The sequence below is a fragment of the Lepisosteus oculatus genome, chromosome 6, assembly GCF_040954835.1.
Source record: "Lepisosteus oculatus isolate fLepOcu1 chromosome 6, fLepOcu1.hap2, whole genome shotgun sequence".
NCBI lineage: Eukaryota > Metazoa > Chordata > Actinopteri > Semionotiformes > Lepisosteidae > Lepisosteus > Lepisosteus oculatus.
In genome coordinates this window covers 27015233-27159411 of record NC_090701.1, presented here as the reverse complement: position 1 = coordinate 27159411, position 144179 = coordinate 27015233, and the positions used below count along the sequence as shown (strand labels likewise).

Here is a 144179-nt window from a genome sequence, read left to right as displayed (position 1 = left end):
CAACTAGACAAGATCCCCTGCTATTTCTGAACACAGAGGCTGGTTCTACCATTTCAACACAGAACTAGAGAACACTCGCACAACCTCTCCTCGCTCCCCACTGACTAATGTTTGTTATTTGCATAGTAAAAACAAGTAAATAACATAAATATGTACTCATAAGATGTTTACAATAGACAACAGACCCTAAAAGAGATATAAGCTTCTGTTCCATTAAAAATTACACTCCAGTTTAATTATTTAATAATATATTTGAAATGTTTTAAATAACTCATTAGGAGAGAGTATACTGTACATAGAAGTTTAAGATGTAATGAAGAAAACATATAGAAATTCTTTGTTGAAGTCTTCCACAGGTGATTACTTAAATATTCACTTATTTGCAATCGCAAGACTTTCAAGCTATTTACATTTATTTTATTTTGAGAATCTCTACTTTCCTGTGCTGTCTTTTAAAACATCATTGATATTTATTTTTCTTTCAGTACACTGTAAGATGTTTAACATTCCTGGTGCTAGCCAGAGGGCAGTGGGAGAATATGCTTGAAAACTGTGTTAAGATCTCCTTATCAAACACTGAGTTTCACTGATGCTTGTGTAATTTGGTAAAGGGTGGCAGTCCCATATACTTCACAATTTATTTTATCCATATGCTCTTTTTAACAAACACTCCTAAACCTTGGGAATTCTTCACAGGCATGCAAAACAATGGACTTGTTGCAAATGAATATCCTTGTGTAAAAAAAAGAATAAAAATAGACTTTGGGACTGTGGTGAAATGATCATTTTAAACAAAAGTCTCATCAACTGCACTTGCGTCTATTCAGTTTTATATTTCATAAAGAAAAATACAGATTTTATTTAACAAAGGTAGGAGGACATTTGCTGAAGCTGAATGCATTTCTAAGAAGGAGCACTGAGAGTTTATTAAATTTTCACACACTCCTTCGTCCTTCTTTCTGTCAGGTACAGTCTCTGCCTCTGGAGCACATGAGCTTGATTTAACCTTCAGGATGACATTGATCTCCTGTGACAGGGAGATTCTCACTCACCTCTTGACAAGTAGGCCAAAAAGTGAAGCCCAGAATGACTTTGACAGAGGATGGGAAAGATACAGTATCACTTAAACTTAAAAATGTCTCCTGATGTGCACCCTTTATGTCTCAGAATTTCCACAAAGACTCTATAGACTCTACAGAGAACTCTAGTTCACTGGGGTTCTCTTCTCCTCAATTCAATATTGTTACTTGTGTAATATCTCCAATCACACGGAAGATAATTTGAAAAGAACAACTAAAGAATACACTTAAAGTAGAATTACTCTGTTTCAGGCTTCTACACTAATTGAAATACCATGTAGCTATCTGACAGTCCAGGAACACCTTAGTCCACAACAATAGCAGGTTAACAAATATAAAACATATTAACTATAATAATACCACAAGAAAAATAATAATCACAATGATGGTCATGAGTAAATCTGAAAGATCATTTTTTAATTCACAAACAGAATAAACATTTGAACAGCCACACATCTCAGCCCTTTAGGCATTTGTATAAAGCCATGAAGAAATAACCAGAAATGTGCTTAATTGATTGGGATGGGTTATTTAAAAGAATATCAAAAACAGGTTAAATTAAAAGACCAGACACTATTAAAACAAAGTATACACAAATACTTTATGTAGGGCACAAACAGAACTTTAAAAAACAACAGCAACTACTGTTGGAAATGCATTTGAGATTTTGGCTAAGTCAAGCCATCTCCATTAGTGAATACACAGACAAATTCAGTGTACTCTGTAATTGTCCTAACCAAAAGATGTGTGTGTGTGTGAAATTATGTATTATAAAGTTGGCATCTTGTCAACATTATTAACCGTAACTTGAGGCTCGGAGCGTAATATAATTAGACCTATTATAATTTTTGTTCCAAATTTAAAACTGCTGTCCTAGAATACGTTACAGCTGGCTCACACTAAATTATTTACATTAAGATTATTAAGTTTCAGCGAGGACATTAGAAGATGATAATTAAACAATTGACGGCACGCCCTGCCGTGGGCAGACGCTCAGGTATTTAAACGCGGAGTGCGGTTTGATTCTTGTGACGTTCGGGAGTCTGAAGTAAGTGGTTTTTATTATTGTTTTTACTATCGTTGTACGGAATATAACATTTTATTTAGTAAGAGTCTATCCAGTGATAAACACTAAGACCGTTAAAACGTAAAATGGCGGGGAAAATACAATCTGATGCTGGGATATCACAACAAATATACCAGTCTAATGCAGACCAAACGTGGCGCTTGAGGAAACACTAGAAGCTGTTATTTGTGGCTATTGGTCACATTCGTAGATGTTAACTTTTAAAAAATGGTTTTCCAATTCTTAACTAGCTTGAGAATGTCTACATCTTCTACTCGCTTGTAGCAGTGCCCATAATGTTCACAATGTAATTTTCTTGACGTATCCGTTTTGAAAGCCGCATTTTCTGACTATTGGTATTTTTCCTCAGGATGCGCAACTTGTTGATTTCTTTCATTTTCGGGATCGCCCTCTCCGAAGAATGCAAGCGGTTTCGTAGAGGTACTTGTTAATCTCAGGGGTGAGATTATGGTTAAAAATGGGGCTGGCGTCACATACCTGGGCTAAATTTCTTCCTCACTGTGATTCAGATTCTGCAGTGCTGATTACCTTATTCAGCTCTTCCTCAGTGATGAACAGTCTAATACCCGACAATGCCAGCTGGTTCTAGCTGCAAGTGGTTAGTAGTGTGGACTGATTAGGATCTTTGAAAATCTACTACATAACAGCTCAACTGTATTCTTCTTAAACATCCAATTTCAGGGACAATATTCTTCAGTTATAGGTCTAAATGTTGACTTCCTTTTGAAATTAGAGATTTTCAAATCCTTTTTTGGCTGATCAATTGAATATCTTCAACAAGAGCAGAGACTAGTTTGTACATCAATTGGCTCCCAGCTTGTGCTTGTACTGTTCCTTGATAACCAAGTTGAACCTTGGCTGTAATTGTTGGCTGACCTCTGTCTGAGATCTGAGTTAACTTGACTTTTCCTCCACACAGAGAAGAATGTAGCTCCATCAGGCCAGGCAGTCCAGTCATCTACTTACAACTCATTTGGCAGTGCTGAGAATGCCATTGATGGCTCGAGAAAGAACCTATTCAACCTCAAGACCTGCATCCTCTCACAGTATGAAATTGGGCCATGGTGGAGAGTTGATCTGCAGAACTACTATCGCGTGTCTGCAGTCACTATTGTCCCATTGGCCATGTGGTACAGCATGATTGTGGGTGCTGAAGTCCGTGTTGGAAACTCGCTCATTGGAAATGGAAACAAAAACTACATGTAAGATCCTTGGTCCATCAAATTGGCAGCATTACAATGTTTTCATTTGCTGAGATGACTTGAGACTTGTAGTGAACGGCATAAATAGCTGTTTTGTCCTTCTCGGGTCTCCATTCTGCAACTTCCAAATTGCAAAATATGCACACCTGTTTGTGTGGGGAATGGAGTATTTATAGGTTTAATTAGTACTTATGTTTTTTTTCCTCAAATGCACAGATTTAAAAAATAGCATATCCTTATCAGTTTATACAGTTAGCCTCACCTCATTCATAAATTAGTCCAGGTCTTTCCATTTATATAATGAACTAGTGTTTATTTTGGTACAATTTTAATGTTAAGTTGTTTTTAGGGTCTGAGTGCCATCTCTTCCCTTGCAGGTGTGGCACTGTTAATGCCACTTCCAGCGGCTCATTCCCTACAGTGTGCTGCCATGGAGTAGTTGGTCGCTATGTGAATGTGGTGATCCCCGATAAGCCTCAGTACCTGGTGTTCTGTGAGGTGGAGGTGTATGCAGTCCCAGTTACCTGTGTTCGTTTCTCTGGAGGTATGACACTTCTGTTAAGGGCACCATAGTAGTAAATATAGTAAAGACATTTTACAGTATATGCTCAAGGTACAATGAGTTTCATCTGAGCAGGAGTTTGTAGAGCATAGTAAGTGAATACCCTCTACAAACAATGCATGGGCTTAGCCCAGTTTTAAACATACTGATGATTCTCTTGATAAGAATGATGCATTGGTTCCTTTGAATGTCCAATGGGGGAGGGACAACATGGCTAAATTGCTTGTCCAACTTGCTAATGAACTGCACTTTTCTATATCAACCTCTTAACTGGGAATGCATTAAGTAAAAGGATGTTGAACAATCAATAACCAATTTCACTTTCCTAATGCATTGCTGTTTTTTTTCTGATTATCATTAACCTAGTATACTGAGCAGTAACTTCTAAACAGTTTCTTTTACAATGGGTGATATTGGGTCCCTGCTGGCCATCCAATTAGTGAGATGGTCCTGATGCTCTCCAGGATCAGGGTTAGAGACCCTAGTTTTGAAAGGGTGCAATTGTGTGTATGTGGTGGGGGTGGATTCCCAACTTCAGCTGAAATTGAGTTTGTTGTAACTAGAGAAAAATGTGGCTCTGAAGAGCAAGGTTTCCCAGTCCTCCGTCTATGAGCCCCTTAGTCTGGCTATGAAAGCCGTTGATCGAAACAAGGACAACATCTACTCTAATGGAAGCTGTGCCCACACCCGGTATGATTACAATGCTTGGTGGAGGGCAGACCTGCAGGCAAGTCACATAGTCTCCGAAGTCACAGTTTTCAATAGGAGAGACTGCTGCCACCAGAGGCTGCAGGGGGCTGAAATCCACCTTGGAGACTCCGTGTTGAACAATGGAAGAGACGGCTACAGGTAGGTTTTCACATTTGAGAAGATTACCTTGCAGGAAAATTTAACAAAGCCAAAACATTATCCTGTGTTGTGCATCAAAGCTATGACCTGAGTTGGGTTTTTTTAATCCAGTTCTTTAAGGTTGCACACTCCTAGGTTTTTTTCAGTCTTGATTGGTGAACCTACCTAAACCACTTTTCCTGGGACTCTTCAGAACTGCCAGGGCAGGGATTCTGATTTGCATTTTGCTTGCTCTGTTCAACCTAGTCTTTTCTTCCCCAAATGACTTAGGGCTTGGCAACGTCTTCCTACATTAAATCTGAAGATATTGCTGTTAAGTAAGGAGCTTGCATTGGTCTAGTAAGCAAGGGGTAGGCGGGTCTGGGTCTGGTTAACTTAGAGTTAAACTAGTGTCAGACTGACATTGCCAACTCTTCAGTGATGTAGTGGTTACATGGTAAAGGTCTGTAATGTGATGGAATTTGTGAATAAATTTTTCACTCAGGTGTGGCATAATCACCTACACTGCTCCTGGTTCTGTGCACACCATCTGCTGTAATGGGCGAAAGGGGCGCTACCTGACCATAACCATTCCGGGGCGCCAAGAGTATCTCACTCTGTGTGAAGTGGAGATTAATGGACTGCCTATTCCTCCTTGTCTCCCAAACTACTATACTGGTAAACCACCCCCACAAAGCTGAGATTTTCCTACTTCTGTAATCCTGGCTCTGACTTCGCGTTTATTTTTTTACTACCAATACACTGATTCTAGCATGGTAGATCGCTTAAGTCAACATGTTGGTTTTTTTTTTTTTAACCTGTTGATCACTCCCAATAAGTCTAGGTTTCATGGATTTACCTCTTAAAATGGATACAAAAATTAAGTTCTTTTCACAGAGTCCAACGTGGCCTTAATAGGAAAAGCCACCCAGTCCTCCACACTGGACAGCCTGGGTGTAGCTGATCATGGTATCAATGACAACTACAGCCCTCACTACTTCAAAAGTGCCTGTACTAGCACTCGCAAGGAGGCCCGGCCCTGGTGGCGAGTGGAGTTACCAGGGAGGTATGCCATTACAACAGTGATTGTTGTGAACCGTGGTGACTGCTGCCCAGAACGTCTGAATGGTGCTCAGGTCCGTGCAGGTGAATCCCAGGAGGACAATGGCAACGTCAACCCCAGGTGAGGATTAATTTTTCAGTGGGATCATGGGGGGGGCAGGAATAATGGAGGAGTAAGAACTTTTGCAAAAGTGGAGGTGATTGGAAAGAAATGTTTAACAAAAATTTAAAGCATATCCGAGAACATCTGTGTTCTGAAAGGTCCAATATGCCCATTGTTGGCTGTATCAGTAATGAGCATTTTGGTATTGGCCTCTCCTACTTCTAGAATGCCCTTCCCTATGTACGCCACTGAAATGTTAGAATCGAGTTTCCATATTCCCATATGTGCTTTGGCTTTTCATTTATTTGCAAATGTCAGCTTCTGTTTCAGTTTAGAATAGATCTCAAATCCTAATTCCAAGTTTAATTGCACTTAATTCTAGTCAAGTCAGTTTCCTATGACTGCATCCTAAACCTCATGCCAGCCTTTGAAATCCATGAGTAAATATCCCATTTGAAGTTGAGTTACAAATAGTTTACTTGAAGATTACTTATCTAAAGGGACCTTACATAAGTTTAAGTGCTTTTTTTTTGTCATTTGGCAACTTGAGTCTCTCCTACTGTGGATTCCTGCCCAAATGCCATACACTTAACCCCAGTGATCTGCAAGTTGGTCTGGACCTTTTATAGTTTGATCATTGATAATGGAGAAGTATCCATCTCTGAGCTGGCCTCACATGGTGGTCTGTGCAGGTGTGGAACGATTGCTAATGCCTCCCGAGGCACCTACCACTACTTCTGCTGTTGTGGGAAGAAGGCTCGTTATATCAACATTGTTCTCCCTGGAAGGTCACGAGTCTTGTCTATGTGCAAAGTTGATGTCTCTGGAGTTCCTGTTGCTGAAGATTGTCCTCGCATTCCTGGAGGTACAGAAAGAGTGCTCTGTCCAACAGTTATCTTCTAATTAGAATGAGTTGGAACTTAACTTCATAAGCAAGATAGGCTGGCCACTTCTACTACTGTAGTCATTCTTGCAGGCTATTAAATGTGAGAAGGACCAGATTTGATCGTCTGAATATAAAATTTGAGAAGTCTTAAATTTGTATGAATCTAAAAACTGATTTGCTTTGAACTAGGATTCAAAATCCTTTTCTTCTAAAGCTATTTTGCACTGTTACTCATTTCCCACTTAAATACTACATAGACATTTCAGTGTACAAGAGTAAAAGGGAAGTCAACCATTCTACATCAAATGACAAATCTTCCTAACTTAATAGGTCAATATGGCTGATGCTGACTTTTTGCTTGCTAGTATAGCATATTGAACCCAGGTCTCTCCAAATGTGATAAAGGTTTTTGTCCTTCTCCACCTGCAGACAAAAATGTTGCTTTGAGGGGTGAAGCCACTCAGTCCTCAACATACAGTGGTCTTGGGGAAGCAGGCAATGCCATAGATGGAAGCTGGAATGCTTACTTGTTTCAGTCCTCTTGCACCCTGACACGGTACCAACAGGCCCCCTGGTGGAGGGTGGACCTGCATGGCAAGTACCAGGTGTCAGCAGTGCTAATTAGGAACAGGCAGGACTGCTGTAAGAATAGGCTGGAGAGAGCAGAAGTTCATCTAGGAAGCTCGCTGGTTAACAATGGCAACAGCAACTACAGGTAAACGCATTGTCTTGTGGGCATCTGCATTGCTAATCTGTGCAAACTGATCCCATAATCTAATCTAAAGGCTGCTTTTCCTGATGTTTACAGGTGTGGCATCATTCAATCAACCTCTCTAGGCTCTATCCACCTCATCTGCTGTGGAGGGCAAGTGGGCCAGTATGTGAATGTGGTTTCACCAAAGACTGTGTTCCTCACCCTCTGTGAAGTGGAAGTCTATGGAGTACCAGTGCCCAAGTGCAGACGCTTCAGAAAGGGTAGCTTTTTTTTCTTTTTTTAAAGCTTAAGGGTTGTTCCAGAGTGATAAAGATGCATGCTTGTGGAGACTTACGACGCAGTCAGGGTTGGCCACTTTTAGATCTTGGTCAAAAGTGCCTCTACTTGTTTTTGATTCTCAAGTCCTTGAGGTTTTCTTTGAGAATTCCTCAAAAATTAGGTCAGGTCCCCCCCCCCCCCGTAGCCTTCAGTTTTAAGGTGAAAGAAATTGAGTCTTTCCTTTTGGGAACATTTGGCTGCTCTCCAGATTTAGAGCATGGGGCAGTCTGTCAATTCACACCAGTGAATGTAAAGTCCCCACATTACACTGAATTTAAATTGCCTGCATTTTGAGAACTAATTTTTCTGTGAGGATGAAAATGTAAATGCACCATGCCATAGTTCTGTCCATTACTGCCATTTCATAGTCTAATAGGTTAGTTGAGGACAATTGGCCTTGCTTTGGGAGGTATTCCTTGAACCCTTTGGCATGTTAAAAGGCTCTTGAGTTCTAGTTTATGACCAGGCCTTACCTGGTTTAGCTTGGTCACCCTTGTCACATTAGCAAAGCATGTTTTGCTAATGGCATCTGAATAACCTCCATTTAAGTACAATTGATGGTATTTTAGCAATTTGTTCCACCTGAAGAGAATGCTTGAGCTGGAACTTGATTTTTGGTCAATATTTCAATTAGAGTAGCATGCGAGTCTTACGGTCTTGAAGACTCATTATCCTTTAGCCACTATGACAGTATTTTTGGTCCTGTTAACTTTTTACCCTGGTTTTAAAGACTTAAGGGACTTATAAAGTAATCAATCTTCTACATCGTGGGTCACTTTACACATGAAATAAATGAAAAGCAGAGTTTAAGCTTGGGGTGTTTAGAATGTTGCCAACCAATGCCTATCTTTCTAAACATGTGATTATTGTAGACTCTAAATATAAAATGTGGCTGACCCTATTCCTACTGGAATAACTTGGCTATACTAGCTGGTTTGGAAACTTCACAGAAGGTGTTCCTGTTAAGACTCGTTAAGTCACTTTCCCTTGAGTAGAACTTTTTTTCCCCTAACAGAGAAGAACCTGGCTCTCCTGGCTCTGACATCTCAGTCGTCCACCTACGAAGCAGCTGGCCAAGCCAGTCATGCCATAGATGGGAACCGCAGCCCCTACTACATTATGAAGAGCTGCACTCACACGCTTTATGAAGTGTCTCCCTGGTGGCAGGCTGACCTGCGGATGTCTGTGCATGTCTCGGCCATTAAAGTGGTTAACAGACGGGACTGTTGTCACAAGCGCCTGGTTGGTGCTGAGGTGCGGTTGGGGAATTCTCTGGCTGCTAATGGCAATGCCAATTACAGGTAAGGCTCTATTGTCCCAATCAACTGAACTGCTTATGTATTAACCTTAAAGTTCAGTAGGTTCTCCTCAAATTCAGTCATGCATCTTGGGTTTTACTTGACTTAATGAATATGCTAGATGTAGCCAAATGTTAACAAAGGAACATGAATGCCAATGGTCCTGTTTCATGTTTTTTGGAATGCCAGCATAAAAGTTGGTTTCATCTGATCCAAACACTTTACACATTTGACTAAAGCAACAAGCGTTCTTATGCAGGTTTGTTCCAAACAAAAATTGGTCTAATTCTGAAGTTGTCAACAGGTGTGGTGTTATTTCTGTCGCATGGCCTGGCTCAGTCCACACCCTCTGCTGTAATGGCAGAAAAGGAAGGTATGTCAATGTAGTCATTCCTGGAAAAGAGAAGAACATCCTGACCTTGTGTGAGGTGGAGGTATATGCTGTGTGCCCACCCAAGACTTGCCCACGATTCTGGAATGGTAAAATGCTGCTTCTCTGTGGTTGTCTTATGACAAGATAATACTTTTAAGCACATAACTACTGTAGTATTTTCAGGGTAAACTACTTGTACTTCAACATCAAAGGGGATGGGGCTGTCACTTGAGCAAACATTTCCCCACAAAGGTCAATTTAATGACTCCTAAATTCCCCCGAGTACCAGGGAGACCAGTTCTTAACCTTTATTTTCTCCATCAGAGACTAACGTGGCTCTAAAGGGTGCAGCGAATCAGTCTTCGACTTTCAGCCCAACGGGTCTGGCAAGCAATGCCATTGACGGGAACCAGAATCCCAACTACTTCAGCTGGTCTTGCTCTCATACCCAGAAGAACTTTGGCCCCTGGTGGCGCCTTGATCTGAAGACTAGGTTTCGTATCAGCTGGGTTCTGATTGTGAACAGACAGGACTGCTGCTCTGAGAGGTTGGAGGGGGCAGAGGTGCTAATTGGAGATGGGCTCCTGGAGCAGACTGATGAAAATATCTGGTAACTTGATATTTTGGAAATGCCTCATGATTTTAAAAGTTAACTGCAGAGTTTATTTCATCAAACCCTTGTCTATAAAACTGGGGTGTTTGCCACTGATCACAAGGTGTTTTATAGTGACTGGATATTCCTTGCCAGTCCTTCATGCTTTTGCACCAGTTCATCGGTTTTGGTAAAATGCTTGTAGTACAGTATGTCTTGGGTTGTGGCAATTTGTTGGGTCAAATATCTTGCCAAGAGCAAAACTCATGGCTATGAACCACTTGGACGGTGGGTGACGGTCATGGATTTAGTTTAACATTCAACACAATGGTACAAAGATGTTAGAAATGTACATCCTCCAGGCAGGCTAAATTTCCAGGGATCCATTAGTTGGTTAACTTGCAGATTTTGTCTTCACTTAACAAAGCAGTTAAAATGGTTAAGCCCAGTGACTTTTGGTCTGGCATGACAAACCAAACATTAGATCAAATGTACTTTTATACCTGCATACCTTTTTTTTTTTTTTTTTTATAAAGCAGGTCTTTAGTGCTTGGTACAGTATTCAGTTCTATTTCACATCCCTTTTATAGAAGTGGAATCCATTAAAGTACTAATGGTCACTTTTTCCTGTAACTGAAAACCTAAAATATAGCATTGCTATAGCACTTTTCTGGTAAAGATGTGTAAGTGTAGCTAAAACAAGTTGCAGGGTGGCTCTCTCCAGTAAGATGTGTAGTTTGGAAGACATGGCTCTTTTTCCCTACAGGTGTGGGACAGTTGAAAAGGTGTCCCCAGGATCCATTCATAAACTCTGCTGCTATGGCATCAAGGCTCGTTTTGTGAATATCATCATTCCAAACCGAGAAGAGTATCTCTCTCTCTGTGAGGTGGAAGTCTATGGTGTTCTCCCTCTTCACAATCTGAGAGAAAGTGAACAGTTCCTGAGGGAACAAGTGATTGGATCAATACAGCCTTCCAGTGCAGACAGGCCTGCACTTCCGGACTCCCAGAATGCCGTTTCATCAAAGTCCAGTATACAGAGGCTTGTCTCTGCCTTGAAGCCTGGTTCCTTGGAAGACCATACACCACCTAGAAATGAGCAAGATGGTCAACCCAGATGAGAGGTTTTCACATTCCTTAAAGTTATAAAGGTAACTTAAAATTGGATCCTGCTATAATTTAGGTTCTGTGACTTCAACTTTTGTTGAATGACTTGAGCAGCATCTTTATATCCAAGTGATATGAAGGCTTTTTGTTTAATGTCCTCCTAAAGAGAGGAGGAAAACATTCTCTAGTCCACTTAGTGGAGCTGTATGAGGGTGGAGCTTGATTCTATAGCAGGGTTTGGTGGTCTTGGTCTTGAAAGTCTGGTATTGGGGGGGGTTTCCCCTTTCAAAGAACTTAAATTTATCCCATTACTCCAAGAGTTGTTGGAGTGGAAGCCTGCATACACTGGTCCTCCTGAACTAGTCCTGTTCTAAAATGTGGGGCTGTGGAAGGTGCCCTTTTATTTATAGCCTCTTATTAGGAATGTGCTTTAAAGACTCAAGTTTAATGAGTTTCGCACTTGGTGTCTAGTGGAGATACAAATGGTGAACTTGTATAAAATGTTCATTAACTTTTTATTGTGCAGGTAAACCAGCTGGTGCCAAATGTGAAACTCAACTGGAAACTTGAATAAAACTTTTACTGGACTTCAATACTGTTTCTCCCGTGTATTTCTCATGTGCAATTCCTCGCACAGCAATGTCTATGTAATAGTAACAATTAGGTTTGCAGCAGCAACCCCTGGCTTGGTACTCGGGTCTTGGCAGAGCCTGTAGTTGCCCATATTATAGTGCTCTACAGACTGATTTGTAGGACTACTGTGTGTATGTAGATCTCATGGAGCAGAGATGAAGTAAAATATTGTAATGCATATAGCCTCCATTGGTTGTGAGAGCTGGCTTACCAGCATGGTGATGTCACCGCCCTTCCCTGTGAGTAGTGGGGACTGCAGCTGGTGGGAGGTTTCCCTTTGGCTCAAGTGGCTGGGTCCCTGTTGAATGACGCGGGAGGCCTGGGTTAAAGTCCCTGACGGTGGGGGGCTGACCTGAGGCAGCAGCAGTGAGGGCACATACCTATGTGAACCCCGAAGTGCTACATTGCTGTCAGAAGCGGGCAGGACGGACAACTGGTCACTGACATTAGCTGATTCTGACAAACACCAGTTGACCCTAAAAGACCAATCTCGCAAGCAGCGCACACAGAGCTTGAGCGACTTGGGGGTGTAACAGGTGGCCACAGCCCTTAGGAGGGCTACCCAGTAGTGGTCCTGCCAGTAGAACTGGGATGGCTGCCCCCTATTCCTGCCCAGCAGATGCTCCAGAGAGGAGATACTCTCCCCACCGGAACCAGCCAGCTATTCCCATACCTGCCAGCGTGGGTATGACCTGTTCGCTACAATGGGGAAGCACCTTGGGAAAACATTCAAGGTGCAGTTCCAGCTCGTGGGCCGAACCAATGGCTGGAGCTGGGCAGAGATAGCCAGCCACCTGGCAGTGGCGCTGGAAGGAGCAGCCTGCCAGGTGTTCCTGGATCTCCCAGAGGAGGACCGAGGCGGACATGGGGCACTGGCAACAGCTCTCTGGCTGCAATTTGGTGTGGAGGAGGCACCGGACCTGATGCAGGAAAGGCTGGCCCTGCGGCGGTGCCAACCAGGAGAGCGACTGGGCCTGGTTGCTGCTGATGTCATGTTCCTTGCCTGCCAAGGATATCCACCTTTCCCATGGGTGGTGCAGCAGGAGATGGTTCTCCAGGACTTTCTTAAGGTCCTCTCACCTGAGGAGCTGTGGGCCACATACAGCTGGCCAAGCAGGCCTTGCTACACGGGCTGAGGCTGTGTTCGGGGTGGCTGGAAGCGCTAGCAGACGCAGTGCGCCCTGACCAAGGTGGCCACAGAGGAGTCTAGCGAGGGGGAAGAGGAGCCAGCCTGCGCAGCGACCCCCGCGGAACAGCTCTGGAGAGTGATGTAAAGACCGGCGCCCCGCACGCCACAGTGGGGTACGTTGGCTGTAGCTGGGGCCTGTACCTCCACTATCAAACTGAGGACCAACCCTGCCTGGCCCTGCTCGACACCAGTTCATCGGTTACCCTACTCCGGCCTGGCATCCTCCCTGACGCCGAGGGCACCAACCCCCCAGGTTGAGAGGCCTCTGGCCTGCAGCTGAGGACCGTGACGGGACAGCTTGCTGCAGTCCGGAGGAAACGGATGCTTACCTTCCGTCTGGTTACGGTGACGGTGCGCCTCCCCTGCTACCTCACACCCATCCAGGAGGACTGCATCCTGGGGCTGGACCTGCTGCAGCAAGCAGGGGCCAGTTTAGACTTGGGCTGGCAGAAGTTGGTGTGGCAGGGAGAGCGACTTCACCTGGTGGAGTGCAGGCCCGGTGAAGGCCAAGGGACGCAGGCTAGCCGGAGCAGGGGGAAAAAGAGGCAGTGACGACGGCAGTCACCGGGGCGGACCGGGCCTGTGAGCCGGGGAGTGAGCGTGCTGGATCCTGCCCCTGAGTCACCCAGGGGGCCAGACAAGGTGGTGGTGGCTGGGGCCAAGTGTTGCTTGGAAGCGAGGCGTGCCGTTGAGGACACCTTGGACTACGTCACCGGATCGACCTGGTTCAGCTCCCTTGACCTCCGCTGTGACAACTGGCGGGTACCGTTCGCTCCCGATACTTGCCTGCGGATGGCCTTTTCAATCAGCCAGGGTCTCTGGCAGTTTACCGTCATGCCTTTTGGCCTGTGCAATGCCCTGGCGACTTTCGAGAGGCTAATGGAGAGGGTGCTGGCATCGGTCCCCCAGAACCAGTGTGTGCTGTACCTGGACAACCTGCTGGTTCATGCCCGGGGTTTCAACCAGGCCTTGATGAACCTCCAGGCGGTGCTGGCCTGAGGCTCAACCCCTGCAAGTGCGAGATCCTGCAGTGGGAGGTGACCTTCCTGGAACATGTTGTTGGACTGCAAGGGGCGGCTTGGGTGGTAAGGTCACCGCAGTGAGGGGTTGGCCGACCGTCGCGGAGCTGCGCAGCTTTCTGGGGTTGGACTCGTACTACCGGAGGTTCGTCTGGGGCTTTGCCAGCATCACTATCCCGCTGCACCGCCTCACCGACAAGGGCCACTGTTTCGATTGGGACTCGGTCTGCGAGACGGCTTTCGGACGGTTATGTGAAGCTCTAGTGGGGGTCCCCATGCTGGCCTGCCCCCAATCCGCGGTTACCGTATATCCTGGATACGGACGCGAGTGACTCGGTGGGCACGGTGTTGGCGCAGGAGGGGCCAGATGGGGAGTGGGTGGTTGGCTACTACAGTCGGGCTTTGAATAAGGCTAAACGGAACTACTGCGTGACCCGTTGCGAGCTGCTGGCGGTCCCGTACCTGTTTGGGACCCGGTTCCAGTTGAGGACCGACCATGCGTCCCTCACCTGGCTGCTCCACTTTAAGGAGCCAGAGGGGCAGATGGCATGATGGATAGAGGTCTTGCAGGAGTACAACTTCACTGTCGTGCACCGTGGTGGGGCGAGCGCCGCGGCCCCAGCCCTGGAGGGGCCGCTGGGTGTGGGCCTGTCAGACCTGGCACAGCAACAGGCAGCTGATCCTGACATGGGGCCGGTGCTCCGCTGGAAGGCAGCAGGAGTGCGGCCTGTGCAGGAGGAGCTCGCCCCGCACCCAAAGTCCGTCAAGGCCCTCTGCTCCCTGTGGTAGGCCTTGGAGGTAAGGGACGGGGTGCTGCGCCGAGGTTGGCGGGTACCCTCCAGTGGCAAGATACGGTGGCAGCTGGTGGTGCCCCAGTCACTCCGCGGGGCTGTGCTCCAAGCGGTGAACGGCCGCTAAAAGGTAAAAAGGTAAAAAAAACCAGCAGCGTCTCTGAAGCCACTTTTATTGGGGGCTTTGCCACCGGGATGTGGAGCGTGTTTGCCGATTGTGTGCAGTGTGTGTGGCGCCGAAGGGTCCCCCTTCGCCAGAGTGTGCCAGCACCTGGGGATCTCTAAGACGCGGACCACCCCACTGCATCCCTAGAGCGACGGGTTGGTGGAGCAGTTTAATAGGATGCTCGCCACCCTGGTGTCCCGGCACCAACGGGACTGGGACCGCCATCTCCCCCTTGCGCTCTGGGCGTATCAGACCACGGTCCAGGAATCTACCGGGTGCACCTCGGCCTCGGTTATGCTGGGCCGGGAAATGTGAACCCCGATGGACCTGGTCTTCGGCCCGTTGCCTGGAGATGAGTCGGCACCGCCAGCTGGACCGGACTACGAGTGGGACCTGCGGCAGCAGATGTGGCAGGTGCACAGCTTTGCCCAGATCCACCTGACTCAGGTGGGAGTCCAACAGAAGCCGCACTACGACCTGCGCTGCAGGGGGCCTGCCTTCCAGCCCAGGGACTTGGTTTGGGTGTATAGCCCGCGCCACCGCAAAGGCCTCAGCCCTAAACTATCGCTGTCATGGGAGGGGCCCACTGAGGTCCTCGGGGTAGTGGGCGAGGTCTGCTACCGGGTCCGGTTGCGAACACGGGGGAGAGTGGTGGTCCTGCACCGAGACCGCCTGGCACCCTACCGGGTCTGGGAGGAGGAGCCCCGCGGGGAGGCTCCGGCCGTCAATGGGGCATCTGTGGGCCACCAGCCGCCACTGTGGCGCAGCGGCCGCTCACGCAGAGTTCCGCAACCTTTAGCCGATTTATGAGTACAGCCTGAGGGGGGTGTCTGACGTCAGCGGGACACCACACGCTCCAGGTGGGGGCAGTGTAGCGCTCTCGCCTGATGGTGAGGAGGAAGCGCACCTAGGCACTCATGGTACCGCGAAGCAGGCTGGGAGTTGTAGCCGGCGGGGGAGTCTGAGGGTCAGCACGACAACCAGCAGCTGACCCTCCGTATGTAAATAGTGTTATATTAGTTTTAGTGTCCTGTGTAACTTTGTAAGTGTATAGTCTGTTGTTAACGAGTTACCACCTGAACCGTGTGTACGTGTTCTGTCGGTCTCCTTATGTGTGTGTATATCCTGTGTTTGGTTTTTGTGTGGTTTCGATAGGAGAATAAAAGCAGTCGCTTGGTTCGCCATCTCGTCTCCACTTGTCCTTTGACTTGTGAGAACTCAAAAAAGCTACAATATAATACTGTATAAGGCATGGCACCAATGTGGGAGTTCTTATCCTATTCCCTCTGCGGTACACAAACATTGCTTAAGTTATTCCTCTTCAGAGCCTACATTTTGATCCTCTTTATCAGAGAGGAGTTAAAATGGAACCTGTAGCTAGTGACTCGGCCTTGTTTCCCAAAGGAAAGGCTACAAACACTATTGCCTCTATGTATATGGGCCTAGTTTTATTTAATTGCATATTAAATCCTATTAATAGCCTCACCACCACATTAGTTATCAGTTGGGAGAATTTAGTTTCCACTGCTGGGTCCTCAATGTATGCTATGGAGAAGCAACTCCTGCAATCCAATACTTTCTTTCACTGTGAACTAAAGCTAGTGTGGGTCACAGGAAAAAAAATAAATATAAATGTGGAAATATTATCTTTTTGCACCAAAATGAGCAAGATAGGCTAAATGCCCCCCCTCCATATTTCCATGTTTATTTACTTAAACTTTGATAATTCAAATTTACAATCTATAAATCTGGGAAAGTAAGTCCAGAATTACTATCATGAGACTTTATTTCAATGTTGAAGATGGTGGATGTGGTTTACCAAACCCTGTTAATAAATTACAGATTTAATGAAATAAAAAACATTAAAATACTCAAGGCATGATCCAATGTCAAGTGTCTTACTGAAAGCAACTGGTTTTCTGTACTTTCAGTATGCATACCACATATGACACATCATTGAGACAAACCCACTCATATACAGTGCCTTGCAAAAGTATTCGGCCCCCTTGAACTTTTCAACCTTTTGCCACATTTCAGGCTTCAAACATAAAGATATAATTTTTTTATTTTATGTGAAGAATCACCAACAAGTGGGACACAATTGTGAAGTGGAACGAAATCTATTGGATTTTTGAAACTTAACTAATAAAAAAATGAAAAGTGGGGCGTGCAAAATTATTCGGCCCCTTTACTTTCAGTGCAGCAAACTCACTCCAGAAGTTCAGCGAGGATCTCTGAATGGTGATAAATAGAATCCACCTGTGTGTAATCAAGTCTCTGTATAAATGCACCTGCTCTGTGATAGTCTCAAGGTTCTGTTGAAAGCGCAGAGAGCATCATGAAGACCAAGGAACACACCAGGCAGGTCCGTAATACTGTTGTGGAGAAGTTTAAAGCCGGATTTGGATAGAAAAAGATTTCCCAAGCTTCAAACATCCCAAGGAGCACTGTGCAAGCGATCATCTTGAAATGGAAGGAGTATCAGACCACTGCAAATCTACCAAGACCTGGCCGTCCCTCTAAACTTTCAGCTCAGACAAGGAGAAGACTGATCAGCCAAGAGGCCCATGATCACTCTGGATGAACTGCAGAGAACTACAGCTGAGGTGGGAGAGTCTGTCCATAGGACAACAATCAGTCTTACACTGCACAAATCTGGCCTTTATGGAAGAGTGGCAAGAAGAAAGCCATTTCTCAAAGATATCCATAAAAAGTCTCGTCTAAAGTTTGCCACAAGCCACCTGGGAGACACCCCAAACATGTGGAAGAAGGTGCTCTGGTCAGATGAAACCAAAATCGAACTTTTTGGCCACAATGCAAAACGATATGTTTGGCGTAAAAGCAACACAGCTCATCACCCTCAACACACCATCCCCACTGTCAAACATGGTGGTGGCAGTATCATGGTTTGGGCCTGCTTTTCTTCAGCAGGGACAGGGAAGATGGTTAAAATTGAGGGGAAGATGGATGCAGCCAAATACAGGACCATTCTGGATGAAAACCTGTTGGAGTCTGCAAAAGACCTGAAACTGGGACGGAGATTTATCTTCCAACAAGACAATGATCCCAAACATACAGCAAAATCTACAAAGGAATGGTTCACAAATAAACGTATCCAGGTGTTTGAATGGCCAAGTCAAAGTCCAGACCTGAATCCAATCGAGAATCTGTGGAAAGAGCTGAAAACTGCTGTTCACAAACGCTCTCCATCCAACCTCACTGAGCTCGAGCTGTTTTGCAAGGAAGAATGGGCAAGAATTTCAGTCTCTCGATGTGCAAAACTGATAGAGACATACCCCAAGCGACTTGCAGCTGTAATCGCAGCAAAAGGTGGCTCTGCAAAGTATTAACGCAAGGGGGCCGAATAATTTTGCACGCCCCACTTTTCATTTTTTTATTAGTTAAAAAAGTTTCAAAAATCCAATAGATTTCGTTCCACTTCACAATTGTGTCCCACTTGTTGGTGATTCTTCACATAAAATAAAAAATTTATATCTTTATGTTTGAAGCCTGAAATGTGGCAAAAGGTTGAAAAGTTCAAGGGGGCCGAATACTTTCGCAAGGCACTGTACTTGCATAATCAATTTTAATAAAACAGCAACCATTTCAAGACAATTTTGAGAGATTGTTTAAGCCAGATCACATCTGTTGGAAACACAGCAGGTGGTATGATGGTACGTTGGCTAATGTTACATCACAGTGTTTGCATCACAGCGTTGTTGGGTTCAATTCTGGACCGTGTGTGCCATCTGTGTAGAGTTTGTATGTTCTCCCCATGTTCATATGGGTTTTTACTGGGTGATCTGGTTTTCTCCCACAGTCCAATTACATTCTGGTGTGAGAGTGTGCGTCCGTGTTCATGTGGGCCCTGCAATGGACTGGCATCCCATCTGGGGTGTTACCCTGCCTTGTGGTACTGGCTCTCCAGTCACTCTTAAATGGACGAAGTTAGAAGTTAATTGGGATTATCACAGTTTTCTCTATTAGACTCTCTCTTTACTCCAAACTTCAGTTACCTCCTACTTGCTCTGATTCAAACCAGCCAGGTTGGATCAGTGTCAGTCCAGAGTACCTTAATTCTCTTCCAGTTTACTCTTCATTAACACTTCAAAATGAAAGTAGATTTATTAAACAACATTCAAAACAATGAAATTAAATAACACTGACGCTGATTTTATCCCTATGTTGTTTGTAGCTTGACTTGTTTACTTGCACTTGCACTCTGCTCCACAGATTTACACCAGAATACATCTGTCCTCAGAAATGGACACCTTTATATGCAAACATTTCAGCATACAACAGAACACCCTATTTTACAATACTATATTGTTCTAATTATTTTAACTGAATTTCCATTTAGTCTATAACCTGCAAAATCTTCGGATTGCAGTTGGCTCTTGGCTGTGTGTGATGAGCTCTGTGCTGCTGGACTCTGTAGAAGGTGGATCTGCTGCTGCTGCTGATCTGGGAGTGCTTACAATGGACACAGTGGCAGGAACTAGTGGCTTTGTTGTTGCAGGTGGTTTAGGTGTTGTTTTTGCTTGAAAATAAAATGGAAATCACAAAATAGTGCAATCCTTCAAAATGTATAAGGGATTTGTTTTGCAAGTTAAAATAATTGCAGTTTCAGTCCATTTCTCACTACTACTGATGTAAAAATGCAGTACTTTACTGAGTCTCATTATATTTTTCTATAATTTAATTTTTCATTTATTTCTCTTAATTTCATTAATAAACAAAGTAGAGAAAATAAGTGTACGTTTTTTATTTGTCCTCCTCAAACCCCTTTTGTGATATCTGTGACCCTAGGAATATTATTGTACATTATATAGCCTTAAATATAATACTAAAAGTCACCCTTACTATGACATAAAAGCTGCCCAAAGAGAACCCTCATCCAGCCAAATCTCAAGAAAAAGTTAGAGTATAGTAATTGAAGTAACTGCTAAAATTGTACCTTTGCAAATTTGGACAAAAATCTTCTTGTTTGATCTCACAATAAACAGATTTTCTTATTGCAGACAGCTAAATTTCTAATTAAAAGCTTTAAAAATAAATTATTACTCTGCTGGTGTTTAAAACTAGGAAATTTGAAATGCACAGTTATGAAACTGGAAAGGATCCCCAGTAGTGGCATAATTAATATGCTTTTGATTCCCTCAGAGCTGTAAGAATGTTCATACAATTCAAACAATTAAAAAAAACCATGGAGAATCCTTCCAATCCACACATTTTAAATGTATGCAACAATCATTTAATAAAAAAATTAAATGCCATTTGCTCATATTAAAATAGATGTGATTGTGAAGTGCTACTTACCTTCATCCACATAGAGGTATAGATAGAACATTTTATCATTGGCTTTGTTGTGTCCTCTTTTTATTCCACACCAATACCAGGCTTCATCCTTTTTCTCCAGGTGGCTCATTGTAACGGTGAATATTCCACGTGTTTTGTCATCACTAATAGACACTTTATCACTAGCTGCACGAGATCCTGTCTCCAACATAGTGCTGCAGCTACTCCAGAACTTCCCTTTACACCAGTATTTTGCATAGTATTTTTGTGTGAGCCCATAATGACACTGAACACTTACTGATCCTCCTTTTCTGCCCCTTACCTCTCTCACCGCTGACAGGCCATCAATAACTGTAAAGCAGGAACAGGGGCAATAAATAACAATTATTTTATATTTGTATTTATCTCAGGCCTGAAACAGATTCTGCTATAACAGAGAAGTCATGTCTGACTACTACCCTTGAAGCTACTGTACAATGCTCCAATCCCTAATGAAAACACTCAGAACTAGATTTATTTCACAATGCACTCATTCTTTCTATGTAAAACAGTAAAATACAGTTAATGCACTTGGTTACTGCTAGCAGTTTACAGAATCGGTGTATAAGTAATATGCTAGTGATTGCTTAATATGCTGTTTCTCCTTCAGAGAACATCGATTGAAGACCTGCTATTGCTATTCTATCACTATATGAAATGGTTTTCTGCACTGTACTCTCAGAATAAAACTACTGAGACAGATCTGAAACAGTATATTCTTACCAAGGAGGGAAACACAAAAAAGAACAAGATGAAGAAAGAGACACGCCATTTTAATCTTCAGGGCTCCTTATCTCTGACCATCGATAACTTCCTGTTTGATTGGTGTCCTTCTGGCTGCAAAACAGGTACATTCCACTTCTGAGAAACCTTGACCACAGGAAGATCAAACTGCATTGCAGTACAGACGGCCTACACATCTGAGTTTTTTTAACGCTTTATTTAGTGATGAAAAGATTTACAAACAGAACACGTCCTAACAGCAATATGAAGATTTGCCTTCATCTTTCATTTTTGTTACATTATGTTCATAATGGGGGGGTATACAAGAAAATACAATTGTCTAATGAGAAACACAACAAACAACAAAATAGTCCACACAGAAATACTGTATATTCTCTCAAAAACTGAAATCAGGTCTCAGTGGAGAGATAAAATGACTTCTTGTTCTCAGCTCCCTTGACCGCACTCGGCAATCGTCCCCACAAGGCACCTTCCTCTGCAACAGAACTCGCTGCATTATCTGCAAATACATATCTAACAACACGCTCATTCAGGGCCCCTCAGGTCAATTCCGGATCACACAGACGACATCCTGTACCTCCAGCAACCTCATTTACTGTATCTCCTGCAAAAAATGCCTAGCTATCTATGTTGGGGAAACCAGAAGGAGACTAGGAGACTGCTTCAGAGAACATGTTCGGGCTGTGAAGATGAAAGATTTCTCCAAGCCCATAGTTTCTCATTTCACCTCAGACGGCCATGATGACACTGATCTCCCTGTCTCTGTTCTCAAAGAAGGGTTTCCTCAACTCCCATAGCAGAAAAACAACAGAAACGAAACTCGGTTCACACCATCCCCCTTCTCTCAATGACCAACTTATTTTCATGTAATCTTCTCTAGTCTCATGCAGGGTTTGACTTCACACCTTTCTTCACCCTTCTGCACTTCGCACTTCCTGAGTGGCCCCTCTGCCCCTCCTGCCTCCTCCCCTCTACCAGGTTTTGTTCTTCTGTGTTATTTATTCTTTGCTGTCTGCCCTGTCTTTCTCACACTTGTAGAAGGCTTCACAGCCAAAACGTTGTGTGTTCTCTCTTCTCTTTTCAGCATGGAATAAACCTACTGTATTACTTGTTCCTTTGTAGACTACGCATGCTGACACAGCTACCCACCTGAACTACAGTTTCTAATTGCTACTTTCGGTCTCTAACCTATTCTACCTTATTTAACGAGGCAGTTTTTATCATAAAAAAATGAAATTATATTAAATGTTAATTTACAAAATCAAGTCAATTATCCACATCAACCAAACTTATATTACAAAACACGAATAGTCCCATAAATGTCTATTTTATATAGCACCTTTAAAGGTGGCTTCTCCAAGCGCTTTACAGGATGACAACAACAATAAATAAGAAGAATACACAAGATAAAACACAATTACAATATATAGAGGAGGCCGTTGATGGTGGTACTAGGAAAAACAGAGGAGTGAAGAATGGAACCAGTTAAGTAAAGGCTTTTCTGAAGAAGAGGGTTTTGAGTCTGGATTTGAAGGCGTTTAGAGAAGGTGACTCTCTGATATCCTTGGGGAGAAAGTTCCAGAGCTTGGGGGGATAAGATGGAGAAGGCCCTGTCACCCATACAATGTAGACAGGCTTGGGGGACAGTAAGGAGAGCAGAATTAGAAGAGTGAAGGTTGCGAGGTGGGAAGAAGGCTGATAATAGTTCAGACAGGTACTGAGGTGCCAAGCCATGCAGAGCCTTATAGGTGAGCATGAGGATTTTAGAAGGGAATTCCCTTTTTGAAGGGAATAAAGGGGGTGAATTATGAAATTAATCCAATAGAACAACAGATACTTTAGTCCAGAGGCAAGAAATACATTCCAGGTCATCTGGTGAAGTTCGGCAGTGGAAAGCCTGGAATGTCTTGAACTGCTCCTCTGTCAGCGTCTCCTCCTGCGGTTGTGCGCTTGCTGCCGTGATCTTTGTCTAATCCGCTCCTCCGCGGACCTCGCTGCAGTCACAGCTCCGGCCGCACCCGCAATCAGTCCTCGGCGTATAAAGTCCTTCATACTGTAGAGTTTGGACTCCCGAGTCGAAAAAAACCTTTAGTTTAGCTGGAAAAGGGGTTTTAAACTTGATATTTTCTTTCAGCGTCTTTTTTATTTCTTTGTGCTCCAGCCGTTTCTGAAGAACATCGGGTGCATAATCGTGATCGAAATAGACCCTTTTGGTTTCAGATGCATGATTAAATCATTACTTTTGTTTGTAAGTTGAGTAACTGCAAGTTGTGTGCACTGTGGAGCACCTATAGTCAAGCACTAAAAGGCATTCAAATGGTTTGGCTGCAGTTTTCGTGCTGTTCTTTATTAAGGCATGACAACATGCTGAGGTTCTACAATCACTCTTCTTTTAAATTCACTGCACAATTCACAAAACAGGGAACAAATCTCATACAGAAAACCTTTTCTTCTATTATTTAAGGTCCACATTTTTATGACAGACAAAAGAAATCCAAAAGACAAAGACAAAAAGCAAAATAAAGGAGAAGAGAATTTCAGTGCAAAACTGTAAAAATGTAGCTAAAAATATTAAGCACAAAATAAGATATATGGCCTGTGCATCTCAACTGTGACTGTTGACAGAATAACAAACCTTACACAGATTATTTTATTATTGTGAACAGCGAGTTACAGGGGAGCTGCAATAACTGAATGAAAACGTCTTGTGCCGACAAGTCACTGGATCCTCTATCTCCTATCTCAGTTAAGTTTAAAGTGCATACTTTACAGAGTAAATAATCTCTGAAATAAAGCTTACTCTTAGAGTTCTATTTGAGCACAAAGTATGCAGTCCACAACCCTTTCCCAGTTGATCCATTCGTCTGTACATTTTCAGAACTCATAGTCTTCTTCAGTCATGTCGATTGCCCATGCAAACTTGTCTCTCTGGGTTTTGTTATAAACTTTTTCTATTGGTACTCCATACTTCTTACACCTGTTAAAACAAAAATAAGAAAATAGCAACATGAATTCATAGTACATCAATACTATAATGTATGTTTCTGGAAAGTAACAAAAATAATTAAATAACAGAAGTATTAACTTAAATGTACTGCTATTTATTTACCAGAAATTATTATTTTTTTATCTACAAGCACAAATACCACATGAATATGCAAAATCTATGTGATTAGCGCAACTGTATTAATTGATTATTATGATACTTTTAGTCCTTGTGGCACTTCTAACTTTTACAATCGAATTCTGCATTAATGTGAATGAATGGCATGACAGATTCTAAAGTTTTAGATTTAAAATAACTTTAATGTCCATAAAAGGGTGACATTTATTCAAATCTGTAGTCCTTCAGCATAGAAAGACCTGTGCCAGAGCCACCACACATATGAAAAAGTAAGACAGAATGCAAATGAGAGGAGGCTGTTAGGCCCATTACGTTCAGTAGCTAAATCAAACTAAAATTGCCTCCAGACATTTTTTAGAAATGCCCAGAATTTAGATTTCAACCACCTGGCTAAGAAGCCTTGCTCACAACTATTGAGCAAGTTTTATTTTCCACGCTAAGTGAATTTTCTTTTAGTTTATATGTGGTCTTTGTCTTTGTTTTGCTACACTTGAATCAAATCTCTTTTCTCAATCTTCTTTGTTCCCGACTGATGCAATCTAGCTCCCTTAACATGTTGGACAGTCGTCCAAGACCAGGAATCACTGCTGTCATTCTTCTCTGAACTCTTTCATTATTGCAGTATGGTGACCAAAACTGAACACAATATTGTGTGTGAAGTCTTACTAGTGCAATGTAAATCTTAACTATCTCTTTCTAGGATTTAAATGGAATGTTTTGCTTAGCATCCAATATGTTAGTTTATTATTGCTTCCCTATACAGCACTGTCTTGATATGGACAGGAATCCACACGAAAAAACCTAGATCTATCTGTGTATAGCTTCCTACAGCTCTGAATCATTTGTATTAAATGTACAGTGTATGTTCTTCTTTATATTATATAGTATGTTCTGCATTATATAAATTACAGATTACATAGATTTAATTTGCCAAGTGTTTGCCCAATCTGCACCTGTCTAAATCTTTTTTATAATTCCCTTTCTGCTATTCTAATATGGCTAGTATATTAAATAGTTGATATAGATCAGGAAAAGCAATGGGTCCTTGTTGCACATCACTGTTTACATCTGCCTAATTTCAGGTTATGCTCCTTAATATCATGCTCAGTTTTCCCGCATGTCCCATCAGTCCTCCCATTTTCCTGCTGGCCGTCACTGCCCAGACCAACTTCCAGTAAGGCTCAGAAGCAAGCTCTTGTGTGATGTGCATCTTCTTTCCTGTATATGTGAACCTCTGGTCACCAATTTCTCTTTCCCTCACCGTTCTAAAGCCTCCTGGCTGCTTGTGGTGTGTACATAATCTCTTTATAGGGAATCAACAAGTTACTGCACCTCTTCTAAATTTGTGCTGCAGTGGAGATCGACAATCTGGGTCTTAAGCCTATGGATCATTCACTCAAGGTGCTTAACCAGTTGATAGCATTTACAGATGAACTCCCTGGACGTTTCTGTTTTGAAAGTTCATTATACTGCAAACCATACACTGCAATAGCCCCACATTAACATTGATTACATAGTAAACAGATAAATAACAAATTAATTAAATGTCATTTTCAATAAATCGTGAATCAAAAAACGAAATTAATCTTATATTTAGAATTCAAATTATTTAAATTCTACACTAGATTATAAATATGAAGATGGTGGAAAACATGAGAGGAGGAGAATTAAACCACAAGTATTTTATAATTTTATATTGATTAGATAATTATAAAGCATGTCAAACGATTGACTATTATACACACCTGTACAGAGACTGTAGTAAGAAATAGCTAAGTGGATTGTACAGAATGTAATGTGAAAGATGTCTAAAAGAATATCACATAAAATGCTTAATTCCAGCGAAAATCTTTAATTCCTAGGTTACTTTTAAAAGTAATCTAAAATGTAAATACGTAAGGCTGCCTATCTGCTTCAAGTGAAAACAAATGTTCCTGAAGATACAATCATTAAAATTGTATATTGAATATAGGTAATTCAAAATTAAATCCAATAATGAATAATCAAATGTTTTATAATTACGGTAATATCAAGAAATATCGGTTACACTGAACTATCATGTCTTTTTGATAAAGATAGGCCAAATAGCATCAGTGTTTGTAATCATTCTAATTTAAAAAAAAATAAGGCTGATACAGACAGAAAAGCAATCAACACAAGACAAACTCGCAAGTTACCAGGCCACAGTGATCCTTGGGTCGAGGTAGTTGAGTTTGGACGTCCCCAGGGCGATCTGCTTGTTCTCCTCTCGGTCTGTCGCCTGGAGAATCAGCTTCTTGAGCTGCTCCTCCAACCTCTTCACTAATTTCTCCTTCTTCTCAACCAGCCTAATAGAGGCAGAAGAGTAACACCACTATATAATGTGTAAACATCTCTTCTTTCATGGGATTTTCTTCCTTATCCATTGGTGAAAATTTTTTTGCCTTCTACCACCCTGTAACACAAATAAAGCTTCTTAAAAAAGGGTGTAAGAGTGTGTGAGAGTTTGCCCATTCTCACTTCTTTAGTTTATCACTTGGTTCCCTGTTGTATTCCTCTTGGGCTTTTTTCAGGTCCTTCTTTGCATCCTCCAGTTGCTGCTCTTTCTGTGCAATCTGCAGAAAACGGGGAACATGTTCAGATGTAGCACATGCTGTGTCTGGCATAAGGGAATCGTGACCATCTCCAAACAACCAAGTGACTATAGACTTTTTCTATAATTCTTTCTGTACGGAAACATTCCCAAAGGGAAATCCATATTGTGGAAAGGCTTGCAATTAGTTTTAATTTAACAATGCACAATAATGCTAACTGCTGTAAAGGCCATCAGTTATGTCCACTTCTATATTATTTTCAACTTTCGTGAGCAGGGGTGCCCAACAATGGCACACAAAGTGCATGTGGCTCTCCAGCTGTGCTTCCCATTTAGCTTTCAAAGAAACAAGCAGCATGCAAGCTCTTCCTTCATGACTATTTTCAACCATTGAGCAGAACTGAAAGCCAGTCAAAGTAAAACTATAATGAATGGTGCAGGTGTAGAATTTCTATCCTAATGCCCAGTATCGTGACCTTTCTGTAAGGGGTGCCAATCCTATGAATGAGATGTTAAACTGATAATTTGACCACTAGGTCATTAAAGATCCAATGGCAACTTTTGAAAGAGTAGGCTTCTTTTATTCCAGTTACCTGGCTACATTTCACTCAGACCTACTGTATGCAAAGTTCTCATTTATTGGAGAAGCAAATTCTCACTTCTCCAAAGGATCTGTTATGCAGTGGGGCTGTCGGCACAAAATTGGTACTACACATCAGTGGTGAAGCGAGTTCCAATATTATAAAGCTTTGGGATAAATGGTGATATATAAATGCAATTATTTTTAAACTGACAAATGAGGGGGTACTCTCAGAGCCTTCATATCTCTGACAAAACTGTGAGGTTACAAGCTAGCCTAAAAAAGCCTTTTCTGCAGATTTCTAAGCTATTATCTTTAGGCAGCCCTTTTCTACACTACAAAGCCCCTTAAGAGAGAACAGAATATTTTACATTCAATAATTTAAATTGTGTAATATTCTTTATGAATTACAAAACTAAAATGTTAAACCAAGTATTTGATATACAACAACCTCTAAGACTGCTGTTGAAAAACCACATTTATGCTCCATCATTGTGACATGTGTTTTTGAAAAAAATGTTTATTTTTTTATAAGGATTTTTTTGGGGGAATAATTTTATCTCACTGAAAGGTTAGATTTCTCTCATATTTTCAGTGTAAGATCAAGCTGATAAAACAACAAAGACATTTTTTCATAGCCTTTTTTGCTCATCAAGGGTGCCAATAAATCTGGAGGGCACTGTAATTTTTAAACAGCTATTGTGGGATTGAAGAATTTAGTCTGTATTTTATTTACCTACAAGTATTTTAGCCAGAGCACTGGGACTTTCAACTACAATGCAAGCATAGAGGGCCATGTTTCCCATTCAACTGGTAAAGAGCATCACATATATCATAATACTAGTTAAATTAGTGTTGCTTTTATTCCATAAGATGTCACGGGACTATGGAAGAGCAGATATATGTAACATCCTAGTCTTGACTATACTTCAATGACAATACCATAGACAGAAAAAGAACTTGAGGTTGATTTACCTTCTCCTGAATATTCTGCATGGATTTTTCAAAGGTCTTTGGTGCTGCTCTCTGATGGTTGCAGAGAATGGCCACAGCCCTGTTTGCCCGATTGTAGGCCAGGATCTTCTCTGCCACAGTCTGGTCAGCTTAAGATAGCAAGACAGAACACCCCTATAGATTTTAATCATGCTTTGCTGGCATCTTCCAGACAGCTCTCAAAAATAACCTAGTAAAAATTCATTAGTGTACAGATGCAGCCATTCAAAATGGGTGGGGTATTTCGTGGTATACCCCGGTGGGCGTGTCGCGGTATCACGCAGTATCACGGGGTTAATCGCGTCATTTGACGTCATGCTGGAAAGTATCCTTGTAAAACCGCCAGGAGGAGCCAATAAAGCTTAACCTCTCATGTACAGCATTTGAGCTTTTAAATTTAAACTGTGTATTACAGCATGTTGGTGGCATGTTACCAAATGTTGGTATATTTTATGAAAGCAAGATTGCTCAGTTGGACAAAAGTACACAACCTACCTTTATCAGAAATATTTATGCATCAAAGCCTTTACCAAAGATATTACTAATAGTATTAATAATGAATGACTTTGGACAAGCTGTATACTCAAAGTATAATTTCTTTAGCACATTTGTACAAGCACTTGGAATCTGTCCAAGGCCTACTTTGTCAGGCATTTTCTTTTACTTCAACGGGCATAAAAACTCCCTTGCTTTTAACAGGCCGTTTCATAATTTCTAACTACGAAAATTATTTAAACTGCGACATTTATAATTCAACTAGAGCTCATCAACTAGAGCAGGTTTAAAAATGTGTTTTTTGATTCACAATCAGACAAATGCAACATAAACTGATATCTTTGTCTTCTAAGCATCTTAATAAACTTTCAGCATAGCTTATTCCCCGTTTAGATTTATTTTTCTTGGGATCTTGGGATCAAACTTGGAAAGATTAGATTGTAATCATTTTTATTTTTTAAATACGTTTTAGAAAAATGTAATCTATACTAAAAAGCTGTACACCACCTGCTATAAAAAGATACATATTGTAATACTTTCGGGTTCAGATAGGACAGACATGAGAACTCAGACTTGCGGAGTTAAAGCAAGTTAAAGCCTTGATTTTATACATCACCTTTAAAAGGGGCATCTCAAAGCAAAGTAAATACCCAACACTGATTGTACCCATCTGTCATGCTAATAAAGCACCTTGAATTGAATTGAATTGAGGGAGAGAGGGGGGGGAGGGCAAGCGAGAGAGCCAGGACAGACAGGCAAATAAGATACACTCCACAGACATTCACAACAGCGACATATCATAAAACGTTTGTACATATAGTTAAGTTATTACTTGGTTTTCAAAGTGCAATGAAATACAATATTGTTGTTGTTGCTGTTATTGCAGTTTTTATCCTGTAAGGTGTTTTGAGAAGCCACCTTTAAAGCCGATATATAAAAGCGCTGATTCTTATGGAATGTGTTCCGCCAGGGATTCAATTTTTTTTTAATTGCGTATCTAAGGAAATAGCAGTATAACCTTGTTCATACACAGTGGCATGTTACATTGTTAATTTGGGTGTCTCCTCTTGCCAGAAAGCTCTAAATTGCATTTTGAGTGCGGTTTTTGACTTTTTTTAAATTGCAACCCATAAATAAAGCTGATACTGTTTAGACTTTGAATTATTTTAAACTGTATTACAGCAGCACAATGCACAATGCAACGTAAATTGCAAAAATGCACTTGGAATCTGTCCAAGCCCTACTTTGTCAGGCATTTTCTTTTACTGCAACAGACATAAAAACTCCCTTGCTTTTAACAGAGCGTTTCATAATTTCTAACTACGAAAATTATTTAAACTGCGACACTTATCTATTAAACCAGAGCTCGAAATATCACAAGGATCCCAAAGAGCACAGCAAAGACTATATTAAAAGAATCGCGTCTCTAAAGACATTAATAAGATATAATTATATTTGTGTACTGCGACAGGGCTGTGTAGGGCTGTTTCACCTCTCTCTTCATGTGACTCTATTCAAAAGCCATTTAGCAAAAAGGGGATGAGAAGAGTGACAAACTAGTATACTTTAGATCTTTTTTTCTGAACCGGGGAAAATCTAATCTTGTCTAACAGGAATGTTTTGTTTGTGGACAGACTGTTAGACTAGAGGAAAAGAGCGCCTCCTTCTACGAAGCATTCCGTTGATCCGATCACAAATTATTTTCCAGTCGCACGAAGTAAGGGTTGAGAATCTCCGATTCACCATGCTACTAATAGTTTCCCAGAGATGGCAAGGCAAGGCACTTTTGCCTCTGGACCCATCTAAATTTACAGACGTGGTCCACCCCCAGTAAATTTCAAAAGTCACAAGATTTCGAAGCACGAGGGCGGTGTAGTGGTTGGCTCTTGCTTTCCTGTCCAATGAAAGGCAGGTTCCTTTTGCCGAAGTCGGGAGACATTAGAGGCTTGCCACACCCGGACTGTTAAACCAACGCATTAGCACGTCAAAGCCCATTGAGGAGCCGGGCATTACAATTGTTTTGTCCCTTGATTTACTGATCTGCATTAATTACAGAAATCGAGTTCCTGCTCTTTGCAGACGACCTGGTCCTGCTGTCGCCCACAGAACAGAGGCTGCGGCAGAACCTGTCACTGCTGGAGCAGCACTGTCAGACCTGGGCGCTGACAGTCAATCTGGACAAGACCAGAGTTATGGTTTTCCAGAAAAAAAGCCAGACCTCAGGGAAACAGGTACAAATTCACAATTAACAACAACACATTAACACCTAACAACGGGAGCAGGGCCGAATTAGGCCAGTACCCACTATTGTTAAACATACAGAAAAGAATATTAAAGTATTGCTTTAGTATTAGCCATACAGAACACTAAAGTGCCCCTTTCCATTCAGCGGGAGTCTGAGCCACTGTGTCCTATCTTCTGACAGTCGCTGCTGTGAATGTCTGTAGAGTTTATCTTATTTTTAGTACTATATTTTTATATTATATTCCCTATTAATCAAACTCTAAGAGTATGTATCTGCTTGTTCCCCCCTCCCACCCCTCTGTGTACAGTAGAACCTGCTGTCCAGCCAGCACATGTCCACAGACATTCACAACAGCGACATATCATAAAATGTTTGCACATATAGTTAAATTATTAGTTGTTTTTCAGGAAGTTAAAAAAAACACTTGAATTACTTATCCAGTCTCTCGAAATAGTTATTTTTCAAGCAATGCAACAAATGTCGGGCAATGTGTTTTTTTTTAATCCAACATTGACAGCCACATCTTAAATCTTGTCAGTCAGCTCTTTTTTCTCTATCACCTTAAGGACAGCACATACAAGGGTTAATTGCAAAATGGACCGTGCAAAGAAATTTAAAATAGTCTTCTTTAGGTGTGAGGGCAGGAGTGGATCGCAGAAGGCATAATCAGCAAATTAGGAAAACAAAGAACAGGACAGGTGAGACGTTTATCCAGAGAGCGAGTGATCAGAAAAAGGAACAGCTGTTACGCCCAGGTTTTACTCTCTCTCTCTGCTGAATGAATAAAAGCATTTTATTAAAAACGCGTTTGCGTTTGTCTGGGTACTTACTTTGTAATCTGTGGTTTACATCTACTGTATTGCTTTGAGATTCCACTTTTAAAGGTGATATGTAAAATAAAGTTTTTTATTATTGTTATAGAGAAACATGATCAGATTTTCCCTGGTTCAGAAAAAAGACGATTAAAATCTGTAATCTTTCCACTTGTGGAAAAATACAAGTAGTTTCTGCTTTGTGTAAGGATGGTATCAAAAAGTAATCTAAGTGGTGAGAAAGGTGTGCTCCTCAAAGCGCTTTCCAGGATAAAAACAATAACAACAATAGTGTTAGGCTGGGCAAACGATTTTTTTATAGAAATACAAAATTAGATATAATTATGTGTTCCGGCTAATACATTAACGAGTACAACCCCCCTCTCTGCGGGAGTGCTGGCTGTGACGAATTAAACTGGTTTCACAGGTATTTTCAAAGTAGAAGGGGGCGAGATTTCCAGCGAAAGACACCTCCCCCCTCCAAAACCAAGGAAGTACAGTACTTACTCGTTAAGAAAGCTAGGCTACTCAATGAAATCGCTTTAACATGCTAATGCATTGGTGTAACAGTCCGGGCGTGGCAAGCTTCTAATATCAACTCGACTCGATTGGAAGACAATGAACATATTCTAGCCCTAAATGAATTAATAGCAAACATGGTTTACATAAAAGACATTTTTCCAAAAAAGTTTATAATAATACGATCTATAGTTGAAATCTGAGCCTAAATAAAAAGAAAAAGCATTTTCAGAGAGCAATTACACTGTGTTTATGTAGAAAAAGTGATTAGGTTTATGAGCAACCTAATTACTTATTCGTTTAAAACGCTATATAAAATAAAGTTTATTATTAATTTGCTGGACAGAGCAGTGAACATTATTTTGGATAAGACAAAGATAACGATCCTGATCAGTTTAGAAATCTGTGTACGCTGTAAGGTTTTTACCTCTTAAACTTTTAAAATACACGTTTCGAATAGAAATAAATCATCTTCCTGGTACAGTATGTATAGCAAACCAGCACGTCTTTTTTCTCCAATCAGAGGGGTTAGACGCTCGGTTAAAAGCAAAGGAGATTGTCTGTTATAGTGGACATATAAGACAGACTGGCGCCAGACCGGGAGAATGCCCGCAGCGTAAAAGAAAATGCCTGATGAACTAGGGATTGGACAGTTTCCAAGTGCTTGTACAATCGATGGAAATGTTCAAATAAATGTGCAAAAGAAATAAACAAAATAATCATTTATTTCTTTATCATACTGGCTAGCTAATGTCCTCTCTTTGCTAGTTAGTGCCTGTGTTTCTGTGTTGGGTAGCAACGGGTGACTGTTCTCAGGTGGAAGATGTAAACAGCTTAATTTTCATGTTAAATAATTTTTTTAATTCATTCTATACAGCAATCGCATATTTGGGTACCGTTTCATAAAACTTTCATGCTTAAAATGTTTAAGGAGAAATGGAAGACTGGTGTGTATTTTTTCTTTAAACTACCAAGACCAGCCATACACAATACAGTTTACGTACATACAGTAATGTTTATGTTCCTAAATTAATATCGTTTATGACCTTCAGATGCGTTATGCTCCTCTTCTTTTTATGCTCAGCTACTAAAATTTCCCTTTAGTGGTAAAATTCCATATAAATATTCAAAACTAAGCGGATTAAAATGTGCACAGTAAAGAAATTAAATGATTAAATCTTTTCACTACCAACCAATCCACCACGAGTGCCCCTGTCGGTCATTTTGGCCAGCCAATCACCTTGGCTTGTGGGTAGTTTACCGTACCGCAGGTTTGTACCGCGCATTTTGAATGGCTGCATCTGTACATTTACGCCCCACAAAGAAGCTGTGTGCTCCAAGATTTCCCATCCAGCCAAGGTACTCTCAAAATACATTAGTGATTATGAATTGAGTCAACTGAAGTATTATTTCTGGAGTGGAAGAAAAGGAAGGATCTGAAGATTAAGAAAACCTGATCAAGAAAATTTTAGAATATTAGTGGCTTAATGCAGAACTGCAGGAAAAGTGGAAACATTGTACCACCCGAATACCATTTTAAAATTTAAATTGGCTATACTTTCAGAATATTTACATACAGTACTTATATAAAAGTTTTAGATAATTAGAAATGCTGTGGAGATAAAGTTAGACATCAAACTAACTTAGCTTTTTCAGTTTAAGACCAGAGGTCAAAACAGTTATATATGTTGAAATACACATACGATCAGTCAACTTGTTCAGCTGCTGTTGTAGGGTGAAGGAAGCGTTATATGTTCGGAACACCTTGGCTGTCAGACCATCCATTGATTCCTGTAGGGACTTGTTTAAGTAGCTAGTCTGGGGAAAGAAAAAAATAAATGGTCTGTGGTGTCACATGTAAAGAAAAGACAAAGCAAAGGAACAGAAGTCCAGATTGCTTGGCAAACTGAAAAAGATAACAGCATGATGGCACAAATAAAACACGCACTCACAGTGATTCTGTCAAACAAGTCATCATCTGGGTTCTTGTTGTCCATAAATAGCTTTAAATTCTTGAACACCTGTTTGGGGGATGATCAAAATCCACAATTACAGTTAACAAAAATGCAAAGACCTTCTTTTTGTCATCAGAATAGAAGGGAGATAAATTTTACAGAGCACAGGGAACAATACAGCTGGTACCTCACTGAATCTTGGGGTTTGTTTCTTAAATGGGACCTGCAAGTCAGCTGAAATGCCATTGAGTCATGCAAATTATTTAGAATGCTATATAAAATAAGGTAAAACTGGAGGGAAAGTTAAATGATCTTGCATTAAAGGATAGTACACTTACGTACTTAGTATCAAAGAAACCAATTTGGTGAAAAAAAAATCATTTATAATAAAGTTAATAGAAATGAAGTTTAAGGTCTTTGGCAAGTAAAATAATTAAAAAATGCTGGTAGCACAACATCCTCATGAATGAGGCAGAAACTGAACTAAATTTGTTCAAACAGCAGCACTGCAACCCATGCCACTGCTTAAGCCCCATGACTGGAGATTTGTCAGAAGACAGCTTACGGCTTTCTCTACAGGCACTTGGTTGCAGTAGCGGATGGAGTCCTTGCCCAGGAAGTCAAACACCACCACGTGATCCTGGCCATCCAGCCTGCGGTGCAGTGTAATGTGCTCCACTCTGAGAGAGCAGCATCCCACTGTGTCCGCTGTCTCCCCCTCCTCCTTCTCATTGCCTGCTCGCAGAGCCAGCTGGGAAGACGCACACAGTCAAACAGAGGCATCACACACCATACCTCATACCACAGGACCTCAGACATGCCAGTTCGATAGCTGGAAACTTACTTGTCAGCTGCATACTTGCTCAGAACTGGACATTGTATCATACAGTGGTGACACAAAACACAGTTTACTGGTTTACCTTGTCCTCCCTTTGTAATAGACATTGCAAACACTGGAGTTTTTAAACACCAAAACTTTCAAACTTTTAAAGAGAAAGCACTTAGCCATTTTATAAAAAAAGGCTATCAGCTTAAAAAACCATGGCTGAGTAACTTTTTCCCTACTCCTTCAAACCCTTTGCATAAGAAAGAGTCTCCTCTTGAGGAGTTAAGGCTTGTTTGACATTAATGCTCAAAGCTATGCAGGGCAAACTAAAGAGTGAATCTTGAAAGAAAACAGCCTTAGAAAATGTTCACGTCAGCATGCTCAACCAGTACTACTTAGCAATAAACACACATCTGACTATAAGGTATGATTGTGGGAGTGCCTTAATAAACATAAATAAGGCACCTTGTCTATGAAGTATATAGCCACTCCTCTTTGCCTTCTCTTCATTTCCCGAGCCTTCCAGTCTTGACGGTATTGATGCCGAATCATGTCCACCTTGTCCTTCAGTTTCCGAGCTACTTCATACTTCTTCCAATCCTTCTCTCCCTACACAGAGACAGACCAGCACACAACCTTTCATACAGTGCAGGTTCACAGATGTGTGATCTGAACAAGATGTCTCCATATACACCTTCTGTTGTAGAAGCAAATCAATAGCAAAAGCAGCAGTCTGGCACAGTCAAAGATGACAACATTGTCTTCGGATCACTACAGATCACAGAGACCAAGGAAGTCTCTCCCTTGTTTGCAATTAAAAAAAGTTATTTTTGAAACTGCAGATTTGTTCTTGTATACCCTATCTAAAAATCCTAGAAAATAAAGAACCTTAGTCTTGACCAGATGGGTGGAATCTTAAATTTGCACTTTACCAATCATTCCCACCACAACGTATTTCAACTGAAATGTAAGCCTACATGATTTTGCAGCATAGAGAAAGATTCCTGCTGCCAACATGTATTATAATGCAGAGTCTTTTTTACAGTTGTGGAGTGTGGCATTTCCACAAAAAGAAAAGTAGAACACAACTACATTTCAACTTTGATTCCAAACTCAAGACGCAAAGAGCCACAACCTGTGGCTGTGCTTCCTGACCTTGAGCTTGGAGCTGGGGTTGAGCATGATGTACTTGATGCCCCCTTGCACGTTCTCCACCCAGGAGGCCAGCCAGGTCACGGTGTTGTCATGCTGGACCTTCTTCCACTTGTGACCCTGAGGTGGCACAGGGATCTTGGATTCTCTAGAAAGTAGTAAAACAGAAGTGGGAATCACAATTCTAGGCCAAAGGCTGTCACAAATATCCATTCTTTGACCTTCAATAAGAGGAAAGGAAGTGGTTAACAGGGAAATAAAAATAAAAAGTAAACATGAAAACAAAGGCTGGATTAGCACTTTGTGTACATTCAGTCTTTACAAGTAAACAAGTATATTTAACTAATAATGGACTAAAACTGAAAAAATGTGTTCCAAACATTATCTCCATTTAATTCCTGATTAAATTTTTACACATTGGTGAAAGCAGAATCTAAAACAGAAGTTTAGAATGATTACACAAGAATTTCACTGCACTGATTCTCCTGCTCTAGAATATTTTAATGGGCAGGTACCTTAATAAATTCCAAGAAAAAAAAACAAAGACCTGGAACAACAATACCACAGATGTCATTTTCCAGATTAAATATCCTTAGTACTGTCCAGCCACTCGCCCTCACTTGCTGCAGTTGATGATGACATCCTCTGGCTGAATCCTCCTTTTTAGTTTGCCCATCTTGGGGTGATCCCCTCGACCCCTAAACAGTCCAGGGGGCTCAATTTTGAAGTTACCGATCTTCTCTCGATGACCATCCAGGAGACAGTACCCATACTCCTCTGTCACCATTTCTGCTGCCTTCTTCAGTGCCTAACAAATTCAGACCATATGCACATCACAGCCTGCCAATAGGTGGTGGTACGTTTTAACACGAAGAGAGTGTGGAAATGTGTCCTTTAATTAAGATTAAGATCTAATATCACGTTATTGGCCATATACAATTTCTTGTATTAGGAATTTGTCTTTTCGCATACTATCCATGAGACACACAGACAGGGAGAGAAGCTTGGGGTCAGAGCGCAGGGTCAGCCATTTATACGGCACTCCTGGAGCATTTGGGGTTAAGGGCCTTGCTCAGGAGCCCAATGGAGTAGGATTCCTCTGCCAGCTGCGGGATACAAACCGGCAACCTTCCAGCCACAGGTGCAGATCCTTAGCCACAATTTGTCAAATATGCACTTGTTTGTCTTTAGTGTGGAAACTCTAAATCTTATTTAGTTCATCCCTTTGCACCACTCCAGACCTAACCCAAGGAAATTAAAGACAAACATCTTTGTCCATAAGGTCTAGCCTCCTCTCAGGTTGCCAAACATCCATGTCAATATGTCCACTGGAGGTTAAGCAGAACTTACTTTCTAGTACATTATACCATCCCTCAAATCCCCAGCAGTACAAACATTATTACTTGTTTCCCTTCTTTGGTCATTGCCTTCTTCTCCTCTGTCTTCTTTTCAAAGTACTGGTGTATCTCTTTAAAGTCACACTTGGACAAGTCCTTGATCAAGCTCTGCTCCTCAGCTGTCATTTCCTGGTAAAAAGGAGACAATTAGCATTGTTTTTAGTGTTCACATAAAAGTAACAAAAAAGCAAGGAAAGCAGTGGGTGATAGTACAGTAAGTAGGTACTGGTCTGCAACATTATGAAAACATTTTGTTTAGTGACCTAAAAATATATATTAACACTAAGACAAAAGATCACTGGTGATCTACTACTAGATTTATCCAGGCAGACAGTCAATAACTGATTACAAAAGTTTAAAATCAACATATGCACCTGCTTCCAGTCATGGAAGAAATTCTTCTGGAACACTTCTTTAGTGGTATACTCATGGTCTAACATCTTGGCATAAAACACAGCCACTTCCTCAGCAGTCAAACTGAGTTTGACAGGCTTGCCTGCAAATCAAAAAGCATTGAACCTGTATTAGTACAGCTATACCCACCAAACACCCCCTTATAATACACCATGGAGTTAAAATTTCTAATTCTCAGCACTTTCAGTTACTATTCCTGTACTAACAGGATTTAGTAAAAGCAGGAAAAAAATGTTTTTTTCCCAGACAAAATAAAATTAGCAGCTTTCATTTTGCAGGGCACTTCTAAGTACTGCCTGATGAAATAAATGTCAGAAAAAAGTAAAATAAATCACAGCCCATTACTCACCACTGTAATAGAACTTAACATTTTCAGGCAAAGGCTCATATTCTGATGCAAAAAGAGGTCCTTTGTGCTCAAGAAACTGCCATTTGGTGCCATCTGAAGATTGACCCTCCTCCCACCTGAAACACAGAAGTGCACAGCTCACTGCAGCCCTGAACCTTCACAATATATACACAGCTCAGAGTGGCACTTGGATCACCTGTAAGATAAACGACAGTAATAAACAACTATGAAATTTATGAGTGGCACTATATATTTTTTAATGAAAAGGAAATTTAATTACTATTTCCTGAAGCTGACACAAATTTAAAAAAGGGAATAAAGTAGGCATGTTTGAGAGTAAAGAGACTGATGTTTTCAAGATAGACATTTGCATTTGTACACATTCTGCTGTAAATCTGTGATACTGTGTAAAAATACTGAACTCCAGCAATCTGAAATGGACACAAAATACACCTAAGTACAAAATTCCCACTTCATATTGTTGCTTACCATCAAGAATGGTAATTTGTTAACCACTATGTACAGTTCCATTCACAAATTTGGGAATTCCTTGTACATGTAAGCTTTGGACTTAAAAGACCTGTTAATTCTATAGTGTATTCCTAGGTTAATATCTACTATGTCCGGAGCCAACTACATTGATGTCCAAGTTTGATGGCAGTCCAATATATTCTCTTTTTACAAGGAAAGCTGTGTACTTCCTAATAAGAGTGTTGGCATATTAAATATTGTTGTTTCTTTCAAGAGCTTTCCTAGTAGTGCACAGGTTTCAGAGCACAGATTTACCAAACTTTAAGCAGTGGTTCGCATATGTACTGCAACTTGATTTACAAGACAATGCACAACCACCACATCACATGTACAAGTTTTTCTAGTACCGTATAAGGGAAACTAAAGAGGCCGACATCATACATGATTTTATAAGATATAACAGCTATTCAGTCTTCATTATTAATAGAACAGAGGATACAGTGAAGTAGAAACAAATATCACTGTTATCCTCTACATAAGTATTGTTTCCAAACCTTTACAATAATTCGGAGAATGCAACTGTGCTCATAGCAACCTTACTATCTGATATGCAGATTCACTAAAGCTGTGCAAGATATGCAAGAGGCTCACAGCTTAACCATTGTGAGGCTTTCCTGGTGTAGTGAAAGGTAGACACAAGCTGCCATCACATTTAGACAAATGTCTATTACTTAAAAAAAACAGTTATTAAGAAGCCTATTACCTGAATGGTCGTGTTTTCATACAAACATTTAGATAACTCTTGAGATCACAAAAACATATTCAGATTAATGTTCATCAGACAGATCCAACTTGAACTGATATAAACAGTACCAGTACCTGTAGTTGCAATTAAAACTTGGTGTACACTGCATTCCACTTGCGAATATTTCAGACACTCATGGCCACTGCTGCCCACTACTGTGTCTGGTGTTGAGGCTAAATAATTACCTAAAGGCAGAAAGTATCTTAACTTTAACACTTAATTTACACGGAGCTCTATCCCTGCATTCAATGATGAAATCGGTAATGATCATATTATTTGTCGGGGGAAAATAATTAAAGACCTAGGTTAGTTCAGGTAACTTAAATAAAGACCAATCCGTATTCTGGAAACATAATTTCAGATATTTAGTTATATACACAGTTCTAGATTGGATTTTTATTCCAGAATTAAATGCAAAAACAGTAACATTCCAGAACCAGTCTAAATATTTGACTTTATCTTCATCGCTGCAGTCTTCACTGATCTCCAGTAGCTGGAACCAAGGCATGGAAAACTGTGTACCAAGCACACTAAGAGGCCTGTTAGTCTGCTAGACCTCAGGTAGCAACGGATCAACAAAGATGTCCCAAAGACACAGTTGATCATTCCAGATGTATAATTCGGTACACGGAATCAAAACACACATGGAGTCGATACAGCGGAGTCGCTTCAAACTGTAGGACTCCCGGTGCAGCATGTAATTTCGCCCCAGTGAAAACAAAGTTTTCGGAACCCGCAATTATACACATAACGGCAGATGAAAAAAATGACCTCCTTCATCTACAATTATTCCACCGCAAGGTCATCATCTTTACGAGAAAATAAAATCTTCCCAAGCTTCACGACGTATTTAAATTATCTTTAAATAACGATAATATAATGAACCTGTTTACAGTCAAATTTGACATATAATGTACATCCTATTCATTTTATCTTTTACATTTGGAACCTAGGTAACTCCAATATCTTTAAACGACGATCGTAATGTTTAATCCTATACATTTTTGTCCAAAGGTATATACATTTTTTGCCAAGATAAAGGTTTTCTACACACGCAAAATTTTTACATTTACGTTCAAAGGACATCGTAATTTTCTGGAAAACAACTGCTGTACTATATTGTCCTCTCTGTGTACATGTGGAGGTTTACTCAAAAACGCCAAACAATAAATCCACAGAAAGTCTGTGATTTATATATAAGGGAAAGTTAACTATTTCACCACTGTAAACACTAACTCCAGAAAAACTGAACCGATATTTTAACTCTTGAAGACATTTCCAGTATTTTAAGAGTAACAAAGTGTTACAAAAGTACAGTACGTAACGCAGACACCATGGCAAGAACACATGAAAAAAAAAGATTAAATACAATGAAATGGATCCTTGTGATCAAGTGTACACTGTGTGCACATCACTGTTGCACTATAGTCCGATTCAAGTTTGCTACCACACACTTACCATTTCCATTTATTTGCTTCTTCTTCCTGTTTCTTTTTCTCTTGTTCTTCCTTCTTGAGTTTCTTTTCCTTGTTCTCCTCCTCTCTGTTCTCTCTCTTCCTCTTTTTGGCAGTACCCCCTTCCTCAGGCTCATCTTTGGCAATTTTAGATTTTTTCACATCTTTTTTCTTCTCATCCCCTCTCCTAGGATTTCCATCCTCTTCCTTCTTTCCTTTGTGCAGTTTTCTCCTTTTTCTCTCCTCTGCTTCATCTATTTTCTTCTCCCTTGCCCTCTGCTCTTTGCTGTTGTCTGTGAACTTGGACTGCTGTTCCTTTTCTTTTTTTACTTTATTTTTCCCACTTTTTGAAGGCTTGTCCATTTTACTGTCCCTTGATTTTCCTCCCTCCTCCCTCTGTATCTCTTCCCTATTCATTGCGTTGTTACCATCCTCTTCCTCAGCTCCAGGGTCTGACTGACTGTCGCTGTGCTCTGTGGTTCCATCCCTTGTTTTGTTCGCTTTGCAATTTTTCTGCAGTAAATAAATGACTTACACTTAGAATAAAATAGTTTCTTTGCCAACTGGTGCACATCGGTGGGAGCTGCCATTTCAGTGGGGGTAACAAATTTTACGACAATCAACAGTAAATATTTTAAAAGTTAGGATTAATAATCTGAACAGTTATTCTGTGCTTTACATAAACTATAATACATCTTTGTTGGCTTCATTGTAAATTCAAGAAATGCTTTTAATTTACAGGAAGACAAAATGGAAAACATTAATTATTTTGCTATAATAACAACATAAGAATCATAACAAGAACTTAAATTCCAAATCCCTGACACTATGCTTTTTTATTCTTAGAAATGTGCTATGTGTTGGTTGTTATGAAATGTACATTTAAAAATTAAAAGCATGATATGTACAAGATAGAGAATGCCAGATTTGCCAGATGTATTTAATCTTGCTTTAGACAAACAAGATGGGTTAAAACTACCTCTTTCCTTTCGACTTTGTGAACCATTTTGTTCTTTTCCACATCTGATTTTTCCTCTGACCTGCATAGAAATACTTGTTACTGTATTATATTATGATATTGTACTTAATGATGTCACATTACTATAATTAAATATATTAAGTGAGGTAATTGCAGAGAGCAATTTGTATGCACACATTACAGAAATGTATAAAGATATATGAAATCAGACAAAAAAATAGTTTTTATAATTTTAATATTGCCCAAGTGACTGCCAGAGTAAAACTTCTCTACATTCCTATTATGACAAACATTTTCACCTATTTATGTTTACATTTGTAGGTTTTTGAAATGTTTTAAAAACTAATAGCTATCCAAAACGTACTTAAATAACCTACCAAAATGTTTTAATACTTGAAAGTGTTATAACTCAGAACTGCTGTATGTACATACTGTATTCCAAAGATCCACAAAACAAAAACATATTTCACTGAAACCCCATATTATTACTATCTTTCTTATCATTACTGAGGCACAGCGGGCCGAAGCAAATAATGGTTAAATGTCATAGTACCTTTCGTTTTGGTTCTCAGAGCAAAGTGCACGGTCACTGTGCCGCTCCTCTCTACTCACTGCGGAGATGTTATTATTCATATCCAGAAATCCTGGGGTCTCCTCCATACTGAAAGGCAATCACAGGTACTAGTTGGTTTTGTCATATCGCTCATGAAATTTAAATAAACTAATTAATGCTTAGTTTGAATAATCTTAAAATCATTTTCATGAACCCGATTAACTGTGATCAACACAACAGAAATAGTATTGAAGTGCTTTATTCCTAATTGGTAAACTTAATATGAAATGTTTTTTATTAGCAAATGTTTTCTAATCTAAATTTCTCAGCCCAAGTGACCACTTACTCATCATCAGAAACAGAGGAATGATCCTGCAAAAACAAAAGATACACTGGTTATAGTCTACTGACCCAACAACAGCTGCAAAACATAGGAGTGCCAGTATTACAACACACCCCTGCACCCTTGAATAGTTAATTCAAAAGGCATCCACAGGTTGTCACTCACATTTCTATTTTTACGGCTTTATTGCTTTGTGGTTGAAAATAATAACATGGCGTTTTAAAAAAAATCTGAATTAAACTGTTATCTCCTGTAAACCTACTTAATTTTGGACCGACAGATATGCATGGAAATAAAGAACATGTATTCAGAAGATTTATGGGTATATTAGAACATTAATTTGCAAGTTGTGAAAAGTGAGCCAACTTAAGCAGTGTGTTCTCCAACAAAATCAGAAATATTTACATGCTTATTCCCTTTCTAATCACCCCCAGACAAGGGTCACTCTTTCCTTACTCTTTCCTTAAGATGGATGGAATTGCCTACTATTAATTGTAACTTTTCTTATCTTCCCAAAAGACTAAAATCAATAGTTACAACCTAGCCATTGAAGACGAGTCATTATAAGTCAACAAATTTTAGAAGTAAAATCACTTCCAAAATTTGGTCTTGCGTCTTCAAGAAAGAATGAAGAATTACTGGGTTTGTAACATGGTAGAACGCAAATTGCAGAAAATGTATAGATTTTAGATTTATAGATGAAAATATGTAGCAAACTCTCATAACGCTTTTTATGGAAAACAAGATATAGTTTCATTAAGCTACTGGATCATGAAGTTGCATATATCTTCAACCTAATTATATAGTCAAAGACATATAGCTTGGTTTAGGTTTTTAATGATTGATTTGAATGCATAATAGAACTGCCAATTTAATATTAATAATAATAAACTTTATTTTATATAGTGCCTTTAAAGGTGGCTTCTCAAAGCACTTTACAGAATGACAACAACAATAAATAAAAAGACTACACAAGATAAAACACAATTACAATATACAGAGGAGACCGTGGATGGTGGTACTAAGAAAAGCAGAGGGGTGAAGAATGGAACCAGTTAAGTAAAGGCTCTTCTAAAGAAGAAGGTTTTGAGTCTGGATTTGAAGGAGTTTAGAGAAGGTGACTCTCTGATATGCTTGGGCAGAGAGTTCCAGAGCTTGGTGGCAGGAGAAGGCCCTGTCACCCATACAATGTAGACAGGCTTGGGGGACAGTAAGGAGATCAGAATAAGAAGAGCGAAGGCTGCGAGGTGGGGAGTAGGGCGATAAAAGTTCAGACAGGTACTGAGGTGCCAAGCCATGCAGAGCCTTATAGGTGAGCATGAGGACTTTAAAGTCCACACAGAATTTTCAGGAAGCCAGTGCAAGGACTCCAGGATAGGAGTAATGTGATCACTTGCACTAGACCTGGACAGGATTCTGGCTGCTGATTTTTTTACATACTGCAGTTTGTTCAAAGTAGATTTAGATACCCCAGCAAGTATAGAATTACAGTAGTCAATTCAACAGTAGAAAACACAAATGTGTTGATCAGCTTTTCAGCCATAGTTAGTGATAGCATAGGGCGTAGTCTAGCGATATTTCTGAGGTGAAAAAAAGATGTTTTGACAATATGCTGCACATGTGGGTTGAATGTTAAGCCAGAATCGAATATCACCCCAAGGTTTTTCAATTTTGACTGAAGCTCAAGTACAAAACCATCTACAGATAGGGTTACAGGACTGGCTTTACGAAGTTGATGGTGGGGGGGGGGGGCAATAAGCATGACTTCAGTCTTGTCACAGTTAAGATGAGGGAAATTTTGAGCCATTCAAGTTTTTTTAAGAGATAAGAGATAAGATCACTTTATTAGCCATATACACTTTCTTGCATGAGGAATTTGTGTTTTTGCATACCCCAGCTTGCTCTCTATGAGAGACAGACACGGAGAGAAGCTTGGGGTCAGAGCGCAGGATCAGCCATTGTACAGTGCCCCTGGAGCAGTTGGGGTTAAGGGCCTTGCTCAGGGGCCCAACAGAGTAGGATTCCTCTGCCGGCCATGGGATTTGAACCGGCAACCTTCCAGCCACAGGCACAGATGCCACCGCTCCGCCCCACAATGTCAGAGATGCAATTAGAATAGAGACAACCACATCAGTGTCAGGTTTGGTATGGATGTATATTTGAGTATCATCAGCGTAGAAATGATAGCTGAGGCCAAGTGGAAACATATAAATGCTGAAGAGCAAAGGGCCCAGTATTGAGCCCTGAGGAACACCAGACTTAATAAGACCAATTTCAGACCTATACCCATTAAGAGAGACAAAGTGACAGCGATCAGTGAGGTAAGACTTGAACCATTTGAGAGCAGTGTCAGAAACTCCAAACAGTCTCAGGACGAGAAAGTAAGATGCAATGGTCATCAGTGTCAAAAGCAGCACTCAGATCACGAAGGATGAGTATAGAAAGAGAACCATAATCAGAAGCTATTAGAAGATCGTTAGTAACTTTGATCAGGGCAGTTTCCATGCTGTGAAGTTGATGGAAACCAGATTGGAGGGGTTCAAAAAGGTTATTTGTTATGAGGTGGTTATGTAACTGAAATGTGACAGCACGTTCTAGAATTTTTGCAAGAAAGGGTAAGTTGGAGATGGGGCAAAAACTGTTAAGATTGTCGAGAACCATGTTAGGCTTTATTTGGCACGGGAGTAATGGCAGCAGTTTTGAGGACCGTTGGTAAGGATTCATTTATAATATTGAAGACAAAGGGACAGAGAGAAGAGAAACAGGACTGAAATAAAGTGGTGGGAATGGGATCTAAAATAGATGTGGTGGGTTTCATGTGTATAACTAGTTTATTGAGGGATGACGAGTCAAGAAGAGAGAGATTGTAGAAAAGGGAAACAGAAAAGTTGGATAAGGAGGGAGGAGGTATGGAAATTATATGCGTAGTGGAGAGAATGTGATGCCGGATGTTGTCAATCTTGGAACTAAAGAAATCTAAGAATGTGTTGCAAAGTTGCAATGAGGCAGTTGATGTGGTGGGGCAGTTTGGCTTTAGCAAGCTGTTGATGGTGGAGAAAAGATGTCTGGGGTTGCATTGGTGATTTTCAATGATGTGAAGTAGTTGGATCTAGCAGACACTATTGATTTAATGTGCAAAGAACAATCTTACCATTATTATGTTGGTTTTATCTTCACTATTTCCTAGTGCTGTTCTTTCAGGCCATTTGGACTTCTCATAACTACCAAATACAAAAATAGGATATTAAACTGAAGCACACACACAAGTAATTCTGTGAAAAAAAGTATTGCAAAAGGAAATTCTCATAAATCCATCAACTGAAATGAAACTATTGTACCTATTAAGAAGCTTAATATTTTCCATGCTCCACAAAGATCCACAAATGCCCAGAAAAAATGGCTTTCTCCCTTTCATTTTTTCTGTACTTATAAACCCATTACAGGCAATAACCCTTTCTCACTGCAGTTAAAATAATTTTGGAGTTGTGTTCCCTCCCCTGCCTTCATTGGATACTGGCCTTTTATGGTCTTTCATTTTCGAAGACCCCATCTGTACTCACAGGTATAATGCTGTGGAGAAGGAACAGGAGAGACTACTGTCGATGTGCTCATTGCATGGAGCTTCTATCGCAGTTGTCAGATTATAGTTTGGGTATTCTCCTGTTGAGGCCATACCACTGATAGAGAGTGGTGGGGGACATGCATTAATCCAACCTCCTCTCACATAAGGTCCATTTAACATGTTCTGTGGCCACTGTGGTACTTTGGACTTGTGAGGGAACAGTATGAGAACCTGCACCATCAGATAATCTAGATTTTGTTCCCAACCTTGCATAACTTGTTCAGAATAGCAGTAACATGAACCTGTGTATAACTGGGTTCCAGCACACCACTCCCTTGTTCAGCATTTCACTGCTAACACACAATTGTCTTGATTACTGTCTTCAGCCAACGATTTGCCATGGACCCCAGGCAGGTAGAGTCTTGGCAGCTGATGTGCTGATAGGTCCAATGCCTATTGCACAGTGCTTCTGCTGTAGTGCTCAGATTCCGGCAAACAGGCCCTTTGACTGGAGGTGTGTGCGTGTGTGGGGTTGGGGGGGCAAGGAAAAAATTCCAAACAAAAACAGAAAGATAACCTATAGTTCTGAAAGACCAATTCAGGTATGTTACCAGCATTGTCCAGGTAAGAAAACACCACAGATAATGTGAAATTCCTTCATACATTATAAGCAACTTTCAGTTTGGAACTCTCCTTAAGGACAAAATGAGAAGTGTGATGAATACTGTACACACATTTGGAATTTGGAGAACTACATCTGTGCAAATCAATAATGAAAAGGATATTAAATGCCATGCAGAGGTGGTATTTCAGAAATATTAATATGGTTATGTACATAATTAACTGATAAAAACATCTACAAATGACTGCAAATGTAACACTGGAAATGGCATCTGAATATTGAGAACACCATTCAATCCAAAGACTGAAACTTAAATTCACATATTCTGTTTACTACAGACAGATATTTCTAACCTAATTTACACAAATATAGACTGAAATTACATTATTAAAGGGGAACTGCAACTGCAATGCTATTTTCATATTTCTGGGTTAGAAAGAATCAGCATTGATGAGTGCATTTCAAACTACAATAAAAGTAAAATAACTTGTAAAACCTCCAATTTACATCACAAAATAGACAAAACTGCCAGGTATGTACAGCATCATGTTCTGTGATTCAGAACAAGGTAACAAAACTTCCGGTGATGTGTGCAGCCCTATGACATTGTAAATAAGTAGGCTTGTGATTACATCTCTTTCAATCCAATAAGAAATATTACTTGTTAACTCTGCATGCAGACCACATTAGGATATTTCTGCGGTGAAATGCCTGCTGCACAACCTGTGTTTATTTGTTCGTGCATCACATTACTTTAGTCATTAAGGAGACGAGTGAGCAGGAAGGGTCGCATCACATTGCAATTTATGCAAACTCAAATGCGAGTTTGAGAAAACATGGTGACTTACGGTACTTTCATTAAGTTCCCGATTTTGTGCTTAATTCAAAATTGGTAGTTTTTTTTCTATAACGTCAATGAATTTATTTGTTACAGAGATTTAATAACCTGTCTGAGAAACTGGGATTGGGGACTGCAATTCCTCTTTAATTTCCTTAAAATTCATCCACTGCAAAGGAAAGCTCACCTAACAAACCTGTGTTCCTGAACAGACTTCCCATGTGGTTCTGAGCACCGGGATTTCTCCTGAAAAAGCAAAAGTGTTATGTTCATAGAAGCATTACAAAATAGGTATATCTGGAATTAATACATCTGTTCTACTGTAATACCTGCTCCATCCTTGAACTTGTGCGTTTGATAGATGATCGGTCCTTGTTTTCATTTTTACTTTTTTGAGAGGCATCCTTCTTTCGTTTCCTGATGGTGAAAAATTCATAATAAAAAATGAGGCATTACCTGTTAAGAGCTGATTGCCGTTTATGCTTTTATTAGAAAGCTGTAATGCATTTTTTGTTTTGCTGACCTAGATGCATGTTTATTTGTGTTATTATTGATTTACTTAAGTTTTTATTTTAGAATACTTCACATTGCAGCAACTCAGTATCAATAAACGAATCACACCATTTTAAGTATAACTAGTGGGCAATTCAAAAGTAATTCAGTGAAAAAAAATATTTATTCGGAATGCTTTTCAAGAGGTGTCCAGTCCAGCAAAGTTTCATTTCAACACTGGGGCTGCACAATGAATGACCTCCAAGTATTTGTCATTTTAATATCAACTGCATTGATATTTCAGTCTTCACAGAAATAAAATGCGTGTAGATCCTCACATGGCTTTTAAGGAAAAAAGCCAAGATGAGAATATTTTTTTTGCACAGACTTCTCCAGTTTCCCTCTTCACTAAAACACTGCTGCTTCAAAAACAGCAGTTTATGATACAAAGTCCGCCAACAAGTATAGTGCAAGCAGCTCTATTCAATATTACAACTCATGATATTGTATTTAAAACCTCTATCAGGTTTTTAACTTCCTTGTGAGACATTCACTTGATTTTACTGCAATGTGGTTGCACTGGATTATGATTAGATTTCTCTCCTATATTTACCCATTGTAGTTTTGCGAGGGCCTAATTGCTAAAAAATATTTCCAAATAAGAGAAATTCTGAAATCCAGCACACGGTAAGAGATTATTTTTTCACCACTTCTTAAAACAGCTAAGAAAAGATCTAATCAAGAGAAAAGCTTAATGCGAGTTTTCAAGAACACTATTAATTAAGGATGCACTTAGAATGAAGACAAGAAAAAAATAAGGGATCCTCTGCAGTAAATTACCCATAGCTGAGTAAGAGAGGCCATACCTGTCAGAGGAGTTCTGCTCCCTTCTTGAGTGTGAGGAGGTTCCCTTTCTTTTCAATTCTCCATTCAGCAATCCTATGTCTTTCCGTACATCCCATCTGTCCTCTTTGATCACACTCCTGGGGTCTCCCATTGCACAGACCTTACAAAGGTCTTACACCATGAAATCCCTTCCTTCAGTAAACTCAGAAATTTACACCTCTTCCCTTTGGATCTGGTAAAATCCATTACACACTGAATCTGAGAACAGGTCTTATTTTTATAGAAATAACATTTAATATAACACAAGTATATTGTGTACTATAATAGAAAACAGTTCTTTTATTGAATCTGTAGGAGGCAAGAATCCTAAAATTTAACTAAATGTCTTTACCTCTTATTAACTCCAAGCACCTGTATATCAGTTATTTTATTTTGTAGCGATGTAGAGGAGAAGTAGAGAGGTTCTCAATGGAGGTTATGATACATTGCATAATCAATCGCAGAAGGGTAAGGTAAACCTCCAATATGCTTCTGTGTTAACTGGATTTTCTTGTGGTGAACGTCCAAGGTAAAACTGACTGAAGGTTCAAAAGTAACATTTTTTACTTTCCAGATTTCCACCTGGGTTTGTAACAGTAAAATCAATTACCATGAATTAACCATGCACTGCAGTGCTTAAAACAATACTTTCAACCGTAAATGTATTGACTGGTCCTTTTTGAAGCAGAAAAGGGCAAAACAAATATACTGTACAGTAAATGTATCCAACTAACATTAATAGAATATTAAATCAGGGAACATATTTAATACATCTAAAACAATGTACAATGTCGAGATTTACATGTACAAATTTGTAACACACAATTCCGTACAGTAATTTCGAAAAAGCCGTAAGTAATTGCATAAAATAGATAAAAATCGCATGAAAGCTGAATCCCTCAGGACTACAAAAACCGTTTTAATATCCAAATAACGGTGGAATGTAATTGTAATATTCAGAGTTCAAGTGGGCATTAATAAACAGTAGGAAAGTTAATGGTCAGACAAACAAAACATGTCGATATTTAAACAGTTTACCGCATGAAACGCACAAAATTTGGTTTTAGCAAGCACATTTCCTAATTCATGATACCAATAAGAAATCTATGTAGCTTAATTTCGGGGAAAAAATAGGCTAATGCCAAAATCATAAGAAATTGAAATTAAACACTTAACATTAAAACGTTTTAAGAAGAAGTTCATGAAATATCAGAATACACTAACAAAAAAAAATGAAAACTGTACGTGTCTAACACTTACATTAGCGCTACTTAAAATGTGTCTGCCTTTAATTATGTAGTAAGTGCCTTCGCTTGAAGTAGAAATACAGCTTACAACGCAAATTTTACGAGAAATGCGAGTTTTTAAAGATGTGGAAAAAATATCTCTAGGATAACAACGAGATCCCCTTTGGAGAAACATAACTTGTCCATGATTTGTTACGTGAATCATTCTTACCTGCGGCAGGAAACTTTTGCCGTTTCACAAGCGTTGGTCTTTAACTTTAGAGCTTCAGTCTCAGCTCTGCTCAACGCCAAATCGACGTATTGCGCAGACTCCAGAAACAGCCTTTTCACGGAACTACCAAAGGTGGTTAGGTCGTATTGTTTTCGGGTGTTTACTGAATTGTTCTTTTAATCTGAGGTTCTCTGGTACAGGCAACAGTAATTCCAGTATAGTTTAGAAAACTCACCCTATTTACCCTTCAACGTTACACTGCAGAAATATGGCTCAGTATTCACTATTGAAGATTCTTAAATATCCAATACGGCCATCAAATCATGCAATCTTTCAGCCTCATTATTACTCATTCACCTTTCGGCCTATACAATCCTTTGAATATTTGTAACTTTTCATCTCCTTATGTTGCCGGATTAATAGTAAAAAATTGATCTTTCGTACGTTTTTTTCAGCCATATTAGATCTGTATTTTTTTTTCCTGGAGGTGCTTGGTTAAAAATAAAATGTTATTGTATATGTAAACTGTAATAGTGTTTTTTTCCTCAAAGTTGCTTAATGGAAGTTGCTACATTAAAAACCATGGCTAATATAGACCCCTCAAATTTCACGTCTGGTTAATATGTATAAATTTTTATATGCTGAGACATATGTTCACATTAATGTGGAACTAATGAGGAATAGCCTGTGAATTTTAGTTCACAGCTGAATAAAACTGATTGGTCTTGTGATATGACAGCCATATTCTTCTGGTCGATGAGTGTAGTCATGCTCATTATGGAACACAAATAGGATCACTCATGTGTTTTGCAAAAAAATCTCCTAGCCCCCTCTCCCCAACTCCAAAAAATAGCCCATATCTTTTCTTAAAGGTCATATGCTAAACTGTTATAATACCCTATAAACTACATTCACAGATTGGAATCAGTGCTACAGACATTGGATTAACAGGGATATAAATAATAAGATATCGAGAGGATAATGTTAATTTAAACACTTTTATTGCCCCTCAATTATTTAAACTAAGAAACTTACAATGTGAACTAGTTTGCTCATCCATTTTCAGCTTTTCTCTGTGCCACATAGTATGTACAGTATGTACTCTTACCATATGAAGATTAACCTAAATCTGTGTTATTTTTGTGACCTTTTCAAATAGGGTCATAGTTACTCTGAAAATGTATATTTACATAAAAGAACAGGTAACGGGTTTATTCCATTCTGAAAAAAAAAGAAAGGAAACACAATTTTTCGTCTGTGGAGCCTTCTTCCGGTGTGAAGAAGAAGAAGCCACCTGAAGAAGGCTCCACAGCCAAAATGTTGTGTTTCCTTTCTGCATGGAATAAACCTGTTACCTGTCCTTTGCAGCCTATGCATGCTGACACAGCTACCTACTTGAACTATTTACATGCAGTAAATACAAGTAATAGGTTTATTCCATGCTGAAAAGAGAAGAAAGAAAACACAACACGGCCGAAACGTTATGTTTTTTTTCTCTTTTCAGCATGGAGTAAACCTATTATGTGTTCCTTTTCAGCCTCCCCACCTGATCTATTTACATAAATGGGAACAAGTAATAGGTTTATTCCATGCTGAAAAAAAGAAGAAAGAAAACACAATGTTTTGGCCGTGGAGCCTTCTTCAGCCTCTCTCCACGGCCGAAACGTTGTTTTCTTTCTTCTTTTTTTTAGCATGGAATAAACCTATTACTTGTTCCTTTGCAGCCTACGTATGCTGACACAGCTACCCACCTGAAATATTTACATAAATATACATATTTTGTCAAACAATAACCTTTTCTGTGAATACTGGACTCTCTGAAAATCAAAAGTGAAGCCCGTACTAACTCTTTAGTGCAGGTGTAACAGTGACATCACCCACTTGAAAACTGGACCCTGCGGACATCTCTGGCATCTCTTGGCAGGGTAGCAGGTTCTCCTTGGTTGAAGGAAAAACACTTTGTTCGTTCTGATCACAAGTGTCATGATCCAATCCTGGAAGAGCTGTGCCTGTTACATGGACATATTCATAATTATTATTGAGCATCAACCTACAGTATGTTTGTGCTCTCTAAAAATATACATTTTTACCTAAACAATGCTGATAATATTTGGATTAATATTGGGTAAAAATAAATATTGGATTAATATTGTTGTCCACAGAATTTCTATTTAACACATTGGGGAACAGGTTGCACAATAATCATTTGGAAATAGAACAAATGATGTATTATTATTAGCAGCATCTTGCAGGACGGAAACTCTCCTCTGTTGCAGTGATTAAATTGCCATTGCAGATTTCAGAGCTGTCTGACAAGTCACCCTGTCCTCTGGTGTAGCAATAGAGTCACAAGGGTTTGTGGTCTAGTAATGACATGCAGTATGCCACTTGCAGTCCAGTTCCTCCAAGTCCAGTTTGCTGGCCTGATCTGTCAGCTCAGGCACACAGTGGCTGTTGTTTTTTCAGTGATGGATGTTGTTGTGCAGCTCGTGGCTGTGTGGAGGCCTCTGTCCTGAGCAGTGAGTTAGTGCGTGCAGTCTTTTGTGCATGTCTTATAGCAGAGAAATGTCATCACTCAAAAGAAAAGTGAGCTTTTATAGTGTTCATCACAGGCAAAACAGTTTTCTCTCCTTTAGTGAGCTGTGATGGACTGGCATCCTGCCCAGGGTGTACCCCACCTTGCCCTTGTTGGTTTCTGAGATGGCTATAGCATGAACTGCAAGTGGCAGTTAACCAATCAATGACATCTGAAATAACGTATTGCCAGGATTTGGAACTTAGAACTATGAACAGATATTGCGTACTGATTAACTTCCTATTGCAAAATCATCACTCTATCACAGTATTTCAGCATCTTCAGTACGGCTAACTTCTCCTTTTAAATGCTTGTGCTCTGATTCATACTTTCACAAAGGTGTGAAAATTATTGAAAAGTGAAAATAATTATGGATCGGGAACTTGAATATACTGTATATGAAAAAACAATTCTTCCATCTTCTTCAATGAAGAAAGCTTTTAAGCAGGACATTGCTTTCCATTGCCTGAGGAGTCCTTAAGCTTAGAACATGAGAAAATAGTAATACTTAAAAATGCAAGGAGGCTTTTTGGCTCATGTTGTCATATACAGTAGTCTTCAAAGGAACAAGTAAAGATTTATTGCATGCTGAAAAGAGAAGAAAACAAACACAACATTTCAGCTGTGGAGCCTTCTTGGGGTGTGAGAAAGGAAAGTCAGCAGCTGATATAGTCATATAGCCTTATTTGTGCTCCAGATTTGATTTCACAAGACATTTTATCCACAGTATATAATTCTGCTTCAAGATATCATGATATCTTTCCAACTATAATTGTATAATATCTTTATTTATTCTCTTATTTTCCTAGATTATTTTTATTTTCATGTATTCCTAATATTTACATTATTATATAGTCAATGTAGGACTTTTCCATAAGCATTAATATGTATCTTGTTACACCTCTGGACTGATTTGAGATCAACAATGTTTTTTTATAACAAGATTACTAAAATTGTACACAATATTCTAAATGAGGTCTCTATCACACAATTTTAATACAATAATACAAGAAAGTTTGTGCTTTTAACCATGTATCCTAATTTTCTGTTTACTTTTTTATTGCTTTACCACATTGTCTAGAAGATGTAATTGTAAGGTGTATGTGTTAACATAAACACTCAAGTATTTTTCATAACTTTATAACTTTCATTTTCAGTTTCCACAAAGTTTGCTAATCCTCCTGTTTTGGTATTTGGTACATTTGTATTTTTTGGTTTATAGTATAATGCATACAGTATAGCACTGCTACATATATCTGTTTTTCAGTTAAATCATTGAGCATGTCTTATGCATTTAGCCTTGTTCACTGGACTGCTAATTTGTTTGGTCTGGTTTTCTTTTATTGTGGGTTTTATGCATTGCAATCATTTGTTTAAAAGGACAATGTAAAGGAGACTCTGTGGCACCTTCTCTGCTACTAGGGAAAATAGCAGTATTCCCTTCTTATGCGACTACTTGTTATATTTATTAAATTAATTTCCATGTAATTTAATGTATGGTGATGCAGTGGTTAGTATTGCTGCCTTATGGTCACCCCCAGACATACAGGGGGTCTCCTGGTCACCCACTATGAACAGCTGGCCCTATGGTCCACAGCCAGTCTCTGAGGGCCGCCTGGTTTGCGCCCCGTCTGGCAGGGCCGCCTGGCAATGGGTTTTCTTTTGGGTGCTCCAGATGTCTCCTACAGACAAAGTGGTAGGTTAATTGGCTTCTGGGAAAATTGGTCCTGGTGTGAGTGTGTACGTGTCTGGGCTTGTGTCTGTGTACCCTGCAATAGAGTGGTATTCCCTCAGGGTGAAGTCTGCCTTGAGTACATTGCTTGCCAGAAAAGGCACTGAATCCCCCGTGACCCTGCATTGGATGAAATGGTTAGAAAATGGATTGGATGAATGTACAGTATTGATTATTTTGTCTGGTCAATAGTAATTGAAATAAAGTTTTTATTAATTCTGACTCTATCATACTTATAGTACATGAGAAAAACTCAGATTATGAAGGATAACTTATTCTAACAGGTTTAATTTTAAATTTAGGGTTAAATTAAGAATTAATATGCACAATATGCAAAACTCATCCAGGTACAATTAAAGATAAAGAGGATTAAAGTGCTAAATAATAGTGATAATAATGCAAGATATATACTGATGGAAGAATGAAACGTTTTTTGGAATGAGAATACTATAGTTACTATAGAATACTATAGTTATACTGTAGTTTATGTGGTTGTAGTTTGTAGTTTGTGGTCACAAAAAGTTGTCAGTTTGTTCTAAGCCATCTGCAGTATCTGAATTCCACCTTAAGAAAGGCGGATGGTTGACTATGCCCGTATAGACTCCACAATAAACTTCGCCAGGATTAAAAAGTAAACGTGTTTTAGATTCACTTTGGTTTCGTCAACAAACAAAAATAGGAGAAGTTTTTCACCAAAAACTATTCCTCAAAACTTAAGTAAACTAAACTAAACCCGTACCTTCGCAAGCACGTCACAACCATTGCGCTCCAATTTCCTCAAAGTTTTTTTTTAAAAACTAAAACTTCTAGAATTTACTGTACCTTAAAGAACATTGGCGATTGGCCGTCTTAAAGGCATACGCACAATTTACGCAACCAAACCAAGTGGTTTTCAAATATTAGAACATCAACATGTTTACAGGATTGTTTTTAAAGGAATATAACCAAATTAAAACATCACATGGCTCCTATATTACCGGCCCCTAAATGTTCTCAACCTATAATGGAACAATTACCTACAATTTAAATAAAAGGAGCCATGATAACTAAATTTCAAATGTCCTTAGGAACTTTAGGAAGTTCTGATAGTTTGATTTAGTCAGTCTCTAAGAGTCGATTCCTTTCACATGGCTGTCTCCTTATTCTGCTTCCTGAAGGACACAGATTTTGGTAATTGTTCTGTCTAAAAGATTGGTCTTTGTGTTAATCCGTACTTGTCTCACAAGTCCGATTTGCTAATCACATCAAAGCTCGTTAGGTGCACTTTTCCCCAATGAGATCCATGTGGAACAATGCCTGATGAATTCATCAGCTCCACTGTGTCCCGACTGCAGAGAACGTATTAGTAGACTGGCAGTACAGATGACCGTCCAAGATCCCGTCGCCCTCGAGTGACCACACCAGAGCTGGATCGACACATCAGACTGGTCCATCTGAGAGATCGTTTCAGATCCGCCACCTGTACTACTGCTGAAACTGCTGGCAGACACAATGCCCATCAGTGACAGAACAGTGAGGCTCCATGCTGCTGGCCTTAGAGCAAGGCGACCTGTCAGAGGCCCTCTGCTCACACCTCCTAGACGTCACACCTGACTGACTTGGGCAAGACAGAGGCTGCGATGGACTCGTCAACAGTGTCATCAGATCCTCTTCACGGATTAGTCACTCTTCAGCCTGTTCCATGCAGATGAGAGGGCCAGGGTGTGGAGGGGGAGGTGTTGCGTTTCTTTTTTCTATCAGTATACTATTTTACCAAAAACTAGAGATTACCCTTAATTGTTAGTCTGTTTCCAGCAGTGATTAAAGATATTATGGCACTGACAGCACTGCATACTAACTAATATCCCGGGGATACAGGAAATACAATAGATGGCACAACTCTGCAGAGCATTGGGGTAGTGGTTCAGTAGTGTCTTACAGCCTGAACTGCGCTTTCAGTTTTTAACAGTCACCCACTCCCTATGAACCCTTATGTTTTTGTACATACAAATTGTATATTTTGTACAGAAAATACATGTATAATTGTACAGTAATAAATGAATTCATAAATTTCTTTAATGGTGTCTTGGGTAACAATATTAGGCAGGTCATCTGTCGTCTGTAGCAGTTAACCAGAGGCTCTGGCTTCCCTCTGAAGAAAACAAACCTTGATTATTTTTTAATTAATGTACTAGGCCATTCACAGTTCTATGGATGGATTACTGTGGAACAAACTCTTTTTTAATATTTTGGTAATCTGTTTATAGCAATGTACTGTATATTGTACTGTATTTATATACAAAAACATTACTAAATTAATATAACTAAAAACACACAAAAACATTCAAATAGAACTGCAGCCATTTCTATAACTATGAAGGACTATGAAGAATTAATAGTGCCAAAAGACCTCTTGTTTAGTACTATGACGGTTTGTAAAATAAATTCAGCCTATTTATTTAACTGTTCGAAATTGCTTTCTGCATTGAAACTCCCTAGATCACTGATTCACCATTTAAGTTTATGGATTTACTAAGGACACACAATGGATTTGATTAGATTTTTAATCTCATAGTTTACTTTAAAACTGTCACATTGACAACAATGAGATTATGTTCTGGGAACATAAATCAACAGAGGGATTATTATTGTCTACTGGGTCCCACCTGCTGCCAAAAAAATAAAAAAAAGAAAATTTGAAAGAAAAAGGTTTCTGCCATTGTCATTTACATTTTTTTGCCAAGCTAAAATTTAAAGAAAACATTAACAACATCAAGTAAATTCCACTGAGTCATTTAAAATTTCGAAACAGAAAAGGAAACTGCAGCAGTAGCTGTGGTTTTCTGTAGTACAATGTCAAATAAACAAAGTGAGAAATCCTTGAGGAGATCTTATTCTTGTTTGTGGTGTTTCATTCAGAATTATTCACTGCGGATAGACTCTCTTCACCTTGAAAATGATTGGTCTTCTCCTGTTGGCTTTCTTCCAAAGTAAGATGTTTCTCATAGCTTGGTGTGTTATTTTATAGACATATGAAGCTTTATCTACTTTTCAGAAATATAAATTGTTCCTTTTACCAGATGGTGTCAGACTCTCATCCTGTTACATAGTTTTTCTACCCAGGGGACATTATTTACTCCTTCTAAGAGTAAAGGGAAATTAAGTGATACCCATAAACTAAATACATATCTTTTCTTCAATGTATGCTGTACTAATGTTTTTAAAAATCCTTAGTAATGAATCAGCTAAAATGTTATAGCACATTACTAATATTTGGCAGCAGCTAACATAAATCAGCATCAGATTATCTCATGCTGTACAGCACATTTGTTTTCACATATTGCATTTTCCTATAATTCACTTTTACCCCCTCTTCTCAATTATACTGCATACATTTAATTAAATATTTGACTTATGTTTTTACAAGTATAAATATTTAATTTCAATTTCAATAATACTTTTCTTTAAGAGATTTACTTTTCACGTTTTCAGCAGATGAACTTGTAGACGTTTTCTTTGACTCGATTCCTAGTTAACAAATAAATAATTACCATTCTTATAAATCTACCTGCATTGTTATCTGGACACTTTTTAATTATTTTTACACGGGTGCTTTCAAGCCAAATCCCAACATCCCAAAAAAGCAAGGTTAAAACCCATGAAGAATATGAATCTTGATGTACAATTTAAATACATTATTGTTCAGGTAAAACTGTATGCTTTTTTAAAGAAGTGAACGAATAAATGTATTCCTAAATACATGTTTAAATACCGTTTGTGCCGTCAAGGATCATGGGTGATAAATAAACCATTTTAGCACATCAATGCTTTTAAACAGTAGTGTTCGGTCCTTCTTTTTGTAAAAAAGAATGAATTAAGAGAAGACGTGACTGAACAAAATGCCTTCCTAGTATTACGAGAGATTTCAGAGGAATCTGAATATGATAACAAATTGGAAGAGACTAACAAAAATATGACAGGATGGCTCAGATGAGAATGAAGAACTCACTGAAAAAACATGTCAGGAACAGTAGTTACATTTGGACGACATAAGGTGAATAAATTGGGACAAACACATTCAAAGCTGCCACCTTTACTTTGATGTTCTTACTTTAAACATAATACATTTTATTTTTAGATTTTGTTCTGACTTTAATGGATATCTTGGAAAATAAACATAAAGTTCCACAGTATATAGTGTGGATCTACTGGGAAGACAGTTTCCAATTTACAGTACAGCCACAGGAATCTTCTGCTTTGTTGTGAAATGAGTAGGCACCCTTTTTGCTTAACAGAAGCTGAAAGCAGTGACATTTCACTTACAAAATTTAAGGTCATACTGTACAGGTGTTGTTGAATTGTAGGAGCTTAAAATCACTAGGCTCATGAGGGGGCTGTATTTTATAATAATGTGTTTCTGTAACTGCAGGTTTCTCCAGCCATATGCTGAGCCAGTACAAACCAGTACAGAAAGGAGGCTCTGTCACTGTACCCTGCTACTACACATCTTACGTGTTGGAGACCATTGAATACTGTTGTGTAGGAAAAACTCCAAATGCTTGTGAGATTCTGATGCAAAAGAACAAAAATGCCACGAGCATTTTAACCTCAAGCATGGATCCAGAATTGTACCTGTGTAAGATGTTCCTGTATTCCTGTTTTAACAATGGTAACAATTCTACAGCAGGTAACAGAGTTATACATACTTGTTCCTTTCTTATAATTAGGATTGTAAAAAGTATTTTGGTTTACTTGAATATTGTGCTATGAATTATGAGACTTTAAAACCCTTGATTTAATATATTCAGAGCAACACGCTGTTTTAAGTATTCTCGGTCGCAGTTAATGGCAACGTCAGCTCAAAGATTTGGTTCAAACCACCAAATGGACAAGCAGACCCTGCTGATGTGGGATTAATGGTAGGATGAGAGAGAGAGTCCATTTTCAGAAGAAAATGTAAAAGTAACTTACAGTAAACACATCTAGGAGAGCTACAAAGTGTTACTCTCACACCTTTAAAGATGCATTAGTTGTATAGAACAAGATAACCAGTAATGTTGTTCAAGCTGATACCCTGACTTTTTTCAAGAAATGCCTGAATGAGATCCTTCAACACCAAACAGGCTGCATGTTCTTTTGATTTTTTATTTTTGTAGCCTTTTTTATGAAGTTGTCAGTGCTATTTGCCTTTCATAGTGTTTAAGAGTGTTGAAATATCCGAATAGCTCATATTATTTTTTCTGCAGTTATGGGCTTGCCTGACATTCCCAGTGTTGAACTGAATCCCAGTACCAGGTAACAGATTCTTCATTTTGATTCTTGAAAATTATAAAATTGATTGTTATGAAGAAAAGAAGTAAAGTATATCTAAATTTCTAAATTTCAAACACCAAAGTGGTAATTCACTGCTACAGTTGGCAGCAGTATAACTAGTGCACTCAGGCAAATAAAAACAATTTAATAGTGCATAATTTTGAGGTGTTCTACTATAAAATAAAATTAAAATCAAAAGAGATATTGTAGCGAATTCTTAATAATAATAATAATAATAATAATAATAATAATAATAATAATAATAATAATAATAATAATAATAATAATAATTGCACTTATATACCGCTTTTCTGGACACTCTGGGACTCTGGACACAACTTGGCCAGCAACCAGTGCTTTTAACGCCCTCTGCTGGTGAGGAGGTGGAAGCATAACACCACGTTTTCCACCACCCTCAACAAAACACCAAACAATGGAATTTCTCATGAAAGAATGGTGTTGCATCCTAGCAATAGATTCAGACACCGTAGAATCTTTACCAAGGGACATTAAAGCTGTTCTGGTGGCTTGTGGTGGCCCAACACCCTATTAACCCTATAAGGGTTTACCCTATTAACATCCATGCCAACATCACCTATATATAGTTATAAAACTACAGTGGCTTTTAAGTAAAATTGACAAATTAAACTAAGAAGAAGAGCTGCGACAAGCTAAACTGACAAAATTCAAACCTTAATCAACCTTCTCCCATTATAAGGCAGAAGCTAAAAGATTCGCATTAATGGCACCTTCCTTGATTTGAATGACCACACTGTATGTCTTTTACTCCCAGGGTAGATTTTATGATTCTCTTAGTGACTGTTGGAGTGACCCTTGCTGTTCTTGTTCCTGCCCTTATTTTAATTTTGAAAACACGGACGAATGCAGAAGGTAAGTTCAATGTTTTCCAATATGAAGGTCTTTTTCTCTCACTTCTGTCTTATTGAGTAGCTGATCACATACAGTGGGTTATTATTATATAGCAGGCTTTCTTAAATGCATTCATTCTTTCTAAGGTGAGATGTGGCTTTCAATAAATTGTATGAATTTCTAATTATACAATTATATACATTATAAATTGGCATATTTCCCACACTTCCCGCCTGACAGTGACACCAATGTTGTTTGTGTCACCCTATAATTTAAATTTAATATACCTTCCTGTAATAAAGTTACTACAGTTAAGAAAATTTGCTGTACATCAGAGATTTGCTTCCACATGCATATGTGTGAAGTTAACTCACGTGCACACATCCACACTAATCTCTGTCACAACCTCATCAACCAAATAACCCCTTATATGAGTCTAGACACCAGAACCATGGAGATTCCCCTCACAAAAGCAGCTGCCCTCTTACACTTCCAATTGATGTTTGGCAAAACATGTTGACAGAAATAATATGTGATCACATTGTAATATTATAAAATAATAATCATAAACTTTCTGGTTAAGCTGCAATACATGTTTTTCTCTTACTTTTGAGTGGACAGAGTCCACCATCTTGTACTAACAAATCACTCAACATCTGACACACTGTGACCTCTACATTGAGTTTTAGGAAAGCGAGCACTGAGTAGAGAAGCAATGCATCTCTCGCTGAAAACATTAGCTCATAAAGACCCACGAATCCCCAGTTGTTACTCTTCCATGGCAGGTCAAGAACACCTTGGTGAGCAGTGTTTTGTCAGGTCTGCACCATGATTTAGGGAATTCCAGTCACAGTGAGACTGTGACATAATTTGAGTTTGAACTGTTGAACTTTAAGGCCTTCTAGACAAATAGTACAAAGAATAGAAATACTGCATGTTATTTAGAGAAGTTGTCACTTGGAGAGGCAAGAACATCTGAATTTTTGTTTTGGAAGATGACAAGCTTAATTAAACATACAATCACATTAAACAAATGTCCTCTGATTTTGCCTCCTTTGTCATTTTCAGAAGATGTGTAATCTGTTAGGTGGCCCAGTGGTTTATCTCTGTGGTTGCCCCTTGTATATTCAAAATTACAGTTTTTTTAGGGTCACACACTGGTCTAAAGTCACATAAGGAACACAAGGAACAGTTTATAAAAACCCAATTAATGTAATCAGTGTTTTAGGAGGTAGTAGAAACTGGGCTTGTAACTTTAATCCTGAAGCTGTGAAACAGTGCTCCATGTTAAAATTTACAAAGATATTATAAAGTTGGGATGGCTAGTCATAGACCTGAATGGGCAATCTTTAAAAAAAAACATTATGGACACAAATAACTCAAAAGTGTACGATAGAATACCAATGTTAATTTTAGTCATTTCAATTTAACCAAATTCATTTAGCTAATATCTGCACTTAAATATTAATTAATAGATATGCTGTGGCCATGAGATAGTAGGTCATATAGTAGGTAATTGTGATAATTATATATGGTACGAAGATAATATGTTATGCGCATGTGAAAATTATGTACTGGCCATGAGACCATGAACATGAAGTCATACATAAAAGAGATAAAAGTTGAGAGCATGAAATAAATATGTCAAATGAATCAGTGCCTTTATTTGTCATTTTGGTCCTTTTTACATCTATACTGTAAGTGTTATTTACTGTTATCGTTAAGTGTGATAAATACTGTAAGTATGTATTATGTATTTTGCCTCTTTTACTGTAATTAACATATTTGATTTCTCAGGTCATGTAGCTGTAACTATTATCTTTAATAAACATGTTATTCATTTTAACCATTCACTGGCACAGCGCATAGTATTTTTACCTTGCAGCGCTGGGGCCCTGTGTTTAATTCCTGGGGTGCTATCCCTGGGGGGCTTTTGTATGTGTCTGCATAAGTATTGTCTGGGTGCTCTGGTTTCCTCCTACAGTTTGAAGACATGCTGTTAGGTTTTTTTGGCTTCTGGGAAAATTAGCCATGGTGTTAATTGTGTGGGTGTGTGTGGAGTGTATGTGTTTGTGTTAGTGAGTGCAGTGTAATAGGCTGGTGCCCCATCAAGGGTATACTCCACCTTGCACCTGTTGCTTGCTGGGACAGGTTCTGGCTCCCCGGCAATCCTAAATTGGATGAAGCAGATAAAAAATGAATGCATAGATGGATCTCTTAACAAACTTCTTCAAACAAACACAAATAATTTTTCTGCAATGAGTTATAGTTTCATCTTTCGATATTTCAGGAGGAAGGAAAGCCAAGTCTGCAGGAGTAGGAAATGGCAGCAGCATGGCAAATAAGGTAAGATCTTTTGAGCTCAATAGCGAGATGTCCTGTCAATTACACAATGATAATACCTTTTGACTTTATATATATACATGATTGTACATAATACTTGATTTTACACTCAGACATTTTAAATAATATCAAATAAAAATATGAAAAACGATACTTATTTTTTTGTATAGTAAGCTGTATTTGATAATACATTTCAATTTGGTTTTGAAACCTAGTCCTACAGTACACTGAAAGGAGAATAGAGCATTTAATGTGCACAACATTTGGAGAGATGTGGTTCAGTGTCATGTTTTGGGTTGACTTTGTTTATACTTTGAATAATGTGGAGACCCATTGACAGTCCCAATATTTTAACTGATTAATGAAGACCTCAATAAATTAGAAAACGGACACTCTGGCATTGCTTTTTTTTTGTGTTATTACCGGTGCAAGCTCTTTTTGATCTACCTTGAAATGATTAACTTCAGCACAACAGAAAGGTCACTGATAAGAGTCATTTTTCTACTTGGTTATAAAACACCATACATCTTCATTCCCTCTCTTAAACATTATTGGATTGATTTAAGGCAGGTTGTCCACATATACTTCTTTTGAAAAGGAATATATACTTCTTTTGTTGAATGCAGGTGTATGATGTTTTTATAATTAACTTATTAGGTTGAATATTATTACAACTATATTGAGAGTATACATGTTTCTCTTGATTAAAAGTAAGGTTGCACTAGTTGTTTGCAATGTTTAGAAATGTAGTAAGGATGAAAAATTTTACAATGAACAGAAATAGGTGATACTTTCATATCTTTAATCTCTTAGGGACCAGCAAGAGACAGTCCAGAAAATGTCTATGTTATCATGAGCCCCATGAGGAGCCCACCCAAAGTACTGAATGATCTGTCTGTCTGTCTACCTGCTTGCCTGTTGCCTATCTTTCTGTCTGGCTGCCTGCCTGCCTGCCTGTTGTCTATCTGTCTGTCTGTCTGCATGCCTGCCTGTTGTCTGTCTGTCTTTCTGTCTGTATGCCTGTCTGCTGGCCTGTCTTTTCACACTGTTTACAAATTAATGGCTTAAAACAAAATCAAATTAACAAATTGTGTCTTGAAAATGAACTGGCAACACCACACATTAAGATTTAAAAAATTAATGGACATCACTAAAATGACGTGGAACTGGTCACACATGACAAGTTTAACAGATTATGTAAAATTGATTGTTTGATTTTTTCTTCTCCTGCAGCATCCTGTGGAGCTTCAGCAGAGCTTGAGCAGGGAGAACCAAGAGAACAATGTTTACATGTCCATGAAGTTTCAAGAGAATTAGCTACAGATGGCTAAGGTTTTGATCCAGATTCACAAACATCAACACCGTATATACAGTCCTAGATTGCATGGTAAAGAACATAGGGGGAAGAGCAATTCTGTATTGGAGATTGAATTGAATAGTTTTTTTTATTATCCACATACAGTAAGTTGTACTTGCTGAGTGTTACACCAAAAAGATAATAGTTTTTTCACTAGGAGGATGGCTAGATGGGTGGGGAATTCAATACATGATCTGCTTCAGGATGCCCAGTGTGGAGCCATTTGCCATTTCTACATACTTTACTGTGTGCTATTCAGTTAATTGTTAACAGAGCTCTGCTGAGCAATGCAGATCTCACAGACTAGTCCCAGGGGCTGTTACTGTGGAATCTCAGTCCTAGCTGCCTAACAACATGTTGAACTTGAATTAGTGATTCCTGGGGTCTGTGTGCTGAATGAATTTCTTAGGTGGTTAAAGGAGCATAGCATTCCTCATACCAAATATAGCTGAATATAATATAAAAGACACAGACAGAAAAAAATACAGATCTTAGAAACAAAAACATACTGAAACCTGTTACTTCCAATTATTGGCAAAACATGCATACTCCTTCCAGCAATATAATTTAAATATTACATGGACCGTTTGGTGTTTAAAATTCTTTTCATTGCTTTACTTATAAATAAACTCATTATTCTTTGACAATTTGGGTTTAGACTCAGTTATCTTGCCATTCTCTGTCCTACACAAACTGCTGCACAGAAACATCAGATGTTCAGTTAATAAAGCAGACTCATATACTTTCTTTCCTCTGTGAGACCAGTGATCAAACACCTCATAGCAGGTGATAGTGATAGTCATTCAGTCTTCTAGTCATTTACGTTGTTGTAATCAAATATACTGTAATAGTGACAGACCCCCACCTCAATAACTGGGTCAAGGAGTCTGCGCACATTAAAAACTCACAATGGAAAACTACAGCACTGCACATCTACTATACTAAATCCAACTATCAACCAACACTGTGAAACTCTTAATCTTCCAGACATTCCTTTGATCACAACCAATGTGAGAATGTGTCTACCTTGCCTTTTTATGAGCATAACCTCCTTTAAGCTGAAAGAAAAAGCAGAAAATAAAACAGAAAATACTTTTGATCGTTTTTGCAATATAAAATAAATTAGACGTTTCAAAGGCTTTTAATGTTTTCTTTTGAAAATGTCTTTTGTTAGAAATGTAAAAAATAAGGAAAAGCAAATATTATTTTTGGAGCACTTTATGATTAAAGCTATGCTGAAAAGCCCATATACAGTATATGGGCAAAACATACATGTACAGCATAAAGTAAAAAAGACACAAAATCAATGAAGGTTGCAAATTATTGTTGTCTGACATTTTCTGGCCGTACATGTTTTTGTGGCTTTATTCTAAATTTCACAAAGCCCTCAACAATGAAATCAGACATGCAGATGTATTTCTCTTCACTTGCTTATTCACAGCTCATTTGCTGAGAACTGCCTTTTCTTGTTAGGAATTATGATGATAGGTCTGTGATGTCATACAGGAAAGACCCTGGTGCCATGGTGACACCAAAGTGTGCAAGACTAATCTTAAAGAAAACAAGCTGATAACAATCTGAACACTGAAAGAGGACAGGCAGTCACTTCTAAAAAAGGCTAATCTTATCTAAAATATGATTGTTAGATAAAAAAACACAAGTTTTAAAAGCAAACAAATATTAGACTCAGACAGTCTCACCTTGATCTGTATGATCTTACAACACCCTCTTTTGTAATGTAGAAACATTAAGTGGTTAATTTATTTTTTATTTAAAAAGAACACCATGAATATAAATGTCATACTGTATATACTTAACATTTTTATAGAAAAGAGTGTGCAATATCACATATTTGTTACATCACCCTTATTAACAGAGAAGCCTTTCAAGACCCCCTTATTGTAAACAAATATATTTATATTATTTTATCTTAACACAAGAAACTGAAGCTTATGTCATTGCACAACGCCCTTTCATAGTTCTTCTATTTTGTTTCTTTAAAGCTTTCATTTTTTTGAAGAAGTAAATAATATTTGTTATAAACACAACCTGCTCCACATACTCAAAAGAAGTAAGTCAATAATATGAAAGAAAAATGTAAAAGTCATGACTGCATTTTGCTGCAGCAAACCTAAACTATTTTAGGTGCACAATTAGTTGAGTGGCCTCTGTGTGTAATAATAGTGCTTTACGTGATTTCCGAATAAATACAGTGCATCTTTTGCTGTCAAGGACCCTCAATTAAATAGTGAATTTCAAGAATACACTCAGTCATGAGGGTGACACAGTGGCACAGTGGTTAGCATTGCTGCTTCATGGTGCTGGGCTTAATGCTGGATTTAATTCCAGATGGAGGGTGCTATCTTTGTAGAGTTTATGTGTTTTCTACGTGTTTGCACAGATTTTTGCCAAGTGCTCCTCCCGCAGTCTACTGGGTTAAATGGCTTCTGGGAAAAATTGGCCCTGGTGCGAGAGTGTATTTGTTTCCTGTTTTGTCTTGTGTGTGCCCTGTGATGAACTGATGACCCATCTGGGCTGTATCCCGCCTTGAACCCTTTGCTTGCCTTGTAGCCCTATACTGGATAACCCAGTTAGAAAATGAATGGATGGATTCATCCAAGAAGACAAAGGAACAAGGAGCATTCAAAGCATGTCACATATAAAGTCATAGAAAAGCATAGATCAGGAGAAGGGTACAAAATATCAAAGTCTTTAAATATGACTGTGAGCCCAGTCTGCCTAATCTTGAAAAAAATGAAAAACATATTGTACCAAATAGACATACTGCAGTGTAGTTCAGTCTGTTTCTGAAACTGAGCAGCTGGGAAAGGAGGAAGTTGTTGAGAGATTTAACTGTGAGTCCCCGCAATGATTTTGAAAGAGCTTCAAAGTTCAGTGGCTGAGATGGGAGAAAATGTGCATGTGTTACATGGTTGTTTGAGACCCAAGACTGTTATAGGTTTTAGAAACATTTTATTAAACAGTTTTTGAACAAGTTTTTAAAATGGGATGTCATGCAACCTTCAACTTTTCTTTCTAATAATATATATATATCAAAGCTCATTTAGTGTAAACATTAACAAGTGTTCAACATCCCCAATCTTTTGCTTGCTATTTTACCAGATGTATACATAGTAAACATACAAATACCAATTCTTTTAAAAGATTGGTTTATATGCTTTTTTATATACATCATTTATATACCTATATACAAGGAATATCTTGTGTAACAGACTTAGTTAATAACAGTTATAACAGTACAGATTTAGCACAGTTTCTTATATTCCTCATACACTCAGTCTAAATATTTGGGATTGGGCCTAAAAATGTGCCAAGACCTACTTCTGTAAGGGCTTGTTAATTTATTCCAGCAGGTTGGGAAGTTTTCATGTAGTTTGTTGGCAGTTTAACCTCATATTATTCTTCCTCTGAAGTTTATGATGCAGGGGAATCTAGAACATTATGTTAATTAGAAAGAAGCAAAGTGTTCTGTAGTGCAGGTCCTGAAAATTTCAGAATTCATCATCGTGGGTTTTCATCGTTCATCGTTCCTGATGAAGTGCTAGTTCTGAATACTGATTCAGCTTTCCACAGTTTCCTTTCACGAGGCTTGCTGCTGGTGCTAACCTCAGGTGGATCCTTTGGTTACTCGTGGCAACCTCCGCTTTCGACTCTTAGAACAAAGGAAAGTTCTGGCACTCGGACACACTGGCCATTACATGGTTGTCCGGGCTGAGTCTCAGGATGGTCAGGAGGCACGCTGCGAGAATGTCCTGCCCTTGGGAGCCTTTCTGCTCCTGGGCCGTCCTGCCCTGGAATTGTCTCGCACCCCTGGAATTCTCCTTCGAGATTCTCCTTCCGGAATAGACCTCTACAGGCCATCTGTGTTGCCTGTTTTTACCTGGAGGAACTTCGTTCATTGGCTGAAAGTTTAATGGCATCAGAGACCCATGTGGGTTACTCGGCCTCCATTTGGGAGCTGTCCCTTATCAAAAGAAAACATCTTTAAATCAGCCTGCATGAATAGTTTCTCTGTGGTTGACCACAGAGATGAAGAGGGAGACGGGGCCTCATTTAGGAAAGCACAGCAACACTTAATTCTGTCTTATTAACAAGCATTGCCACTACAGTGATGAGCAAAATGTCAGATAAAATCCCTGTTTCTACTTCATGTAGCTAAATCAAACACAGGACACATAAACTTCTGGGCACTACTCCTGGCTGTCAGGAGCACATAAACAAATCTTGCAGAATTACATTTTCTTTGTATCATATAATAATAACAAGCATGAATGCCTTTGCAGATAATGAACTGTGTGTTCACCTGGACATGAGACATTATGCTGAAGATCCTAAAAAAGAATCATGAGGTATATTCTGAAGATTCAGCACACTAAGGCAGAAATCTGATCCATCATGCTTAGTTTTCTCCATCAGCTGTTTTGCATAGTAAACTGTTCTCTCCACAGTGGTCGGTTTTTCCAGGCAAGGTCAAATCTGGGCAGTGAGAATGTAGTAAAGTAAACAAATCCTTACTATCCTTAGTGAGAAATCCAAAGCCAAAGAGTGATAGTTGAGGGCAACCAGACGAGGTAGAGAGGGTTTCAGGAAAGGAGGCTTGTGAGGTGGATGAAATCCTAATACTGAGAGCAGGTAGCAGTGAGAAGAGGGTTTAAATAGTTGCGGGGAAGGGTGAGGAATAAAGATTTAATAATTTGGAGTTAATTGGTGCTGCCCCCCCCCCCCCACTCCCATACGGGTGGCTCCTGAAGCCCGTGAAGGATGGTCTGGGAAATTCTGGTGGAACTCCCTGAGAAGGGAATGGTCCAGGATGTTTCTTTCTGGAATTGTGGATTTGTTTTCAGGGCCATATCCCAGTCCACAAGATATTGTAGAGCACCGCGAAACCACAGAGAACCCAGGTTCTTGTTAATTGTGTACGCGGGGTACCCGTTGATAATGTGTGGGGGGGTCTTTCTTGGTGGAGATAAGGGTGATCATGAGAAGGGTTTGAGGGAGGAAATGTAAAACATGGGGTGGATCTTAAGAGTCAGGGAAAGAGCCAGACAGTAAGAGACAGGAGTGACCTGGGAGATAATCCTGAATGGTCTGATGAAATGTTGTTGAACAGCCGCCGTTTTTTTTACCCGTGGGTTTTATATTGTTTTGGCTCAGTATTCTGTTAGCGACTAGTTATTTACAAACCCTGTGCAGTCTCAAGATGGGATCTGAAAGATAAAGTATCCAAGACGGGTGACGAAGAAGAGTGATCAGTTTTTCCAGGCATGGTCAAATTCGGGTAGTGAGAACGTAGTCAGGCAAACAAATCTGAGAAGGGCGAGACGAGAGAGAGGCAGCGAGAAATCCAAAGCCAAAGAGTTGTAGTTAAGGGGATCCACACAAGGTAGAGAGGGTTTCAGGAAAGGAGGGCGAGGCGAGCTCAGGAGGTGGATGAAATCCTAATACGGAGCGCAGGTAGGAGTGAGAAGAGGATTTAAATAGTTGCGGGGAAAAGGTGTGGAATGAAGATTGAATAATTTGGAGTTAATTGGTGCTGGGGGTGCTTGTAACAGTGAGGTATTTCATGTAGTGAAAAATGACATTTTAGTTTTTACACTCAAGCTGCTGTGAAAAAAGAAAAAAAATATTTTCCATAATTATTGCTTAATTGAATTTAAATGGCATGTAGATCACCAATGAATGAATCAAAAACATGCTTCTATGTAGGCTGAAAGGAAAAATAGATCAAGTACAAAATAATTCATCTGAACTACATACACTGGGTTTTTTTAAATCAGTTTTTGTCATTTGTCATTCTTTTCCGTTTGACCTAGATCAATGATCTCTTGCTGTGTGGGGAGAAGGAGGAAGTGCAGTCATACTCCTCTGACCTTCCTGCTCATCAAGACATCCATCTTGTGACATGCAGTCCTGTTCCTCCTTGGGGGAGCTGCATGTTCCACATGTGCTTGTTTGTGTCAGTGTGTGCCCTGTGTTGGCCTGGGGTCCCATCTGTGATATATTTTGCGTTCCTTGCCTGGACATGTCCAAGCTGCCCTGCAGCCCTGCTTTGGAAAAAGCTGTTAGGAAATGGATGAATAGTACACAGTACATTCACCCAGAGAGAACGCTGAGGTCAGAAGTCTGTCACTCCACTGTTTCCTAATGTAGGCACAAATCAAGCTCTGTTTTCCATGGTGAAATAGAGAAAGCTTTCCTTTGGGTATTTAATCTTGAAGCTTGTGCAGGGCATGTACTGCTATTTTTGCTGGGTTTTGTTTCATCTTCACTACCACACAGGTGAACAGACACCATCTGGCTTCCCATTTCCCTTACAAACTAAGTTGACTACTTCAGTAGTTACTGTTGTCTCAAAATCCAAGTTTTTAAAGGATCTTTAAGCTCTTTTGTATTATAAAAGGATTTGCAAGAAAATGTAGTGCACAAAATCTGTTATGGATTTGCTCTGTAATGTATGTGCTATTACACACTATTTTGTTCTTAATGAAAATAAAAACGACAAAAAATAAATTAATGGAAAACCATAAAATGATATCACAGTGCATCTTTCTGAGATACATTAAATATCTGTAAATATATAAATTGTTATATATTTATACTTTTATATATACAAGTTTTACAATTGTGTTTTAAACCACAGTGAAAAGTCGTACACGGTGGTTCCTAAAAAGATAAAGAAACATTTTTAAAAGTGTCCAGCAGTTACATAAGTAGAATTGTTGCTCTGCCCAGAATTGTGCTGCAGTTGTGTTTTTTAAATTTTTTTCTTGAAAAGGCCTTAAGCAAATGTCACAATGTGTCATTATTTAAAAAAAAAACATATAGCCGACTCTACCACACCAACAGCCTCCTCTTCAGACCATAAATCGTATGTGTATTTTAATAGTGTTATGTGCCTTACCTCTTGACAGGAAACGAAAGCAGAGCCTATATATTGTACAGATCCTAATCAGCTTGTGGGAAAGACACAGAAAGCAGACAGCTGTAGAAAATCATTAAGCTGTGATATGATTCTGATTCACCCTTCATTCGGTAGGAAGTATGAATATTTAACTAATGAAGCTCCTTGCGTTCTTGACTGCACTCCCAGGTACTGTAAGTACTGCATGAAACACAGTCACAGTGTGTGTACCTTAACTGGTCTGAAACTGCTTGTTAATCTTCTTCTGATCTACATCATAGCAAAGAGATGAAAATGTAAAATACAATAATAGTACTTTATGGCAAAATAAAGCAGATTATTGGACAAAGGTGTGAAAACTTTCTTATGTAAACATTTATTTATGAAATTGCTAATTATTGTATGCATAACCAGTTTATATTGGCATTATTTTATATTATTTATGTTTGTGGAGTGTTTTGTTCTGTTTTTTTAACAATATAACAGGAGGCAATGCTAGTCAAACAGAATTCTTTATTTAAACTTTGAAAATTAAAATAATTTCATGGGTGGTCATTCAAATAAAGAACAAAGACAGTTCAAACAAATTAGAATGATAAATTCTTTGTTTGCTTGTGGTAGTGGAGTGCTTGTGGAAGAATACCAAAAATAGATTAACATTAAGATGCACATGAAAACAGAAAAGAGAACTAAGTTCATATACAGTACACACATAGTTTTTGTCTTTAAAAAGAAATTGTAAAATGTCACCCAGGAGGGGCTCATGTGTTTATGTACAGGGGCTGGGGTGAGTCCTTACATTTTACCTTTATAATCTCAGACTTTTAATTTCTTTACCATTCCTATCCAATATTCAATAAAACTGCGGCTAATGCGGTCGCCTGTGGTGTTTCATTTGTTTTTCAAAACAAAATCAAACAATAACTAACAAAAACACCTGCAATTAAGTTACAGGAAGGACACCAAAACCCCTAAAAGGCCATATTAGTGCAAATGAATCTTTTTTATTATTGATGACAAGTGGTAGGTAATTTCATGATTTAAACAAGCTACAGTATTTGGGTTTTGAGGGTACACTTGGAAAAAGTAACTCCTTTCCACATGACCAAATTAAGGTTGCCTGGGATTGATGATCAGATCGATACACAGGTGAGACGAATTACAGTATAGTATTGTTATCCCTGTAGGAAATAGGAGGCACTATTTCATACAAGAGAAACTAAGAGGTAAAAATCCAGATGTAAAACATTCTAGTATTTTTGTAGATTTCATTATTGTGCATGTGAGGAAAGAACTAATCACGAACTAATAAGTGTATTTTGATTTAGTTTAGTTTTACATAAAATGGGTTTTCAAAACGTAATTGATTTCTTTCTGAACATTTTCTCTTATTATATCTCTGATTTTTATATGTGCAGGAGTGTTCAGCTGGTTACAACTCACTGGCCTGAAGGGAGGATCTCTCAGTATCCCCTGCATCTATGATATGAAGTACAGAAACCATATGAAATACTGGTGCAGGGGGCCGAGCTGGATTTTCTGCTCAATTTTAAAGAAAAGCATAACTCAACAAAGAGACACTGACTCATTATTAATTTCAGACAACAAAAGCCAACGTGTTCACTGTGACTATGAGGGGGCTGAAGATGGATGATGAAGACTGGTACTGGTGTGCTATAGAAATACAGAATTCAGGAGATGATGGGTATGCCCTTAAACTCACCATAACAGATGATAAGAGTAGACCAGCAATGCCTGCTCTGAATACACTATTGCTTAATATCAAGTCACAAAGAGTTGGTGTTAAGCAAAAAGTGGGGAGTGCTTTGTTGATGTCTACTGTAGTATTTGTACAGACAGGTGAATTAAACCGCTTTAAAGGGATAGAAGAAACTCAAAATTTCTTTAATTGCTGTGCTCAGCTGCTAAATGCATTCCAGAATCCAAATATATTCATTATGTGTCATTTCTGAATAGGTCCTTTCTTTCTGACATATTCTTTAAATAGTAAAACAAAAGGTGGTTTTCTGCTTACAGTTAAAGTATAAATGGAACCCATCAAAACAGCATCAGAGTAAAGCATGGGGCCACCTCTCTCCTCCAAGTGCCTTTGCAATAAGCTTTGCAAAAAAGAAAATAAGCTGTTTTTTATGAATCTCCTGAACAGTTTTTGAGGAATTCAGTAAAAGTTGGAATCCCCTTTGACAGAAAATCCTGTTTCTGCTGCAATGTGTTCAGTTGCTTCAAGAAAGTGCAAGGTGGTGTTTTTAAAAATAACAAAAGCTGTATTCTGTTTGTCTGGAGATCATTGAATATCATCATTTTCCCTTTGTAACTGCAGACTGATTGTTCTTGTGGTCATGTGTAGTCCTGGATACCCGTATCTAAATATGCTTTTATAAAAAAAATGCTGTTTTCAAAATATTTTTATTTAATGAAGACTTAATTTTGAATAACAACACTAACTAATAGTACCAATAATTAAAGTGCTGAATAAAATAACTTTTCTTTACATGTGTTCAGGGTTGATGGATGATGATAAACTCTGATGACATTGATAAAGAGAGGATTGTATGAAAAAGACATGGCACAGGTGTCTGTTACAGTCGTTAACAATTTCTACTACATGTTCTCAGGTTCCTTTGGATTCTTTATGCAAAATAATCGCCTGACAGGCTTAGCGGAGAGACAGCTAGATGTTCCATGTGAATATGGCCCTGCTCTCCAAAGCTATGTGAAAATGTGGTGTAAAGGTATGGAAGTGAGAAGCTGCAAGGTGCTGAGAGGTGAAAGCACTGATACATCCAGCAGAGTATCAACTACGGACAACAGAACACAGAGAGTATTCACTGTGACTCTGAGAAGACTGAGCCCAGAAGACGTGGGCTGGTACTGGTGCACCACAGAGAAGAAAGAGTATAAGATCCCTCTCGACCTGACAGTCCAAGAAGATAAGACGAGCCTTTGCCTCACTTGAATCACTGTTTCTTAATCACTTCATTGCTCTTCACATTGGGCCATCGGGACTGCGTGACACTTTGGGGCAAAGGTCAGCATCCTGTCTTTGTGAGGTCATATAAGTGATTTAATGTGATTCCAGTACAATAAACGTAAATGCAATACTGTGCTTAATCAAGCCTTGCTTGAGAATTTTAAATATAGAACTGCATTCCTACAACAGGGACAGGATTGCCCTGGATACTGACAAAAGGTACTGTATGTTTTGCGTATAAATCATCTATATATACGAAATATATTTACAGTATGTAGATGTGTAAATCAGTGAAACATAAAGCTTGTGATTAGGATATATTAAAATAATATTTAATGTATTACTTATTATTTGTTTTTGAGAAAATAAGTAGTTATTGTATGCAATATATTAATATAATCAGTTTGTATGTGCATTTTTAAAAATAAACAAAAAAAGTAAAGAAATCAAATTGTTCTGCAAAGCAGATAAACTACACGGAGGATATTCAAGTTAATACATCTTCATATTTTTGTAGGTTTAAGAACAACAGTAATTCCACCACCTACCAGGTATTCACCTTCATTATGTTTTAATGCTGTGTTTTATACTTAAAAGGGATAAATTGTGTGATTGGCCAGTTTGGAGTTTTGATCCTAATGTTGTTTGATCAATTATTTAAAACTCTATGCAGAATTACCTTGCGTATACAAATTTAAAATACTACAGAATGTTACAAATAAAACAGTACTATAAATGATGGAGAGCAGATAAATGAATCTGCTAGTTGGGAAGGCTCCTACATTCTCCTAAATGGATCCCTCCTGGTGCGCATTAGTTCTACATTACTAAGAGTTAGGGAAAACAAGTACCAAAAATGACCAAATACCTCAGTTCATGCTGGAGAACAGCTAGTGGATTATATATGAGTCAGAGAGAAAATGCCTAGCACAGTGGAAATAGGAAGAAAAAGAAACTATGTTATAATTTATAAGATTGTGTGGTTTTAAGAAGCACAACTGATGTAAATCAATTTTGAAGAGTTGCTACAGTATGTGATTAAAAATAAAACCAGAAGTTTCAAGTCAGGAGAGCACTAATAATTTTTAGAGGTAGTAAACAGTAACATTTAAAGCCAATATATATATATAAAGCTAAAATTAACAAGAATTAGAAGAGGTGATGCAGCCAGGAGAAAGACTGGCTGGTGACATGTATAGTATGTGTGATAGTACAAATTTGGAAATCACTGTCTTTCCCCCTCACAGCACATGAAGTTAATGATTTTTGTTCAAAGAAGTACCTTAAAATAATTAATAAAATAAAATAGTCAAAACTAAGATATACAATAGATCACTCAACTGTTACGATCCCTGCCTCCCGGCTACGGAAGAGGCAGAAGAAGGCGTAGCCTTACTCCATCAGTTTACCTATCAGTTTTCTTATTCACCACCACACCCCCGTCTCATCCTATACTTAAACACCTGTCTTTTCCTACCTCCTCGCTCAGTATTGGTTTTCCTTTCGAGCTTCCTAGTTGCGCTACTCCTTCTTCTGCCTTGTGTCCTTCTTGGTTTTCGGTTTACGTTTTTTTCCCCTTTTGACAACGGTTTTTCGGATCACGGCTTGGCTTCGGTACTCACACTCTGTTTTGGATCTCTGGCTTCCCCTGGACTATCGGATTGCTCTATTGTCTACGGTTTCGGATCACGCTTTGGCTTTGGTAACTCGTTCCCTTTTGGATCTCTGGCTTCCCCTGGACTCTTGGCTCGTTTCTTCGACTACGACTTTCTTTGGATCACGGTTAGGCTTTATCAGCTCCTGTAAGTGGGTTCATTCACTGGTTTCGGTTTCTCTTACCGAATCCGTAACAGAATACTGAGCCCCTTAACATGGACCCAGCGGAGCAAGAGGAGATTCGCTCGGTTTTGGATCAGCACTGCAAAGCCTTACTCCAGTTGCAGGCTTCTGTCCAACAGATTTCTGCGCATCTGTCGGCAATGCCGCCCACTGGCAATCGAGAAAGCAACACTGGAGCTGCCGCTTCGACTCCGCCCCCGCCAGCTCCTACACCTGCCCCTCGACCTCTTCCACTTACTCCACCTGACAGGTTTGACGGCAACCCTACGAAATGTCGGGGCTTCTTAACACAGTGTGCGCTGGTTTTCTGGCTCCATCCGGAAAGTTTTTCTCCTCAGGACAAGATCGCCTTCATAGTTTCACTGTTAACCGGCTGTGGAACGGGCTACTGCCCTGCTAGATCGCGGGGCTCCTGAAGTTCAGGATTATGATCTCTTTTTAGGAAAATGTAAGGGTTTTTTTTGTCGTCCCCTACTTGGTCAAGACTCCGCCTTCCGTCTCTCCTCCATCCACCAGGGCCGCAGGTCTGCACAAGATTATGCCATAGATTTTCGAGTAGCAGCAGTGGAGACTCACTGGGATGATGAGGTCCTTATTTTTCTTTTTCATCAAGGACTTAGTGAAGAAATAAAGGACCACCTGGTAAATATGCCGCAATTGGGCAGAACCTTGGAGGAAGTAATTTCCCAGGTGTTGGAATTAGAACTCAGAATTCGTCAAAGGAGTACTGAAAGATCTCGGACATCAATACTAGAGGCTCCTCGGCCATCACCTACCGGAACTTTAGACTCAGAACAACCTATGGAAATAGCCCGCACCCGGTTAACCCCTGAAGAAAGAGAGAAACGCCAACGAGAGGGTCGCTGCATGTACTGTGGAAAATTAGGACACTTTAAAACTGACTGCCCTGCTTCATACTCATCCTTGAGGCGCCGCCCACCTTCTCAAGATCCTAAGGTGAGTGAGATAACTCAATCCCCTCAGTTTTCCTCAGGATTTTCTATTCTATCTACATTATTCTGGGGTAATAAACGGATGCCTCTTCTTGCTTTTATTGACTCAGGGGCGGCAGGAAACTTTATAGACACCTCCATCGCTCGAACCTGGAACTTACCCTTGACCCTGGTGACTCCACTTCTTCGTGTTCAATCTATTGATGGTTCCCCAGTATCTCCAGGACTTATTAGGTGGCAAACTGAAAGTATAAGCTTGCAGATTGGCGCCACCCATATGGAAGACATCTGGTTTTATCTCCTTGAGACCCCAACACATCCCCTTGTACTAGGCTTTCCTTGGCTACAACAGCATGACTCTAACATTTCTTGGTCCCGTAAAGAAATTTTAACTTGGGGACCCAGATGTATTAGAAATTCCTGTCATCTACCCGTAAGAATTGCACTCACGGCGACGTCCCCTTCCGGTGTTCTTACCATACCCCCTCAATATTCTGATCTACAGGAAGCATTTAATGAGCAGGAGGCCTTGGCCCTCCCACCTCATCGACCATATGATTGTGCCATTGACCTTTTGCCAGGTACTATCCCTCCTAAAGGTTGTATATTTCCGCTCTCCAATTCTGAATCTGAGGCCCTGAAAGTTTACATACAAGATTCTCTGAAGGCTGGACTTATACGTCCATCCACTTCACCTGCATGTGCCAGTTTTTTTTTTGTGGAAAAGAAGGATGGTGGGCTCTGTCCCTGCATTGACTATCAGGGCCTCAACGAGATCACAATCAAGAATCGGTACCCTTTGCCTCTAATTCCAGCAGCACTTGAGTCTGTGCATGGGGCCAAGATCTTCACAAAACTGGATTTACGAGGGGCCAATAATCTAATCCGCTTTTGGGAAGGGGATGAGTGGAAGATGGCATTCATGACAACCCATGGACATTACGAATATTTGGTCATGCATTTTGGTTTGGTTAATGCCCCAGCAGTGTTTTAGTCTTTTATTAATGACATTTTTCGTGATCCGCTACAAAGATTTGTCTTGATTTATTTGGATGACATTATAATTTTTTCTAATTCCTTCCAGGATCATGTTCTCCATGTCAGAGAAGTACTCTCCCGGCTCATTAGGAACAAACTTTATGTCAAACTGGAGAAGTGCATCTTCCATACTTCTAAGATTCATTTTTTAGGTTACATCATTTCTCCAGAGGTTTATTTCGAAACTTCAGCTCGGTGGTCGCTCCAATAACCTCTTTAACTCAGAAAGGACCAAGACAAGGTAAATGGATCCCTCAAGCAGAAGAGGCATTTCAGTGCCTGAAACACCTATTCACAACAGCCCCCATCCTAAAACACCCTGATCCTTCCCTGCCTTTTGTTGTCGAAGTGGACGCTTCTGGCCATGGTGTGGGTGCTGTTCTCTCTCAACGTCATGGAGAAAAACAGATTCCTCACCCCTGTGCCTTCTTCTCTAAGAAGTTATCCCCTGCACAGATGAAGTATGACGTTGGTTACCGTGAGCTCTTGGCCTTTAAGTTGGCATTGGAGGAATGGAGGCACTGGCTAGAGGGTGCTCATCATCCATTTTTGATTTACACTGATCACAAGAACCTGGAGTATTTGCAATCGGCCAAACGCCTTTGTCCTCGCCAGGCCAGATGGTCCCTTTTTTTTACCAGGTTTAATTTCCTTATCACCTACACTCCAGGCTCTAAAAACATCAAAGCAGACGCTCTCTCACGGATCCACGACCCTCCTGAGGCCGAATTGATTCCTGAACCCATCATCCCTTCTGGTAAGTTCCTGGCAGCTGTAAAATGGGACATTGAGGTAATTGTTCGACGAGCCTTGGTTGGATAGACGGTACCTCCTCAGTGCCCTCAGGACAAATTGTTCGTCTCGAATCCAGTCAGATCCGCAGTTTTACAATGGGGACATGATTCCCGTTTCGCTGGACACCCTGGATTCCAACGTACCTTGGATTTAATCTCCAGAGACTTCTGGTGGCCAACTATGGCCAAAGATGTCAAGGAGTATGTCCAGGCCTGCTCTATCTGTTCTCAAATGAAGTCTTCCCGGATGAGGGCGGCAGGCCTTCTTCAACCCTTGCCCATCCCTGACCGTCCCTGGACCGACCTCTCAGTTGATTTTATTACTGACCTTCCACCTAGCCAAGGACACACGACTATTATGGTAGTGGTAGATCGCTTCTCCAAATCTGCTAATTTTATTCCCCTGACTTCTTTACCTACGGCTCGAGAACTAGCAGAATTGTTCGTACTGCATATCTTCCGTCTGCATGGCATCCCTAAAGATATTGTTTCAGATAGGGGCCCTCAGTTTGTCTCCCGATTTTGGAAGGCCTTCTGTAAGTCGCTGGGCGCTTCAGTTTCACTTACTTCTGCTTATCACCCTCAGGCCAACGGTCAGATGAAGCGCATGAATCAAGAACTGCTGACCTACTTGTGGACCTATATCTCCTCTACCCATGATAATTGGGTATCCTTGCTTCCATGGGCAGAGTATGCACACAATTCTTTGTATACTGCATCTACTGGCATGTCTCCCTTTAAGTGTGCCTTAGGTTATCAACCTCCTCTTCTCCCAGACTCCCATCCCGACATGGAAGTCCCATCGGTTCAGGACTATATCACAAACCTGCAGACCTTCTGGAGAAAGGCCAAAGCCACCCTTCTTCGCACTGCAGCTCAGCAGAAGAAGGTGACTGATCGGCGCCGTCGAATCCCACCCAGATTTCGACGTGGTCAATTTGTTTGGTTGTCTACCCATAACCTTCCTCTAAAGCAACCTTCTGGCAAGCTTGCTCCCAGGTACATTGGTCCTTTTCGTGTCCTCACCCAGATTACCCCAGTAACTTATCGGCTGGCCTTGCCTCCTACCCTTCGGATCCACCCTACTTTCCATGTTTCCCTCCTTAAGCCCTTTCACAGATCCACCCTGTCTAAACCACAACAAAAACCCCCACCGCCCCGAGTAATTGATGGACTCCCTGCTTACACTGTCAAGAAGATCCTGGATTCCCGATGGTCTCGTGGATCCCTGCAATATCTAGTTGATTGGGAAGGCTACAGTCCAGAGGAGCGTTCGTGGGTTCTGGAGAAGGATATTCTGGATCCCAACCTCATCCGGGACTTCCACCTCAACTTCCCTGATCGTCCCTCTAGGGCGCCAGGAGCCGCCCGTAGAGGGGGGGGTAATGTTACAATCCCTGCCTCCTGGCTATGGAAGAGGCAGAAGAAGGCGTAGCCTTACTCCATCAGTTTACCTATCAGTTTTCTTATTCACCACCACACCCCCGTCTCATCCTATACTTAAACACCTGTCTTTTCCTACCTCCTCGCTCAGTACTGGTTTTCCTTTCGAGCTTCCTAGTTGCGCTACTCCTTCTTCTGCCTTGTGTCCTTCTTGGTTTTCGGTTTACGGTTTTTTCCCCATTTGACGACGGTTTTTCGGATCACGGCTTGGCTTCGGTACTCACACTCTGTTTTGGATCTCTGGCTTCCCCTGGACTATCGGATTCCTCTATTGTCTACGGTTTCGGATCACGCTTTGGCTTCGGTAACTCATTCCCTTTTGGATCTCTGGCTTCCCCTGGACTCTCGGCTCGTTTCTTCGACTACGGCTTTCTTTGGATCATGGTTAGGCTTTATCAGCTCCTGCAAGTGGGTTCATTCACTGGTTTCGGTTTCTCTTACCGAATCCGTAACATCTGATTGTGCTTCACCTGTCAAAACATTACAAGCTGTTTTGGAGAGATTTGTGCAGGAAATGTATGGAGGTAATCTTAATTTAAGTCTGACATACAGTACTAGAATTAATCAGGAACTTTTAATTATTTAATTATTATTTATTTTATATGTCATCCCATCTTGAAAATCATACCAAAATCACACTAATTATGTGAAAAGTTCATATTCTCTGTTCCAGCTAATGTCTCTAATGTCAGGCTATGTGAACAGTCTTGGTCTCTGACATGAACTGATTATCTCATGAATCCTTTGAAACAGTGCTCCTGTTCCACCTTTTTCAATATATACAGTACATACTAAACCTAGCAATTCATAGCAGGAATGGGCAATGTTGGTGAGAGCAAAAGGCACTAATAATCTGTTTACAACAGTGGCATAGGACTCAAATACACAGTATAGATACTAACATAGAAAATGAATAAACTATCAATACTCACTTAGGGCACAAATACACATTATAGATACTCACATACACATGATCAATACTGACATATTGGTTCAACCAGCTCTTTAATTACTCAATTGACCTTGCTACATCACATACTACCTACTTCCTGCAACTCACTTTTATTACTAAGGATTTCAGAGAACAAAATTTGTAGAATCAAAAACTGTTGTTTACCCTTCTGTAAACTTTGCAATTAATTCACTGCCAAAGTAGCTGTGTCCTAAAGTAATTGTTTTTATTCTTGCTTTTCAAACTGAAAAGCAGTTTAAAATGTTTTAACACTTTAACAATTCAAAAATGTCCTACCATTTTCCTGAAAAAATAAAAATGAAATGCAAACATAATTTGAAACAAATGTATTTTTGCAGCTAGTGGGTTAAATGTTTAAAGAACCAAATACAGTACTTTGAAGTTATCACAAATAAAATAATGCTGTACATTTTATAAATGATTTTGTTTTCAGGTGGAGGTGATACTTTGTCTATTGAAGCAAACGGGATCCAATTACAAGATAATGCATCTGTATGTGACCTACATGACCAGTATTAATGACTTATGATCCAGTATACAGTATGTTGCAAACTTGTTTAATGTAAAGATGACACAAAGCTGGCTAAATGACACTTGACATCTAGTTAAAGTGTGTAAACTATTCACAATCTAAACAGATGGTAATCATGTAACGAAATCCAAATTGTTACAATGTCTTCAAAGCTAAATCAATTGGGGATTGCTGAAGCCATACAAACTACATTTTATTTAGAAAAACACTTAAAACACTGTGAATTCTTAGAGGTGAAAAATTGTTGATACTTGATTGCCAAATTGTAAAGTCATGGGACTTTATCTGGTGACACAAGAGGACTGGATTTAAGAATAGACAGGATAGAAATTATTTATATTTTTTGTAATTCTGATCAGTTCATTAGAGCACATAGTCCCCCACACTTATTTTAAATTTATTCTTTGAATATATGTTACTTAATTATATAACTTAACCACATGAATCTCTAGCCTAACGGATGATTTAACCTGAACTGAAAAAAATAATGACCATATCATTTGTCATACATGAACTAGTACATGGTGTAAAATGTTATCCTTGAGCACCATATAAAATTCATAAGGTGGACTTTTTAATAGTGCCTGAGATCTGAAAAAAAGACAATGAAGAGGCACTTTCAAAAAACCTATTAGAAACCTATTTAAGAGTCTTATGGCACAAGACGAACTTCAAAAACCTTAACACTGTCAATGAATGAAACATACTGTACTTAAACACCTGTCTTTTCGTACCTCCTCGCTCAGTATTGGTTTTTCTTTCGAGCTTCCTAGTTGCGCTACTCCTTCTTCTTTCTTTGTGTCATTCTCGGTTTTCGGATTACGGTTTTTCCCCCTTTTGACTACGATTTTTCGGATCACGGCTTGGCTTCGGTACTCACGCTCTGTTTTGTATCTCTGGCTTCCCCTGGACTCGGATTGCTCTATTGTCTACGGTTTCGGATCACGATTTGGCTTCGGTAACTCGTTCCCTATTTGGATCTTTGGCTTCCCCCGGACTCTCGGCTCGTTTCGTCGACTACGGCTTTCTTTGGATCACGGCTAGGCTTTATCAGCTCCTGCAAGTGGGTTCATTCACTGGTTTCGGTTTCTCTTACCGAATCCGTAACAATTGCTTCATGTTCACTCTAGGCTTTGACATGATGTCAGTGATTTGTGCTGCTATGCCCTTTTAGATTGAAAATCATCGGAGTGAAAGATCAGAATGAAAAATTTATTTAGGAAAATGTAGTAATTTATTTAGGAGCATAGATGCCAAAGTATAACACAGTCCTTTCTCAACTTTCTTCTTTTAAGGAACGACATTAAAAAATAAGTGTTTTCTTCACCATAGTCTCCATGTGTTGTTGGTAACTTCTGATGTTTTGGTCTCTAATTTGTTACATTCCATCTTTTAAACTGACTAAACAGCTTCCCTTAACCCTATTTCTACTTTAGCAATCAAAATACTGTTTCATAGTGCTGAGTTGTTTATCCAACTTATTTTGTTACATTTACACATTTTTTTTCTTTCAAAATCGAGTGTCACTCTCTTCCAGCAAGGTGAATCAGAGGAAGAGGATGTCTATACATCAATGTCAAATCCAAAGAACAGCCAGCAGAAGGAAATCAACATGGTAACCTTTGACCTCTGCTAGCATTGCTCAATTACTATGCTTAAACTGATCATAAGAAATTAGCTGCTCCTACGGAAAAATGCATTGGTGATTGAAGGTAGAGTGAAATATTACCCAAAATAATAAAATAAATCAAATATATTGAAGTTTGTAGAACATTATTTATTTGAAATACAAAACTTTTTCTTATTTGACGCCACTATATTTCACTAACATACTGTAAATATTTTGGCCTCAGGAAGAGGTTATACTATACAGTAGGTGAGAGATGGGCAGCCCTGGTCCAGGCATGTTCTTTTTTCTCAGACCTTAATGATGTGAATAAACCAATTGATTGGCTACGAAGGTCAATCAACTGTTATTAATCAAGAATTCATAAAAAAGAGTCTCTAAACTTGCAGAATACTGGCTTTCATACCCCTGTTATTTTAGATACCATTTTATTGCAAAACCATGAAAAATTCAGACTGAGAATTGTTAATCTGTTAATGCGTGTATTCATCTGTTTAAATTCTATGTAACAAGTCTCTTTCCTATAACTAGTTATCCTCATTGCTTGATTATATCAAGTACCCACCAGAATGTGTTTGAAGTGTGGTCAATGGAGTTCTTGGACTCTGCTCAACAACGATTAATGAAACAGATGAAGTAAAGTTTATGTGCAACTGATAAATCCTCCCCACTTTTTTTTGCTGGTTTGCCTGATCAGTGTACTTAAAACCTTATTTTCCCATATACTGTATAATTCTCTCTTTTATATTAACATGGAGTCCAGTCACAATGCTACATGTAGCTATGCTACAGTGACCTTGAAGAAGAAAACTCCACTTTCATCAAAGAATTTGGTAAAAAAAAACACACTTTTGTTTAATTCCATTTAATTTCCATTCTGTGTATATCACATATGGATGTTACTTAAGAGTAAAAGATTAGTATATTCCAACTGAGATTATTGTTTTTTTAAAGTTACTTTAGAATATGTAAGGGTTAATTCCATGCTGAAAAACAGAAACAAGAAACACAAAATGTTGGCAGTTCTTCTTTACACCTGAAACATTGTGTTTCTACATTAGAATATGTTCAAATAATGTGTCTGAAAAGTATCATTTTAAATAAATAACTTGCCTTTAAGTTTATTTTTTCAATTACATTCTAGACACTTCTTTTCACTACCTCACTAGAAGGATTCTTTTTAGTGGTTTGGTATCTTGACAAAGCAAGGTTTTACATTGGTAAAGGCTGTCTTGAAACTAGGGCTGTGTAGGAAATTTATAAAGTTTTGATCTGTATTTTTTTTTACTGACTAAACAGCTTCCCTTAATCCTCTTTCTAATTTAGCAATCAAAATACTGTTTTGTAGTGCTGAGTTGTTTATCCCACTCATTTTGTTACATGTACACTTGTATTTCTTTCAAACTTGAGTGCCACTCTCTTCTAGCATGGTGAATCAGAAGAAGAAGATATCTATACATCAATGTCAAATCCAAAGAACAGCCAGCAGCAGGAAATCAACACGGTAAGCTTTGACCTCTGCTGGCATTGCTGATAATCAGCTATAGCAAAATGCACTGGATGATTGAAGATGGAGGAAAAAGAACAAAATAATAAAATAAATAATTGGTTTGAAGATTGAAGAATATTATTTGAAGAGCTTTCTCTTATTTGAAGTGTATTTTGTCTAGCCAGAATACAGTGTTATGGCCTCAGGAAATGATTATACTACAGTCAAAGATGGGAAGGCCTGGTCCAGGAATGTTGTGTTTGTTTCTTGTTTTTCTTTCTTCTCTGATTATTATGTAATTACACATTTAGCCAAACTAAATGGCTCAAAAGCTCTATGATTCAAATCAAGTGCTAATTAAAGGAATCTCTAAACCTGTGGACCCTGGCAGTAGGCTTGCTATCCTCTGTTACCTCTGTTACCATTTTTTAATTGCGACCCCATGAATAGTTCACACACTGAGATTTGTTACTGTAAATTCTTCACAATGAGTGGCCTAACTATAAATGTTAGCGTCATTGCTTGTTTGTATCTTTTGTTCAGTTCAGATGTAATCTAACTATGCTCAAGTGCAGCTTTCATTTACATTGTGGTCTTAAATATTGTCACATAAATTAATTTCTATAGGGAACATTATATCAAAGATATTTACAAATCAAAGTTCTACAAACTGCAAAAAAATCGAACAATCCAAATCTACAATAACTTTCTGCTTAATGCATCTCACTGAATGTATTACATAATCAGAAACATATGCACCCTAGATGGGAAACCAGCCCATTGCAGGGCACACACACAGTGCCTTTGGACTGTGGGAAGAAACCGGAGCACCCAGATGAAACCCATGTGAACACAGGGAGAATATACAGTATATACTCCACGGACATAGCACCCCAGGAATTGAACCCAGGGTCCTAGTCCTAACCGCTGTGACACCATACTTCCCAGACTACAAATATAATCTATAAAAAATAAATGAGCTCCTTTATTGAATAACTTTCCACCCCTCCAAAAAAACCTTCTCAGACAGACGCATGATTTAGTTCTAGCTGCTGCTTTTATTTTTTCACTTTGTTTTATACCAGCTATATTGTGTGTCTGACTCCTCTCCTCCTCCAGCTTTTGGTTCTAATCGCTACACCAAGGACAATTTTCTCACTCTTTATTCTCCCTTTGAGAGCTCAGATCCTGTCATGGCAATCTATGGAAAAGTGAAAAACCAGGGCAAATGTCCACCACTGTTGCAAGATTCGGTAAAGGTTAGCTTGTGTTTATTTTAATTGAGCCATCCTCACAATTCATACACAGAGAACAGATCTCCAGTACCAGACACTAGTAGGTATGTTCAAGAAACCTCGGGAGGGGTTCATTGCTTTCTTCTCAGGAGAGACATCCTTAAGCATCAAACAAATAATGATTAATCATTTGAAACTGTAGTTTATCCAGTGTTGAAAAATACAGAACTGAAAATGCTTTCTTAGCAATCAATGTCTTCTTCCACCTCCTAGTTTTAATACATTGACTTAAAATAAATAATTATTATGATGATGGAAGGATTTGCTTTTTCCTGAAGCAATTTAGAGTGAAGACTTGCTCAAGAGTACATCAGATGTGACCCACATATTTGATTCTGAAATCTCCAAGCATAGACACAACAGCTTTAACATTGTCTCCTTTAAAAATGTTCTTTAGCAATGTAAAACTCAGAAATAACTATTTTATATACACATGCTCTCCCACTTTCTTTTCTAATTTTGTTTTGTTGAGAGGTTTTCTTCCATTTTCTGTGACACAACTGTCTCATTTTCAGGCCTCTGTTAACAACACCTGACCTACACCGATGTTAGAAATAAACACAGCTGCATCGAGACTTTAAGAAGAAGTGTCCAGGACAACTCTAACCAATGCACACCCTGCTGTCAGATTCTGCTGTCCAATTCTCAAACATCAAACAGGACCCTGAGCTTAATCTGACTGAAATGAAGAGCAATTATATCTTTCAGTTGTGTGAATCAGAAGCCCATGTATTTCTTCCCGTAGTATTGATTTTTGTAAATACCTATTCTGAAAGAAAATAGTTATGAGTATTATAATTACTTGATTCAGCAAGAGACACCATACTGTACATGTCTAGTGGAACAACTGTGTTTCACAATGTCTCCTTTCTCAAGAGTCCCAGCAGTAACAAAATGTACAGGCAATGAGCATAAGTTGTCAATGCACTGTATATTTTCTGATTGTGTTCTAATTTCTAGTAACCCAGGGAAGCCCATTTCACTTCCTGCATGGCCTGAAAGTATAAAAAATGTGCATTAAAGGAATTAATGTCTAAAGGAATTTATTGTCTGAAATAAAGTATTTGGTTATCCCTTCCAAATTCAGAACTTCATTCGCATATTACATGCATTTTCTTGTGTTAAACTTACCAGCAGCAATGTCATCTCATATCCTCAACTTAAACCTTCAAGTCATTACTTGAAAGCCAAAGATGTGCTTGGGTCTTATCAGAAAGCTCTGATTTTTATAAATGAAAAGACCTCCACTATTAGTTAATGTTATTTTGGTTCTCATTATGGTTATTTAAATTTGGAAACAGATTTTCTAAAAAGAAATGTTGTCATAATATGGTAATGTGATTTGGAGGCATGCTGTCCAATCTCAAACCAAGAGTCTTTTCTAGGAAGGTAATTTGTTACAGAGGCTATTTAACCCATACTGTATACAGGTACAGTATCTCTCTAATGGCTAATGTTCTGATTTTATTAATTTGTCATTTCAAAGAAGCAATGATACGAGATTCAGCATCATGACTGGGTATATTGTTCTGGACTCCTACAACTGTTTGTGTAAAAATGCCTCCTGTTCACAGTTTTGAAATCACTTCCTTTAATTTGTAATGGTGTCTTCTGTTGATTGCACTAATACATTTGGGTTGACTTTGTCAATATAACTGACAATATGGAACATGATTTTTGGTGTCAGCAAAGTAAGACTAGACAGTACTGTATGTTCAAGTTACCAAGTATTTTTATAGGCCATGTTCATACTTTGTTAATGGAGTGTATTTGTTCTAGATAATCTAGATAAAGGAACATCTCTTACTTCAGCAGAAATAATTAATGACCACACTGTGCTTGAGCCAAAATTAAGAATATAGAGGGTGATCATTTATCACAGACTGGCTATTGAACCTTATTTGCAAAATATTATAATCACATAGTTTGTCCATTTGAAAAGTTTGTCCATTATTTTAAAAGTAATACCAGGTTGTATCCTATGCTTTGTCTATAGCAAAAAAACACTTGTTCATTTGTCTTTTTGGGGATTTGTTATTGTAACTCCCTGCTTGCTGGAGTATCTAAAGCTGCACTTCTCATGTTACAACATGATCAGGATCTGGCAGCTAGACTCCAAATTAAATTACATACAGTATAAGTGACCACATCAGTCCTGTCTTGGAGTCCTTGCACTGATTTCCTATCAGGTCTTGGGTTTATTATAAAATCCTTCAGTTTATGTTCTAGGCAGTAATTGACATAACTTCACAGTATCCTGGTCATGCATTATCATTTTAGTCCCATGTGACCTTTACTTAGCTGAATCTGTTTTATTATGTGTTCCCACTGTTTGTGTGCATCATTGAGAACTAATCCTGGTCCTGTAGGACACATTTGACTGATACTTTGTGTTTCAAATGGGCTCTTAACCACTGTAACCAACCTGCTTGGTTGTTTAGACTTTTTATGCACTTAAAAACAGGTCTTAGTTTCCAACATAGATACTATTTATAGTTCCAATAACTTCACAATGACAAGAGTCAAAAACAAAAGGGAAAAAAGCCTAAAATTGAAAGCTGAAATTAGACTATTATTAAAAACATGTCCGGAGGAAAAACCAAAGCATTTTTTGGGATCCATAAGCAACAGGTTTCAGTTTCAGTGGTTTGCCGTCTGCAAGTAAGAGGGCCTTTTGCTGATGTACCATAAAGCTCTGGAACACCACTGTATACGAAGTCAGGGATTCAGCCACTTTGGGTGCTTGTGTTTTAAGTCTAGATTAAAATCACACTTTTTGGTATCGTTTTTGACATTCACATTTCAAGAAATAAAGCTGTTTTTTCCTGGTACTGTCACCTCTTTATAGTTGATATATAGCTTTATTTAGCTGATAGTTTCATAAAGATCCACATGTAGTACTTTAGAAAACATTCTTTATTGTTAATCATTTTCTGTGAATCTCATTTTATAAGAAGTATTCTACACAAACCAGGCCAATGGACTCACAATCAAGAAACCAGTTAATTATTTTGTCCCTTTTAATGTAGTATTAAAATCTACAGTTGTGGTTGCAGAAAGAAGCGGTTTTACTGTTTTAACATGAGGAGTGAACATAGCTACTAAGGCAGTAACAATGGCAGAAAGTTCTCTAGTTTCATTACTTTATTTAAGTGAAGTATTGGGGTTGAGTCAAGAGTAGTTGTTAATTTTTAGTTATTTTTCTATATTCAGCTTCTCAGTTTTATATTCCTTTAACAAATATTCTAATGCTGTATACTGTATATACCTGTATAGTAAATGTCTTCAGCATTGTACTTCAAAGGTTTGCCTTTCCCAATATATATCCTTATCCTTGAGACAATGGTTCAGAGATGAAAGATGTCTTGGTGTTGGTACAATGCAAGGGAGAAGATAACAACATTGATTTATTTTTTAATAAAATACTAATGGCAATGTAATGGGAATTTCAGGTTTTGCCTCTATGGGGTACTAAGGATTTTGCTAGCACTATTAGATCGATTCTCATTTTCTTGTCCAAACTGAAGTAGAAGCTCTAATGAGAAACACTTGTCATATGTTTGTTGTAATGCCAACTGTAATGCCTTCATATTATAGCTAAGGTACTGTAAGCAGAACCTCACTAAGAATACTGACATGTTTTATGGGTATTTACAAATACAGTAGATACCTTCAATCATTGGTGTCAATTCCTTGCTCCAGTAGTTCCTGAACTATAACAACTTTATAAAACACTGATACTTCAGTTCCACCACCACAACGTACATTGTACAATGCCTGAAAATAACACAGAAATACTTTACAGTGGATAAACACTGCTTACCAATAATGATGTGTGTGTTTCATATTTAAAATTAGAAGCTGCTGTTCTTTTGCCAAATAAGAAGATATTCCTTGATTTATCAATATTTGCATATATTGCAACTTTTTATGGTATATAAATATGGTTCATATGGTTTTATGGTTTATAAACTTAAATATTTGCTTTATTGTAGTCAGTAGAGTAGACTAGAGTACATAAGAATTGCAGAGAAGTGCGGATTTTAAAGAATCACTTTTGCATCTCAAAATAACACTTCAGATATTGAAAAAGTTGGAAAGCCTTTGCATGTTTTTTAAAAATGTGTAGAGATCAGTACTTTGTCAGATAACACTTTTTTCCTGTTTATAAAGGCCACTATATTACAAGAAAACAGTTGTCAGTGGTTTGTAGCAGATAAAAAAAGACTAGTATCTTTGTTATTGAAGCAATTAAAGCACACAAGAACCTGTACTTGGAGGCATTTAAAATGACAGTGCATTTCAATAATAAAAATGATATTTGTAACAATATCCAGTGCTCACAGTTTATTTTAAACCAGTTGTTTGCTGTCGCTCTGAGTTATGAGTATGTTTACTGTGTCCTGGTAAATATTCTAATATTCAGTACACAATGTGCACATTCACATTGCCATTGCATCGCATAATGATCATGATGATAATGATTAGACACATGGAAACATGACAATTGCTCTCCTTATGTTGCATGCTGTCCATAAGGAGATCCATAAGTACAGTACATGTACTGGGACCCCTTTTCTCTTTCTATTTCTACTCTTCTCTGTTCTCTCATATATCATGACAATTTATTTTAAATTTTTCAACCACCAATTATTTGTTTTCTCTCTGTATGATCTAGAATTGCCTCTGTGTTTCTCACAACTCAGCTCATAGACACGAACCCCGAAACCTCACACCAGTAGAATGGGCAGAGTGGTTGCTCTGTGACTAAGGATCTTGCTTCTGTAGCTGGAAGGTTGCTGGTTCAAATCCCATGGCTGGCAGAGGAATCCTACTCTGTTGGGCACCTGAGCAAGGCCCTTAACCCCAACTGCTCCAGGGGTGTTGTACAATGGCTGACCCTGTGCTCTAACCCCAAGCTTCTCTCCCTGTCTGTGTGTCTGTGTCTCATGGAGTGCAAGTTGGGGTATGTGAAAAGATTAATTCCTAATGCAAGAAATTGTACATGGCTAATAAAGTGATCTGATCTGAAGAAGTTTGGATAGACTCCTCTGGCCTGCCCACCTTCAAAACATCACAGTTCAAGCAGACCCATTCTGGAAGTTCAGCACTGACACCTTTGGCTGACTAGTCAAACCCTGATTGTGTACCACAGTTTGGGACATCCCAGTCACAGTCAGCTAGTGACATTACCCAGGACTGTAGAGTTGTAGAACCCATAATGTAGAGTTCTCTCTGTGTATGCCACTCGGGAGGCCCCTTTTCCTCACAGTTCAATGCTAATAATGCTCATGTCTATCTTTCCCATCTTAAACCTTATAATTTGTTCACAGATATCTAACTGCCTGTTAGTCACTTCCTCTCTAATGTTCCCACATCACTTCATTATCAACCTTTCAAGATTTTCAAAATATCTTCCCACTTTTTGATCTCCTACTATTTCTCTTGATGCTCTCTTGCTTCTTCTGCTGCCAAAACTCCCTTTTTACCCTTGATCCCTCCTTTTTTCACTCACTGCTATTCTTTTCTAACATGATCCTTTCATATTTTTCTTAATTACATCCATGGGTTATGCCCTTTATACACTAAATACTCCATTCAGCTTCTGGTCCAAGTGCCCTCTGGAATGCAAGACTATAGGGTGATTTGTTGTATTGGTAATCTCTTCTGTCCAACTTATCCAAAATTCACTATTTATTTCTGCCTCCGTTCTTCCATGCAGCCTCTATTCTGCATCTTCCTTCTTTAGCTCCATTTTGCAACTTTGACCAGAACTGATATATTTGTCTTTAACACTTGCTTCATCACTCTCTTTGTTTCTAACACTATCTTATCATTTCCCAATATTTCCCTCTCCAACTCTCCACTTCATCTTAGGTTGGCTGCTTATCTGTTACATCTATGACCTCTTCTGTTTCTTAAAATGTTCATTTTCTTTTCTTGCACTTTCCATAACTCTGTAGTGGTACCTGATATCCAAAATCCAAAAACCCAAAATTCAAAAACCATCCAGCATCTCCTCAAGGCTAGCCCGCTCAGAGTCTATGTTTACACTATGTGATTAATCATTATGATTTCTGAGCTATGAATAGTATTGCTTTCATTACATTTACTGCAGACTGTAGTTGTAGAACCTGGTGATTCTAATCTATCCTGTAACAGTATTAACTGACCTGGTTTATATTACATATCCTTTCAATGATTTACAGTTCATTAATTATTTTCAGTGGAAGTCATCTTGGATTAAAGCATGAGCTAAATAATAACGATCCACTCTTTGTCCTTCATGTTACATTGATTATGATAAATTAATTATGGGTAGTATTTATTATATCATGTTATGGAAGATCTTAATATAATTTTTGGTCAGCTCTTTTTTTACATTGATTTCTTCGTGAATTTCCATACTCCTTATTCTTCCATAACTCTGTGTTCTCCTTAAAGAATAACCAACACTAGCCACATCTGTGACATATTTTCGTATGTGTATCTGAAGTTTGTCTGCTGCCCCTGTTACACCCCCACTGCAGTCAATGCTGCAGCCTACACTGCTAGTGTGTAGAGGATGTCAGTAGAACAGCAGAGCTTCAGGCCTCACATCCTACTCTGTATTTTTATGCTTAACATCTATTTTTACACATTGACATGCACTAAGAGTAAAAACACATAAAGGAGCTAAATAATGCAATTTAGATGTCTTTTTTCATAATACCATCATGTCACAGTGGGTTTAAAAACAGTCCTGTTTCCCCCATCAAAAATCACACGATGCTTTTAAGAGTGCTGAAGAAATCAGTTTCTTCTAGCTTCCCTGAGCTGCCAGTCGAGCCCCCGTGGCTGATGTGCTTAGCCAGCTAATGAGGTAATATAAACTTTAAACAATAAACTTGATAATTAATTTAATATGTTATATATGTTGTGTATTTACTGAATATGGTGTTTGGTCTTGGGAGTCGCTTTCTGTGAGAAGAGAAGAAGAATAAAAGACATGCTTGTTCAAATTGGCACCAGAAAATTCAATTAGAAGATTCTTCAGGGTCCTTTGCAGATAAGCTACCATCTAGTCCTGGATATTTGTGTTTTTAGAAGTAGCCATGTAGTGAGACCAATGCAAAATACTGTATTATCATGAGAAAACAAAGCCTCACGTGCAGATGAGGTTGGGGAGCCCTGTGAAACTTTGAAGGCAGTCATGATGTTTGTAGACCCATGATACTGGTAGGGACTTTGGAGCTCTGCAGGCTGCAAGCTCAGACATGCTTTAATATACTGTACTGCAGCCAGGATATACAGTAGTAGACTTCCTGAAACTGAGAATGAGACAGAGGCAGAGAAGAGACGTTTACTGTCCTGCATGTTGTATAACTGGTCTGTGAATGCACTGGTCACTATGGGAGATACAAAGAACCTATTACCAGGGAAACATATCCTAGCACCCTTAAAAGTGATAGGTGGTGTAGTCAGCTATATTTTTGCTTCAGTTTGAGGTCTCAATCCATATACCGTGACAGGAGCTTATGAGATAGAAGTCCATCTCCCAGCCCAGCTAGTTAGTCCTCTAACAGTTCTTTTTTCAAGGGAGGAAAATATATATATATAAAACCTGTTGCACCCACACCATCCCACTTGTTTGTTGTGGTTGTCTGACAATGCAGATCAGGTAACCATCCAGGTTATATTTGACCATGAATCACCTTTTGTCACTAGTAAAAAAACAAGAGTCATTTTAACCTGTTTTTAACGAGGCAGATCAATTGCATTTTTCAACGTGTTTGTAAAATATCAGTTGGATTTATCCAGTAAAGTCACCTACCAATCAGTGTTTCTCAGGGTGGCTGCATCAGTGACCTGCCCCACTGTATCTCTTCAGTCTGGTACTAGAGACAAAGAAACATCTTTCTTGCTCTGGAAAAACTGTCGACTCTTAGACTCTTCTCAAAGTCATTTAGGAGGAAATAAACTTAAAAGAAAAAGTAAAATAGTCATTCAAATACAGTATACAGTTCATAAAGCAATATGATATGACCATAAATGAAACACTAAATCTGAGCTAAAATTATAGGATAATTGATCCTGATTATCAAAGTATGGTCTATAAAGAAAAGAAATAGAGAAAGATTTAGGCACACAGTGTGACTACAACCTGGACAGGATGCTAGTCCATCATAAGGCACATTCACAGAAGCTAAATTTAGAAAAAACAATCTAACCAATCCAACATGTCTTTGGAAGGTGGAAGAAAATCCACAGCAGCTGTCAAATTCGCACATGCGCATGGAGAGAACATGCAAACTCCACACAGACAGCTCCCCAGACTGTAATTAAACTCATGACCCAAGGTATGTGAGACAGCAGCGTTACCCTCCCCACAACTATTCTAAGTTTCATCTATAGAAAAAAGGGTTATGTGGGCTAAATTAATCATAAAGTACTAAGTGTAGTTTCCTATTTTAATCTGTATGTTCAGACAAGATCTTCTGTTTGACAGTAAACTCAGACCACAGACCACATACAGTAGCACAGCTGTACACGATGTTATGTGTACCAACTGTTAAAATTAACCGTTAATGCTGATTTTACAAAGCTGAGTACAAAAGGGCTAAAAAACACATTGACATTTCTTGTGCTGTTTTTACACAATGTCAAAAAAAGGTCAGTTTTAACGCAGTTAGAAATAAAAAGAACAAACAAAAAAAAAGAAAAAAAAACAATCTAATCAAGCCGTTCTGTGATGTACTGTAGCCACTATCTTGGCTGAAAATGTAAAGTAGTTTTCAGCTGGTGTGAATAAGTCTTTGGCATTTGGAGGGAGTGAGCTTACACTTGAGGGAATAAACAGTCAGGATAGGTTATTCATGGAATTAGCCAGTTGTGGTTAGTTAAGACGCTTATTAGACCAGCTGGGAAGTAAAGGCTTTCAGTCTGTGTTTAAGGTCCAGCATGAAAGCAGAGCATGTGAGATACTTGAGAAGATACAACTTTAGCTTTACTAAGGGGTGTTACAAGTTCTGTACTCTTAGGCTTGTGGTAGATCATTTACTAGGCCCAAAGGAGGTGAAATACACTACTAAAGAACAGGCTTGACTTGTTGGGCCAGGGCTAATGGAGGTGTTAGCAGCTGGAAGAGTAGGGAAATGCCTGGCAAGGTACTGCAGCAGTATATCTTTCTCCCCACTTCTGAGAAGGAGTCTAGACAGCATGTGTAGATTCCTGAGTGCTCCCGGTGATGTAACCTCTGCAGACAGATGGGTACAGAAACAGACAAGACTCTAAAGAGTAAGAGAAGAAATCACAATCCATCAACTGACTATGTGAGAGACAGGTGTTGGACAGAAAGATGTCCCTGGACAAACAAGCTAAATCTGAAAACTTAATTTTAATAAACATTGTGTATTTTACGTTAGAGCTGTGAGAAAAACATTAGTGTAAACTTGATTTGAAAGCATCCTTAAAGTCAAACGAGACAATTAAATCCATCAACTCAATCAAACCCATCCATCAACAAAGGGGCTGAGCATCATTTCTCTTTGCAGTGGCTGTGCCCTCCTGCGCTAATGTCTCTCTGTTCCAGGTTGTCAGGGATGTCGGAAAGGATGAACCGTGGAATGACAGGAGACCGAAAAGACCCTTTGCGCAGCAGTGAGATGGGGGTTAGCCTGGGATCAGCTGTTCAGGAAATACCGTATAGAAACCTATGCCCTCAGGTCGCGGACGTGGGGCGACCTGGTGCTAGGCAGGTTTCAGGACATCCGAACGTCAATGCTGAGCGAGTAGCAGAGCAGAAGCAGGAAATAAATAGGGTACACAAAAAGACACACCACAAGAATAATTACAGGGAACTACAGTAGGAACAGGAGGAAAGTAGAGCACCCTCTAGGTGTACTGGGCTTGACACAGGTCCAGTGTGTGTGAGGGAGTGGTCAGAAATTTGCGCACAGTCCCCAATTCTTCCAGGACAGTATGGTCTAAAAGAGGTCAGCAGGACTTATGACAGCTTGGAAACTGAAAAGTGTAATACAAAACATAAAAATAAAAACAGGCAGCACTTGTGGATTCAGTCTGGTGATCTTGTTCTCTTGTGTTTTTGTCATCAATTTAAAATCTAAACCATAGGGATCTGACTATTTCCTGTTATTTCAACAGTCTCTCTATGAGTTTATGTTGATATGAAAAAAATGTATTTATCCTCTGACGAGCACATTGTTTGCAGCACATTTGGGTGAAAGGTGTCAATCTGAGCCATCCCCTGCAATACTGCAGCACTAGTATTCATTGGTTAAAACAATACTGCAATTTGTTGGTTGCCCTGTAATCATGTTTTTTTTTACGTTTATTCATTTACCATTAAGCTACAGTAAGGTTATTAAGAGAATAAAATAAAAATGGAAGATTTTATGAGCAAATGTGACTTGTCTTTAATTCAGCATGACCTTCTCAATGCATATTCCATTTCGAGAGAATGAAAAACAACAGCTTGCCCTGGTTTTACATTTCCATTAGAGACACTGAGATTCTAATTTTTCAAAGGCTCAATTTTAACACAGGACAGCAGCAACCTTATCCGCTTGTACACATTCAAGTCTCTTTGCATAGATTATATTTTGAATTTTAAATTTAAATGCCTGGTAATGAACCCCTCCTTGTATCTTATTTGCACAATAAAGGTGTTTCCATACTTATCCATGAGGGAATGTCTGTCCCCTCCTACTTTGAAAAATACTAGATGCAGCAAAGGCTTTTAGATGTTAATGTGAGAACACTCATTCAAGGATTGAACAATTCCAGATCACTCAGATGACATTTTGTACCTCCAGAAACCTTATTTATGTATCTCTTGCAGAAAATGCCCAGCCATCTGCATTGGGGAAACAGGAAGGAGACTCTGAGACCACTTCAGAGAACATGTTAAGGCTGTGAAGATCAAAGATTTCTCCAAGCCCATAGTTTCTCATTTCACCTCTGACGGCCATGATCATACTGATCTCTTCATTTGCATTCTCAAAGAAAGGTTTCTTAACTCCCATAGCAGAAAAACATCAGAAACCACAAAGACTTTTCTCTGTGGCGGCGCCCACGCAGGCAGCAGCCCAGCGAGCTCTCTTAAATTGATCTTTTTATCATTGTTTTTTTCTTCGTTATTTCTATTGTTACTGTTCTTAGTCCTCAGTTTCCCTCTCCACAATGTTCACGTACGTAACTTATGATCCTCAAACACTTTTAGACATCGGAACAAGATTCGCAGGACTATCACTTAGTGTGGAAGATCTGGACTGCATCAGCTCGCACAGACTTCTCCGACAAGACCTGGAAACCATAGTATCACCTGAACAAGGCAACCAAGCCAGGAAACGTCGCAAACGATGTGAACGAAAATGGAAACGCTGTAAACGAGCTGGGCTACAAACAAGACTAAAGACCGAACAGAGCAAACATCCTTTACCAACTATTTTACTCGCCAATGTCCGATCCCTTGACAACAAACTCGATGATCTCAGACTGAGACTCTCCACACAACGAAAAATTAAAGAATGCTGCGCTTTTATTTTTACTGAAACATGCCTAACAGACAGTATTACGGACTCGGCGATACACCTAGACGGGTTTGCTGCCTTCCGTTTGGAAGAACTACAGAGTCCGGTAAAACCAGGGGTGGGGGAGTGTGCACTTTTATTAACAACGCGTGGTGCAACAATGTATCTACCATCACGAAACACTGCTCACCTGCTCTGGAATTTTTAATGATCAAGTGCCGCCGCTTCTATCTGCCGAGGGAATTTACATCTGTTATTATCACCGCCGTCTACATCCCCCCTGACGCTAATGGCAAAGAAGCGCTAGAGGTACTGCACATTGTACTAAACAAACAGGAAAATGCACATCCTGACGCAACCTTTATCGTCGCGGGTGACTTCAATCAAACAAATCTCAAGTCCGTTCTCCCAAAATACCATCAGCATGTCTCCTTCCCAACGAGAGAAGAAAAACGCTCTGGACCATGTTTACAACAAGATTCAGAACGCTTACGCTTACAGACCACATCACTCTGTTTCTCCTCCTGGCATACAGACAGCTGCACAGGCGAGTGAAACCAGTGGTCAGGACAGTGAAAGTGTGGCCTGAAGGAGCTGAATCGGTCCTGCAGGACTGTTTTGAATGCACTGACTGGAGTGTGTTTAAAGAGGCTGCCACACAGGGATCATACACATACATTGACATACAGGAATATGCATCGTCAGTCACTAGCTACATCAAGAAATGTGCTGACAATGTCACACTCACAAAAGAAATAAGAACTTTTCCTAACCAGAAACCATGGATGAACAGTGAGGTTCGCATCCTAATCAAAGCAAGGGATGCAGCATTTAAATCGGGCAATAAATCAGAACTAAGGTCAGCCAGGATCAATCTAAACAATGGAATTAAACATGCAAAAAACACACTCAAACAGGAATTTGAACACTTCACCACTAACGACCTAAGGCACATGTGGGAAGGTATACAGGCCTTCACAGACTACAAGAGGAAGAACATCTGTGCACCTGCCCATGATGCCTCCCTGCCAAACGAGCTCAACACCTTCTATGTTCGGTTTGGAGCCAGTAACACAGAACCAGCCATCAGAGCTGAACCCTCCGCAGCTGACCAGGTGCTCTCACTGTCTGTAGATGAGGTTAGGAGATATCTGCAAAAAGTGAACACAGGCTGCAGAACCTGACGAAATATCCAGTCGCTTCCTCAGAGCCTGCGCCAGTCAACTGGCAGGTGTATTCAGACATTTTCAACATGTCTCTGGTCCAATCCGTAGTCCACACCTGCTTCAAGACAACCACCATCATCCCAATACCGAAGAAAACCACAGTGACATGTCTTAATGACTACCGACCAGTGGCACTAACACCTGTCATCATGAAGTGCTTCGAGAGCCTGGTCATGAAACGTATTAAGGACACCATCCCAAACACACTGGACCTGTACCAATTTGCCTACCGGCTCAACAGATCCACAGATGATGCAATCTCCATTGCCATACACACTGCCGTATCTCATCTGGATAAAAAGAACACATACGCAAGACTACTATTCATCGACTTCAGCTCAGCTTTTAACACTATCACTCCAGAGAAACTAGTCAAGAAACTCAGTGCTCTGGGTCTCAACACCACCCTCTGCAACTGGATTCGGGACAGGTTCTAACCCTAACCCTAACCTCAGGCTGTCAGGCTTGGAAACCACACCTCCGGCACACTAACTCTGAACACTGGGGTCCCCCAGGGGTGTGTGCTTAGTTCATTACTCTACTCCCACTACACCCATGACTGTAAGGCCTAACACAACACCAACCCCATCATCAAGTTTGCAGATGACACCACAGTTGTAGGTCTGATCACAGACAATGATGAGAGGGCCTACAGGGAGGAGGTCAATCTCCTTACAACTAGTGTGAAGACAACAACATCACCCTCAACGTCAGCAAAACCAAGGAGCTGATCGTTGATTTCAGGTAAATACAAAACGGCCATGCCCCTATCCACATCAACGAGACTGAAGTAGAAAGGGTCAGTAACTTTAAATTCCTTGGCGTCCATATCACCCAGGACCTCACATGGTCTCTCAATGCCACCTGTCTGATCAAGAAAGTGCAACAGCGCTTGTACTTCCTAAGACAGTTGAAGAAGGCTAAGATATGTCCCCAGATCCTCTCTAACTTTTACAGATGCACTACAGAAAGCACACTGACAGGTTGCATCACGGTGTGGTATGGCAACTACAGTATTGCTGACCGCAAAGCCTTACAGCGGGTGGTGAAAACTGCCCAGTCCATCACTGGGGTTGCCCTCCCATCTATACAGGACATTAATGACAGACGGTGCTTGAGGAAAGCTCTAATCATCATCAAAGACCCCACACATCCCAGCTACTGACTGTATGACCCTCTACCATCTGGAAAATGGTACTGGAGCATTGGGGCTGGACTACCAGACTCAGAGACAGTTTTTACCCCCTCACTATCAAACTATTAAACTCTCAGCCTCTCTCACTCTCACCTCACCTCTCACCTATGATCTGAACCTCACAGTGCCTTCTTTCTTACCAAAGACTCACACATTGAAATCTACCTCTACCTTACACGTCAAAAAAAAAATTCTGTTGATGCATGCTTTTTCACATCTGATCTATCAATCGTCAGAACAACTAACAACGCACACACACGGGTTCAATACACGGGATACATTTATTAATATAACTGTGCAACAAACATATACTAGTCTGCCTGGATACGAGCGGCAGACCTTACGGTGAGGGTTATCAATATACAAGGTGTATAATCTCGAAGAGATGCAAACACGAAGAGATACACAACAGAGAATATATGTCAATATATATCGTTCGGTTACCAAATCGCTAATCAGTGTTATTACCCACTGTTAATCTAAACTTGGAAGTAAATACATTACTCATGAATTAAATTGATAACAACTTGTTTTGAGGTACAATTGAATTCTCGAGACGCAATGTAGAACATGGGGTTTACTTATCCACTGTGTTGGGATTTGGAATTCCCGGCACGAACACCAAACCAGCTGACAGGCTCTGTTGCAGCCTCTGTTGCAGCGGTTGTCCAATGGGCGTTGTGACGGCGTCCTCTGGCTACCGGCCAACCAGTCGAGGTGCAGCTCGGAGTAGGACGGGCGGAGGAATCTAACTGCGGCGCGCAGGGCAGTCGTTGCTCCGAGGGGATCTACCAGCAGTCCGGCTGGCTAGTAGAAAGTCTCTATGCACAGAGTGTGACCGCGAGTCCTCACAAGTCACTCTTTTGCCTGGGAAGAAACTGGTTCGTTCCCGGTCCAGCGCTGCTTCTGAATAAGCTATTCAGGTTGTCGACGAGGGTCCAACTGTAGGCTGCCGTTGATCAAGCGGAGCATTCACGTTGGTAGAATTCTTAGTACGTACGGGTTCCTCGGCCTCGCGCTTAGAACAAAGTCCAAGTCCTTTTGCAGACAACAGCAGTTGTCACGTGATTGTCTCTGAGGATGCGCGAAAATGGCCAAGGAGAGCCCAGAACTGAGCTTGCGCTCCCTTTTTGATCAAGACCCAGATGTGTGCTGATTGGTTGAGAGTTTGGCGGGCATTGGAGACCCACGTGGTATTACCACGCCCTGCCAGTCCCTGATTGGTTGGTCAAGGTGAGATATAAGTCACTTACTCTTGACACTTAGGAATGCAGTCCAGATGTCCATTCGGCACTCCCTAGACTGATAGGCGCCAATAGATGACCATTGATCATGATAGCCAGGCTCAGCTAATTGCATCCCCGTCTGGGAGCTTGTTTCTTATCACAAGAAAACACTCTTAAATCAGCTTGCATGAATTCTTTCTCTGTGGCTGCAACACAGAGATGGAGGGTGAGATGGGGCCTCTTTTAGGAGCATACCAACGCTTAATTCTGTCTTATTAACAAGCATTGCCGCTACATATCCCCCCTTTTTGAAGGTCACGAGGTCCTGAGGCGTTGTTGCCTTCAAAACAAAAACAGAGTTAAGTGATGTCTGTTGTACCCCGGTGGATTCTACCACCCAATATTCACATTACCTCTCGAGAATTTGTTCGGGAAATAGTGTTGGAAAGAACATTGCGTATACAGTGCCTTGCGAAAGTATTCGGCCCCCTTGAACTTTTCAACCTTTTGCCACATTTCAGGCTTCAAACATAAAGATATACATTTTTTATTTTATGTGAAGAATCACCAACAAGTGGGACACAATTGTGAAGTGGAACGAAATCTATTGGATTTTTGAAACTTTTTTAACTAATAAAAAAATGAAAAGTGGGGCGTGCAAAATTATTCGGCCCCCTTGCGTTAATACTTTGTAGAGCCACCTTTTGCTGCGATTACAGCTGCAAGTCGCTTGGGGTATGTCTCTATCAGTTTTGCACATCGAGAGACTGAAATTCTTGCCCATTCTTCCTTGCAAAACAGCTCGAGCTCAGTGAGGTTGGATGGAGAGCGTTTGTGAACAGCAGTTTTCAGCTCTTTCCACAGATTCTCGATTGGATTCAGGTCTGGATTTTGACTTGGCCATTCAAACACCTGGATACGTTTATTTGTGAACCATTCCTTTGTAGATTTTGCTGTATGTTTGGGATCATTGTCTTGTTGGAAGATAAATCTCCGTCCCAGTTTCAGGTCTTTTGCAGACTCCAACAGGTTTTCATCCAGAATGGTCCTGTATTTGGCTGCATCCATCTTCCCCTCAATTTTAACCATCTTCCCTGTCCCTGCTGAAGAAAAGCAGGCCCAAACCATGATGCTGCCACCACCACGTTTGACAGTGGGGATGGTGTGTTGAGGGTGATGAGCTGTGTTGCTTTTACGCCAAACATATCGTTTTGCATTGTGGCCAAAAAGTTCGATTTTGGTTTCATCTGACCAGAGCACCTTCTTCCACATGTTTGGGGTGTCTCCCAGGTGGCTTGTGGCAAACTTTAGATGAGACTTTTTATGGATATCTTTGAGAAATGGCTTTCTTCTTGCCACTCTTCCATAAAGGCCAGATTTGTGCAGTGTAAGACTGATTGTTGTCCTATGGACAGACTCTCCCACCTCAGCTGTAGTTCTCTGCAGTTCATCCAGAGTGATCATGGGCCTCTTGGCTGCATCTCTGATCAGTCTTCTCCTTGTCTGAGCTGAAAGTTTAGAGGGACGGCCAGGTCTTGGTAGATTTGCAGTGGTCTGATACTCCTTCCATTTCAAGATGATCGCTTGCACAGTGCTCCTTGGGATGTTTGAAGCTTGGGAAATCTTTTTGTATCCAAATCCAGCTTTAAACTTCTCCACAACAGTATTACGGACCTGCCTGGTGTGTTCCTTGGTCTTCATGATGCTCTCTGCACTTTCAACAGAACCTTGAGACTATCACAGAGCAGGTGCATTTATACAGAGACTTGATTACACACAGGTGGATTCTATTTATCACCATCAGTCATTTAGGACAACATTGGATCATTCAGAGATCCTCGCTGAACTTCTGGAGTGAGTTTGCTGCACTGAAAGTAAAGGGGCCGAATAATTTTGCACGCCCCACTTTTCATTTTTTTATTAGTTAAAAAAGTTTCAAAAATCCAATAGATTTCGTTCCACTTCACAATTGTGTTCCACTTGTTGGTGATTCTTCACATAAAATAAAAAATGTATATCTTTATGTTTGAAGCCTGAAATGTGGCAAAAGGTTGAAAAGTTCAAGGGGGCCGAATACTTTCGCAAGGCACTGTACCTGCTCTCAGTTATAAGGTACATAGAAATGAGGCATCGGGTGTCATCATTAGCCCTAGACCTTAAACTTCCGGCAGTTCACTATCAGTATCGGATAGCTCTGCAGCAGGCAGACATTTGGGCGTGGTTACCTGATTTCGGTGATAAACCATTGCTCCCTTTGTCTCATTCAAACTACCCCGCAAGGCTTTGATACAAGAGAACAGCATCCAACACATTACCCCAGCCATGATCCAGCTACCCAGCAGCAGTGTCAAGATGACCACGTTTACTGTTCCTAGCGCCCCAGAGGATCCACAACGACTGTGCTTGGGACCTACCAGTGTAGTTTTTAAGTTTGTGTCGTTGAGAACAAATTCGACTACCTGTACACCCTCAAGACTTACTGTCTCTTGGATTCTCTCATCCAAGTCAACGCTGTGTCCTCTGAAAGCGTCCACAATCTCGAGTTCCGTTTCATACAGTTCTGACTCCAGGTGATACAGTGCTAAATCGTTGAGATGCACTATAGCTCCTTCAGGAACTTGTAGAAAAACTGTTTGGTTGGGTAGCTGCACTTCGGTAGCTGTATCATGTCTGTCATAGGTTATTGTAACCGTTAACTGTGGTGTGCTGACCAGCCATTTCTTTCCCACCTGCTCAACCTGGGGTTCGTTAACCTCACGTTTGCTCGTCACTGTGGCTTTACACTTTTCAGTGGCAGCCCCCTTTCTGATACCACACAACCTCTGAGTTGTGTCCCTAAGGAATGGCTTACTTGGGCATACCCAGTGGATATCCTTGGTTGATATACACAGTTCCAGGTTTGGAACAAGGTACAAATTCGGATCATCCTCCTGGTAAGCTACGAGCGGTGGGGTGGTCAACTTCACATGCATGTCCCCCCTCCAGAAGCCAACGTTCAATATAGACTTGAGTCTATAGATATCCTTGCTACTCACGATGGGAAGGTTCAACAGGAAACCGATTTCCTTGGCTTCGGGGTTGACATGTATGGGAAAGGCACTGCCTAGACTGTATGCAAGATGTACTTGCAATGGCTGCACCATCTCGGAAGTGGTTGTCTTCAGTACTTCTTCTACTAAGGACAGTGGAACCAAGTAGGTTGGAATCTGTCCCATGGCTAGGCTAGTTACTGTGGCACTAAGCTCCCTAAGCAGATCCTGCATCAGCATTCTGACCTGTTGCACATAAGCATAGTCCCACTGTAACACGTCGACAATCCTGCCCACGGTGTGGAGGGTGTTATTTAACAGTGCTGCATGAAGGTTTACTGCTAAAATTGTGCCCTGTAAGGTTTTCCCTAGGCTTTCCAGCCGCTGCTGCTGTTGATACAGCTTGTCATAAATTTCTGCCATTTCCTTACGTAACCCAGACACCTGCCTTCTCAGGGTGGTCAGGGTGACAGTGTTAGCAGCAAACAGACCAGCTGAAAATAGCGAACCCACAGCGGAGGCCGCAGCAATCAGACCCCCCAAGAACCTTTTGGGGCGGCTGAGGCCTGTCATCTCCTCCTGGGTGACTGTTGCCTTCCTCAGCTGGCGGAGCATGTGTATAGTGTCTAGCTGGGCATGCCATACAGTATCCCCAGCCCACTGCCTACCATGATAGGACACCCTACTGTTCATGCTGACGTGCTTCCGAAACACATCATGTGGGTCCAGCCGTACATACACTCGCTGAGTATATGTTCTGCAATTTGTTAACAACAATCCGGGAGCGTCCTGCAGGACTATGCCGGTAGGAGGACCGGGTTCCACAACTTCAAGGGGCTGTGTCGAGGCGATCCACAGTACTGTCAGGACCAGCCGTGGCAGTTTTAGGATTCCCATTCTGGAACACAGATGAGGCACATGGTACAGTTCCACTATATTTTTGAATATATTTTCCTAGCAGGACCTACACTACAGTACCTAACTACCTGCAACTACAAAGGGGCACCCCCCGCTTTGATCGGGTTTAGACTTTTAACCCTATTGTGTGTCCTCTGGCGCCATTTGAGATGGGCGATACAACCGGAGGTGGTTGCGATGCACCCACTTGTAGACCAGAGATTGCCTTCCCTTTTCAATCCGAATTCGATAAGCTACCGGTGATACCTTATCGACAATCTTGTGGGGTCCTGTCCAACTGGGTAAGAACTTCCGGGCCACCCCTGTGGGTTTGGCAAACTGGAAGTACAGGACCTTGTCTCCTACTTGGAGTTCCTGGTTAACTGCCTTTCGGTCATAGTATGCTTTCCTACCCTCTGCACTCCTTCCCAGATTGTTCTGGGCAAAAGCAAAGGTTGCCTGCAGATTTGCTCGCAGGTCTGACACATACTGATGGGCCGTAGCAGCCCCCGTCGTGCTCAGGTCCTCCACCCCATAGAGACAGTGTAGGGGAAGAGTCATCTTCCGACCTGTCATCATCTCAAAAGGTGGGACCCCCGTAGAGCAATGGGGCGTGGCTCGGATGGCCATCAGAACCAGGGGCAGCTTAATGTCCCAGTCCCTACTGTTGGTGGAGACAAACTTTTTGAGCATACTAACCACCGTTCGGTTTGCCCTTTCTGCCTGGCCCGAGGATTGAGGGTGGTAGGAGATATGCAACTGGGCCTTGACCCCAAGCATATTCCACAGGGTTGCCATTACTGTAGCTGTGAAATGGGTTCCCCGATCCGAGTCCACGGTCAGGGGGAGTCCCCATCGACTGAACACATGGTTCACCAACAGCACTGCAGTTGTCTCTGCCGTGTCGTTGGGTGCTGGGAGGCACTCAATCCATTTTGTGAATGCACACGTAACAGTGAGGAAATATTTGTTCCCTCTGGATGACCTCACCAGCGGCCCCACCCAATCCATTTGTAGATTGGACCAGGGGAATGTCATGCCCTTTTTCTGGAGTGGTGCACGGTGCAAGGGCCGTGATGGTTGGAACTGGCTACACGTCAGACACCCCTTTACATACGCGGCGATGTCTTGGCCCATGTGAGGCCAGAATGCCACCTGCTGGATAGTGTCGTACGTGGCCTTGATTCCCCGGTGACCCCCACAGGGTTCGTCATGAGCGTGTTGGATCATGACCCCCCGATGACAGCGGGGAACTACCCACTTTGGGACACCTTGTGCAACTGGTACAACCCCTTTATAATTTTTAGGTTGTCTTTCACCTCTGCCAGCTCCTTCAGCTCCGGAGACTGGCTCAGCACCTGCTCTGAAAGAGGTTGACGCACTGGGTCAGCAATATGCTGATACATTTGCCCAATTGCTGGGTCCTGTTTCTGCATTTCCGCAAGATCGGTGTTAAAACCCTGTGACCCAAGCACTACAGATTGAGGGTCAGCTCCGACATCCTGTCTAGCCCTGCTTCGGGTGACCGCCTTGACCTCAGCCACGGTTTCTGGGGGTAGCCATTCCTGCTGGAACTGCCAGGGATCACCCTCTAAGGCGCCAGATTTGGCCAGCCGGTCGGCCTCATCATTCCCGTCTTTGTCGGGTCCCTTCACCTGGGAGTGTCCCTTCACCTTCCTCCAGTAAACCATCATTCCAGCCTCGGTCGTGAGCTTGTCACTGGCCAGGAACAACTCTTTGTTCTTTACTTCCTTGCCCCGGGCATTTTTCATGCCGTTACCCTTCCAATACGGAAGATGGGACACGAAGCTATGTCGGGCGTAGTTGGAGTCACTACAGATGACAAATTGTTTAAGGCCATTTGTCAGGGCCTGCTGGAGGGTGATCAGCACCCCAGCTACTTCCGCATACTGACTAGTCTTTGGTCCTAGCTTATAGCGGGTCGGCCCACAGGGAGTATTGTCTTGCCAGACTACACCTACCCCTGCTAGCACCTGCTGTTCGTGGCGAAAAGAGCAACCGTCAACATAGGCCATGGGTAAGCCCTGGCCCACGTTCTCATCGTAGTACCGATGATTGTTCGGTAGCTCAGCAGCGGGTATCATTTCTGGAGCTTCCATGTCAGTGTCACAGCCGTGACACACTTGGCCCAAAGCCAGGCCCTGTCCCAGGTACATTTTCTTGCTCTGTGCATAACGTACCTCTATCTCATAGCCTTGTAGGGCCATCATCCATGCCACAATCCTGCTATTTGACACCCTGCCTGCTTTCAGTCTCTGGCTATGCAGGAATGTCACAGGTTGGTGGCAGGTTTCGATGATGATCTTTTGTCCCCCAACATAACTACGGAAGTGTTCTACCGACCAGACCGTAGACAACAGGGCCTTCTCGCAGTCCAAGAACTTTTGCTCCACTGGGGTCAGGGCTCGACTGGCATACGCCACCACCCTTCGCTCTTGGTCATATTCCTGACTCAGAGCAGCCCCAAGGCAGTGCTCTGAGAACCCTGCTTCAAGGTAGAAGACCTTATTTTTGTCAGGGTAGGCCAAGCACGGCGCACTACCGAGTTTGCACTTCAGCTCCATCACAGCCTGTTCTGGGGAAGGTCCCCACTCAAAGGGCACGTCTTTCTGCAACAGCTTGTGGAGGGGCCTTGCTATTTCAGCGTAATCCTCAATGAACTGCCGGGAATAATTACATACTCCCAGAAAGCTGCGCAGTTCAGACAGGTTAGTGGGCGACTTCATATTCTGGATAGCTTGGACTCTGCTGGACTGTGGCTGTATGCCTTGGGCTCCAACCAACAGTCCCACGTACTCCACTTGGGTCCTACACCACTGTCCCTTAGCCAGAGACAGTTTGGCCCCTGAACGGGAGAGCTGGGTCAACACATGCCTGATCTCGGCCATGTGTTCTTCCCAGGTCTTACTCCGCATCAGAATATCGTCCACATAGACCAGGTTGCCCTTGGCGGCTGCATCACTCATGGCTTTGTGCAGAAATATGTTGAACTCCGCTGGGGAGTTGGAATACCCAAAGGGGCATCGATTCCAGGTGAACTGCCTGTTTCTGAAGGAAAAGGCCAGTTTGTACTGGTCTGTGGGTTCTACCTTAAGGGTCCAGAACCCATTGGCCACATCCACTGTGGTGAAATATTTCGCTGTTGTCACCTTGGCTAACTCCTGATCTAAGTAGATCATTGGCCATCGTGACAAAGGAACCTGTTTATTCAGCTGCCGGTAGTCAATGGTCAGACGCCACTTACCATTGGGTTTCAGCACCGGCCACAGTGGGGAGTTATAAGTGGAGTTACACTCCCTTATGATCTGACGCTCTAGTAGAGCATCCAACGTCTGCTTTATGGACTCGTATGCTGTGAGGGGAATGCGATACTGCCTGACATAGGTTGGGCGGGCGCCATGTCAGTGCGAGCAGGGATTTTGACATCTTGTTTTGCTATGTTCTGCACCAACAGGCAGGTGGCTCGGCCATTCCGTTCCAGTCTGGGGGTACCACAGACTGCTAGGTTCAGTCTGATAAACTGAGCTGATGGTTGGAAGAAAACCATCTCAGCATCCATTCTCTGTCCCTTCTTCAGGACAAGGCGTACCGGAAACCCTGCTGTTGATGCAGGAACGATCAGGTCCGATTCGTTTACTACCTGGCAGGCCTGAGGAATCGTCTGACCTGACCGAATGTTCTCGGGGTTGCCGCTTAGAGAATGGGCATCTGGGTTCACCCGTGTCCACAGCACACTGTTTACTGTGTCCAGCTGGGCGCCCAGTCGAACCAACAGGTCTGCACCAATACAGACCGAATGGGCCAGCTGAGGTGCTACCTGGAAGTAGTGAGCAAACTTCCTTTTTCCGATGGAGATGGAAGCTACACAACTTCCTTTGCTCCAAATGGACCTATGAGGTGGGGGTGCCCACCACAGAACCTGTGACTGCGTCACCAGGGTCACCTGACGGCTTCGCGACAGGTCCTTGAACAGACCTTCACTGATTATGGACTTCTCAGAGCTGAGGCTGAGAATTACATCGTCAACCTGCACTTCTGCCACCTGGACCCCTCCCACCACCATGGGGTGGTAGTCCTGGTCCCCCTGAGGTACCAGGGCGCACAGAAAGGACTCCCATTCATTACCAGACAGGGAGATCCACTCTTCTTCAGGGATGAAAAAGGGGTGTGCTTTACCTGGCGGGTCAAGCAGCTGCTCGGAGCACTGCTCCTGTAGTTGGGAGACCGTGGGAGTGCTGGCCTGGGCAGGACTTCCCTGTAGTTTTGGAAAGCAAGAAGAGACATTTATTTCTCGTCCAGAGGAACCAGGTGGAACCTCCAACTCAGCTATAGTGTTCAGTGGGCACTGTGTGGTCACAGCATAACCACTGAACCCCCCTTTTTGCTGTACGACAGGCTTAGGGTTTTTGACCTGAGCCCACAATTTTCCACGCTGGCAGTCCACCAGAGGCTCCAGCCTGTCAAGCAGGTCTTGGCCAATGAGTAGTGGCTCTGTTTTAAACCTAGAGATGTAAACAGGATGCACCACATTCATTGGCCCGAACCTAAGTGCCACCCACACTCGGTGTGTGATCCTGGCATGATCCTGGGTATAGCTGGAAATATCTATCTTACACGGTTCTACCTTAAGTCTGATGCCTTTTCCTTTCGCTACTCGTTTGAGCTCGCTGAGTAGATCGGCTGACATCAGACTAATTTCAGCCCCAGTGTCAATCAGTGCTTCTCTATCTAAGACGCTTTCAAGAGAAACCTTGATATAAATACGCCTTGCTTTGCCTTTCTGGCTGAGATTCCCTAAGAATTGTTGGAAGCCTGCCTTTCCTTTGACTTCAGGGGCGGGGTCAGCGCCCAACTCAGAGTCACAGCCTTCTTTCAGGCAGGAACCCTCCCACCCAATCAGATAGACTGAGGGAGGGGTTTGGGGTGGATCCCCGCCTCCTCCAGTGAGAAGGGGCGTGGTCCCCCTAAGCTCATTCACGCTTCCGGCATTCGGTGCGGAAGGTTTACCCTGTCCTGGTCTCTCAAGCAGGGCTTGTTCAAGACGGGCCAGGCGGGCTGCAGTCGACTCCCTTCGTCCAGCCTTATGATAGGCTCTGCCTGAGCCCTTGCCTTCCCCGTAGCGCTCACGGCGGCTCTGACGCTTAGTGCGGTCCTGCCTGCCTATTTTGCGCCGGGGCTTATAGGGCTCAGGAACCTCAGCTCCCTCGAGCTGAGGCGAGTCGTCAACCCTGCTGGCTTTAGTGGCGAACACGGCCGTTTTAGCAGGTTTTCGCTCTGAGGAAGCAGAGACTTCAGCTCCCCAGGCTTTTTGAGCCAACCTTCTAATGTCAGCCATTTTCATCGCTTTTGCATCTGTGTGCATCACAATCATTTTCCTGACTGAGGGATGCAGATTAGCAATGAATAAACCTTTGAAATTCACGTTCTCTTCGCAACCCTCTTCATTCCGCCCTGCAAAATAAGTGCACCTAAGCCTCTCATAATAGTCGCGAGGGGCTTCAGCTTTTTCGTGCTTAATATGGTGCGCAGCGGCCACGGCAGCTATGGGATCGATAAAAGCCGAAAATTCTCCGATCATTGCCTGACACAGCTCCTCAAAGCTATTACAGACCTCCGGTCCTTGTCTGGACATCCACTCGTGTACCGCTCGGCTAGTAGTTTTCCTTACTAACAAAGCCTTTTCCTGTTCGGACGCTCCGGGCATAAACTGCAAAGTATGTCTCAGCTCATCGATGTAGGTTTCCACATTATTCCCTGACACTGACGGGTCAAACCTTTCTACATCTTTGGCTAACTGCCTCAGGGAGTGGAGCTTAATTTTTACGGTTTCTCCGCGGGCAGGGGGACGGCCGTGATCAGGAGCAGGGGGTCTCTGCCTGAATTGCATCGCCCTTGCGTCTCGCGCAGGACTCGGCGATCTCCCCCATGCCGATCCGACCACAGACCCTGGCCGGGAGAAACCTCCTCCCGGCGCGCTGGGTGAGCGCTCCGGGCTGCTAGGTGGGCTGGCATGCAAGTGGGATCTAGCCTGTTTTGCTTCCAGTACAAAAGCATCTAACTCCTTTTGCCTTTCCTGGCTGAGTTCATTTAAACTCTCAATTTCTTTTTCTTTTTCTTTCAAGCTCGCTTCCAGGTCTCTCCTAGCTACCTCAGCCGCAGTTTCTCTAGCAGACAGGTCATCTAATTTACCTAAAACTTCCCTGAGTCTGTCTTCACTTTCCTCATTTTTCACTCTCTTTTCTCTGATTATATCCAACAACTCAACTCGCTCCGCCTTATATCTTTCTAGCTTTCCCTGAAGCTTTTGAAACTTTGTCAGCTCGGACAAAGACAGTTCCAGCTGTTTAGCTAGATTTAAGGCAAAACTCGATAGGACCTGAACTGCGTTCACGGACCCTCCTGTGTTAAGCTGGTTCGCTATTTTAGCTACTAAATCTACTTGCAGCTTCTCAATATCATCAAAGTTCAACTTTTCGATACCGCTCCAGTAACCAGGATTGTCGTCGCTAGAAATAGTACTTATAAGCGACTCCACTTCAGACATTTTAGCAGCCATTGTGATTACGTCAGAGAAACGTTAAGAGTATTACTTTTTTTTCTTTTACTAAAATACAGTATGGAATTTAAACACCCGAGCAGATGGATTTCCAATCAGCACACATTACACTAAACGCTAGAAAACAGGGGGATTTCTTTGCACAGTTATCAGCACACCCGGTATTCGCTTATAGAAGCCGCGGCGCTGTGCTGAACTTGAACTCACAGCAATATCAGTTATTCTGTGCGATTGATTCTCATTTCATTCTTAACTCCGCCCACCCAGGGACGCCATTAAATGTAGTGGTTTTGATGGGTTTACTGAGACAATTATTAATTGTAGCAGTAATCACGAGGTTGTTTGTCGGGGCTTTTAGAAAATCAATCGTCAGAACAACTAACAACGCACACACACGGGTTCAATACACGGGATACATTTATTAATATAACTGTGCAACAAACATATACTAGTCTGCCTGGATACGAGCGGCAGACCTTACGGTGAGGGTTATCAATATACAAGGTGTATAATCTCGAAGAGATGCAAACACAAAGAGATACACAACAGAGAATATATGTCAATATATATCGTTCGGTTACCAAATCGCTAATCAGTGTTATTACCCACTGTTACTCTAAACTCGGAAGTAAATACATTACTCATGAATTAAATTGATAACAACTTGTTTTGAGGTACAATTGAATTCTCGAGACGCAATGTAGAACATGGGGTTTACTTATCCACTGTGTTGGGATTTGGAATTCCCGGCACGAACACCAAACCAGCTGACAGGCTCTGTTGCAGCCTCTGTTGCAGCGGTTGTCCAATGGGCGTTGTGACGGCGTCCTCTGGCTACCGGCCAACCAGTCGAGGTGCAGCTCGGAGTAGGACGGGCGGAGGAATCTAACTGCGGCGCGCAGGGCAGTCGTTGCTCCGAGGGGATCTACCAGCAGTCCGGCTGGCTAGTAGAAAGTCTCTATGCACAGAGTGTGACCGCGAGTCCTCACAAGTCACTCTTTTGCCTGGGAAGAAACTGGTTCGTTCCCGGTCCAGCGCTGCTTCTGAATAAGCTATTCAGGTTGTCGACGAGGGTCCAACTGTAGGCTGCCGTTGATCAAGCGGAGCATTCACGTTGGTAGAATTCTTAGTACGTACGGGTTCCTCGGCCTCGCGCTTAGAACAAAGTCCAAGTCCTTTTGCAGACAACAGCAGTTGTCACGTGATTGTCTCTGAGGATGCGCGAAAATGGCCAAGGAGAGCCCAGAACTGAGCTTGCGCTCCCTTTTTGATCAAGACCCAGATGTGTGCTGATTGGTTGAGAGTTTGGCGGGCATTGGAGACCCACGTGGTATTACCACGCCCTGCCAGTCCCTGATTGGTTGGTCAAGGTGAGATATAAGTCACTTACTCTTGACACTTAGGAATGCAGTCCAGATGTCCATTCGGCACTCCCTAGACTGATAGGCGCCAATAGATGACCATTGATCATGATAGTGTAACGCCCTCGCCTGGTGGTGAGGAGGAAGCGCCCCTAGGCGCTCGTAGTACCGCTGGGCATGCTGGGAGTGGTAGCCGGGAAGAGTCTGAGGGTCAGCACGATGACCAGCGGCTGACCCTACCTGTGTAAATAATGTCCTAGTAATTCTAGTGCCCTGTGTAGTCCTGTAAAAGTAGAGTGTGTTGTTAGGTAATTACCACCCTAAATGTGTGTACGTGTTCGTCAGTCTCCTCATGTGTGAGTAGATCCTGTGTTTGGTTTTGGTGTGGTTGTAAAATAAAGCCAGTGCTTGGTTAATCGCGTCTCCACTGTTCTTTAGTTCTGAAAAAGAACCTGCAAACGCTACATTGGTGTGAGAAGTGGGATGAATGAACAACTCGTGGCAGACACTACCCGATTCCATAAAGCGCCGGCTGACGCTGGAAGACGCAGAACCCATCGGCGGCGCACATAGGGAGCCTGAGCAACTCCTGGGTGCGACAGGTGGCCACAGCCCTTACCAGGGCTACCCAGTAGTGGTCCCGCCAGTAGAATTGGGGCGGCCGCCCCGGAGAGAGGATGCCCTCGCTGCCGGAGCCGATCAGCGATTCCCACACCCATCGGCGCGGGTGCGACCAGGTCGCTACGATGGTGAGGCGCCTTGGGAGACCTATGAGGCGCAGTTCCAGCTCGCGGCCCGGACGAATGGCTGGAGCCGGGCGGAGATGGCCGGCCACCTGGCGGCGGCGCTGGAAGGAACGGCCTGCCAGGTGCTCCTGGACGTCCCGGAGGAGGACAGAGGCGACTACACGGCGCTGGCAGCAGCCCTCCAGCTGCGCTTCGGTGTAGAGGAGGCGCCGGACTTGATGCGGGAGAGGCTGGCCCTGCGGCGGCGCCGACCAGGAGAGCGACTGGGCCCGGTCGCCGCGGATGTCATGTTCCTCGCCCGCCGAGGATACCCAACTTTCCCCCGGGAGGCGCAGCGGGAGATGGCTCTCCAGGCCTTTCTCAAGGCCCTCTCGCCCGAGGAGCTGCGGCGCCACGTGCAGCTGGCCGCGCCAACATCGCTGGAGCTGGGCTGAGGTAGTGTTCGGGGTGACTGGCAGCGCCAGCAGACGCAGTGCGCCCTGCCGGCTGACCGAGGCGGCGATGGAGGAATCCAGCGAGGGGGAAGAGGAGCCAGCCCGTGCAGCGACCGCCGCGGAACAGCCCCGCACGCTGATTTGCGACCGCTGCGGGAAAAGAGGACACCGAGCCCGGGTCTGCCGGGCACCCGAACCTCGCTCTCCCCGATCGGCGTCGGGAAACGGGAATGGGGCGGCTCAGCGCGGGGAAGGCCGCCCTTGAACACCTCAACCCCCGCTCCGGAGAGCGCTGTAAAAACCGGCGCCCCTCACGCCACCGTGGGGCGAGTCGGCTGTAGCCGGGGCCTGTACCTCCACTGCCGGATTGAGGACCAACCCTGCCTGGCCCTACTCGACACCGGCTCATCAGTAACCCTACTTCGGCCGGGCGTCCTCCCCGACACCGAGGGCACCAACCCCCCAGGATGGGAGGCCTCCAGCCTGCGGCTGAGGACCGTGACGGGACAGCTCGCTGCAGTCCGGGGGAAACGGGTGCTTGCCTTCCGTCTGGGTGCAACGACGGTGCGCCACCCCTGCTACCTCGCACCCATCCAGGAGGACTGCATTCTGGGGCTGGACCTACTGCAGCGAGTGGGGGCCAGGTTGGACTTGGACCGGCAGGAGTTGGTGTGGCAGGGGGAGCGACTGCACCTGGTGGAGGGCAGGTCCGGCGAAGGCCGAGGGACGCGGGCTTGCCGGAGCCGGGGGAACAAGAGGCAGCGGCGGCGGTGGCGGCGGCGTCAGTCGCCGGGGCAGACCAGGCCTGCGAGTCGGGGAGCGAGCGTGCCAGATCCTGCTCCTGAGTCGGCCGGGGGGCCAGACAAGGCGGCGGCGGGGGCCGAGCGTTGCGTGGAAGCGAAGCGTGCCGTTGAGGACCTCTTCCAGCGGAGCTGCGAGGGCCTCGATCAGGACCAGCAGCAGCGGCTCCAGGAGCTACTCGCCCAGAACGAAGACCTCTTTGCGGCGAGGGATGAGGACTGCACCCGCACTGCCCTGGTCCAACACGAGATCAACACCGGCGACGCTCGGCCCATCCGCATCCCATCAGGACGCCAAGCGGACCGCCGCCGAGGAAAAGATCCGGGAGATGGCCGCAGCGGGGGTGATTGAGCCCTCCGCGAGCCCGTGGTCGGCGCCAGCCGTACTGGTTAAAAAAAAAGACGGCTCGTGGAGGTTCTGCGTCAACTACCGCAAGCTGAACGAGGTCACCCGGAAAGATTCCTACCCCCTGCCGAGGATAGATGACGCCCTGGACTACATCACCGGGTCGACCTGGTTCAGCTCCCTGGACCTCCGCTGCGGCTACTGGCAGGTACCGCTTGCTCCCGATGCTCGCCCGAAGACGGCCTTTTCCATCGGCCAGGGCCTCTGGCAGTTTACTGTCATGCCTTTTGGCCTGTGCAATGCCCCGGCGACGTTCGAGAGGCTGATGGAGAGGGTGCTGGCATCGGTCCCGCGGAACCAGTGTGTGTTATATCTGGACGATCTGCTGGTTCATGCACGGAGTTTCGACCAGGCCTTGACGAACCTCCAGGCGGTGCTGGCCTGCATCCGCCGTGCTGGCCTGAGGCTCAACCCCCGCAAGTGCGAGCTCCTGCGGCGGGAGGTGACCTTCCTGGGACATGTTGTTGGACCGCGAGGGGTGGCTACGGACCCAGGTAAGGTCGCCGCAGTGAGGGGCTGGCCGACTCCACGCACCGTCGCGGAGCTCCGCAGCTTTCTGGGGTTGGCCTCGTACTATCGGAGGTTCGTCCGGGACTTTGCCAGCATCGCCGCCCCGCTGCACCGCCTCACCGACAAGGGCCGCCGTTTTGACTGGGACTCGGGCTGTGAGACTGCCTTTGGCCGGTTGCGTGAAGCTCTGGTGGGGGCCCCCGTGCTGGCCTACCCCGACCCGCGGTTGCCGTATATTCTAGACACCGACGCGAGTGACTCGGGGGTGGGGGCGGTGTTGGCGCAGGAGGGGCCGGATGGGGAGCGCGTAGTGGCTTACTATAGTCGGGCTCTGACTAGGCCTGAGCGGAACTACTGCGTGACCCGTCGCGAGCTGCTGGCGGTGATGGCGGCGGTCCACCATTTCAGGCCGTACCTGTTCGGGACCCGGTTCCGGTTGAGGACCGACCATGCGTCCCTCACCTGGCTGCTCCACTTTAAGGAGCCAGAGGGACAGATGGCGCGATGGATAGAGATCCTGCAGGAGTACGACTTCACTGTCGTGCACCGTGCGGGGTCTCGCCATCTCAATGCCGACGCTCTCTCGCGGCGCCCCTGCGAGGCCGCGGACTGCCATCACTGCGCCCGGCGGGAGCAGCGTGAGGAGGCTGTCCGCACCGTGGCGGGGGTGAGCGCCGCGGCCACAGCCTGGGAGGGGCCGCTGGGGGTGGGCCTGCCAGACCTGGCGCAGCGTCAGGCAGCTGATCCTGACGTGGGCCCGGTGCTCCGCTGGAGGGCAGCAGGAGTGCGGCCTACACGAGAGGAGCTCGCCCCGCACCCGAAGTCCGTCAAGGCCCTCTGCGCCCTGTGGGAGGCCTTGGAGGTAAAGGACGGGGTGCTGCGCCGGGGGTGGCGGGTACCCTCCAGTGGCGAGGTACGGTGGCAGCTGGTGGTGCCTCGGTCGCTCCGCGGGGCGGTGCTCCGAGCGGTGCACGGCCAACCGGGTGTGGGGCACTTCGGCGGTAAAAAAACCCTGCAGCGTCTCCGAGGCCATTTTTATTGGGGTCTTTGCCACCGGGACGTGGAGCGGTACTGCCGAACGTGTGCGGTGTGCGTGGCGCAGAAGGGTCCCCCCGAGCGCTCTCGGGCCCCCCTCCAACAACACCAGGTGGGGGCACCTATGGAGCGGGTGGGAGTGGACGTTTTGGGCCCGTTTCCGCGCACCGAGGCCGGGAACCGCTACGTCTTGGTGGCCATGGATTACTTTACGAAGTGGCCGGAGGCCTACGCCCTCCCGGACCAGAGTGCCCCCACGGTGGGCGATGCACTGCTGGAGGGGATGTTTGCCAGGCTGGGGGTGCCGGAGGAGTTACACAGTGACCAGGGGCGTAACTTCGAGTCCCAGGTCTTCGCCAGAGTGTGCCAGCGCCTGGGGATTACCAAGACGCGGACCACCCCGCTGCATCCCCAGAGCGACGGGTTGGTAGAGCGGTTTAATCGGACGCTCGCCACCCAGCTGGCCACCCTGGTGTCCCGGCACCAACGGGACTGGGACCGCCACCTCCCCCTTGCGCTCTGGGCGTATCGGACCGCGGTCCAGGAATCCACCGGGTACACCCCGGCCTCGCTCATGCTGGGCCGGGAAATGCGAACACCGGTGGACCTGGTCTTCGGCCCGCCGCCCGGAGACGGGTCGGCACCGCCGGCTGGACCGGACTACGAGTGGGACCTGCGGCAGCGGATGCAGCGGGTGCACAGCTTTGCACGGACCCACCTGACACAGGCGGGGGTCCGGCAGAAGCGGTACTACGACCTGCGCTGCAGGGGGCCTGCCTTCCAGCCCGGGGACTCGGTTTGGGTGTACAACCCGCGGCGCCGCAAAGGCCTCAGTCCTAAGCTGGCGCCGTCGTGGGAGGGGCCCGCTGAGGTACTCGGGGTGGTGGGCGAGGTCTGCTACCGTGTCCGGTTGCGAACACGGGGCAGAGTGGTGGTCCTGCACCGAGACTGCCTGGCCCCCTACCGGGCCCGGGAGGAGGAGCCGTGTGGGGAGGCTCCAGAGGAGCAGCCGGGGCCGGAGCCGGCCGATAGTGGGGTGTCCGTGGATCGCCAGCCGTCACCGCGGCGCAGCGGCCGCTCACGCAGGGTTCTGCAGCAGTTGGCCGAATATGAGTACAGCCTGAGGGGGGTGTTCGACGTCGGCGAGACGCCAGACGCTTCAGGTGGGGGCAGTGTAACGCCCTCGCCTGGTGGTGAGGAGGAAGCGCCCCTAGGCGCTCGTAGTACCGCTGGGCATGCTGGGAGTGGTAGCCGGGAAGAGTCTGAGGGTCAGCACGATGACCAGCGGCTGACCCTACCTGTGTAAATAATGTCCTAGTAATTCTAGTGCCCTGTGTAGTCCTGTAAAAGTAGAGTGTGTTGTTAGGTAATTACCACCCTAAATGTGTGTACTGTTCATCAGTCTCCTCATGTGTGAGTAGATCCTGTGTTTGGTTTTGGTGTGGTTGTAAAATAAAGCCAGTGCTTGGTTAATCGCGTCTCCACTGTTCTTTAGTTCTGAAAAAGAACCTGCAAACGCTACAATAGCCAGGCTCAGCTAATTGCATCCCAGTCTGGGAGCTTGTTTCTTATCACAAGAAAACACTCTTAAATCAGCTTGCATGAATTCTTTCTCTGTGGCTGCACCACAGAGATGGAGGGTGAGATGGGGCCTCTTTTAGGAGCATACCAACGCTTAATTCTGTCTTATTAACAAGCATTGCCGCTACAACCTGTTACCTTTTTGTTGTTTTACACATTGCCTGTTGTTGTTTTTGCACACTGCCTGTTGTCTCTGTCTTTCTTTTATTATACAATGTATTGTTGTTGTTTTTTTGTACTACTTATCGTCTGAGAGCTAGATAAATAGCATTTATCTAGTAAATCTACCAAATACCTGTATATGAGTATAATGACATTAAACTTGAACTTGAACTAAAATTATGCGAAAACGTTCCACACACCTTCCCCCTTCTCTCAACGACAGACTTGTTTTCTTCTAATCCTCTCTATTCATTATCAGTTTTCGACTTCTTCACCTTTTCACAGGAGGCTCCTCTCTCGACTTCGCACCTCCTGAGTGCCCACTCTGCCTCCCCCTGCTTCTAGATTACTTCTGATCTGTGTAAAGACTACTTCACACAAATGGCCAAAATGTGTGGTGTCGTATTGATTTTGATTGATTTAATCAGTTTTTGATTAAAAGACAATTAATTTTCTCAATTAATTTGTAAACCTTACATTTCAGAGCAAAAGACAGTTCTTAATTGTCTATTTAAAAAAAATAGGTTTATTGTTGTGTTATAATGCTAAATACTGAATTATTTGGACTTTGTACAAATATCAAATCACATACTGTACTTTGTGTAAGACATATTTATACTAATTGCTGCTGAAGATTTTTAGTCCTGTATTGCTCATGTTCAAATCAAAATGTTATATTTGATTCATGTGGGTGGCACAGTGGTACAGAGTTTAGCATTGCTGTCTCGCAGTGCTGGAGTCCTGTTCTGATCCTGGGGTTCCAGTGTATGGATTTTGTATGATTTCTCTGTGTTCATGTGAGTTGTAATCAGGTGTCCTGGTTTCCTCCCACAGTCCAAAAACATACTGGTAGGTTAATTGGTTTTTGCAAAAATTGGCCCTGGTGTGAGTGTGTGTCTGTGTGAATACCCCGCGTTGCACTCGAGTCCCATCCAGACTATAGCCTGCCTTGGTCCCGTTGCTTGCCAGGATAGGCTCCAGCTACTGAGCAATCCTGAATCGGAAGACGTGGTAAGAAAATCAATTGATAGATATATTTTACATTTATTTTTTATGTGTTTCTTTATTAGCCCTATACAATTTCTTGCATTAGAAATGTGTCTTTTTGCATACCCCAGCTTTTCTCCATGGAGACACAGACACAGAGACAGAGACAGGGAGAGAAGCTTGGGGTCAGAGCACAGGGTCTGCCATTGTATGGCACCCCTGGAGCAGTTAGGGTTAAGGGCCTTGCTCAGGGGCCCCAACGGAGTAGGATTCCTCTGCCAGCCACGGGATTTGAACTGGCAACCTTCCAGTCACAGGTGCAGATCCTTAGCCACAGAGCCACCGCTCCGCCCATTTAATTGAGCTCTCCCATTCATTAAATCTATTTCAATATTTACATTGCTAAATTTAAATCCCCTATCATTGACCACCCTTAATGCATTAAAATAGATAATTCTGTATGTAAAGTACAGCAAAAAAACACATTTCATTAAGATTCAAATAATTCAAATATCATGCACAATTCTGGTTACTGTGCATCAAAAGATTGTGTTATTTGTCCTGTATTAGAGTTCAATTCTTTAAAACTGTGCTGTGAAACAAAAATCAATTATAATTTTATTCATTTTTAAAATTCTAAGAAATAAACAGTGGCCATTACTGGAGGGGCTCACTATGGGGAAGGGAAGGGCCCTGTGTGGGACAAGCAGCTTGACTGTCAGGGAAATTAGTCCATTGTGTTTGAGTGTCCAGTGTCCAATGAGAAAACACAAAACTGCTCCCACAGAAACTATGTTCAGGTATGAAGAAGAATGGGATTTTGTTAATATAAAGCAAAGCACTGATTAGGTTTAAAGGTCTGGTAAAAATCAACTGGAATTTTTAATTGAAAAGAACAATCCATAATTACTTGAGTCAGAAACTGTCACGGAAGCTGGGGGCTAGCCATGCAGAGAGACCGACAAGACAGAAGGACCTCATGTGTAGTGGCAGGAACGGAACAAACACGGAGGTTTGGTTCGGGATCAAGGTATCGGGTGGAGTCAGAGTGAGACATAAGCCCTGGGGCGACCTGGTGAGGTGAGCCTCTCGACAACCGATCCCAATGCTGAGTGAGGAAGATGGGGAGACCTGGAAATAAAAAGCCCCAGACAAGACACACCGGAAGAACAAGTAAAGCACAGGGAAACTAGGAACAGGACAGAGCAGGGGCACCCTCTAGATGTGGAGGGCGTGACAGAAGCAAAATGCTAGTTTTGCAAATTAATGCTACTGGAGGATATTATCTTTAATTTCCATACAGAGGAATAGAAAATAAAACTGGCAATTGGAAAAAAAAGATTATTGTTTCATGTGATAATATTTTTCTGCACCTTCAGTTCATATAAATATGTCAATGTAAATATTTCTGTGTATCAGTGTAACATTGCAATGTTCCCAGGACAGGGGGTCCCAGGTTGGTAGGGGGGGAGAGAACCGCTGTGCTGGTTGAGTGGGATTGCTTTGGGGATCACAGTGGGGTCCACTCTGTGAGCGTGACCTGGAGAGGCAAACTGCTGAGGTCATTTGCAGACACCTCCAATGTGGGGGAGTCAAGGCCACCCCCGGAGGAGCCCCCTATGGAGTGGGAAGTGTCCCCCTGTGGAAGGACAGATACCAGTCCAGTGGGAGAGAGGGGCGCCTGGGGGACTGCCCTGTGTCCTGGGTCCAGGAGGAGTGTTAGCAGGGCAGCGTCGCCAGTGTGGTCTGCTCAGGTACAGTCCACAGTCTGTAACACAATATATATCTTCACTGAAAAATTCTCTAGTAATACTTCACCCAAAAATTCATTAATTCCAGTGATTGATTTGTTCATTCAGTAGTATTTTTTTACCGATTAACAGACAGATTTCTGGGGAACTCAAGAAGAGCAGATCTGTTATTATTACTGTCAGGAAGGAGTGCCTTCTTCATACCCAAAGAAGGCTCCACAGCTGAAACATTGTGTTTTCTTTCTTCTTTCTTCTCTTTTCAGCATGGAATAAACCTATTACTTCTTTCTTTACAGCTTATAGAGGTTACAATCCATTTTGCTTTCTGAATTCTTTATTATTATCCATATTGATTTTTACCGATTCATTTACAGAAATTAAGTTGAATTGAATTAAAATAAAATCCTTCACCATTTTCTCAGTACCAGTTCACATTTATTTGAACTCCACAGGTCAGAATGATTTAAAATGAGAAAAGATACCTAAAAAAATATATGCTGAAATAAATGCATAATATACTGTATACTGTATGTGAAGAAAAAGCTGAAGTTTAGTAACTTATGAAACCGTAAAGCTGGGTTCACTTTAAAAACAATATGTATAAACAAATTCAGGATGGGCTACAAAATGAAAGTTTCTTGTAGCTTAACAACATGAGAACAAAGGGGTCCAAAAATTAAAAAAAACAAGTTATTTCAATATCCCTCGTAAATTATAAACAGTGTATTGATTCATATCAATATTCATATACACCTTTCATTTAAATAATCTTAACACAATCTCTCTCTACAGGCCCTTTAAGTAAAATCTCTATTCTCTACTGTTTCTAAAAAATATTTTTATTATTCATCATTCACCTTGTTCTATTTTTGGTGGCGTGAGAGAAAATACTCAAAAATCAGTTGTGCAAGAAAGATGACCCTAGTACTTTTAAGGATTCAGAAGTGGTGGGCTTGAATTATTAAGGGTTTCTTTGGTCTGTGGTGTGACCCCTGTGACTGTCAGTGAGGGTGATTTCACTGCTCTCTCAGGTGTATCTCTGTTATGGGTACTGAGTAGGTCATCATGTGAACAAGTAGTGCTGATAATAATCGCTTAAACTTATATAGCGTTTTTCTGGAGCTCCAATCAAAGCGCTTTACAGGTAATGGGGATTCCCCTCTACCAATGTGCAGCATCCACCTGGGTGATTCAACAGCAGCCATAATGTGCCAGAACACTCACCACACACCAGCTATCAGTGGGGAGGAACACAGAGTGATTAAGAGATTGTTAGGAGGCCAATGGGAAATTAGGCCTGGATGCCGGAATTACAACCCTACTCTTTTGAGGGACGCCCTGGGATTTTTAATGACCACAGAGAGTCAGGACCTCAGTTTAACATCTTATCCGAAGGATGGCGTCATTTTTATAGTATAGTGTCCCCATCACTGGGGCATTAGGACCCACATAGACCACAGGGTGAGCACCGCCTACAGGTCCCAGTAACACCTCTTCCAGCAGTAATCTTAGTCTTTCCCATCCATGTACTGACCAGGCTCACACCTGCTGAGCTTCAGTGGGTTGCCAGTTGTGAGTTGCAGGGTGATATGGCTGTTGGTTGATGAGCGGGTGACCATATTTATGATGGTCAGCGTAACTGTCTCACAATGGTAGGTTTCTGGTTTGACAATTGATAATTGTATATTTTAAGTTTGTCTGATCTAAATGTATTTGTGTTGTGTGGTGATCTGGTCTCCTCCTGTTTTTCAAAGACATTTAGGTAAGATTTGATTGACTAAATTGATGTGCTGGCATTTTACCAGGTTCCCATAAATTCAGTACATGTGAGAAGTTCACAAAACAATGATTAAGAAGGAATACTTTGCACATAAACTAAGAGACAGAGTGAGATGAGAGAACACATCTTAGAGAACACTCCATAATTGACAGAAGGTGAAAGTAAGAGCAAATCAATGATAATTGGATAATTGTGACAGTGAGAGAGAGACCAGTGGAAGATTTAAAGAAGGTAGGGATCCACTCTGTCTTCACCAGAAGGGCACTAATGAGAGACGTATGATCTAGAAGAACTGGTGAAAGGAGACAATTAAGTGGCGCAGTTTTAGCAGTAATTAAATTACATATGGTATTAATAAAGGGTCATGGAAGAGTAAAAAAGACTTAATACAATCTTAATATTACACTATATCAAATAAAAAAAATATGTCATACAAAATAAAAAAAATGAGAAAATAATGTTTTTAAAAAGCTTCTTCAAAAGCAAAATAGATAAAACATTTAGACAAATCATTCACATTGGTTCTTAAAATCATAATTTTAGAACAAAATACTTGCATTCTAAAGATATTAATGAAACATCAAAAAATATCCATGATTGCAGAACTTGTTAAGGTGTCACACGAAGTCAGAGAAGCATGAGGTGAGACACGCCTTTAGGTCCCTGGAATGAGAGAAAGTAGAACATGATACAACAACAATATTCAAATATTCCTGGATTTTAGTAAGAATGGAGAGAACTATTACTGTTTTATATTTAAGCTGTCTGTCATGAGTGAATATTTTAAAGTGTGGTAAAAACTTCCACCAATTGTCTGTAAATATCTAACAGTACATTATCATAGGCTAGTATCCTGCAATTTACTAATAATGTGAAAATAATGTGCACATAATGTGCAAGTATTCATGCTTCAATTTGATTTTCTGAACGTATGAGGACAACAAATAGAGTGACATGGAAAAGTAAAAGTTTTCCCTGTTATATTCACTACTGCTCTAATTAATTCTGTGACTAGAGAATGATTTCATTTTTTTCCTGCAAAAAGTAAGGCATGATTTAGAAAATCCTCTTTTTTAACATTACAAACAGTAACGTGATCATTGCAGTGTCTGAAGAGAAGCTCTGACAGAAACATTTTGAGCCACAGTGAAGAAAGAGGTGCATTTAATGAGGGGACAAATACAGGAATTATTTCCAAAACATTAGTTATAAAGAGCTGGCTCTCACTGTGCATGTCCATAAGGAGATCAGCAACAGTTTCAAAAATATCTAAAAATACAATACTTATCCCTTAAATTGTCCTATAAAGACATGTTTATTTGTGTAGGTTATTATGTTTGATTGGTTCCTAAAATTTTCAGGTACTCTCAAAATTTTAAGTTACAATTTATGATTGTTACAGCAAATTAAAACCCACATCTCCTATATGCCTTAATATATTAATCTTAATATATTGATTTGGTTATACAACCAATCATGCTGCTTATATAATTTTGCTTATAATTATTATGATTTTGCTTAAATGAACTGCTTACTGTATATGATTTTGTTGTCTTTAACATTACAAACATTAACATTTGATTGTTTCTAGTGTCTGGGTGTGGAGCTCTGATAGATACATTTAATAAGGAGACAAATACAGAAATTATTTTCAAAGCATTAACTTTACAGAAGGAAGATTTGTCTTCTGTATTGTTTTTAAAGGCATTACCCCACTATTTCCTGAAAGATGTTTTTAATTACTTTTCTGTGTCACATTGTATTTATTGTGCTCCAAGTTGTTCTCAGTTCAGCTGCAATGACTGCACTTGACTGCAATTAAAACACCCAGTACGTTTCTCTATTTAGATCTCAGAATCTAGGCAAATTTGAACCTGGATGGTTTTGAGACTGGACCTGATCTCATCAACCTATTCATAAGAGCATGTGTCAACTGATACACACCAGAGCTCTACCACTGTTAAAAGTCTGTAGAACATTTATATTTAGTTCAAAATGAATAGAAAGATATGTTAATACTACTTTTAAATACTAACTGTGTCATATATTAGTCAAAATCAAATTTCTGTCAAGCAAAATGATTAATTCTTTACCTGTAATTGAATCCTCCTTTTCTAGGTAGTTTCCGATATCATCATATTGAGACGCACCTGTTGAATGTATGCAAATGGATACATGTGAAATCAAAATTCAACAAAGCAACAGCTACAGTATGTGTTTTCTCTTCTGAATTTGTTTTCTAGTCAGAATCGCTCGTCATTCTGAGGTTTGTTTTTCTATTTTCCCTGACTTAAATTATTATTATAAGATCATTAATTTGAGTGAAAACAATGGACATAACACAAAGCAAAGCACCAATATGATTCTTTTTATAACAGAGCTAAGAGTATTTACTAATTTCTTGATCACGTTATGGTTGGTGTAATTTTATACTGTAGTTACAGTATGTATAAAAAGGACACACTGTACCTCTTTCATTGACATAATCATTATCTGCTGAGTCTTCACTTTCTGCCTCTTCACCACACTCAGGGTCCTTAATATTTTCTGCTTTGGATCCAGCAGCTCTAAACTCTAGGTAGCAGGACACCACATAACTTATTAATAATGTAGTAAAAAGAAGTGACTGAAAAAATCAAACTTTTAAACGATGAAATACATACGTACAAAGAACCCTTAAAACATAGAAAAAGCAATTTTTACATATTGACAAGAAGAAGAAAAGAAACTATAAAATTTAAGATTATGTGGCATTTCCCATTAAGGTTCATGAGGGATAACAGGAACTACGTTTTTCCATCTCAGCTTCCCCTACATATATTCTGTGATTTTATTTAAAAAAAAACTTTAAACAGTTTAAACTTTAGTAAGCCTCACTTACTAAAGTTAACTTATCTGTCCTTAAACATAGACTGCACACACACCAGCATGTGGTATTACAATAAAAAATGTCCAACCTTGTCTTTGCTGAAGCATCCTAATATCAATGTTCTCCAAAATTTTGCTCCTGATCTCCACAAGTGCTGCTGTGATAAGGTCTGCTTTGGATCCAGATATTCTCTGACAACACGATTGGCTTTCTACAATTGTATCATTGCCAGCTGTATTTCTAAACCAGTCAATCACTCTGCTGGTGGGTCAGGCTTCTCTAGGTAACTCATAAAGCCTTCACCTTCACATCTCTGCATCTGGCTTATCTCATATGCATATTGTTTCCTTGTCACATTCCATTACATCATTTTTGTCTATTAACAATTAAGCCCAGTATTAACAGAAGATGATGAAGGGAGTAAACAAGATCCAGCAGGCTCCTTCTTTATTTGATATTGTCATTTATTGAGCTCTTGGATTCCAGTCTATTAGCAAGGACCCACATGCTACTTGTGTCTCCACCTGCCAACGCTTTTGTTTTCTAGGCCTCATTTTCCTATTTCCATTACATCTTCTCTCAATGTTTTCCTGTGATTCATTGAATTTTTTTTCTTTTCTTGTCTAGTGTTCCTTCTATTTTACAGTTCTCTGTGTACTCCTCTTGTTTCCTTTTCTACCAGAGAAGAACACTCATATGCATTCCAGGACTTATTCAAAATCCTCAAAAGCATTAATCAATTCAACTCAGAATAAACACTAAAACATCAACCAGAGGACAAAACTAAACACTTCATGGTAGTCCATTTACAACTGAATGAAAACAAGGCACTTCTTTACCTTGTGGTTGCAAGAGTATGGAAGATGCTACCCAAATATAGTGTTGTAGCAGATTTCCTAGTTTCCTTCAAGATAGTGTTGGATGAAGGCCATGGAATTTGCAAGTGGCTACGCTCTTGGCTCTTGACAATGAAGGGGGCTGAAAGGGCAGAATGTCCTCAGTTTGAAACCTTTATGTCCTTCTTATTATTATCTAAGCCTGGTTTTCTTTCAAACTCTAATTCTTCAGTGATGCATCAGGTCTACACAGCGAGCTGTAGGTGTGCAAAGCCTTGAGAGTATATCTGCACACAGGGGAGACATGGAAGAGGAGGCCTGTATGTCTGAGGGGCTGTTAGTCACAGACTCTCAGAAGGTGTGGCCAGCATGCTGTGTGTGAGTCTGAATGGTGTGCAGAAAGTAAGCTGGCGCACACTGCAGTCAATTCAATTCAATTCAAGCTGTATTGTCCCCTAGGGGAATTTTTTTTTACAGCACAGTCAAACACAACACAATGACTGTTATGTCCCAGTGTGTGGTCCATGTGTGTTTTGTTGCTATGTTCCACACTTCCTGACCTTGATTGTCCTCCCTCTCCCATTGGTCCATCATTACACTATTGTTTCTGTATGATGTCATCATCAATCAGCTTCTCAGCCAATCAGAGTGCATCTTATTCAGTATATAACATGGAGGCCTTTCGTTTGACTTTTGTCCCGCTTGGCTTTAGCTTTGCTTCGCTTCTGGTTTTTGCTTCGGCTTTGTTGGTGTTGTTTTGCTTTGTGTGTGTGTGTATTTTCATATAGCTTTGGCTTTTGTTGTTTTCTGTCCGTCACCTTGTACTTTCGTTTGTTTGTGTTTATCATTTATTTTGCCATTACCTTGCCCAAACTTGTTATGTTCAACCTCTGTGTTCTTTTGCACCCTGTTACTTGTGTCTGCTCTCATTTGTATTCGTAGTTCACTTGTGTATTTGTGTAAACTCTTGTGTATTGGGTTAGTTTAGGTTGTTGGGTACACTTTACGCACGTAGTTGATTTTTGTATTAGTACACTAGTTTAGTACAGGTGAGTGTCAAATCAAGTAAAATCAAAGTTTATTTATCAAATGCACAACAATACAGCGTGCAGCAGTAGTTGCTGGTAATAAAATGGCTTTTCTGCGAGCTCACAAAAATCACAAAAACACAAAAATCACAAAATTTAGGTTAGAAAATAAGGTTATATAATAATAGGAATAATAAAAACGGAATAAAACTCAATATGATTAGAGTTGCTATGTGTCCATGGTGTATGTATGGTGTGCATACATGCATGGTGTATGCATGTCGTTTGTCTTGGTTTTGGGTAGTCAGTGAAGGTTAGCTAGGGTGTTTGAAGACACCGAAAGACCATGTGTTTCGGGTTTTCTTTTGTAGTTAGGTCAACTTTCTTAGCCAGCTCCATTTTGATTGTTATTTTCTTTTCATTGGCACCCCTCTAGTTCCCTACCCCTGTGTGTTATTGTGTCTTATTACGTACCAGTTACTTATTCACCTTAAATTAATCACTTTTTGCACCAACCCTTGTTGTCACGCTTCCTAAGTCCCTCAACAGAACCCACCTGCATCCAAAAATGATCCTAAATGTTACACCCCTTTACCCCTAGACACTTGGGGTCATAACAATGACAAACAAACACCACCAAAAGGGAAGAGAATACAGTAGTGTTACAGGAGAAACAAGAGACAAGGTAGTTACTTTCCATTGTTTAAGAGTGTAATTGCAGTGGGAATCTAGATTGAAGTCTTCTCTAGAAGGGAGACAACGGTTGAGATCTAAGGGCCCAGAGGAGTTAGTGAGGGTTAATATGGAACTGACACTGAGTTCGCTGAAGGTCTGTCTGACTGCAAGAGATCTTCTCTCCTGGCTTGTTATGCCCAAGTGATTGGAAGTGTGTGTGAATATGAAAAGGAAGGTGTGGGGTGTGGTTGTGTGGTGGTGACTAAGCTGGCAGGGCTGCCCAGTGTATTAATAAAGCCGTGGCTGTGGGATCAGAGACTGTAAGAATCCTGACTCTGCACCCTAACTCTGCAACTAGGAGTTGCCTGTCCAGTCATGTGTTACTGACAGTGCAAATTTATTGGGACTCTATTTATTGGGCTGTGAATGGTTTTTAAAAAGAACAAAATAGTGAGAATATTAATTCTTGTTTAGACTGAAAAAGAAAATATACAGAGTATCATATAATGGGTTAAACAAATATAAACAGACAGATACTCAACATGTTCAACCAGCAGGGTAGGTTCTGTTCTGTTGTAAACAGTTACAAAGTAAAGGAGGCCATAGAGTCGGTGAACTTTATGGGTGTTTCGGCAGTTGTTGATCATTAAAGAAGGCTGCACAGCCGAAACATTGTTTTTCTTTTCTTCCCTTTTCAGCATGGAATAAACCTTTACTTGTACCTTTGAAGCCTTTGTACCTTTGTAGCAGCTACCTGCTTGAACTTCATGGGTGTTCCCTGGCTGAGCAATAACTCCCCTTAATAATGAAGATACCAAAATAAATGAAAGAGAGTTCATAACACCAATGCAGAATGTTCTAGAAACTACAAATAGAGTAAAAAACAAGGACATGAGGTTATCGGTCTGAATGTATGAGAGGTTTATGAAGGATCCAAAGGAAGCTTAGTAGCATTTCCAAATTGACCAGAGAGAAAAGAGTCAGCATCAAGCTCCTCTGAGGAAAAGTTTTTTGAGTGAAGTTGAAGAAGGAAGTAAATGAGAAGCCTGTAACACCAATAGAAAATCATTAATTGCATAAAACGATGAGAATCAGGTTAGATACTCAATAATATCAGTCGACAAGTATATGGGATTGAATTACTTCAGTGGGGGTTCCTCAATGGGCAGTGAAAGATGTTGCCCCAATGTGAAGCTCTGAAGCCCATTTAGTGTTTCTTGGAAGTGGTGTAGAAACCAATAAATTAACTGTCAATAATGTTGATGAGTAGTAGGGTGAATTTTGTGGCAATCTGAGATGAGTATCATCAGTGGTTGGGATAGGTAGTGGAGTCCCCAATGAGATTAAAAAGGATTTCATTTGACCAGCTTATTTGAACATCCATGCGAAAAGATTTCTGAGAGACAGCAGCAGAATAGATGGTAGATGTAGCAACACAGGTAGGAGCACTGTCCACATAAGAGAAATGTGAGAAACAATCTCATGAGTTTGTTTTTTCTTTCAAATCTGCTGGAGCTCTGTGAGTCTATGAATAGCTAAGGACAGTGCTGCAATCCAAAGGTGCCAAAGTCAAGTTAGTGTTTCATGTAGGTCTTGTGGAACCAGTGCCGAGTTGATGAGTAGTAGGTAGGATAGGCTAGTTATGAGAAGAGCATAATCCCTTATATCTGCCAAAGGAATTTACAACTGTTATTATCATCACCGTCTACATCCCCCCTGACGCTAATGGCAAAGAAGCGCTAAAGGTACTGTACACTGCCATAAACAAACAGGAATCTGCACATCCTGACGCAACCTTTATCGTCGCAGGTATCTTTAATCAAACAAATCTCAAATCCGTTCTCCCAAAATACCATCAGCATGTCTCCTTACCAGCGAGAGTAGAAAACACTCTGGACCATGTTTATACCAAGATTTAGAATGCTTACAAGGCAGTACCCCTCCCCCACTGTGGAAACTCAGACCACATCACCCTGTTTCTCCTCCCGGCATACAGACAGCTGCACTGGCGAGTGAAACCAGTGGTCAGAACAACGAAAGTGTGGCCTGAAAGAGCTGAATCAGTCCTGCAGAACTGATTTGAATGCACTGACTGGGATGTGTTTAAAGAGGCAGCCACACAGGGATCATAAACCGACATACAGGAATATGGATCACCAGTCACTAGCTACATCAGGAAATGTGCTGACGATGTTACACTCACAAAAGAAATAAGAACTTTTCCTAACCAGAAACCATGGATGAACAGTGAGGTTCGCATCCTAATCAAAGCAAGGGGTGCAGGATTCAAATCGGGCAATAAATCAGAGGTAAGGTCAGCCAGGATCAATCTAAACAATGGTATTACACATGAAAAAAACACACTCAAACAGGAATTAGAGGAACACTTCACCACTAGACCCAAGGTGCATGTGGCAAGGTATACAGGCCCTCACAGACAACAAGAGGAAGAACATCTGTGCATCTGCCCATGATGCCTCCCTGCCTAACGAGCTCCACACCTTCTATGCTGCGTTTGAAGCCAGCAACACAGAACCAGTCAACAGAGCTGCACCCTCTGCAGCTGACCAGGTGTTTTCACTGTCTGCAGATGAGGTGAGGAGATCTCTGCTAAAAGTGAACACACGCAAGGCTGCAGGACCCGACGGCATTCACAGTCGCTTCCTCAGAGCCTGCGCCAATCAACTGGCAGGTGCATTCACAGACATTTTCAACATGTCTCTGGCCCAATCCGTAGTCCCCACCTGCTTTAAGACAACCACTATCATCCCAATACCGAAGAAAACCACAGTGACATGTCTTAATGACTACCTACCAGTGGCACTAACACCTGTCATCATGAAGTGATTTGAGAGGCTGTCATGAAGCACATTAAGGACACTATTCCAAACACACTGGACCTGTACCAATTTGCCTACTGGCCCAATAGATCCACAGATGACGCAATCTCCATTGTCATACACACAGCCCTATCCCATCTGGATAAAAAGACCACATACGCAAGACTACTATTCATCGACTTCAGCTCAGCTTTTAACACTCAGTGCACTCAAGAAACTCAGTGCTCTGGGTCTCAACACCACCCTCTGCAACTGGATTCGGGACTTTCTGACGGGCAGACCTCAGGCTGTCAGGCTTGGAAACCACACCTCTGGCACACTAACTCTGAACACTGGGGTCCCCCAGGGGTGTGTGCTTAGTTCATTACTCTACTCCCACTACACCTATGACTGTAAGGCCTAACACAACACCAACCCCATCATCAAGTTTGCAGATGACACCACAGTTGTAGGTCTGATCACAGACAATGATGAGAGGGCCTATAGGGAGGAGGTCAGTCTCCTTAAAATGTGGTGTGAAGACAACAACATCACCCTCAACATCAGCAAAACCAAGGAGCTGATCGTTGATTTCAGGAGACTGCAAAATGGTCATGCCCCTATCCACGTCAATGGGACTTAAGTGAAAAGGGTCAGTAACTTCCAATTTCTTGGCGTCCATATCACCGAGGACCTCACATGGTCTCTCAACGCCACCTGTCTGATCAAGAAAGCGCAACAGCGCCTGTACTTCCTAAGACAGTTGAAGAAGGCAAAGATATTTCCCCAGAACCTCACTAACTTTTACAGATGCACTACAGAAAGCACACTGACAGGTTGCAACACAGTGTGGTATGGCAACTACATTATTGCTGACCGCAAAGCCCTACAGCGGGTGGTGAAAACTGCCCAGTTCATCACTGGGGTTGCCTTCCCATCTACTGTATATAGGACATTAATGACAGACGGTGCTTGAAGAAAGCTCTAAGCATCATCAAAGACCCCACACACTCCACCTACAGACTGTATGACCCTCTACCATCTGGAAAACGGTACTGGAGCATCCGGGCCCAGACTACGAGACTCAGAGACAGTTTTTACCCCCGCGCTATCAAACTATTAAACTCCCAGCTTCTCTCACTTACAATCTGAAACTGCCTTCTTTCTTACCAAAAACTCAAACACACATTGAAATCTACAATCTACCTCACATGTCAAAAAGCTCACTCCCCATAATTTTCTATCCTTTATTTCATTCTGTTGATGTATGTTTTTGCACATCTAATGTTGTTTTGCACCTGTTACAGTACCTTTTGTTGTTTTGCAAACTGCCTGTTGTTTGTCTTTCTTTTATTATACAATTGTATTGTTGTTGTTTTTTTGTACTACTTATCGTCTGACAGCTAGCTAAATAGCATTTCGTTATACCATATACCTGCACATGAGTATAATGACAATAAACTTGAACTTGAACTTGAATAATCAGAATTGGAAAAGAAAGCTTAGAAAGGACTGATGTGGAAGCGGGTGAAATTAGAATTTGGAATCATTCTAAACATTTGTTTTAAAGTTCATTAAGCAGTTAATCTGGTCCAAATGGTACAGAATGTTCCATTATCTGTCAAGAAAACAAGGTTCACTCACCACTACCCCCTTCTTCATTGACATGGTCATGTTCTTCAACATCATCATAATCTGAATCTTTCTCTCGAGAGTCACAGGCAACATCATCATATCCAGTTTCTGGAAGATCAAGTTACAGCACAATGAACATTAGAGCTGTTAATCATTTTTTTAAATAAAATTTGTGAAATACAAACAATTTGTTAATGAAATCTATTTATAACTGCTTGAAATTTGTTATAACAAATGTATTGTTTGTTTCAGTTTATCAATGGAATAAGCAGAGGAAATGGACCAGGCTCATCCCCACAAATGATACATTGTTTGATTTTGGTAATCTTGAAAGCAACAATAAATCAAAGTCAGTCTGGGATTAGAAGACAGGGACAAGCATGTGCCAGTAGTGACATACAGTTAGTCATATACAGTATTGCCAGGGTAGAGAAGACTGTCCTCAGTGTACAGTCCAACAGTGATCCCTGGGACAAGCAGTGTACTCTGGGACAAGCAGAAAACTTGCCCTGTTGTCGCAGAGAAACACCTCACTTCTCCACGAATACTAACAGTAACTGCACATCAAATACCAACCGGCTCATGAGTATTATAGGAGACCCCGCACAGTTTTCATTCACCTGGTGCTCATGCAGGGGTTGAAGTGGCAAGATGAATTTATTAACAACAGGTGATAAACAAACTGAGTGTTAAAAGGAAATAAATATATTATTACCAGGCTTTTTACTATCAGCTACATCATCATATCTGTCTTCTGAAAAAGAAAGTAAAAAAGAAAGAAAAAAATCCTTTAGAACAGCATGTGCAATGATTGAACAAAAAGCTATAGAACTTAAAGACTTAAACATTTATTTTGTTGGACTAGAAGTCTGTGTAAAAACTTATTTAGTGAAGTAAAAAATCAGACAAAACTGACAAATAATTAAAGTTAAGGAATGTAGAATCAGTTACTATAATTTATTATAGTCACTGTTAAAGTGACAGTCTTTAAGAAGTCAAAAACCTTGCAGTCTCACAGGGCCTTTATGTGTTTCAAAAGCGACAGCATCTAAATCTCATACTGCTTTAATTTATACAACAGGTGCTGACTTTATGACATTATTGCCACTATTAACCATCCATCCATTTCCTAACTGCTTCTTCCGATTCGGGATTGGGGGGGGAGGCGAAGCCTATCCCGGCAAGCTACGGATACAAGGCAGGGTACATTCTAGATGGGGCACCAGTCCATCACAGGACAGACATGCACACACTCACACATAATGTATGACCAATTTTCCCAGAAGCCAATCAACCAGTCAGTATGTTTTTATTAGTGTGGGGGGAAACCTATATGAACATGGTAAGAACATTCAAACTCCACACAGATAACATGGATTGAATTCAGGACACGAGCACTATGAGCCTGCAATGCTAGCCACCGCACTACAGTACCACCCATGACTATAGTAATAAATCGGTAAAGCTTTATTTAAATGTTGCTCCATAATAGCTTCATAATCCCTTCATAACTGCTACATAAGACATTATAAACACAAGCATTTTGCTTTGTAGGTCAAATGCCAATGACTTAATGTGTGAGGAGGTAAAACAGTAGCATTTTGTTTAGCATTGTATGTAAGCATAGAAATGATAATAAAACACATCATGAGCTTGATATCAATTACTCACCTAATTTCATTTTTACAGAATTAAAGAACTATTTTACCTGGATCTAATAATCCAGATCTGTCTGGTCCTGGTTCAGATTTATCAGCTGCACTTTTCTTTGTTTCAGAGTGAGAGACTGGTTCATCATACTGTACTTCTAGGAAATGGAAATTAATTAATTGTAAAACATAAGATTGAATGCAAAAGCTCTCTGTTTAGTGATGAAGGTAAATTAAGTTACTATGTATTTTTATAGCATAACAAACATATTTTAATTGTTTTAGATTAATGAATAAAGTTAGTTTTAGCTGTTTTTAACCTGAAAATGATTAAAAGTCTTAGTTGCACCAATCAGCAAAAATACACAGAACTGGTGTGGCAGCAAATTGAGATGAATGTGAGGAAAAGTATTATAGAAGCATTTATGAAAAACTTCATATTATTTTAAGGCAATATTAGCTGATATCTGAACAATACATTTGCTCAGCAGTTTGTGTTAGGTCTGCTAACGGCTTGAACCTACCTGTATCAATGCCCCAATTGTGAGAAGCATGTTTGGAAAGAAAAAGGAAACAATAATGACAAATTATGATAAATATAATTCTGATAATATTGTCTTATTGGGAAGTGCAAAGAAGTGACAATATGAAAATATGTTCACAGGAAAGTGAACCTGCGAGGTGCCTAATAGTTTACAAACCTGAAGTGTACATTTTGTGTGATCTATCCAGATGCAGCCTCTGATCAATTTCTTCATATACAGCTTCATATGCATTAGACAAACCTGTAGATGGAATTATTCAGAACACCAGTAATTAATATCTCTTAGTAATGTTGTTTATTTGAGTAAAGAACAAACTAGTTTTTACATTAATCATTGTTCAAGATTTTTTTTGTCACGCTAATATTTCTGTTCCTTTTGTGTATTAAAGATTATACAATTGAATATTAATATTGAATAGTATCTAGAAAAACATCTCCCACTATTTTAAAAGGCAAAACATCCCTGTTTTAAAATAGATCTAAAGTACTTATTGAAATCTAGCAGGTGACAGCAGTGGGAAATATCAGCCTACCTTTATGTTTTCTGTATTTATTTCTTTTAATAAAAAAAGCAGTTGACACTGCACATAAAGGCACGCCCAGCATCAAACAAGTGAAAGTCAAACCCAGAATCCAGTTTCCTGTCTTTACACCTGAAAACAAAATGATTCATTTTAAGACTAAACCAAAAATCTTGAAATATTCTTGTGTGAAAAAAAAGCTTTCAGACAAGGCTGTTCCATTACATGAAGGATAATCACCACTGGAATATTGGCTTTTCTCTCATTTTAATCAACAGAACATCATCACATTGTTTTTTCTATCCATCAATTTCTAACCCTTTGAACAATTCAGGGTCACAGGGGAGATAGAGCATATCCTGGCCAGCAATGAGTGTGTATTGTATATACGGTACATTAGAAGAATTGTTATTTAAAGTTATTCATTTTTTATTCCAAAGTCACTTTAACAAATACAGGGTCACAAAGAAGCCAGAGCCTGTCCCAGTAAGCAAATGAAGCATGGACTGGACTGTGAGAGAGCACTGTAACACCTGGAACAATCTTTTTTTACAGGCATTATATTTTCTCTGACACCATATTTTAAAACAGACAGGACTATCCATCCATGCATTATATTCCAGTTATATCAGTCCAATCAATATACTGTAGAAAACATGAAGAAGTGCATTAAGTTAGTACCTTGAAGAAGATTTCGAGTTTTGCTTTGTTTTTGGTGGTTTAGTTTCCTGCACTATAAAAAACAAAACCCTTTGTTTTGTACCTTACTGCTGTGTTTGTATCTGTTTTCCAAGGCCTGCTGTATCACAATATCATTTTTTTTTAATTTTCTATACATAAATGTGAATTTCTTTATGTGTTTTTGAAAATGTAAATTTTAGTTATGTATCTTAGTTAAATTCTGATTATTGCAAATGACAAAATTCAATGTAATAAGGTACTGTACATAATGTTTTAATATTTGACGTTAACTCTCCTGCCTGAGGAAGTGACAGCCCTGGCTGTAAGGTAGAGGCTGACAAAAACCATCCAATGAATGACAAGGGAGGAGGCTGTGAGAGAGAACATGTGGTGGAGAAAGGTTACATACGTACATAGAATGCTCAGCAGGTGAGAGATTTATGCATTATAAAGGGGAATATTGAGACCACAAGGCCACCTTCTTCTGAATTTCAGTATAAAAACTCTTTTAAACACAACAACAAAGGTCTTACAGTCAAGACAGTAGTCTTCAGATTGAATAAAATTAATATGATATTCAATCTAAGGCATGAACATCAATACACTCTTTATAACCAACAAATGTTAGACTGAAATCTGAAGTTATACCTTCCTGTTGATTAGTGCCAGTCAGAGGTGAGACAGTGGTATCAGGGCCTGTAAAACACATGATGATATTTCAAAAGCAGACAATGACTTTTGGATATTTAAAAGTACATCTACAAACACAATATGCAGATGGAATACATTAATAGGGCACGTATCCTTGTGTGTGCTGTGTAAATGTTTACCCCTTGGTAGTAACAGTACAGAGCCACATTTAACCAAAGGTATCAGCCTATAGGGCTCTGTCATGATGCTGTTGTAGGGACAAGGCCTATTATTATACTTAGAATTAATGTTATTAAAGATTTCTAATAATCTTTGTGCCGCCTTTACCAAGCAGCCTGGTGTCTTTCTGTGAAAGTGCACAGGAATGTGCCAATAGGCCACTCTGATAAGAAATATTTACAATGTAGCTGTATCAAAGCTGAACAGTGTGATGATATACTGTATATCACAGATCAAATCTTTTTTTTTTTCCAAAACTGCAGGTTCAAAGTCACTGGTCATCACCTAAAGGAATATCCACCAATGAGTGGTTAGCAAGGTGGGTACCAGAACTATATCTTATAACATTCTGGTCAATCACCAAGTTGTGATATTGTATCTTAAAAGAAAGAACCCAACTAATTTTCATTGGTTACTCTACTGGCTCCTCATGTCTCCAAATGAACTGACAATCTGACTTTTCCAACTGCGTGATTGGAAGCAGTCTGAGTCAGAATATAAACTTTTTCTCCAAGCTGCCAGGCCATTATCGTGAGTCAGTTAAGGTCAGAATTCTGTCAAAGACATCATTTCTGCAACAGAAGAAATCTTGTGCTCGTGTACCGGCAGTTATTTTACCCTGATTTACCTAATAACCTTATCTTTTTATAGGTTGATATTGAATAACCCAGTATATTTAGAACCAAGCTACAGCCGGGATGAACCGAATGTTACTCATCTGTAATGTTGCGATACAGGACTACTAAGAATTAACTTGCTGAGCGAGTACATGGCCAAGTTATGGAGCCTGCAAACAGCACACAGGGAATGCCCAGAGCTGTGTGTTACTGAAAACTGAGGGAGCGGGGAACACATACTCTGGGATTGGGGAGAAGACTGTTTACAGGATGGAGAAACAGAGTCTGGTACAGGCAAACACAGTCCAGATTTGCAGACCAAGTCAAGCAAAGTTTTGTAACCGGGAAGAGACTGTAACAGATAAAGCCAATGGCAAATCAAGGAGACAACAGGTACTTTAAAAATTAAGGTTGCAATAGAAGATACAGTACTTGTATTGTAAACAATGTTTTTAACTGGGCTAAGTGATGTTTTTAACTGGGAAGAGGTGTTAGTGGGGCCAGCAGGGGGTGCTCACCCTGCGGCATATGTGAGTCCTAATGTACCAGTATAATGACGGGGACAATATACTGTAAAAAGGCGCTGTCCTTCGGATGAGATGTAAAACTGAGGTCCTGACTCTGTGGTCATTAAAAATCCCAGGGCGTTTCTTGAAAAGAATGGAGGTTTAACCCCAGCACCCTGGCCAAATTTCCCAGTGGCTCTTACCAATCATGGTTTCCTAATAATCCCCATCTGTGAATTGGCTTCATCACTCTATTCTCCCCCTCACTAATAGGTGATGTGTGGTGAGCATTCTGGCGCACTATGGCTGCCGTTGCATCATCCAGGTGGATGCTGCACATTGGTGGTGGTGGAGGGGAGTCCCCATTGCCTGCAAAGCGCTTTGGTGGAGTTTCCAGAAAAGCACTATATAAGTGTAAGGAACTATTATTATTATTATTATTATTATTATTATTATTATTATTATTATTATTATTATTATTATTATTATAATATAGATTGAATCAGTAATGTCCACACCTCTGCGTGCAGTGAGTACAGAAATCAGCAGGAGGCAATGTAAATGTGTGAAAAAATAATAATTTGGCAACAACCTTAATGATTTACTAGGTATATTTATCACTGAGCATTAACAATCATTTCTCATTTTGATATATTGTGATCTGAATCATTGTGCATATGCATTAGAAAAATTACTTTTATATTTTCTAGAGTGGACTGTGTTTTTTCTGCTTATGAAGTAAATAAATTATTTTGCCTATTGTCTGACTTCTTTTTTCTATGGAAGCCCGTTTCCGCCAGGGAGTAAAAAAAAAAGCACTATGGTATCTCAAATTGCGACTTAGTATCTCAGAATTCTGACTTTATATCTCGCAATTGCAGCTTTGAAATAGCCCACATTTCATTGCCTGTCCTTTTGTTATTGTAACTGATTCGGGTTCTAGGGCTTGTCCCCTCACCGCTCCCACCCTAGTTTGTGCCTCACTGTATTGGCTTGAACCCATGTCTTGCCAGCTGAGCTAAAGAACACTTTCTTTAGCCCCGGCGGCCAGCATCCCTGTATGTCGGCCGTTCCGATACACTATATTCAATCGTACAGGATCATAGGATCTATAGGCCTGAAGACTTGTCTTGTACAGTTCCCTGATAAAAATCAAATTAATTACACTAATTTTTAAGGAATCCCATTTCCGCCAGTGAGGCTTCCATAGAACCCTGATGGAATAGTGGACGGTGGGCTTTATAAAATAGTTTTTATTTAAAAACCAGAAATACAAAAACAGAGACAATATGAAAAAAGATACAGAAATAGACACTTCACATCCAGAGGAATTCACAGTTATAAAAGCTGAAACATATATATTTTTATTTATTTCCATTGTATGTCCTTTTTTACTTAAAAAAGGTTTTCTTTAGCTCAGCTAGCAAGACCAGGCATGAACTAGGGTGGGAGCGGTGAGGACACAAGCACTAGAACCTGAATCCGTCACAAGAACAAAAGGACAGACAATGAAATGTGGGCTATTTCGAAGTCTTAATTGCGAGATATAAAGTCGTAATTCTGAGCTTTTAAGTCGGAATTCTGAGATACAAAGTCGTAATTGCGAGATACCATAGCACGTTTTTTTTTTACTCCATGGCGGAAATGGGCTTCCATATTTTTCAATCTGTAACAGATAATAAATTGCTCTTTTCGTTGCAATGTTAATGATAAGATTTCTTCAGTATCATAAAAAAATGGTTTGAGTGGAGAGCTGCTTCAATGTGTTTTGGTTGCAAAGGAAAAAGTAAAGGTTAATTTCATGCTAAAGGTGTCTATGTGACGACACGACAGCTGAAGCAATGTGTTTCTTCTTCTCAACATTAATATTAGACAGGTTGTGGAAAAGCCTCTATGGGATTTTATTCCAACTCGGCCTGTGTTGTTGTCATTCTAATCACAACAATGACATGAGTACTGCAATAACATTCATAATTTGGTGAATGGCAGTAAAAACTCCAGTCTGTACCTGAACAGATGACGGCAGCATCTTCCTTGTGTGTGCAGTCATGAATCCCTGGAGGTGAGGAACAGCACTCCTGCAGGGACCTCTCTGTGCCTCTGCAGTTCACCTCATCCAGCCACACTGTCCCTTTACCTTCTCCAAAATGACCTTCCCGCAGTGCAGAGAGGCCCACTCCACAGCCCAGCTCTCTGCAGATCACATGAGCTTCCTGGATATCCCAAGAGTCATCACACACTGTCCCCCAGGCTCCCTTCTGACACACTTCCACCCTGCCAGAGCACGACCCCTCTGCCCCAACAAGTCTCACCAGCGGCCCTGGATGCAATGAAGCGAAGAAGGACGGCTGAGTTGCCATATAAATACTTATCCTTAGGTAGTCTGCTTTGAATAGTTAAGAGTGAACACATGCCAAGATAATTTTTGTTGATATAACTTTACATTTTTTTAACAGCAGGAGAAATCTACACATGGTGAAGATGAATATCAGCATTCACTTTTCTCCTTTATTTTCAGGGTGGTGAGTGAACTATGGTATAACAGTATACACAGCTTGTCAGGCAAAAGGATTAAAAGCAGCCTAAAGAGTGCAGCCATTCTGTGTTGTTTTGAGCCTGAAATACTAGAATCCTCGAGATCTCATGCTTCTATACCTGGAAACCCAACCTTTAGCATCATATTGATTTTCTGCCTTAGGAGCATCATTGTATTTTGTCTCATTTATACCACATACTGATCAGAAACCTTGAGACTTTTCACATCCATACCAGAGAACGTGCACATTGAACCTCCAAAAAGAACAAAAAACACAAACACCCACAAGTCACCTTGCCTATATGATGTTAAACTACAGTGTCATTTCCACAGAGATCTGAAGCAAATTCAAGTCCACAAAGAACACCTAGATTTAGCTTGCCTTAATCCTGACTTTTCCTCCAGGTTAAAGACCACTGTAGTAAGTCTTCTCTTACAGGGATAGACAAAGTCAAATGGCACTTCCACGCAGCAGAGGTGAAGCAGAACAGGTTTCACTATAGCAAAGTGATGATCAATCTATTGGGTGCTCACCAGTACCTGTGCTGTCTCCTGTGATATTCCTATAAGGAGGTACATTGACCCATCAGGTTGCATACCTTTACAAATGACTGGCTGCCAGTTCTGCTCTGCACCCTTGTCTCCTTTAGTGTTTTTCCTTGAGAAGATTCACCTTGAGGAAGCCCAAATACGTAACACTTTTCTGATCCAAATAAATATGACTTCTCCCACTGCTTCAGCTCCTGCTGAATCAATGAAGGGAGCTACCAATATGACAGGATCTCCTCATCCAGCTGAATGTATGGAACCATTATCCAACCACATTACAGTTGTGTCCCTCCTATTACAGCACAGTATTCACACAAATAGTGCTGTGCTTGGGGTTGGTCTCTCTTTGTTTCCTGTTCTACAACTATTTATTTTTTGTATGACATTTTGGAAGAGTGAAAGGACATCCACTCTGAAGATTTACATGGCTCTGATGCGGCCAACATGGGTCAGACAGGAACTGGTTGTTTCTCAGGGTTTGAGCTTTGCTAAGAAAAAGCATTATGCAAGCTTGTCTCCTGGTATCCATGATGAAGATCCTAACTGTCCCTTTTCACTACTATCGATCTTCAATTTTGAACAATAAAGGCACCTTCCCTGAAAGCATCTCCATCAGTTTCAGATCAAAACTAGTAAACTGAGGAACGTAAGACAAACTTATCTGTGCAGCACACCTTAATTCTATTTTTCTCTTAACAGATTTGGAAGTCCCAGTGCATTCTGGATTTTCAGTACATCCAGTAGAGGTTCATCTCCTGGCAACATCACTGTAAAAAGAATTTACTCTTTTTGCATTGTTCATTAATGAAATAATACTCACCTGTGCAAACATTGTCTTCAGGGTCATTTGTTATTGTTTCAGGCTTCTTTTTATATCCTGTCAAATACAAAAATAAGAACCCAATATACTGCATTGGTTGAATTCACCAAATAGGCAGTGGCACTGTGGCTAAGGATCTGTGCCTGTGGCTGGAAGGTTGCTGGTTCAAATCCCACAGCCAGCAGAGGGATCCTACTCTTTAACCCCAGCTGTTCCAGGTGTGCTGTACAATGGCTGACCCTTTGCTCTGACTCCAAGCTTCTCTCTGTGTCTGTGTCTCATGGAGATCAAACTGGGGTATGTGAAAAGATGAATTCCTAATGCAAAAAATTGTATATGGCTAATAAAGTTATCTTATAGGCTACTGTATAAGCCTTGAAAGTGACAGAATTGTCCAATGTTAATTCTATATACAGTATATATATTGCACATCCAATCATCAACTAAAATCTCACCTGAACATTGAATCTCTGCCTCTTCAGAATCCTGGCACTCATTATGCCCCCATGGTGAAGAAGAGCACTGCCACAGGACAGACTCATGTCCAAGACACTTCATATTGTCTAACCACTTGGGACCAGAGCCTGATTCATACTGTTGTCCATCCTGCAGAGCACCACTGTCTCCGCACTGCAGCTGCTTACAGATCAAGTCAACAGTGAAGGAGTCCATTCCATTGGAACACACACTGCCCCAGGTGCCATTGTAGAGCACCTCCAGCCTGCCAGCACAGTCATA

At 41.1% G+C, this 144179-nt stretch overlaps 4 protein-coding genes and 1 long non-coding RNA gene across 7 annotated transcripts; 4 read left to right on the top strand and 1 right to left on the bottom strand.

Annotated features, from left to right (window-relative positions):
• Positions 1-2048: 2048 nt before the first annotated feature.
• Positions 2049-11805, top strand: LOC102686556 (uncharacterized). Of its 2 annotated transcripts, none has more exons than XM_015354110.2 (15): positions 2049-2127; positions 2516-2586; positions 3086-3368; positions 3746-3912; positions 4494-4779; positions 5264-5436; positions 5656-5941; positions 6712-6788; positions 7239-7524; positions 7618-7784; positions 8858-9143; positions 9445-9620; positions 9838-10123; positions 10872-11256; positions 11739-11805. In XM_015354110.2, exons 2-14 carry the CDS (start codon positions 2517-2519, stop codon positions 11224-11226), a joined length of 2898 nt encoding a protein of 965 aa, XP_015209596.2. In that variant the 5' UTR covers positions 2049-2127; position 2516; the 3' UTR covers positions 11227-11256; positions 11739-11805. The 2 variants fall into 2 exon arrangements, with proteins under 2 accessions (XP_015209596.2, XP_015209595.2); XM_015354109.2 differs by having other exon boundaries at positions 6616-6788.
• Positions 11806-23389: 11584 nt separating this feature from the next.
• LOC102695596 (DNA topoisomerase I mitochondrial) lies at positions 23390-51155 on the bottom strand. The gene is made up of 22 exons (XM_006634167.3): positions 50987-51155; positions 49510-49721; positions 48481-48568; positions 48339-48397; positions 46281-46350; positions 43133-43158; positions 42787-42894; positions 42234-42294; positions 41259-41767; positions 38525-38640; positions 38136-38257; positions 37768-37890; positions 36985-37172; positions 36368-36512; positions 35678-35821; positions 34952-35137; positions 34384-34452; positions 34135-34249; positions 28343-28470; positions 26715-26809; positions 26393-26542; positions 23390-24068 (listed from the first exon to the last, which is right to left on the bottom strand). Exons 2-22 carry the CDS (start codon positions 49638-49640, stop codon positions 23966-23968), a joined length of 2736 nt encoding a protein of 911 aa, XP_006634230.3. The 5' UTR covers positions 49641-49721; positions 50987-51155; the 3' UTR covers positions 23390-23965.
• A 6984-nt stretch (positions 51156-58139) lies between these two features.
• Positions 58140-65796, top strand: LOC138239352 (uncharacterized). The gene is made up of 7 exons (XM_069190809.1): positions 58140-58262; positions 59702-59959; positions 60519-60567; positions 61379-61476; positions 63746-63801; positions 64612-64677; positions 65032-65796. Exons 1-7 carry the CDS (start codon positions 58229-58231, stop codon positions 65113-65115), a joined length of 645 nt encoding a protein of 214 aa, XP_069046910.1. The 5' UTR covers positions 58140-58228; the 3' UTR covers positions 65116-65796.
• A 6358-nt stretch (positions 65797-72154) lies between these two features.
• On the top strand, positions 72155-75181 carry LOC102686148 (polymeric immunoglobulin receptor-like). Its single transcript, XM_069190833.1, has 3 exons — positions 72155-72266; positions 73496-73728; positions 74620-75181. Exons 1-3 carry the CDS (start codon positions 72233-72235, stop codon positions 75052-75054), a joined length of 702 nt encoding a protein of 233 aa, XP_069046934.1. The 5' UTR covers positions 72155-72232; the 3' UTR covers positions 75055-75181.
• An 8192-nt stretch (positions 75182-83373) lies between these two features.
• LOC138239351 (uncharacterized) lies at positions 83374-88128 on the top strand. Of its 2 annotated transcripts, none has more exons than XR_011189807.1 (6): positions 83374-83704; positions 84179-84256; positions 85032-85101; positions 85695-85772; positions 86936-87016; positions 87568-88128. It is a non-coding gene; the product is annotated as an uncharacterized lncRNA (long non-coding RNA). The 2 variants fall into 2 exon arrangements; XR_011189806.1 differs by having other exon boundaries at positions 85027-85101.
• Positions 88129-144179: the final 56051 nt, after the last annotated feature.

Bases quoted from the DNA above. Each gene is read 5' to 3' on its own strand.
- LOC102686556 (XM_015354109.2), top strand. From the start codon at position 2,517: ATGCGCAACTTGTTGATTTCTTTCATTTTCGGGATCGCCCTCTCCGAA. The intron at 7,525-7,617 runs GTAAACGCATTG...TGATGTTTACAG, and splicing joins AATGGCAACAGCAACTACAG to GTGTGGCATCATTCAATCAA. The intron at 7,785-8,857 runs GTAGCTTTTTTT...TTCCCCTAACAG, and splicing joins GTGCAGACGCTTCAGAAAGG to AGAAGAACCTGGCTCTCCTG.
- LOC102695596 (XM_006634167.3), bottom strand. From the start codon at position 49,640: ATGGGAGACCCCAGGAGTGTGATCAAAGAGGACAGATGGGATGTACGG. The intron at 48,398-48,480 runs GTATTACAGTAG...TTGCTTTTTCAG, and splicing joins CAAGTTCAAGGATGGAGCAG to GAGAAATCCCGGTGCTCAGA. The intron at 46,351-48,338 runs GTGAGCTTTCCT...TGTATTTGGTAG, and splicing joins CAGGAACACAGGTTTGTTAG to TTATGAGAAGTCCAAATGGC.
- LOC138239352 (XM_069190809.1), top strand. From the start codon at position 58,229: ATGATTGGTCTTCTCCTGTTGGCTTTCTTCCAAA. The intron at 60,568-61,378 runs GTAACAGATTCT...TTTTACTCCCAG, and splicing joins GAACTGAATCCCAGTACCAG to GGTAGATTTTATGATTCTCT. The intron at 63,802-64,611 runs GTAAGATCTTTT...TTAATCTCTTAG, and splicing joins GCAGCAGCATGGCAAATAAG to GGACCAGCAAGAGACAGTCC.
- LOC102686148 (XM_069190833.1), top strand. From the start codon at position 72,233: ATGAAGCTCCTTGCGTTCTTGACTGCACTCCCAG. The intron at 72,267-73,495 runs GTACTGTAAGTA...TTATATGTGCAG, and splicing joins GTTCTTGACTGCACTCCCAG to GAGTGTTCAGCTGGTTACAA. The intron at 73,729-74,619 runs TGATGAAGACTG...GGATGATGATAA, and splicing joins ATGAGGGGGCTGAAGATGGA to ACTCTGATGACATTGATAAA.